The sequence below is a fragment of the Trachypithecus francoisi genome, unplaced genomic scaffold, assembly GCF_009764315.1.
Source record: "Trachypithecus francoisi isolate TF-2019V2 unplaced genomic scaffold, Tfra_2.0 Lachesis_group3, whole genome shotgun sequence".
Lineage (NCBI taxonomy): Eukaryota > Metazoa > Chordata > Mammalia > Primates > Cercopithecidae > Trachypithecus > Trachypithecus francoisi.
Window position 1 is genome coordinate 44,659,328 of NW_022681468.1, and position 129,703 is coordinate 44,789,030.

At 38.4% G+C, this 129,703-nt stretch overlaps 3 protein-coding genes and 1 pseudogene across 14 annotated transcripts; 1 reads left to right on the forward strand and 3 right to left on the reverse strand.

Moving 5' to 3' along the window:
• Window positions 1-30,622: 30,622 nt before the first annotated feature.
• Window positions 30,623-32,110, reverse strand: LOC117071018 (atherin-like). Its single transcript, XM_033190829.1, has 2 exons — window positions 31,809-32,110; window positions 30,623-31,063 (listed from the first exon to the last, which is right to left on the reverse strand). Exons 1-2 carry the CDS (start codon window positions 32,108-32,110, stop codon window positions 30,829-30,831), a joined length of 537 nt encoding a protein of 178 aa, XP_033046720.1. The 3' UTR covers window positions 30,623-30,828.
• On the forward strand, window positions 31,537-121,161 carry CUNH14orf39 (chromosome unknown C14orf39 homolog). 11 transcript variants are annotated; one of them, XM_033187833.1, is made up of 18 exons: window positions 61,197-61,451; window positions 62,305-62,361; window positions 62,454-62,510; window positions 63,554-63,680; window positions 69,965-70,054; window positions 73,643-73,830; window positions 73,923-73,965; window positions 75,753-75,873; window positions 76,818-76,909; window positions 78,324-78,451; window positions 79,312-79,388; window positions 84,053-84,138; window positions 84,234-84,292; window positions 91,163-91,224; window positions 93,102-93,277; window positions 95,082-95,226; window positions 114,765-114,822; window positions 120,074-121,161. In XM_033187833.1, the coding sequence occupies exons 2-18, from the start codon at window positions 62,313-62,315 to the stop codon at window positions 120,271-120,273; spliced, it is 1,758 nt and encodes a 585-aa protein (XP_033043724.1). In that variant the 5' UTR covers window positions 61,197-61,451; window positions 62,305-62,312; the 3' UTR covers window positions 120,274-121,161. The 11 variants fall into 11 exon arrangements, with proteins under 11 accessions (XP_033043731.1, XP_033043727.1, XP_033043730.1 ...); XM_033187830.1 differs by having other exon boundaries at window positions 91,160-91,224; window positions 120,074-121,157; XM_033187834.1 differs by having other exon boundaries at window positions 76,821-76,909; window positions 91,160-91,224; window positions 120,074-121,157.
• Window positions 34,258-37,939, reverse strand: SIX6 (SIX homeobox 6). The gene is made up of 2 exons (XM_033187842.1): window positions 37,123-37,939; window positions 34,258-36,016 (listed from the first exon to the last, which is right to left on the reverse strand). The coding sequence occupies exons 1-2, from the start codon at window positions 37,692-37,694 to the stop codon at window positions 35,848-35,850; spliced, it is 741 nt and encodes a 246-aa protein (XP_033043733.1). The 5' UTR covers window positions 37,695-37,939; the 3' UTR covers window positions 34,258-35,847.
• Window positions 66,251-67,024, reverse strand: LOC117069532 (annotated as a pseudogene). The gene has a single exon (XR_004431582.1). The product of XR_004431582.1 is annotated as a peptidyl-prolyl cis-trans isomerase A-like (transcript).
• Window positions 121,162-129,703: the final 8,542 nt, after the last annotated feature.

Sequence of the window (129,703 nt, forward strand, 5' to 3'; positions counted from 1 at the left end):
CTTATCAGCTTAAGGAGATTTTGGGCTGAGAAGATGGGGTTTTCTAAATATACAATCATGTCATCTGCAAACAGGGACAATTTGACTTCCTCTTTTTCTAACTGAATACCCTTTATTTCTTTTGCCTTCCTGATTGCCCTGGCCAGCACTTCCAACACTATGTTGAATAGGAGTGGTGAGAGAGGGCATCCCTGTCTTCTGCCAGTTTTCAAAGGGAATGCTTCCAGTTTTTGCCCATTCAGTATGATATTGGCTGTGGGTTTGTCATAAATAGCTCTTATTATTTTGAGATATGTTACATCAATACCTAGTTTACTGAGAGTTTTTAGCATGAAGGGCTGTTGAATTTTGTCAAAGGCCTTTTCTGCATCTATTGAGATAATCACGTGGTTTTTGTCTTTGGTTCTGCTTATCTGCTGGATTACATTTATTGATTTGTATATGTTGAACCAGCCTTGCATCCCAGGGATGAAGCCCACTTGATCATGGTGGATAAGCTTTTTGATGTGCTGCTGGATTTAGTTTGCCAGTAGTTTATTGACAATTTTTGCATTGATGTTCATCAGGGATATTGGTCTAAAATTCTCTTTTTTTGTCGTGTCTCTGCCAGGCTTTGGTATCAGGATGATGCTGGCCTCATAAAATGAGTTAGGGAGGATTCCTTCTTTTTCTACTGATTGGAATAGTTTCAGAAGGAATGGTACCAGCTCCTCCTTGTATCTCTGGTAGAATTCGGCTGTGAATCCATCTGGTCCTGGACTTTTTTTGGTTGGTAGGCTATTAATTATTGCCTCAGTTTCAGAGCCTGTTATTGGTCTATTCAGAGATTCAAATTCTTCCTGGTTTAGTCTTGGGAGAGTGTATATGTCCAGGAATTTATCGATTTCTTCTAGGTTTTCTAGTTTATTTGCCTAGAGGTGTTTGTAGTATTCTCTGATGGTAGTTTGTATTTCTGTGGGGTCGGTGGTGATATCCCCTTTATCATTTTTTATTGCGTCTATTTGATTCTTCTCTCTTTTCTTCTTTATTAGTCTTGCTAGCAGTCTATCAATTTTGTTGATCTTTTCAAAAAACCAGCTCCTGGATTCACTGATTTTTGAAGGGTTTTTGTGTCTCTATCTCCTTCACTTCTGCTCTGATCATAGTTATTTCTTGCCTTCTGCTGGCTTTTGAATGTGTTTGCTCTTGCTTCTCTAGTTCTTTTAATTGTGATGTTAGGGTGTCAATTTTAGATCTTTCCTGCTTTCTCTTGTGGGCATTTAGTGCTATAAATTTCCCTCTACACACTGCTTTAAATGTGTCCCAGAGATTTTGGTATGTTATGTCTTTGTTCTCTTTGGTTTCAAAGAATGTCTTTATTTCTGCCTTCATTTCCTTATTTACCCAATAGTCATTCAGGAGCAGGTTGTTCAGTTTCCATGTAATTGAGTGGTTTTGAGTGAGTTTCTTAGTCCTGAGTTCTAGTTTGATTGCACTGTGGTCTGAGAGACAGTTTGTTATAATTTCTGTTCTTTTACATTTGCTGAGGAGTGCTTTACTTCCAACTATGTGGTCAATTTTGGAATATGTGTGATGTGGTGCTGAGAAGAATGTATATTCTGTTGATTTGGGTTGGAGAATTCTGTGGATATCTATTAGGTCTGCATGGTGCAGAGTGGAGTTCAATTCCTGGATATCCTTGTTAATTTTCTGTCTTGTTGATCTGTCTAATGTTGACAGTGGGGTGTTAAAGTCTCCCATTATTATTGTGTGGGAGTCTAAGTCTCTTTGTAAGTCTCCAAGGACTTGTTTTATGATTCTGGGTGCTCCTGTATTGGGTGCATATACATTTAGGATAGTTAGCTCTTCTTGTTGAATTGATCCCTTTACCATTTCATAATGGCCTTCTTTGTCTCTTTTTATTTTTGTTGGTTTACAGTCTGTTTTATGAGAGACTAAGATTGCAACCCCTGTCATTTTTTGTTTTCCATTTGCTTGGTAGATCTTCCTCCATCCCTTTATTTTGAGCCTATGTGTGTCTCTGCATGTGAGATGGGTCTCCTGAATACAGCACACTGATGGGTCTTGAGTCTTTATCCAATTTGCCAGTCTGTGTCTTTTAATTGGAGCATTTAGCCCATTTACATTTAAGGTTAATATTGTTATGTGTGAATTTGATCCTGTCATTATGATGTTAGCTGATTATTTTGCTCTTTAGTTGATGCAGTTTCTTCCTAGCATTGATGGTCTTTACATTTTGGCATGTTATTTGCAGTGGTTGGTACTGTTTGTTCCTTTCCATGTTTAGTGCTTCCTTCAAGAGCTTTTGTAGGGCAGGCCTGGTGGTGACAAAAATCTCTCAGTATTTGCTTGTCTGTAAAGGATTTTATTTCTCCTTTACTTATGACATTTAGTTTGGCTGGATATGAAATTCTGGGTTGAAAATTATTTTCTTTAAGAATGTTGAATATTGGCCTCCACTCTCTTCTGGCTTGTAGAGTTTCTGCCGAGAGATCTGCTGTTAGTCTGATGGGCTTCCCTTTGTGGGTAATCTGACCTTTCTCTCTGGCTGCCCTTAACATTTTTGCTGAAATTCAACTTTGTTGAATCTGACAATTATGTGTCTTGGAGGTGCTCTTCTCAAGGAGTATCTTTGTGGCATTCTCTGTATTTCCTGAATTTGAATGTTGGCCTGCCTTGCTAGGTTAGGGACGTTCTCCTGGATAATATCCTGCAGAGTGTTTTCCAACTTGGTTCCATTCTCCCTGTCACTTTCAGATACATCAATGAGATGTAGATTTGGTCTTTTCACATATTCCCATATTTCTTGGAGGCTTTGTTCATTTCTTTTTGCTCTTTTTTCTCTAAACTTTTCTTCTCACTTCATTTCATTCATTTGATCTTCAATCACTGATATTCTTTCTTCCAGTTGACTGAGTCAGTTGCTGAAGCTTGTGCACATGTCACATAGTTCTTGTGCCATGGTTTTCAGCTCTATCAGGTCATTTAAGGACTTCTCTACATTGGTTATTCTAGTTAGCCATTCATCTAATCTTTTTTCAAGGTGTTTAGCTTCTTTGCGATGGGTTGAAACTTCCTCCTTTAGCTCAGAGAAGTTTGATCGTCTGAAGCTTGCTTCTCTCAACTCATCAAAGTCATTCTCCATCCAGCTTTGTTCCGTCGCTGGCAAGGAGCTGCGTTCCTTTGGAGGGGGAGAGGCCCTCTGATTTTTAGTATTTTCAGCTTTTATGCTCTGTTTTTTTCCCATGTTTGTGGTTTTATCTACCTTTGGTCTTTGATGATGGTGACGTACAGACGGGGTTTGGTGTGGATGTCCTTTCTGTTTGTTAGTTTCCTTCTAACAGTCAGGATCCTCAGCTGCAGGTCTGTTGGAGTTTGCTGGAGGTCCATACCCGACCCTGTTTGCCTGGGTATCAGCAGCAGAGGCTGCAGATGAGTGAATATTGCTGAACAGCAAATGTTGCTGCCTGATCGTTCCTCTGGAAGCTTCGTCTCCGAGGGGTACCCGGCTGGCCGTTTGAGGTGTTGGTCTGCTCCTACTGGGGGGTACCTCCCAGTTAGGCTACTTGGAGGTCAGGGACTCACTTGAGGAGGCAGTCTGTCCATTCTCAGATCTCAGACTCTGTGCTAGGAGAACCACCACTCTCTTCAAAGCTGTCAGACAGGGACATTTAAATCTGCAGAGGTTTCTGCTGCCTTTGGTTTGGCTATGCCCTGTCCCCAGAAGTGGAGTCTACAGAGGCAGGCAGGCCTCCTTGAGCTGTGGTGGGCTCCACCCAGTTCGAGCTTCCCAGCCGCTTTGTTTACCTACTCAAGCCTCAGCAATGGTGGGCGCCCCTCCCCCAGACTCGCTGCCACCTTGCAGTTAGATCTCAGACTGCTATGCTAGCAATGAGGGAGGCCCTGTGGGTGTGGGACCCTCCGAGCCAGGCACGGGATATAATCTCCTTGTGTGCTGTTTGCTAAGACCCTTGGAAAAGCGCAGTATTAGGGTGGGTGGGAGTTCCAGGTGCTGCATGTCATGGTTTCCCTTGACTAGGAAAGGGAATTCCCTTCTCCCTTGCACTTCTCGGGTGAGGTGCTGCCTCGCCCTGCTTTGGCTCTCGCTCAGTGGGCTGCACCCACAGTCCTTCACCCACTGTGTGATACGCCCCAGTGAGATGAACCCAGGACCTCAGTTGGAAATGCCGAAATCACCTGTCTTCTGTGTTGCTCATGCTGGGAGCTGTAGCCTGGAGCTTTTCCTATTCGGCTATATTGGAACTGCCTCAAGAAATACTTTAAAAATACATTTTGCTTTAGTAATTGATTTTATAAGCTTTCATATATTTATTATCTTTCATTCATCACTTAGATAACAATTAAGTTTTTTAATGCTTTATGTTTAATAACTGATCCCTCTCCAACTCTTGCAAAAAAAAACTTAACATGTGAATAAAAGGATATACATCCAACACATTAGAATGATTACCTATTGGAGAAGGAAATGGGGGATAAAAAGGTCTAGAGAATTAAAACCAGAAATGACCTTGCATAGACCAATTATTATGGTGTACCCTGATCAAAGGATGATTCCTTTAACTCTCTACAAATGTTTTTGAAAATTGTCAGCAGTTGTCATCTGGGGAGGAGACTGGCATATCAGAACCTCTCAGGTGTGCTAGGGCAGAAAAAGGCTTAAGAGGAATGAATTAGATGGTCTTTCCAACAATAGACGTGTTGAAGGTAGTTTGATGTAATGAAAAGAACACTGGATTGGGGGTCAGAAGTGAGTTCTGCTTAGGCTAGTGCAACAGCACAGGCAAGAGATGAAAGCCTGACTTAGGCAGGTGACAGTGGGCCTGGAAGCAGGGGTGGATGCAAGAGGCATGATGGAAGAATAATCATTCAAATAGGAGTATTGTTGGGTATGAGGGGAAAAGAAGAGGAAAGGGATCAAGGATGACTAAGTAATTTCTGTTTTGGATGACTAGGAAGGTAGGGAAAACAGGCAGAGAGGGAAGGTTGGGAGCAAGGAAAAATGAATTCACTTTGATTGTTTTGAGGTTGAGGTGTGTGGCGGTCAGGCAGATGCATCTCTCAAAATTCGCTGACTAGGGTAGCTTGATTGACTTAAAAACCCTAGGTGCTGCTGCTCTCTGACACCCAGTATGTCAATCAGGCCCATGCCACACCTTTCATGGGCTGCTCGGAGCCAATGACTGGGTGTGGTAGGTATACTGATCAAGCTGTACAGATACATTTCCAAATTTCTTCCTTTAATCAGCAGCATTGGCTTGAGGACTCTCCATTAACCTTGCTGAGCCTTCTTAGAACTGCATAGCAATCTAAGGCTCTTTCACCCAACCCTCTATCCTTCCTTCTTGGATGTGAATTTTTTTTTTTTTTTGAGACAGAGTCTCACTCTGTAGCCCAGGCTGGAGTGCAGTGGCATGATCTTGGCTCACTGCAGCCTCTGCCTTCTGGGTTCAAGCAATTCTCCCACATCAGCCTCCTGAGTATCTGGGACTATAGGCACATGCCACCAAGTTCAGCCAAGTTTTGTATTTTTAGTAGAGACGGGGTTTCACCATGTTGGCCAGGCTGGTCTCGAACTCCTGACTTCAAGTGATCCGCCTGCCTCAGCCTCCCAAAGTGCTGGGATTACAGGTATGAGCCACCCTGATGGGCCCTCTTATGTGAATTCTATCAAATTCACATATCCACCAGTTTGATGGCTTTCCCCGCCTCATGGGCTTCCACCTCATTTTCCCTCACCCAAGATACCTCTAATTCATCTGTTGTAAGTTTAATCCCGTCTACTTTTCAGACAACTCATACTAACACAAAATGTTATTGAGATATCCATTGGGAGATGCCTAGCTGACAGTTACAAATAGAGGCTGAGTGTTAGAGATGTTATATCAATTTGAGTGCAAGTAATAGAAAAATCAAGTCAAAGTGGTCTAAACGGTAAGGAACTCTCACTTAACAGGGAATATATAGATAAGGTGATTTCCAGGCATGGTGTGATCAGGGCTTTGGCTCCATTTCTCTGAGACTGTATGTTCTTCCCAACTCTGTGTGTGGACTTTGTCCTTAGGTAACTGTATCAATCAAAAGCCTGCTCACTCTCCAGGCTCAGCTCAACTGTTTCTTACATTTGAGGCTTATGCACTCAACTCGGTTAGAAGCCATGTCCCAAACTTAAATCGAATTGGTACTATTTTATTTCACTTGTTAAGGTTAATTGTTTACATGGCTGTCTCCTCTCTTGCCTGGAAGGGAAAGTAGAGACTACATTAATTTTTATCCCCATTTAATACCTTGCATTTATCAGTATGTAGTGAACATTTATCCAATTTAATTTCTTGTCATTTCTTTGGATAGAGAAGTGGAAACAATCTGTGCTAGAATTTAGCACTTCGAAATTATGCAGTAAAGGAAGTACATAGAAAAAACGTACCATTCATACATGGCATCTAGGCTCACTGGATAGTGCAACACCACACTGATGCTGATAAGCTGCAGGAAGATATAATGAGGCTGTGGGCAGATGGATCAAGTATAAGACTTGCAATTTGGGAATCATACATATGGCTAATGAGTTCTAAGCTATGATTTCCATCACAGGGATAGTATTTAGGAGCCCATCTAGATTATTTCCAGAAGATTTTGACCTAATATGTTACCTCAGCCAAAAAGCAAGATAAAAGCAAAAAGAGATAAAACCATAAATACAGAAGTGAAAAATAGTAATATCCTCATACTAAAAACTGGAAGCAAAATAGAGAATGTTATCCTACCTTTGTTCAAATTCCTATCTGTTAGAATCTTGACTTCTTAATCTCAGTAAAGATCTAGAAAAGGCTGTAAAGCTGTAAGATGATTAAGAGAATAAAAGAATTGCTGAGTGAGGATAGACTGACACCACAGATCATGGATATAGAAGTGCAAAATCTGAAAAAGAAATCAAATTTTAAAAGGACCATTAGTTGAAAAAAAAAGGCCATTTATATCTAATTCCAAAATACAAAAATTTGGGGGCACACTTCAGTATTTGACAAATCAATTTTAAAATAAATAAGAAGAAACAACTTACCTTAATAGGCAGCTATTAAACTCAATACTCCAAGAGGTGATATAGACTAAGAATTGTAATTAATTCAAGGCTATTACAAAAAGAATAACATATCTAGGAATACAGCTCATCAGGGAGGTGAATAATCTTTACAATGAGAATTATAAAATACTACTCAAAGAAATCAGAGATGACACAAACAAATGAAAAAGTATTCCATGCTCATGGACAGAAAGAATCAATATCATTAAAATGGCTATATTGCCCAAAGCAATTTACAGATTCAATGCTATTCCTATCATTGTCCTACCAATGACATTCTTCACAGAACTAGAAAAAACTCCTTTAAAATTCATATAGAACCACAAAAGAGCCTGAATAGTCAAGGCAATCCTAAGCAAAAAGAACAAAGCTGTAGGCATCATATTACCTGACTTCCAACTATATTTACAGGGCTATAGTAACCAAAACAGCATGGCACTGGTACAAAAACAGACTCATAGGCCAATGGAACAGAATAGAGAGCCCAGAAATAAGACTTCATACCTATAATCATCTGATCTTCAACAAAGCTGACAAAAACAAGCAGTGGAGAAAGGACTGTCTATTCAATAAATGGTGCTGGGATAACTGGCTAGCCACATGTTGAAGATTGAAACAGGGCTTCTGTCTTACACCATATACAAAAATCAAAGCTGGATTAAAGACCTAAATATAAAACCCAAAGGAAGACAACCTAGGCAATACCATTCTGGACATAAGAATGGGCAAAGATTTCATGACAAAGCTGCCAAAAGCAAATTGCAACAAAAGCAAAAATTGACAAATGGGACCTAATTAAACTTAAGAGCTTTTGCTCAGCCGAAGACACCATTAATAGAGTAAACAGACAACCTACAGAATGGGATAAAATATTTGTAAACTGTGCATCTGACAAAAGTTTAACATCCAGCATCTATAAGGAAGTTAAACACATTTACAAGAAAAAAACCAACCCCATTAAAAAGTGGGCAAAGGACATGAACACTTTTCCAAAGAAGACATACATGCAGTCAACAAGCATATGAAAGAAGCTCAACACCACTAATCATTAGAGAAATGCAAATCAAAACCACAATGAGATACCATCTCACACCAATCAGAATGGCTGTTATTACAAAGTAAAAAAATAACAAATGCTGGAGAGGTTGCAGAGAAAAGTGAACGCTTATACACTGTTGGTGAAAGTGTAAATTAGTTCAACCACTGTGGAAAGCAGTGTGGTGATTCCTTAAAGAGCTAAAAATAGAACTACCATTCAACCCAGCAATCCCATTACTGGGTGCATACCCAAAGGGATATAAAGCATTCTACCACAAAGATACATGCATGTGAATTTTCACCGCAGCACTATTCACAATAACAAAGACATGGAATCAACCTAAATGCCCATCAATAACAAATTGGATAATGAAAATGTGGTACATATACACCATGGAATACTATCAGCCATGGAAAAGATGAAAATCGTGTCTTTTGAGGGAACATGGATGGAGCTGGAGGCCATTATCCATAACAAACTAATGCAGGAACAGAAAACCCAGTACCACATGTTCTAACTTATAAGTGGGAGCTAAATGATGAGAACTCGTATATACAAAGGGGAACAACAGACACTTGGGCCTACTTGAGGGTAAAGGGCAGGAGGAGGGAGAGGGTCAGAAAAAATAACTATTGGGTACTAGACTTAGTACCTGGGTGATGAAATAATCTGTACCACAAACCCTTGTGACAAGTTTACCTACATAACAAACCTGCACATGTACCCCTGAACCTAAAATAAAAGTTAAAAAAAAAAAAAGAAAGAAAAATTTTTAAAAATCAAGGCTACTCAATTTATACTAAGTTATTAAACTTGGACTGGTTTGGAAATACTCAGAAAGGGTTTGAGGTTGATATCATGGGGAACTATCCTGCCTATTTGTCAAATACCTTTTATGCCAAAGACAGACTGTTGATTAAGATGAATATTTCTCAGTCATCTATAGCCACCTGGTCCTCTTGGTGGGTTGTGAATGGATCCAAAATTTTGAGTCCATTGGCTTTCAGATTTATATATGTCTAAGAGACTATATGGGCTGAATTGTGTCACCCCCTGACTCCAAGTTCATATGTTGAAGCCCTAACCCCTAGTGTGACTTTATTTGGAGATAAGGCCTTTAAGAAGGTAATTAAGATTAAATGAGGTCATAAAGTCAGGGCCCTGATTCAATAGGCTGATGTTCTCATGTGTTAGTTTGCTTGAGCTGCTATAACAAGGTACTACAGACTGGGTGGCTGGAATAACAGACATTTCTTTCTGGAGGCTGGGAGTCTGAGATCAAAGTGCCAGCAGATTCAGTTCCTGGTGAGGGTCTTCTTCCTGGCTGGCTGCCTTCTCACTGTGTCCTCACATGGCAGAAAGAGAGAGAGAGAGACAGTGAGTGAGCTTTGGTCTCTCTTCCTCTTCCTATAAGGACATTAATCCCATGATGGGGGCCCCACCATCATGACCTTATCTGTATCTAATTACTCCCGAAGGCCCCACCTCCAAATATCATTACACTGGGGTTAAGGCTTCAACATATGAATTTTGGAAGAACACAGACATTCAGTCCATAACACCTTAAAAGAAGAAGAGGAAGAAACACCAGGGCTCTTCCTCTCTGTGCTCTGCAAAAGAAAATGCCATGTGAGGACACAGCAGGAAGTTTCCATCTGCCAGCCAAGGAGAGGTGCCTAACCAGAAACCAACTCTGTTGGCCCCAAATCTTGCATTTTCAGCCTCCAGACCAGTGAGGAAACCAGTTTTTGTTGTTTAAGCCAACCAGTCTATGTTATTTTGTTATGGCAACCAGAGCTGACTAATACACTTACTAAATGTATCACTAAAATTTAGTGAAATACTAAAATTTGGAGTCCATAAATGAAAATTAGTATATTACCAGGAAGATATATATAGTGAACATACACTGACTGCTCAGTATGTGTTAGGCACTGTTCTATGTACTTTATATATAAATACCCCTGTAATCTTCACAATTATATATAATTATGCTATTATTAACTCCATTTTACATATGATGAAACTGGGTTTCAAACTCAGGCAGCCTGACTCTAGACTATGCTCCTAACCATAATATAATAGTGAGCACAATATAATAGTGCATATAATGTAATAGTGCTGTTTCATAGAAATATAACACAAACCTCATATGTAATTTTAAATTTTCTATCAGCCACATTAAAAATGTTGTGGGAAACAGGTAAAAATTAATTTTAAAAATATATTTCACTTAACTCAATATTTTCAAAATATTATCATTTCAAAGTATGTTCAATATAAATATTATTATTATTTGAGATGGAGTCTTACTCTGTCACCTAGACTGGAATGCAGTGGCACGATCTTGGCTCACTGTGACCTCTGCCTCCCAGGTTCAAGTAATTTTCCTGCCTCAGCCTCTCTAGTAGCTGGGATTACAGGTGCCCGCCACCACGCCTGACTAATTTTTGTATTTTTAGTAGAGACGGGGCTTCACCATGTTGGCCAGGCTGGTCTTGAATTTCTGACTTCAGGTGATCTACCCACCTCAGCCTCCCAAAGTGCTGGGATTACAGGCATGAGCCACCGTGCCCAGCTTAATTCTTTTTTTAATACTAAGTCTACAAAAGCTAGTGTGCACTTTAAACTTACTGCACATCTCAAGCAAAATTTATATTGCATTTCAAGTGCTCAATAGCCACATGTGGCTACTGGCTGCTATACTGGACCGCACATATATATACCAGAATATAGCTTGCTAACAAGCCTGGACAAGATGCTACAAAGCTCCTATGTTACATATGTACATATAGTTGGAATTCCTCCAAATTTTTCAGTAGGATATTTTATTATCATAGTATATCACTAGTGCTATCTTCCGTTGGTTGCGGTTTTAAATTGTTCCTACTGGTGTATTAATGAAAATACTAGAATTGCTGTTATTTTTCTTGTGATTTTATGTGTGGTTGCCATTTTATTATCAAGTCATTTTTTCCCTAGAAAGTAGAAACATGTAGGGGAGGAAGATTGCCTGGCCTTTTCTCCAATTAAGTAAGTTATAGTTAGGAAAAAAAAGAAAAGAAAAAGAGCTACTGAAGTAGATGGGTCATTGATCTGACCTACACTAGCATTGTTTGTTTGTTTTATAACAGTAAGACACAATCATGAAACATAAATAATGGAGTTTCGTGACTGTGAAATACAGTGATGCTCACTGGTTTACATAAATCCATTATGTTGAACATAGTTGAATGGTCTGCCCTCTCCTGACCTTACTATATGGGTATGGCTTGGAAACGTTTCTGAAGGGGTTTTTCTCTAACATCAGTCTAACTCCAGTGTTATAGAGAAGTGGTTATTTTTAAACAAAGTAAAAAAGAGCTTTGGCATGTTATAATGGCCATGTCCCTTCAAGATAAAAAAAAGATTTTAGGTTACTCCTGTCTGTATCACTATATACACATTTGTTGTCCCTAGATTCCAAGGATAAGTGGATAAATGCGATGGTTTGCATTTGCCCCATAGTTAGTTAGAATTGGCTCTCTAAAGCAAATGTTTTTACTCCTTTGCTTTAGCTTTACCAAATAATCTGAACTGAAGCAATCTTTTAAAATGGCCACGATGCACTCAATGTTTTCAAAAGCAAAGCATTGTAACCATTTAGATCCTTCATCATTATTAGTGTACAGGGGCTCTTCTTGTAGGATTAATGCATGGAGCCTCCATTAAGTGTTCTCAGAATCTACTTATAAATAGGCCAATCTATTGTCCTCTCAACAGAGTGAGTGTTCATATATAAGACTTGAAAAATATTCAGAAACATCACCAATCAGAGAGGTAAAAAACCCCGCATACATCAGCTTTGATAACAAGATGCTCTGAAGAGGATTCCTAGGAGCTTCGTGGGGGGAGTGTGGCTCCAAGGGGTGGTGGAATAAATAGACTATTGGGAAAAATAGGTAGGGGTTTGGAGATCTCATAGTAGTACTTCATATCCCCCAAATGGTTATCAGTTTAGAAAATCTATGGGAAAGGGGATTTTAAAAAATAAGCTGATTATTAAAAAGAAAACCTGGAAGTATAGCCATCTTCAAATGTGTAAACTGTGTATTAGTCAAGAAGCCTACCTGCAAGGATAGAAATCCAATTCAAACAAGTTGAAGTGAAAAAGAGAGACTCTTATTTGTTCACCTAACTGGCAAATCTGTGGAACTTATGGCCTTGGGCATGCCTGGATCCAGGGTCTCAAACAATGCTTTTATGGTTCTCTTTCCTTATCTGGCTCTCATCTCTGCTTCTTTCAGCTTAGTTTCATTCTTTTGTACTACATGAGGCGTTTCTTCCCATGGCAGAAATGTGGCCTCTGGAAACACAGGCATCATTAGCCTAAAACTTCAGCTCCAAAAGGAGAGAGAAAGCTATCTCTTAGCGTCCAATTTGGAAAATGTCATAAATTATTAATTGTTCTGGGTTGGATTATTTGCCATACTTGCCCCTCAAACCAGACACTGTTTCCAGGGGGCTCTGTATTAGTCTATTCTCATGCTGCTAATGAAGACATACCCTAGACTGGGTAATTTATAAAGGAAAGATGTTTAATTGAGTCACAGTTCAGCATGGCTGGGGAGGCCTCAGGAAACTTACAATCATGGCGGAAGGGGAAGCAAACACATCCTTCTTAACATGGCTGCAGCAAGGAGAAGTGCAGAGTAAAGTGGAAGAAAAGCCCCTTATAAAACCATCAGATCTTGTGAGAACTCACTATCACGAGAACAGCATGGAGGTAACTGCCCGCATTATTCAATTACCTTCTACCAGGTTCCTCCCATGACACACAGGGATTGTGGGAACTACAATTCAAGATGAAATTTGAGTGGAGACACAGCCAAACCATATCAGGCTCAGTGTAGCTCACAGGCTCATCCCTTATGGGAGTTGGGAGGAGAGAGAGGACACTCAGCAGTTCAATCAGATCCACATAGAATGGTAGAGAGGTGCCACCTCAAATTGAAATATTAATAGTATAAAGATGAAAATAGTTACATGTTTTCCAAAGTTATTGGAGAAAACCTAAGTAGTTAAGGGATCAATGAGTTCTAGAAAAGTGCTTTTCAAATTTCTATACCAAAAATTTATAGAGCAAGGAAATTCTCTAATAACATATAGGAAAGCATGAGGACTTTAAACACCAAAGGGATATCTATCTCTTTAATTCCACCTTCAAAATATCTGCCATTATTTTCACTCTGCACCTTAATCATGTCTTCTCTTCAGTCAGTACTGAGCATAGAGGTAAGTTCCTTTTGGAAGACTTTTGAACTTGCTCTGAGATGGGGAGGATCCCTGGGGCCTCCCTCAAATTCTGACTCTACAGAGCAAATGAAGAAAAAGAATCAGGAATAGTCTGAATTGCCATATTTTACTTGAGATATAAAATAGTCATGGGTCTTTGATTTCCTTGGGATAACTGCTAAATCCCTGTTGTGGAAGGAAGAGAGCAAAAGAATCTACGCAGAAGGCAATAGTGGTCATAGAAGTTGAGAAGTAATTCAGAGCCAACAACATGTTATATTTTGTAGCTGGGATTCAAGATTAAGTAACAGTACATTTAAAAGGATTCTAAAAAACACTGATCAAGAACACCACATTAAGAAGTAGATACAAATTAAAAAACAATATGGCCAGTGATTCATGGTGACTCAGCTAAGTTTCTTTGTTGTCCTCCTCAGTCTTTTCTGAGGGAAGGGTGGAGGAGAGAGAGGGGAAATAAATTTAATGTTTTCCATTTAGATAAATTAAAATTATGCAAAATTACCTTTCTTGGTTTTTGCAGTTTAACAAATGAATAACCACATGTTTATTTGATGGAAGCTCTATCACTCCCACCTGGAAGCAGAAATATTATGGTGCCTTCCTATCAAGAATGTGTTATTTGATTTCAGAATAGGTGATAATGTGTTTTACTTTGTATTTTATCATGATTTAAATTTGTAAATTTGCAAAAATCATACAAAGATACATATATACATGTTTTGCCCAGCTTCCCCTAATGTTAACTATTTATACAACCATTGTACGTTATGAAAACCAGGAAATTAACATTGATACATTATTGGTATCTAAATTATAAACTTCACTGAAATGTTACTAGTTTATCCCAATGTCTTTTTTCTTTTTCAAGACCCCACATTGTATTTAGTTGTGTTTCTTTAGTATCCTCCAAAGATGTTTTTTGGTCTTTCCTTGTCTTTCATAACCTTGACATTTCTGAAGAATACTAATCAGTTTGCAGAATATTCCTCAATTTGGGTTTGTCTAGCATTTCCTCATGATGGGTTATGCATTTTTGTCAAGAATACCATGGAAGTCATCTCATATCTTAAGAACATCGTAAGGGAGATATATGATGTCAACATGTCTTATTACTCATGATGTTAACTTGATCACTTGGTTAAGTTGGTTGTGCTGGGTTTCTACACTGTAAAGCTACTCTTTTCCCCTTTGTAACTGATAACTATTTTGGGGTACTTGGAGAGTATGCTAATATCCTGATTTTCCTCAGACTTTGCCTATTATCTGTTGCATCCATAGGATCTTTTCTGCAACAATTACTATTGCAGTATTTGCCTAATGATGACTATATTCTTATTTCCTCTGTATTCTCTTTACATTTTATATTACTAATTAGAATTTTTCTATAAGGAAACACTGCCCTTTCTTTACCATTTATTTATTCCATTATTTATTTATGTTAATATGGACCCATGAATATTTCTTTTATGAGTTATAATCCAGTATTAGCATCATGTAATTTATGCTAATTTGTCCCAATAAAGGAGCCATTGTGGGATTCCTTTGGGTTGGCTCCTGTATCCTTTTGATTTGTTTCCATCCTTTTCTTGAGAATGTCCTTGTTTTCTGGTACCACAGTTTATTCAGGTCATCTTATCTCAGCCTTGGCTTTGTCTTGAAGTCCTGCACTGACCTCTGCCTGGCGGGCAGCCTTTTCAGTGTGATGTCCTCCTCCACTACTGTTTCTTTCTCTGACTTTGGCTTTGGAAGGTCAATCCCTACTCACTTTCCTGAGCAATAGCTGATAATCCTCTCCTTGTACCTTCATTGTGAAGTTCCCCCTGAACAATGGATTTTTCCCCTTTGGCTCTTGGTGTCTACTACTGCTTTTTTGCTACTATCTTATCTAGCCTGGGACACTTGGATTCCAATATTGGAGCCTACTCTTTTACTGTACTTACTGACCCTGACAACTACAAGCTCAGTCTCTTCCCAGCCCAGATCTTACTAGGTGGCATAACTGAGTACTATGGAGGAATACTTTCCTGTTAACTTTAACAGTGCTGATTAGATCCAGATAGGGTGGGGTAAACTTGTTTCTGTCTCTGAGCCTTTGGGAGAATTTGGCTTGAACTCTTGTGGGTAGAGATGTCAGAGTATCTGACAGACCAGTGATTGATCCCAGGAGGTAGATCCAGGCTAAGGATCCTCCAAAGCAAGGGTCTTGTTTGTGAACTCTGAAAATAGTCACTTCTACTAGCAACTGCATTACTTGTTTTATACTTCTTGTCTGTTATCCTTTAACCTTGAGCAAAATTTTATTCATAAGTTTTGACTTCCGATTAGCTGTGCTTCAGGGATTTTAGTGGAGGGTCTGTCTCACATAGATGGAAATGCAAAGGGAAGAGCAGTGGTTCCATTTTTGAGGCTACAGAGGAGTTGCAGTGGGAGAATTATAAGTGGGGACAGCTGTACTTGGCAATGTGGCAGGCTCATGCCACAGCAGGAATGTGGTACCATAACAAGGTTCTCATACCAGAAAAACATAAGCATACCTGAAACACAATCTGGGGAAGGAACTGTCAGCTAGTTCCTTCCATCAGTCTAACAAGATTCACTGTAATTTTCATAGGCAGGAGAAGTGTGACCTGTGACCTTAGTTTGTAGTTACAGGTTGTTAAAGCCTGGAAATTTGGGATAGGCCTATTAAAAATTATCTTGCTTGTTTTGGTCTAACATTCCAGTCTAGTAAGATCATGTTGAATTTTGTTCTGATCATCTATCATATTAATTTTTCTTTTCAGTTATAGTTTGGCTCATTTAAAAACATGATTTAAAAAAACCTTTAAGTCAAGAATAAAAATGTTAATTTAGGATGGTGACTTGTGGCACTGCACTGTCGTCTTCCCTGCAGTTAGAGAATTATGGCTAAATCTATGGTTTCTAAAATCTACTCTTTTTCTTCTTTTTGAGCAAAGGAGATTGTCTTCTGATTCCAGAATTCTGGCACCCCTCCCATTGTCTATAGATTCTCTGACATTTCTGGTAGTGACTCAGAAACAATCTCGGAAAGTTCCTTCCGTGTCTCAGAATGTAATTCATCAGGGTTTGCATATCTGGATTTGTTTAATGTGGCTAATTGTTCCTTTCTAATCTTTACCTGTTGGACGCTCATTTACTGAAAAGTAAACTGTTAAAAGATTAAGATACTTTTAGTGTGGATAGAAGGCTGAAAACACCTTGCACAAAATAGGTGCCCAATAGATGGTGAATGAATGGTTGGATGATTATAGGATAATTGAATGAGTCAATGAGTTTCTGACCAGTGTGAGTGTCTATCTACTGTTGGCGACACAACTAGGGTATTGTTGGTGAAAGTATTTCTCTACTAGAGGAATGAGATTTCTGATTTAGGCAAGTTATTATAAGTTTACAACTTAAAATTGTGCTTCCAAGATGGCTGAATAGGAACAGCTCCGGTCTACAGCTCCCAGGGAGATTGATGCAGAAGATGGGTGATTCCTGCATTTCCAACTGAGGTACCTGGTTCATCTCATTGGGACTGGTTGGACAGTGGGTGCAGCCCACAGAGGGTGAGCTGAAGCAGGGTGGGGCGTCGCCTCACCTGGGAAGTGCAAGGGGTCAGGGGATTTCCCTTTCCTAGCCAAGGGAAGCTGTGACAGACTGTACCTGGAGAAACGGTACACTCCTGACCAAATATGGTGCTTTTCCCGCAGTCCTAGCAACCAGCAGACCAGGAGATACCCTCCTGTGCCTGGCTCAGCAGATCCCATGCCCACAGAGCCATGCTCACTGCTAGCATGGCAGTCTGAGATCAATCTGTGATGCTGCAAATTAGTGGGGGAGAGGGGTCCGCCATTGCTGAGGCTTGAGTAGCTCACAGTGTAAACAAAGAGGCTGGGAAACATGAACTGGGTGGAGCCCACTGCAACTCAGCAAGGCCTACTGCCTCTATAGGTTCTACCTCTGGGGACAGGGCATAGTAGAACAAAAGGCAGCAGACAGCTTCTGCATACTTAAACATCCCTGTTTGACAGTGCTAAAGAGAGCAGTGGTTCTCTCAGCACAGCGTTCAAGCTCCAAGAATGGACAGACTGCCTCCTTCAGTGGGTTCCTGGCCCCTGTGTAGCCTGACTGGGAAACACCTCACAGTAGGGGCTGACAGACACCTCAAACAGCCGGGTGCCCCTCTGGGACAAAGATTCCACAGGAAGGATCAGGCAGCAATATTTGCTGTTCTGCAGCCTCTGCTGGTGATACCCAGGCAAACAGGGTCTGGTATGGACCTCCAGCAAACTCCAACAGACCTGCAGCTGAGGGATCTGATTGTTAGAAGGAAAACTAACAAACAGAAAGGAATAGCATCAATATCAACAAAAAGGACATCCACACCAAAACCCCATCTGTAGGTCACCAACATCAATGACCAAAGGTAGATAAAACGACAAAGATGGGGAGAAACGAGAGCAGAAAAGCTGAAAATTCCAAAAAACAGAGCACTTCTTCTTCTTCAAAGGATTGCAGCTCCTCTCCAGCAAGGAAACAAAACTGGATGGAGAATGAGTTTGATGAGCTGACAGAAGTAGGCTTCAGAAGGTTGTTAATAACAAACTTCTCTGAGCTAAAGAAGCATGTTCTAACCCATCACAACGAAGCTAAAAACCTTGAAAAAAGGTTAGATGAATGGCTAACTGGAATAAACAGTGTGGCGAAGACCTAAAATGGCCTGATGGAGCTGAAAACCACAGCACAAGAACTTCGTGATGCATGCACAAGCTTCAATAGCCAATTCAATCAAGTGGAAGAAAGGATATCAGCGATTGAAGATCAAATTAATGAAATAAAGTGAGGAGACAAAGTTAGAGAAAAAAGAGTAAAAAGAAATGAATAAAGCATACAGGAAATATGGGACTACGTGAAAAGACCAAATCTGTGTTTGATTGGTGTACCTGAAAGTGATGGGGAGAATGGAACCAAGTTGGAAAACACTCTTCAGGATATTATCCAGGAGAACTTCCCTAACCTGGCAAGGCAGGCCAACATTCAAATGCAGGAAATACAGAGAACACCACAAAGATACTCCTTGAGAAGAGCAACCCCAAGGCACATAATTGTCAGATTCACCAAGGTTGAAATGAAGGAAAAAATATTAAGGAAAGCCAGAGAGAAAGGTCGGGTTACCCACAAAGGGAAGCCCATCAGACTAACAGCAGATCTCTCGGCAGAAACCCTACAAGCCAGAAGAGAGTGGGGGCCAATATTCAACATTCTTGAAGAAAATAATTTTCAGTCAAGAATCTCATATCCAGCCAAACTTCATAAGTGAAGGAGAAATAAAATCCTTTACAGACAACCAAATGCTGAGAGATTTTGTCACCACCAGGCCTGCCTCACAAGAGCTCCTGAAGGAAGCACTAAACATGTAAAGGAACAATCGGTACCAGCCACCACAAAAACATGCTGAATTGTAAAGGCCATCAACGCTATGAAGAAACTGCACGCATTAACGGGCAAAATAACCAGTTAACATCAAAATGACATAATTCAACATAACAATTCAAACATAACAATATTAACCTTAAATATAAATGGGCTAAATGCCCCAATTAAAAGACACAGACTGGCAAATTGGATAAAGAGTCAAGACCTATAGGAGATCCACCTCATGTGCAAAGATGCACATAGGCTCAAAATAAAGGGATGGAGGAAGATCTACCAAGCAAATGGAAAGAAAAAAAAAAGCAAGAGTTGCAATCCTAGTCTCTGATAAAACAGACTTTAAACCAACAAAGATCAAAAGAAACAAAGAAGGCCATTACATAATGGTAAAGGGATCAATTCAACAAGAAGAGCTAACTATCCTGAATACACATGCACACAATACAGGAGCACCCAGATTCATAAAGCAGGTCCTAACAGACCTGCAAAGAGACTTAGACGCCCACACAATAATAATGGGAGACTTTAACACCACCATCAATATTAGACAGATAAATGAGACAAGGTTAACAAGGATATCCAGGAATTGAACTCAGCTCTGGACCAAGCAGACCTAATAGACATCTACAGAACTTTACACCCCAAATTAACAGAATATACATTCTTCTCAGCACCACATCACACTTATTCTAAAATTGACCACACAATTGTTAGTAAAACACTCCTCAGCAAATGTAAAGGAACAGAAATCACAACAAACTGTCTCTCAGACCATAGTGCAATCAATCAAATCAGAACTCAGGATTAAGAAACTCACTCAAACCCCCACAGCTACATGGAAACTGAACAACCTGATCCTGAATGACTACTGGGTAAATAAGGAAACGAAGGCAGAAATAAAGATGCTCTTTGAAACCAATTGGAGAACAAAGACACAATATACCAGAATCTCTGGGACACATTTAAAGCAGTGTGTAGAGGGAAATTTATGGCACTAAATGCTCACAAGAGAAAGCAGGAAAGATATAAAATTGACACCCTAATATCAAAATTAAAAGAACTAGAGAAGCAAGAGCAAACAAATTTAAAATCTAGCAAAAGGCAAGAAATAACTAACATCAGAGCAGAACTGAAGAGATAGAGACACAAAAAACCCTTCAAAAAATCAGTGAATTCAGGAGTTGGTTTTCTGAAAAGGTCAACAAAATAGATAGACCACTAGCAAGACTAATAAAGAAGAAAAGAGAGAAGAATCAAATAGATGCAACAAAAAATGATAAAGGGGATATCACCACCAATCCCACAGAAATATAAACTACCATCAGAGAAGACTATAAACACCTCTATGCAAATAAACTAGAAAATCTAGAGGAAATGGATAAATTCCTGGACACATACACCCTCCCAAGACTAAACCAGGAAGAAGTTGAATCTCTGAATAGACCAATAACAGGCTCTGAAATTGAGGCAATAATTAATAGCTTACCAACCAAAAAAAGTCCGGGACCAGACAGATTCACAGCCAAATTCTACCAGAGGTACAAAGAGGAGCTGATACCATTCCTTCTGAAACTATTTCAATCCAAAGAAAAAGAGGGAATCCTCCCTAACTCATTTCATGAGGCTAGCCTCATCCTGATACCAAAGCATGGCAGAGACACAACAAAAAAAGGAGAATTTTAGGCCAATATCCCTGATGAACATCGATGCAAAAATCCTCAGTAAAATACCGGCAAACCAAAGGTCAGCTTCATCCCTGGGATGCAAGGCTGGTTCAACATATACAAATCAATAAACGTAATCCATCACATAAACAGAACCAATGACAAAAACCACATGATTATATTGATAGATGCAGAAAAAGCCTTCGACAAAATTCAACAGCCTTTCATGCTAAAAACTCTCAATAAACTAGGTATTGATGGAACGGATCTCAAAATAGTAAGAGCTATTTATGACAAACCTACAGCCAATGTCATACTGAATGGGCAAGAACTGGAAGCATTCCCTTTGAAAACTGGCACAAGACAAGGATGCTGTCTCTCACCACTCCTATTCAACATAGTGTTGGAAGTTCTGCCTAGAGCAATCAGGCAAGAGAAAGAAATAAAGTGTATTCAGTTAGGAAAAGAGGAAGTCAAACTGTCTCTGTTTGCAGATGACATGATTGTATATTCAGAAAACCCCATTGTTTCAGCCCAAAATCTCCTTAAGTTGATAAGTAACTTCAGCAAAGTCTCAGGATACAAAATCAATGGCAAAAACCACAAGCATATACACCAATAACAGATAAACAGAGAGCCAAATCATGAGTGAACTCCCGTTCACAATAACTACAAAGAAAATAAAATACCCAGGAATCCAACTTACAAGGGATGTGAAGGACCTCTTCAAGGAGAACTACAAACCACTTGTCAATGAAATAAAAGAGGACACAAACAAATGGAAGAACATTCCATGCTCATGGATAGGAAGAATCAATATCGTGAAAATGGCCAGACTGCCCAAAGTAATTCATAAAGTCAATGCTATCCCCATCAAGCTACCAATGACTTTCTTCACAGAATTGGAAAAAACTACTTTGAACTTCATATGGAACCAAAAAAGAGCCCACATTGCCAAGACAATCCTAAGCAAAAAGAACAAAGCTGAAGGCATCACACTACCTGACTTCAAACTATACTACAAGGCTACAGTAATCAAAACAGCATGGTACCGGTACCAAAACAGAGATATAGACCAATGGAACAGAAGAGAGGCCTCAGAAATAACACCACACATCTACAATCATCTGATCTTTGAAAAATCTGACAAACACAAGCAATGGGGAAAGGATTCCCTGTTTAATAAATGGTGCTGGGAAAACTGGCTAGCCATATGTAGAAAGCTGAAACTGGATCCCTTCCTTACACCTTATACAAAAATTAACTCAAGATGGATTAAAGACTTAAATGTAAGACCTAACTCCATAAAAAGCATAAAAGAAAACCTAGGTAATACCATTTAGGACATAGGAATGGGCAAAGACTTCATGACTAAAACACCAAAAGCGATGGCAACAAAAGCCAAAATAGACAAATGGGATCTAATTAAGAAAGGGCTTCTGCACAGCAAAAGAAATTATCATCAGAGTGAACAGGCAATGTACAGAATGGAAAAAAATCTTTGCAATCTACCCATCTGACAAAGGGCTAATATCCAGAATCCACAAAGAACTTAAACAAATTTACAAGAAAAAAACAACCCCATCAAAAAGTGGGCAAAGGATATGAACAGACACTTCTCAAAAGAAGATATTATGCAGCCAACAGACCAATGAAAAAATGTTCATCATCACTGGTCATCAGAGAAATGTAAATCAAAACCACGATGAGATACCATCTCACACCAGTTAGAATGGCGATCATTAAAAAGTCAGGAAACAATAGATGCTAGAGAGGATGTGGAGAAATAGGAACGCTTTTACACTGTTGGTGGGATTGTAAATTAGTTCAACCATTGTGGAAGACAGTGTGGTGATTCCTCAAGGATCTAGAACTAGAAATACCATTTGACTCAGCAATCCCATTACTGGATATATACCCAAAGGATTATAAATCATGCTGCTATAAAGACACATGCACACGTATGTTTATTGCGGCAGTATTCACAACAGCAAAGACTTGGGACCAACCCAAATGTCCATCAATAATAGACTGGATTAAGGAAATGTGGCACATATACACCATGGAATACTATGCAGCCATAAAATGGATGAGTTCATGGCCTTTGCAGGGACCTGGATGAAACTGGAAACCATAATTCTAAGCAAACTATCACAAGGACAGAAAACCAAACACCGCATGTTCTCACTCATAGGTGGGAGTTGAACAATGAGAACACATGGACACAGGGCAGGGAACATCACACACCAGAGCCTGCTGGGGGTTGGGGGACTCAGGGAGGGATAGCATTACGAAAAATACCTAATGTAAATGACGAGTTGATGGGTGCAGCAAACCAACATGGCACATGAATACCTATGTAACAAAACTGCATGTTGTGCACATGTACCCTAGAACTTAAAGTACAATAAAAAAAAGAAAAAAATAAGTTTACTACTTAGGATGTTATAAATCAAATGCCAAGCTGCTTCCTTTAGCTAACAGAAATGCTATTTTAGCTAATTATAAATTAGAATCTAAGTAGATTATGTGAAAAGACCTGACTCTCAACTTTTTTTTTTTTTTTTTTTTTTTTTTGAGACGGAGTCTCGCTCTGTCACCCAAGCTGGAGTGCACTGGCCAGATCTCAGCTCACTGCAAGCTCCGCCTCCTGGGTTCACGCCATTCTCCTGCCTCAGCCTCCCGAGTAGCTGGGACTACAGGCGCCCGCCACCTCGCCCGGCTAGTTTTTTGTATTTTTTAGTAGAGACGGGGTTTCACCGTGTTAGCCAGGATGGTCTCGATCTCCTGACCTTGTGATCCGCCCGCCTCGGCCTCCCAAAGTGCTGGGATTACAGGCTTGAGCCACCGCGCCCGGCCGACTCTCAACTTTTAAACTAGCAAAATGAGGTTAAGATTTTCTTGTTTGTAAACCTAATTAATTTTATTGCTTATAAGTATTATCCATCACAGCCATTTTTATGATTTCATTTAGGTGACAAGATATTTAAAGATATGTGGTGTATAATTGGAAACAAAATAAAAGGAATACTTGGATGAAAATATTGGGGATGACTAAACAAAGTATCTAAGGTCCCCTTCAATCTAATAGTTGATATGTTTTAAAAATCAGCTTTATTTTGGTATAATTTATATACAATAAAACTCACCCATCTGAAAGTGTGTATTTCAAAAAGTTCTGACAAAGGACATATCTTCCCCTTCATTTGAAAGAGAAACACTAGTTAATAGATGAAGATTATGAAAAATTTTGGATTATGTATTATACTGTTTTTGATAGGAAGCAACTTTATTTGAACCCTTCATGTTTAGCTTCAATATTAGTGTCCTTATCATCATTATTATCATCACTGTTTGTACCATTTGTTGAGACCTCTAACAGAATTTTTCAGGGCACATCATCTTTATCTCTAAGTTACTTGAACCACAGCACTTTTAAAACCTGACCATGGTGCTATCACTGCCTGCATATTACATTAGGCATCTAGATTTTTCCTTTCATTTTGTAGGCAAATAATCTCTACCACAAAACCTACTTTATTTATTATTTTATAATGTGTATTAGCTAAAATAGCATTCCCATTAGCTAAAGGAAGCAGCTTGGTATTTGATTTATAACATCTTAAGTAGTAAATGTAATATAGGCATCAATTCACATGATTTTAAAACTTTAAACTATACAAAGGTATACAGTGAAAAGTCTCCCTCCCACCCATATCTCCCATCTGCTCAGTTGGTCCCCCAAACTTGAAACCACTGTTTATAGCTTCATGTGTATCTTTCCAGAGTTTATTTATTCAGATATGAATAAATATAAATGTAAGGTCTTAATTCCCCACTTAAAAAAAAAGACTCTGGCATCCTTTTATATTTACTATCTTTGTCTAGCAATCAGTTGGCCATACCTTCTTTTACTTTTCTTTGGAAAAGGAAATCCTTTTTTTATGAATAACTTCAGCTCATTCAGACTAAACTTTCCTGAAATAAAACATAAGGATTCTGGCTATTCTTTAGTTATGTTCATTCATTCATTTAATTCAATTATTCAGCAAAGACCTACTGATTTTCTGTGGTGGCAAAAATCCTGTACTCAGTTCTTGGAAGATTACAAAGATGATAGACTTTATTCTTGAAGAAAACATAGTATAGTGGAAGACAGAAGCTATGAATCTAACTACTATGAAAGATGCCTAAAATATCACAGCAGTTCAGAGAAGGGAGAGATTAGTTAAATGACATGGATCAAAAATGGTTCTGGGATGAAAATGACCTTAGAGCTGAGCCCTGATAGTTGGATTTATGTACCTGTGTAGATGGGGTAAGGGAAAAGAAAGAATATTCTATTTTATGACTTAGTACTCTTGTTTGCAAGTAATAGAAACTCAAAGTAGTTTTTAAAAAATAATGCAAAGGAAGGAGGATATATGTTAGCTCCTGCATCCAAAACACAAGACAAAACTGAACCCAACTTTGGTGTCAATAGCATACAAATATTTTACCAGTCGTAGCCTTTTCTATCTCTCATTCCTCTATTCTTTTTCTTTTTCCTTGAGCCTCCTTCCTGTAATAGGTGATACGGCTGTAGCATCATATTCTTACTGCTCTCAATCCAAGAGTACAGAGAAAACTGCTCCTCTACTTTTAATTCATAAATTTCTGGAAAGGACTGGCCCAACTTTGTGGTTATACCTCACTGTGGGTTGAGGGAGTGGGAGGTACTGTTTGGCGGCCTCAACCAAAACACACTGAGTTGGGAAAGAACAGTTCCCCAAGTGTGCTGCTACAGAAAAGGACAGGAAGGGATGCATGCAGGCATCAAGTGTGAAGGTCTATTTACACCTGCATAATGAGCAAAGTCATGAAGGTAGCAAAATGTATTCCATGCTCTGAATATGGTAAGAAGTTCAGTTATGTTTCAGAAGAAAGCAGGGACAAGGGTGAGGCAAGCGAGGCATGGCATGTATGGTGCAAAATTTAAGGGAGTACTAATTCTTAGATGCCAACCCTGAACTTACAGGACCTTGAGAGTGAGTGCCTCCTTAAATTTTGTACCTTAGTCACCTTGCTTGCCTCAATTTAATCCTGGCCCTGTTTAGAAGGACAGGATGCTTCACAGAGTTGAAGATCAACAGGTTGAGTAGTTTGAGGACCATGTAAAGTGACCTTTGAGGCAACTGTCTTAATGTAATGATGTGAGTAAAAGACAGGTTGCACAAGGTTAAGGAGTAAATACCTAGAGAAGAAACTGAGGCAAAGAATGTAGGCTACTCTCTCATGAAGTTGGGTGGTGAAGAGAAGAAATTGCTTCTTGAGGGGAAAACTTGATGAGCCTGAAAAGGTTTTTGCTTTATTTTACTTTTAATATTGGTGATATCTGACTCCCAAAGCAGTCATCTACTTCAATGGAATGATTTGAAGGGCAACTGGCTCTTTTCCAACCAAAAATAATTTTCTACTAGCCTGCTAGTGGTGTTTGAATTGCTACCATTAGTGATTTGGGGTTATTGAATTAAAGGATTATTTCCTAACAGATAGTAAGTACTCTCCCAGGCCCCCATCTGTAGGTAATTCATCAAGCTTTTAGCAGCTCTACTTGCATGTTGATGTGAATTGGTTTATCTGATTTTTGTGACAACTGAGAATAGATTTTGATAAATGGAGGGTGAAGAACATTGAAGGACTTTGGACAGTTTAGGATGGGGCACCTGTAAGCAGACAAGGTGAAAGACTTCCAAAAGGAAACGGAAAGGTAAACAGGTTCAAAGGGGTAACCTGTGTACCTCACAATTCTACTCAGGGCCAGCTCTCCAGTTGCAATCTTAAACTCTCTCTCCCTCCATCTATAAGCCATTTTTTAAAACAGGATTTCAGTAGAAACTTATCAAAATTTTCTGAAAAAATACATTATGTCTCAGGTAATAGAAAAGTGTAATGGACTTGGAGTCAGAAAACCTGTTCTCATCACTCACTCACTGGGCCTGTGCACAGGCAGAATTACCTTGGAGCAAATGACACTTAGGCTTCAAGATTCCTTACTTGCGGCCTGGCCCGGTGGCTCACGCCTGTAATCCCAGCACTTTGGGAGGCCCAGGCGGGCGGATCATGAGGTCAGGAGATCAAGACCATCCTAGCTAATACGATGAAACCTCGTCTCTACTAAAAACGCAAAAAAGTTAGCCGGGTGTGGTGGTGGGCGCCTGTAGTCCCAGCTTCTTGGGAGGCTGAGGCAGGAGAATGGCATGAACCCAGGAGGCAGCGGAGCTTGCAGTGAGTGGAGATTGCACCACTGCACTCCAGCCTGGGCGACAGAGAGAGAGTCCGTTTCAAAAAAAAAAAAAAAAAAAAGATTCCTTACTTGCACAGGTCTCTTCCAAGACCCTGGAAGTGGTTCTAGCAATATGTTCACATAATCATGCAGTTTTTGAAAATTTATAAAATAAGGCAATTTAACAACAATAGATCATTGTCTCTTTCCACTCCTATTTTCCCTCTGTCCATTTCCCTTCATGTTGGGTTTCAGTGGAGTAACCATAGTCATTTTTGGGAGCTGGTAGTTAAAGGGAACTTGAGTTCGATATATAGTTAGTTTGAGTTTAGTGTTATATTTTTATGATTTGCTGTTACTTCTTTGTAAGTGTAATACCTTGATCACAAACTAGTTAATGAATGTTGTCAGTGCAAAGATTATTTAATGGGTTGTTGCTCAAGGAAACTTGCAGTGTCCTGAAATTTTACTGCCTATATATGGAAGAAATTTCATTGAGGCTTTCCCATATTTAATGCAAATCCTAAAAATAATATAGGGCATTACCAATAATGAACTATGAAACTGCGAGAAACTTTTCCAAGTTATCAATAATAAAAATATTTAAACCAACCCATAGTAAAGACTGAATTATCTATTTGAGGTTGTATAATAAAATTGTCATACAAAGGAGCAATCAAAGAACACATAGAAAAACAGTAGGGAAAAAACAATTCTAGAGGTATGTAAGACAGTTAATGAAATGATTTTATTACTTGCCTGGATTTTGTGGTTTGTTGTATTTGCCAGGTTAAAAAAATTGTAATTGTTGTTATTTATTTTTTGTGCCCAATTTTGTACTCATAATTTTGTATCTTTAATCTTAAAGAGTTCCCCTGCCCTCCAAATAGTGTAAGCTTCAAACCCTACAAAATCTGGATTCTTTCCTGGTTTTGTGACTTTGAGCAAGTAATGAGCCCCAGTTTCCTCATCTGGAAGATGGGAACCCCCCTATCTGCTGATTTACCTCACAGGGTTCTTGTGAGGAAGTGAAATAGTGCAAGTGAAATGTTTTATTACCAGCTATAAAAACAGTCATGTGAGTATAATTGAATTGAGATCACTACTTTCTTCTCAATGAAATGAACCTTGCATTTTCCCCCAAATGTTATGTTACCTTTTCAGTGATCGTACTTTATACTTGGGGTTATCCTGACTTTCATGATGGGCCAGGATCCCTTTGGAGAGCTTCACAGAGATGACAAGCAGCCATAGGCAGAGTAAAGAAGCAAGGAAAGGATGATGGTTTGTGAGCACAAGCTCCTCCAATGCTATTGCTGGAAAACCAACATATTGGGTCCTACCTACTGGGGGTGGTGAGTGGAAGCTGCTTCTAGTACTAAGGAAAGGATTTAGCATTTAAATTTAATATTACAATATGTACATCTATTAAAAACAATTTTTTTTTTTTTTTTTTTGAGGCGGAGTCTCGCTCTGTCTACCGGACTGGAGTGCAGTGGCCGGATCTCAGCTCACTGCAAGCTCCGCCTCCCGGGTTTACGCCATTCTCCTGCCTCAGCCTCCCGAGTAACTGGGACTACAGGCGCCCGCCACCTCGCCCGGCTAGTTTTTGTATTTTTAGTAGAGACGGGGTTTCACCGTGTTAGCCAGGATGGTCTCGATCTCCTGACCTCGTGATCCGCCCGTCTCGGCCTCCCAAAGTGCTGGGATTACAGGCTTGAGCCACCGCGCCCGGCCAAAAACAATTTTTAAGGGGAGTTGTACAGCTTATTTCTTTGCCTTAGCATTTAACAGGAAAAATGGGGAAAAGGAAGTTCCATTCACTGAACCCCTATTATATGTGAGGGTCTGTACTAGGTGCTTTACATGCATGAACCCAATAGCACTCACAATATTCCTGGATATTATCGACCCATTTTGCAGAAGTAAAAACTAAGGCTCAGAGAGTTAAGTGACTTCTCAAATTCACAGCGATTAGGTATTTCAAGCCAGGTTTGTCTGATCCCACCTTCTCAGGTGCCAGCCCATTGTCCACAGACTGTGTCCAGTATAGTTTTCTTTTTCCTACTTGCTTTCTATTTTAAATGGAAAAATCCATTTCATACAATCACAAGTATCTGCAAAAATAATTTATTTAGATAAGATATACATGCATAGGTCTTCAGTTCAAATACATAATTTAGCAGGAATTTATAGAAAGTCAGGAGTTTACCCAATGCCATGGAAAATGCTTTAAATGGTGATTAATTTAAATGGGCAAATCTTTTATAGGAATCTTAAATATCTGAAAATGTTTGAAATGCATAATCATTTTTTGTCCACCAGACTCTTCATGTGCCAAATTAATGTGCCCTCTCAACTTAAGAGTTTGATTTCGTGCTAGAAAATTCAAGACTAATCTCTTCAGTAAGAAAAACAAACAGTAACTTAGTATTCTCAGGTTGCAGATTGGCTGTGCCAGTCTAGAATGAGTTTCCAAGAGGCAGTCTTATATATATTTTATCAGAATTCAAAATTATACACAGTTCACTTGCTTCTGCCCATTAAATTTTAAAATAGAGATGAGTTTGTTATCCAGTATTTTCACAGAGCCCTTGTGATTTAAGATTTTAATGGCCGGGTGCGGGTGACTCACGCCTGTAAACCCAGCACTTTGGGAGGCCGATGTGGGCGAATCATGAGGTCAGGAGATTGAGACTATCCTGGCTAACACGGTGAAACCCCATCTCTACTAAAAATATACAAAATTAGCCTGGCGTGGGGGCGGGCGCCTGTAGTCCCAGCTAGAGATAGCTGGAGATAGCGCCACTGCACTCAAGCCTGGGCGACAGAGCGAGACTCCATCTCAAAAAAAAAAAAAGAAAAAGATACTGTTTATCCCCACTAGGTGAGCCTAAGCATAGTGGTGGGACACCAGTCTATCATCTTAGAATTGGACACCTTGTCTGGGTTTGTGATATTTTGTTTTTGTGGTTTACTTTATCATTTGTAAGTCAGCACAGGAGCGAGGTGGGGAAGCCGGAGGACAGAAAAGGTGGGAGGGAGGAGAAAGGAAAGGGTTATTGTCTTAGTTCATTCCTGCTGCTATAACGGAAATACTTTGGACTGGGTAATTTATAAATTTCTCCCAGTTCTGGAGGCCGGGAAGTGCAAGATCAAAGCCCAGTTAGGTTCTGTGTCTGGTAAGGGCTGGTTCTGCTTCTAAGATGGTGCCTTTTTCCTGCATTTTCACGTGGCAGAGGGACAGAAAGGCAAAAAGGGAGTAGCAGACTCCCTCAAGCCTTTTATGAAAGCACTCATTCCATTCATAGGGCAGTGAATCACCTCCTAAAGGTCCCACTTCTTAATACTATTGCATTGGGGATTAAGTTTCAACATGAATTTTGGAGGGATATCAACATTAAACCATAGCAGTGATCTTGGAAGCAGAATAGAAATTCTATGTTGTAGGGTTCAGAGTGTAATACCTAGAATTTTCAGAATCCAAGGGGATTACTCTTACCTTTTTGGGAAAATGTGTGAGAAGACAATTTTTATGGTATGAACCCAAAGTCACAGGATTCTAAAAAAACCACATGAATAGAGGGAGACAGCACTCTATGGAATCATCCCAGAGAACCCAACAAGTAGGTAATAGCCAGTAACTTACTGAGCTGGGAGGATTGCAGTGAACTCCGGGTCCAGACAATATAATTCGTCTTTTCTGTTCAAATGTTTCCCGAGCTAGCAGAGGTCCCCCACTAATGGAAGAGCAGGCAGATTTCAAGGAAGATACATGAATTCATTCAGCTTTAAAATATTTATTGAGCACCTTCTACTTAGGTTAGGTGCGGGGAATACAAAGATGGGTAAGAGTCGGTTCTTGTCCTTAAAGAGCTTACATTCTAACAAGGGCTGAAGGGGGAAGTCAGACAGACAAATAAATGAGCAAAAGTGTTACAAGTGCTAAAACAGACGTTTAGATAAGGTGCGGTGGGAACATTAAAAAAGGTAGTGGCACATTATCTGTGTGAAGCTCACTGGCTCACGGAAAACCTAGTGGAGGTGGGGTAGGCTTTGTGGATTGACAGGGTAGCAGTCGAGGTAGGGGGCGGCGTTCCAGGCAGAGCAAACCACAGGGCAAGTGGAAACAGCATGAGCGAGCAGGGAGGCGTGAAACTGCTTGTTCATCTCTGGGATCGCCTTCACACCCCTTTGTCTCCAGACAAGGAGGTGAAAACGGGAAGAAAACCAGTTCCGTCCCTCGCCGTATGGCACGTCTGGAGAAGTATGGTAATATAAATCCTAGCAAAGATAGCTGCAAGGAAGGATCTAGCCGGGGGAGATTTGTAAGAGCTTACAATGGGAAATAAGGTTTCCCATTGTAAACCTAAGACGGGGGCCCAGGTGGCCTGCCAGGGCTCCAGTGTGCTGTCGAGAACATGCGGTCCTCGAAGTGCCCTGCTCCCTCTCCTCGCCTCGACGGCTGACCCAGGCGGACCTGTGGGCGCGGAAAGCCCCCTTTAGGTCCTGCTCCCTGGTCTCGGACCTCTCCCCTCTTCCCGCCCCTCTTGGCGACTCGCTTGGCGCGGCCTAGGGCCGGTGGCGACAACTGCCCTTGCACCGGCTGGCCCAGGCCCGACACGCGCGGCAGCCTCTCGCGCAGGCCCAGACCGCGGCGCGCGCCGCATCCCCAGGCTCGAGGCTGGGCAACCGCTGCGACTTCAGGCGCCCGAGAGTGGGCGGGCGCGCGCCTCCGCAGCTGTTGGGGCGCGCGCTTGTGGGCTCATTCTCCCACCTAGGTTTAAATTGAACCCCTCTTGGTCCCCCGGTTTTGAGAGGTTTCTCTCCTCGAGCCGCTGAGTCAGGAAGCCCAACAGTAGGAGTGGCTCGAGGCCTACACGTCCGCGAGTTCGCGGGGCGCTGGATGGAAAAGGTGGGTGCGCGAAGAGGCGGGCCTCTCCTTCCTCGGGGGCCCAGATCGTGACTCCGTGGGGAGATCTGGGCCCCCGAGGAAGGACTCACCTTCCCGGGTACTGTGGGCCGAGTCTGGGCTTCTCTTTGGGAGCGGACCGTGGCTTGGAGAGCCTCCCCGAGGGGACCCACGCGCCCGCCGCTCCAGCCGCCATTTCCCAGCAGGCCTCCAGGGGGCCTCCCCGCCGCTGCCTTCCAGTCGGCGGCGCCGGGCCCGGGGGTGGCCGCGCGGCGCAGGCAGGGACACGCCTCGGCGCCCGGGCCAGCGCGCGGACAATGACCCCTTCTCTCCTCGCCGCCGCCTCCTCCCCGACACCGCCCCCTCGCAGCTCACAGGCAAACCTATTAGCCATTCAGGCCGACAAAACCCCGCGGCCCCGCGCATTGTCCCGCCGAGCGCCCGGCCGCCGTCATTAGCCCTGATTACGCAGAGCCGCCTGACAGCCCCGCAGGCCGCTCCACAGACCCCCCATTCACTGCAGCCCCCGGGCCCCGCCTCACAAAAGGAGCGGAAATCGTCCGCGCTCTCGCGTACCCACTGAATAGAGCGAAAAGCTGCTCCTCCTTTCCTCCCGCCCCATTCACATTCTCTTTGGATACAATATTTTTTTCCTTTTTGTTAAAATTAGGGAGAGGGAACGAGGTCAAGGAAGACTTTGCTTGAGCTCTTTGCCTGTCATTTGTTTAATGTAAACAAAGAGCAAGCCCTCCCCACCCCCATCCTCTTCTCCCCTCCCTCCCAGATTTTTTATAAACAAACTGGGGAAGTGAAAGGAGGGAGTGACGGGTGGAAGCGGAGTGGGTCATTAACGTGGAGGCGAGAGGAACTGCGGCATTTGGGGAGCAGCAGGGACCGTGGCTTCCTTTGGTGAAACTGGAGTGTGGTTGAAATGTTTATTAGCCGGGAAAGAGCCTGACCTGGGGCTTGGGGTAAAATCTTAACATTGGTCAAGTTCGTTGAAATATTTAATATAAAAATGCTCTTTCCAATCTGCTGGAGTAACTGCTTTTTGGGAAATTATGACAGAAGAATTGCAGGAAAAGAAAGGAAGGAAACCCATTATATAAAGATTTTGCCAAATTCAGAAACCTTCAGCCTTGCAACTACCTGGATTTTTTTTCCCCCCAAAACCCTAAAGACTAGAATGAAGCTGATACGGAAAAAGTCTTAAAAAGAAACCATTTATATGTCCTTGGGAAGATTGGAAAGATTAAAATAAAATAAATCTCTGTGAAGATCTGGACTAATTTCCAACATGTGGTCACAAAAGAATTGGTTATTCAGAGAAGCGATTAGGTGCCATCACATTTCAGATAAACATTTTTAAAAATCTTACATGTGTCACCACCTTCAGATTCTAAAGTGAAATTAGATAAATAAATCTCCAGATTGTTGAAACAGAATAGCTACTTAAAAATGTAGGCAGCTTGTTAATTTAAGTAAATGGTAGATGTAGTTTAAAGGCTTTTGTCAAAGCAGGAATTAAAAATCCTCCATCACTGTTTGGTCTTCTCTTTTTGTTCAAGCAATAAACTGTCACTTAAAAAATTATTTTGTAAAGAGAAAGCTTAGTTCTTTAGTTACCCCATTTTCTTGACACTGCAGAATGGACATTTTCTTCTGCTTTTAGGTATCATTTGAACTGGTGGGTGGAGTGGGATTTTTAGAATCTCAAATTCTTTTACATTGTTCCACTAATTAGTTCTTTCCCGTCCCTCTCAGACCTAGAAGCATAAACTTAAGAGAAAATTTGCCAACAAACTCCAAACGCTAGTTCTGGACAGCCCCATAGTTACGGTGGGTTGGGGCTGGGGAACAAGAGTGGATATCTGTGGCTACTCCTTGGCAGATTAAGGACTAGGATGAGGCAAGGGAGGTACTTAGAGTGCAAAATTTAAGGAGACACTGAATCTCAGATGCCTTGCACTTGCTGCACTTGCATAACCTTGACAGTGAGTCCCCTCCTGCCCTCACTCTAGTCCTGGCTGGCCCCTTATTGGCATTCTAGGAACTACCTGGGCCTCTAGGAAACAAAATTAAGTGTTGACCAAGCTCTACCATGGGAGCCTTTGAGGAACCACAGGAGGGCTTTTGCTTGCTTTTGGAAAGAACACCAGTTTTATCACGAAGACTTACCCACTCCTTCCATCTAAAGCTCTTGTGCAAGAGAGTTTTGATTTTCAAGAATTCTCTGGATAAGGGCCACCATACACAATGACAACATTTATAAAGTCCAAATGAGCCAAATCTATTTAAGCGATTTAGAAACCAAAAGTCAACCCTTACTCGGTCCTGGGCTTCCATTGTCTATCTTGCCGTTTGGCTGCTTTTTGTCTTCCATGACTTCACTTATTTTTGTTTGGTTTGCACTTTGGCACTTCTGCCTAAAGAAGTTAGCAGGCTTCTGATCCAAAGAACATCTTCTAAGGACAGAAAGGCAAATGGAAAAGGCTGTAATTGGGGGATGGGGACAGTAAAGAGGGAAGTCAGCTCAAGTGATTTAAAGATCAATGTCAAATTTTATAATATGCAATCTGTTTCACTAGGAACAAAATTAGAGACTCTGGCTAGCATTTATTTTCTTAGTGCAAATATGGTAGATGTTTTTGTGTTGTATAGGCATGCATTTGTTCATGTGTAGGTGCACACATGCATGTGCACAAGGAAAAATTAAATGCTAAAAATATTTTATATTTTAATTGAGGCCATTACCCGGACAATGGGGCCCTTGATGACTTGTTCTATGCTTACTTCAGAGATTAGGTTATAAAATGCCAGTTATTTCTACAGCCTTGTTTTACCCTCAATATGTGACATGATTACATCCTTTCCCCCATCTCAGTATCCTTCTTGTTAAAAACCATTCATTTCATTAAAACTCAATTCTGCAGCAAGAAGTTAGTCTAATTATTTACAACCTCTCCTATCATCTTTTGTCTTGTTTTAGTAATAGGTCAATCCTAAATGCAGTATATGCTCACTGTAGCATGATCATGGGTGCCTGCTGCTATTGTATGGAAGGGGGCCTCGAAGGAGGTAGAAAGCCTTTCTTGTTGCAGAGTCTGAGTCAGGATAGTTTTGCATTCTTAGAAAATAGGACTCACTTATTGAGTCCCAGAGTTTGGCTTCCTAAATTGCTCCTGAAAGCTGTTGACACTTCATATAAACGAGTGTCAAGTGGACATGCCATAATTACCTGTGCTGGGGATGCGGGGACTTGCCTTAGAGAGGACGCTCACATGTTGCCAATTTTTAGCCTTAAGTATATCATGTGTATGCATACATACATATGTGTTTGTATAGGTGCATACATATATACACATACATGTAATTTGACGTGCAAGGTGGTTATGGACCTACCATAGGTTGTTTGAAACATACACCAGGAAGCACCAAAGAAGGCAAAAGATATATAGATAAGACCTTCCAGAGACCATTTGCTCAAGGGTCCCTGCATGCCTGGTGAAGGGAATGATCTTTATAATAATAATAATAATAATAATAATAATAAAAGGAATCTGAGAGCAGCTCCCTTAATTAAGAAGGTTGCCCACTAGGTTGTTTTATTGTTTGGCTTCTCCACACAGAACCCATCAGCACCAGCCTGCATGTTTAGAAACAGCAAGTTCCCCAAGCTACAGAGAAACCTACCATGGCGGTCTCTTAAATAAGTAAATAAACAGCATATATATGTTTTGTTAAAAAAAAAAACTTTAAAGCAAAAGTTATACATATATAACAGCGTCCTTTCGACGTGAAATACCCATGGGAGAATCTGGGCAGGCGCTCAGCTTGCAGTTCGGTTCCGAAGGCGACTTTGCAGCAAAATCCTTAGGAAAAAGCAAAGCGAGAAGAACGTGGTGCTGGGTCAGGCCTCACCGCGGGTTCCTGTGGTCGCGGCCAAAGGGCGCCAGTGGAGCCAGGCCGGCCGCGGTGTGGGGCGGGAAACGGCAACCCGAGCGCGCGGGTCTCTGGTCACCTGGCTTCTCTGGCGCTGGATTTGCAGGTCTCTCATCTTCTTTCCCTCTTTCATTTTGTTTTTCTCGTTTTTACACTGGAATCTGCTTCTTAGCATCCTGGATGGGCAACTCAGATGTCGCACTCGCTGTCGCTGGACGTGATGGAGATGGCTGAAGTGGCCGCCTTGCTGGATAGACTGGCGGCCGGGCTGGCGGCGACGCCAAGCACCTCTGGCGTGCCGTCGCCCTCCGCCCGTAGTGCCCGCCCGGAACCCTGTGACAGGACCTGCTGCTGGAGTCTACGGGGAAGAAAGGGAACACGGGTCACAGCTCGTAACACAGCCGCCCGTCGCCCGCCCCCACCACCTCCTTCGTCCCTCCAGCCCGGCGGCCAGAGGCTCTTCCGTAGACCCGAGCAGTGAAGGCGAGGATTTCCCGTCAAGGCGACAGAGGTCGGGCAGGAGTCCGCGGCCGCCCCTCCGCGGGCCCCTACTGTTGTGCCCCACCATCATTCGCGCCCTTTCTCAGCGCCCCAGCTCCCAGGTCTTTGGTATACTGGGCTTGCAGGGTCCTCCCCGTTTGTTGTCCACCTTTGGGAGATAAACAGGACTGTCAGGAAATAAACGAAGCGTGGGTGACAAGGACAAATCGGTCCCGGGGACATGGGATTCCATTTCTAGTGGTGCGTCTGCCTGGGGCGTACGCCTGAGTCAGTGCTCCCGCGATCGCGTTGGATCGGGTCGGCCCGACCTAAAGGCAAAAAGGATTGTAAGAAGCATTTGGGCCTGGGGGATGAGGCTGGGCTCTTCCGCAAAATGTTTGGCTCATCGAGATCCACACTCCGGGAAATGAAAAGCCTCGGCCCACCGACTAGTTTGCTGTTTTGAGACAAGGGTGGCAGGCAGCGCATGGGAAGAGGAAAACTCGACTTCCCATTTCTCAAAAGTCCGTTGAAAACTGTTTTCAAAGCATTACGGAGGGATACACCTGGGCTTTGAAAATGATAATTAACATGAAACCGACACACTGCTAATAAGCCAGGCTTCCATTAATAGTAGGAGCCTGTGGCCAGGCTGACAAGAATTAGCTTTGGGTCTTGGGGTCTCTACTTGGAGGATTTTAATTTTTATTTCTCTTCCCCTCTCTGTCCCAGTGAAGCCTTGGTTTGGTGACCGGGACGAGCTGCTGCAGCTGCCCGGAGGCGTGGAGAACCAGTGGGTGGGGAAGCAGACCTGGGAAGGGAACTCCAGGAACCCAGAACGCAAGTAGTCTCTTAACCCGAGACCGACCGCGCTCCCAACTCCTGCTGAATTGGAGTCGCCAGGGACTGGGTAAGGGCGCCAGAGGTGCCTCCACCCGCCTCCTCCCTGGTGCGCGCAAATCGCGGAGGCCTCTAGGTACTGACCTGTTCTTGGCTGCAGCCGCTCGGTCCCTTTGTCGGCGGTTTTTGAACCAGTTGCCCACCTGCGTGGGAGTCAGTCCGGTTGCCTGGGCGAGCTCACGCTTTTTGCTGGGGTTAGGGTATGGATCCTGCAGGTACCACTCGCGTAGCAGGTGCCGCGTGCGCTCCTTGAAGCAGTGTGTCTTCTGTTCGCCGTCCCAAATGGTGCGCGGCAGCGGGAACTTCTTCCTTACTCGGTACTTGTCCACCGGCCCCAGGGGCCTTCCACGCAGCTTCTCAGCCTCCTGGTAGTGTGCTTCAAGCCACAGCGCCTGCAGCTTGGCGTGCGACTCCTTGGTGAACTTGTGGTTTTCCAGGATATGGTAGAGCTCTCGGTAGTTGCCACCGTGAAAGGCCACGATGGCTCGTGCGCGCAGCACCGACTCATTCTTGTTGAGGGCCTCGCAGGCCGCAGGGGCCACGGGCAGCGACCAGAGGAAGCGACCCAGGCGCTCCACATCGCCGCTCTCTTCCAGGGTCTCGCATACCCCGGCCACTTGCTGGGGGCTGAAATTCAAGATGGGCAGCTGGAACATCGAGGCAGCGCCGGCAGCGGCCAGGGCACTGAGCCCGGAGCGGGACACGCAGCAGATGCCCGCGGGCCTAGCTGAGTGCGCCAGGCTCTTGTCGATGAGGCGGATTGGGGCAGCGGGGACACACGACTGGTGGCGGCGGTGGCGCAACGGCCGGAAGCGGGCGGACCAGACTGGAGGAGGTGCTGGCTCCGCGGCTTGGGGTTCGGGCTTGGCTCGGCCCAAGCACGCGGGCAGGAGAGCTGGCTCAGCTACTGGGGTGGGCGGATTGGCGGCGCGGGCGCCATGGAGACCCCTTGTCAGTCACCGGCTGGCTCTGCCAATCAAAGCTTGGACCAGCAAGCCAGGACTGTTTCAGCACCTCCCCGTGCTCGACAGCGCCCGCCGTTAGTCCCCGGACTTTTCCTCAGTATTTTGCAGAACCTGGAGGTTGAAAAGACATGCGAGTGTCTGGGAGAAAAAGAGAGGCGAGTGCGGCAGCGTTCACTCTTCTTCCCTCCCCCACCCCACTCTACCCCTCCCTCCCCTTTCCCACCAAAGAAGCAGTGATGCTACAGGAATTCACTTTGGGGCGATGCGTTGTCTCGGTCGAGAGGTCTCCAGAGGACAAAGAGGACTGAGCCAAACTGAAATGCTCCGAGAATTCGCAAGTTTAGTTGTAACGAAACAGCAAACCTTGCGGTGGGAGCAGGAAGCGGGTGGGGGGAAGCGATCTTCTCATTTTTTCCCAAGTACCCATCTCTGCATGCCTCCCTCTTCCCCTTTCCAGTTGCCAAAGCAGCTGAGTGGGAAGCAAATCTGGAGCAGCAGGAACAGGACCAGGGATCTGTAGAAGAGGTCAGTTTGAACTCTAGCATTATTCCCTTCAAAGCCCACTAAAATTTTAAATGTGAACAAGGACATGTTCACGTCTGATAACGCAGATGCAGACCACGAAGTCGGACACTTTAAGAAAAGAAGGGTGGGCTCTAGGTACCTCCAAATAAAGAGGAGAAATAAACTTTCTCCCCCTCCCCCAGTTTAATGGGCTTGAATGTGCAGTATAGCCACATCTAGAGCCAAGAAGTCATTGGTAGGTCAGGACAGCAACTTAAAAGCTTATTTCCGATATCTTTTAAAAAATATCGACTTAACTCCTTTCCTTGCAGGCTTATTTTGCCCCTACCTTGTGTTAGAACATATACCTCTTGAGCTGGGGATAACAACTCTAACCTTGGCATTTTAGCCCAAAAGCAATTCAGTAAAAATACAATACAGAAAGGCATCCACGACAATGCGGGGGCCTAGAAAGCGCTTCTTAAGCCGCTGAGCACTGACCCCTCCTGTAGTGAGGAAGGAGCGACTTGGTGTCTCTGACTTTGGGCCAGTAGAGTGAATTGGCAACTTTTATTGATTCCCAATTGGCAGTCCACATCGTACCATTTTCTGAGGCCTGGGTCAAAGGAACCATGATCTCATCCGGGCCTGTGGTAGGGGTTTGTTTAGTCTGAAGAAAATAACTGGTAGGGGGCTGTATAACAAAAACGCCAGGAAAACCGTTTTGGGGAGGTCCATCCCTAGACAGAAATGAGATGAGAATGTTCACTGCCGAACTGGACTGGGCCCGACTGTCTTTTCTTTAGTATCAAGCACAATTTGTATGCGGCTTGTACAGATCTGGTAAATCAGAAGGCAGATAGATAGCACAGATGGTTGGAGGTGTCGGGTCAGATCACGCCACGCCTGAGTGCAGGGCAAAGCTCGTTCTGACGGAAAACCCTGATATTATTTTCACAGATCTTCACAGTTCACTCTTAAAAAATAGCAGAGGGGAAGAAAAAAGCCCTGAAACCATTTACATCATTTCTGTGAGATTGCCAACCGCCTCAACGGAGAGGCTTTCTTTTATAAGAGTTCATTTTCTTGAAATACGACAGGGCAGGGGCAAAATAAAGAGGGCGATGAAGATAATGACAAAGCATAAACCTTCTTTCCCTCGGAGCGACTTCCGAATCAGCCGGAAGGACAACTTTTAGAAAGAAACATCGCATACAAGGGCCCCGAACATGCAGGCGGAGGAGAATCCCCGGTGCAGAAAATGAGGGCCTGGGAGGGGGCCGGGCAGGGATGAAGCCGGACCCGGCAGGGCTGCGATCCCGGAGCTTCTGACCAGGGAAGGAAAGCACCCCCTTGCTCCAGTTTGCAGAGGTTTATTTTCCCTCTCGGGATGGTTCGTCTGCCGGCTATTGCTCGCGAAATTGTTTGGCGCGCACCCTTAGCATGCAGAAGAGGCGGTGGGGTCCTCGGAGACCTTACAGCCTGCGAGCCGAGCCGAGAGCCGACCTGGATCCCAGCGCCTAGCTGCTGAGGTGGGAGAGATTGTCCATGCCCCAGGAGACCACACGTCCCCCTAGCCCTTTTGCTGGACAGTTTGGAAGCGGCACATTCGGGGAGAGCTGGTTTCTTACCCTTAATCTTTGTGAGCAAGTCGACAGTCTAGGGGCCCCATCCAGGAAATGGGAATATTTATCCTATGGCCCATTTCTTGGATAATAGTTCTGCAGATAATTAGATGAGGGCGCTTTGGCTTCTGAGGCTCGCGGGCAACTGGAACTGAGAGTCTGAGTTGGCCGTACGGGAGCCGCCAGAAAGGTGCGGGCTGCGTGTGGCAGAGCCCGAGCACTGTCTGGTTGCTCGGCAGGAAGGGACTGAGAAGCGCCTGGAGGTCGGGGTCTACTATCAGGAGATCCATCTTCGCCATCGCAAGGGACTTGATTTAATTTTATTAACCCAAAGGAAATAGACTGCGCCAGGGCACCTTGGAATCACTTACTTGTTCCCCGGCTTCACAAGGCGAAGGGACGAACAGGAAGAAGTATGTGAGCCGAGCCCCCTGGGGAAGAGGGAAGCTTCACGGGATTCCTTAGAAATAACGCTGTTTTGGGGAAGGCGGTGACCTTCACCCCACCCTTAAGGTGTACTTCTCCTAGGTTTGCCAGACGAAAGCTGTATCTTCGGGCTGGCTTTTCTTAATTTTACGGAAGGGTGTAATTTTTTTTTTCTTTTACCAGTTTTGAGGTTTTGTGCCAACCCTCCAGGCAACCCCTCACTTCTTATCCCACATTTCATTTTTCGTTTGCATTTGACCAGGGAATCAAGAAAGTACAGTGGCAGCACTTGGCCTTGGGCCTGTCTGGGTGGTTTTGCAACTTTCTACCGCTGGTTTGCAGCTAGTAGATTGAGACATGAGGTCTTGGACAAACTCTCGAGTCTTGCCGGGAATCCATAGATGTCTACTCAGCTTTCTCTAGAGTTCTATTTTGTGGGGGCAAATATGGAGAAAAAAGCATGTAGAAGATGATGTCCAAGGGCAGGTTCTGTAGCTAACTGTTTCGTGCTGGATTTAGGCAATGTGCCCTAGGGAATTCTGAGGCTCATGCCAGAAATATCCGGAGTTCAGTGTGGGACTTCTGCACATATGGGCATCTCACTCCTCGCTCTGCCCCTACTGATTTTCCTCTCTAGAGTAGAGGACAGGTGGAATTCTGGTTTCACCCTGCCGACCAGTAGCTCACATTTGCCAGAGGAGAGCAGTGCTTAGAAGTCAACACTTTCTTACCTCTGGGTTCCAATCTTATCTTTTCTTTGACTTTTCCTAAGCCAAATGTTTTTTTTTTTTTAAATGATGTGGTTTTTTTTTTTTTCTCACGCAGTTTCACATAATGAGATATTTTAAGAATGCAGTAATTGAGTCCTTCTGAATTCCTTGATAAAGACATTTGTGCTGCATCTGAGAGTCACAGACTGGAAGACAATGAAGTCCCCAGTCTTTTGTGTGATTTGGACTTTGGAAGAGATCTTGGTTTCCTTTCCTGTGTCTCAAAGCCGAGTGTTGGTAGTGACAACTGGCTTTTAATTTTTATAACTCTACTTTTAAAAAAGTATAAAAATAATCTAGAAAGTTTTAAAAGGCATTTTTCAGACTTTGAAATTACAGTATTAAAATTTACACTTTCAAACACTTATTTATTTGGCATTCTGATTTTCAGGTATATCGTATGCATAAATATAGATGTGTGTTTGTTCATGTATTTGATAGTACAGACCTTCAGATTTTGGAATGAATTCAATATTCTATTTTTAAAGTACTACTAACTATCCTAATAAACTGCCAAGGTAGATTGCTGTATTTCACGCATTCCTCCCCTGCCATTGTGCACCTTGTAACAAAGAACAGAGAAGGTGCTTTAATTGTATATTTCTGAGAACAAACACCATTTGAGCAATGTTTGTAGGTTTCCTAGTGTTGTTAAATTAACTGGCAAAAAAGTATTACAATTAAAATATTGACCTCATTTTAAGAGATTAGTATATTTTGTTATTATTCTTCATCAGCTATTTTTAAATGACATTTTCAAGTGGTACAAAATTGTTTATATTGTTAATTGGAGGAAATTTGTATAAGTTTAAATGTGGGACAATGCGCTACTTCACAGTGATGATTAATTAGTGGTAATGTTTTCTTAAAAAATGTTAGGCTGCCGGTTCAACTGTGTTTTGACTTCTAGCTTGTGGTTGATTCTAGGCACTTGGATAAAAATTTGTATCTAAGTCAAAGAGCATATTACAAATTATACTTCTTGTAATATAAACTGTGGTCTTAAATTCATTTTTCTGTAGTCTACTTCTTTAGGACAAGCCTAAATGTTTACAGGGTTAACCACATTACTGCATTACTTGCTTAGAGCTACATATCAGTGGGTTCTTGCCTGAAGGATTAGTGCTAAAAAATGTAGCCAGCTTGTCATTTAAAAACACTTTTTATTGTTAGTAATGAAACATTTGTTGAATAAGTGAAAGAATGATTAGTTCATGGTTCTCTATTGGGACATTACTTTTTCCCAGCAGCAGGTTATTTTTGACAATTTTCGAATCTAAGATCGAAATATCCTTCTAAAATACACATGGAAACCTTAAAATTCAATGATGTGAAAGAATGTAAGTTTGTTTAATGTCCTCTGGGATGCACCAAATATTATTCACATTAAACTGTATGTGTCATACATTGTGTCAACCGTTTGTATTATATGCATAGTAAATCATAATTTCCTTCTAAGTACTCTAAAGTACTCAGCCTTCAACAAATACCTTAAATTCTCTGAGTTGATCCAGCTAGTTCACAAAAAGTGCTTATTAAATATTGCATTATAAAAAAATACACGCACATGACATCTTACCCTTCAAAGCAGCAATTCTCAACTGAGGGAAATTTTGTTTCCCCCTGCTTCCCCACTTCCAGGGGACATTTGTCAATATCTGGAGACAGTTTTGGTAGTCTCAATTGGCATCTAGTGGGTGCAGGCCGGAGATGCTGCTAAACATCTTACGATGAACAGAACAGTGGCCCCCCAGACCCCACAATAACAAAGTCAATAACACTGCTGTTAAGAAACCTTGACCCCAAGGATCTTGCCCCAAATAATCAACAAGGCACAGACATACAAAACCTGCTAAAGTTTGGTTTATTGTGGAGTTGAAGCATTTGCAAAGGACTCAGGGCACTTTCAATTTCATCTTGGGTCTAGGCCATACTAATAAAATCTGTTCCTAAGAGCTTACTGTAATTTTGTTTTTTCTTAAAATTTATTTTAAATGATACTTAGGATAACCAAATACTTATAAAGCTTGTAAATATCTGTGGGAACGGTGAAGTTGTTTCTATCTTGTTAGGATCTATGTTCTTTGAATAATTAGTGGGACAGAGAACAGTGGTTGAAAGTTTTTGTTAGTGTATCTCTATTTTATAAATGAATAAACTATGAGGACTACAGAGGTTAAATGATTACCTGTATTGCACAGCTAGTTAATGGCAGAGACAGGTTTAAAACATAGGCTCAAACTTCTATCCATTATATACCTTACTTTTCTTACCCAAGGAAAATAATTTAATTCCAATTGAGTTTGAGGGCAGTTCTGTATCACACACAAATAGTTATTAATGCCTGCTGTGTGTAAGGTCCAGTACCATTTCATGCTGTTATGACTTTCAGAGTTTGGTGCACCATAGTTCAAGGACCTCAGAGAGACTTCAACTTCTGGGTCTTGTCAGGTGCTATAATCCTTGCAAGCCCTAAAAACCCTTGAATCAAAAATGTGTCTCTGGGATTTTTGTTGTTTTTTGAGCAGGGGTAGAAACTGGTAGAGTGTGGTGGTACTGAAGACCCTTCCCTGAGTCAGCACACTGTGTACTGGCAGGAAAAATGGAACTGATTGCAGCCTGTAAGGAAAAGAGATTGGACTTGAGGTGTTGTAAAGCTTGGTTTAAGTAAAAAAAGTCTGAACTCTTTTGTCAAGTCTTCCAAAAGAATAACAGTGATGCTCACAAGCATTTCTGTAATTAACAAGCTGTCAACATTTCTATTACAACTACAGAAGTCTATTACAGACCACAGAATTGTGATAAATGTTTCTTTAGGTCTGAAATGTTAGCCTTCATCTTCTTTTCAGCCTAAGGGCAATTTTTGAAACCAATTTTGTTTCAATCATTTTGGATCAGTTGTGTGGTAATTTTGGAAGTGCAGATGCTCTAGGCCCACCTATTGAAATAAAGATTTTTAAATGGAAACACAGAGAGGAGGCTGCTTAAGCAGTGGGGACCAGCTGCAAAGCTCTGGCAGGGAATTATATGGGCAGACAGTGGGAGTAGATTTAGAAAAAATTAAGGGACAGAGAAATGAATGCATGTTTCCTGTAACAGCAGATTTTTGTTCTCAGATCTTTCAAACTATGAAATTTTAATCTTTTTTCTGTTTTAGTGTTTTATCTGTTATTATTTTCTCTGTTATGCCTTGGTTTTGGTAAGATTATATATCTTTACAGTAATTAAAATTGGGGGCTGAACTGATTTTTTTGAATTTTAGTATTTAGTTTTTATCTTTCATTTAGTTGTTTTCTTTCTATCCCTTTCATCTCCTTTCTGTTTTTTTACCTTTTTATCCTTTTTGTTGTCTCTGAAAGATTTATTATTTCCCAATGATTGTATTTCTGCGTGTTGTAATAATTCATATTTATGTTCCCTTTTCTCTTTTGTGTTTCTTCTGACTCCATGACTCCTTCCTATTTCCCATTGCTTAGGACTTCCTCACTAGACTGAGCCTTGTTAAAACTGTGAGATAGACAAAGATGAAATACTCAATTCCTGAGGGTAGATGGGAAGACGGAGAGTGGTTTTCATAGAAGAGGGAAATAGTGTCACTATAATGGTATTTTAGGGCAGTGATGCTTCTCAAACTAAACTTTATAGAAGCAGATAAAGCAGTAGAGCAAGGACTTCCAATATTTTAGGTTTAAATCATTGCAATAACCACATGATTTTGGGCCCCCATTTCCTTATCTGATAGCATAATTCTTGTCCTATGGGATAGTTGTAGGGATTAAATGAGATTATGAATGACTGTTCCTTGCACAGTGCTTGACATATAGTAAATTCTTAACAAGTGTTAGTTCCCCTCTTGTGGGCAACTACTCACTTAATATATCAATTAGGCCATATTGTCTTAGTGATATCTCACTTTCCATCTTGTCCTGGGTCTCATAATCTTTTGATGCCCACCTTAGGTTTCTCGAAACTTTCCAAGCAGTAGGTTATTTTGAAGTAGGCCTTCCTATTCTGTGGACCACTGCTGTTGCAATAAATTAGTCTAAAGAAGTCAATAGATAGCTCACATGAAATTCCCCAAATGCCCGCTGTATTTGTTTCCTGTGGCTGCCATAAAAAATTGCCACAAACTGAGTGGCTTAAAACAGAAATTTCTTCTCTCACAGTTCTGGAGACAACAAGTTTGAATTGAGGTGTTGACAGGGCGATATCCTCTCCAGAGGCTCTGGAGGAGCCTCTTCATGCCCCTTCCAGCGTCTGGTGGCCGCTGGCATTTCTTGTTTTGTGGCTGCATCTCTCCAATCTCTGCCTCCTTCCTTGCATTACTTTTTCTCCTGTGTGTGGTTGTATAGATGTGAAAACTCTTTCTGCCCACATTTTATAAGGATTCATGTGATTGCTGTTTTTTTTTTTTTTTTTTTTTGGAGACAGGGTCTCGCTCTGTTGCCCAGGATGGAGTGCAGTGGTGTAATCATAGCTCACTGCAACCTCAAACTCCTGGCTCAAGCCATTCTCACACCTCAGCCTTCTTAGTAGCTAAGATTACAGATGCATGGCATCACATCTCGCTAATTAATACTTTTTGTGTGTGTGTAGAGACAGGGTCTCTCTATGTTGCCTAGGCTAGTCTCGGACTCCTGGCCTCAAGTGATCCTCCTTCACCTGGCCCTAGACAGTCTATTCTTATTACACACACTCACACTTACACATACACATGCACCCATACATGCACACACGCATTCCTCTCCATTCTTCCCTCTGCTGTAGTTCATTTGTTGCTATTTGTGCTCTTTTCTCATGTATTGTCCTCATCTGGAGTGCTAGGTTTTTTTCCTACTGGAAATACCTTTTTTTTGTTTGTTTTCCTTCTTATAAAAGCAATACATGGTCATTTAAATAAAAATCCAAGCACTATGGTTATATAGAGTAAAAAATGAGTTTCTTGTAGTGCTATTGTTAGAGATAACTACTATTAGTGCTAGGTGCATATCCTTATGGACATTTATCTCTATGCACAGAAACACACATTTTTTCCCCTTTGATAGAAGTACTTCATATTATCCATACTGTTTTATAGCTTTTTCCTGATAACATTTTCTGAACATTTTTCTTGACCATAAATATGTTATCATTTTGAAGGTTGCATTGTGTTCTACAGCATAAATACCACAACTTATTTAACCAGTCCCTATTGATGTTTAAGTTCCATTTTTTCACCATTGTAACAATGAAGCAATGAACATGTTTATGTATTGTCCAGTTTTTTCCTTCACATTACTGGATGTGAAATGGATGAGTCAAAAGGTATGCACATGAAAAAATTGATATATACTTCCAAATTGCCATCCAAAAAGACTTTTTACCAATTTTTACTTCTACCCACTCTGTATAAGAGTGTCATTCCCAGCCAGGCGTGATGGCTGACACCTGTAATCCCAGCACTTTGGGAGGCTGAGGTGAGTGGATCACCTGAGGTCAGGAGTTCGAGACCAGCCTGACTGACATGGTAAAACCCCATCTCTACTAAAAATACAAAATTATCCAGGTGTCGTGGCACATGCCTGTAACCCAGCTACTTGGGTGGCTGAGGCAGGAGAATCACTTGAACCCAAAAGGCAGAGTTGTAGTGAGCCGAGATCATGCCATTGCACTCCAGCCTGGGCAACAAGACCGAAACTCCGTCTCAAAAAAAAAAAAAAAAAAAAAAAAGAGTGCTATTCCCTCCGGTCATTAATCTTCTTATAAATCTCTGCCAACTTGATAGATGAAAAATGGTTTCTCATTTTTAAAATGGGCATTTCTTTGATTATTAATGAGATTATACATGTTCATATATTTATGGGTCATTTATATTTATTCTTTGGAGAATTTTCCAATTATATCCCTTGTTTGGGATGTTTGTTCTTTCAAAATCATATGTAAGATCACTTCAAATATTAAGGATATATATTTTTTCTTGTCGTGTATTGCAAATATTTTTTCACAGTTTTTCACTTGCCTTTTAACTTTATGGTATTGATTGCCCTACAGGCAATCACCTATAGTTTTTACATAGTCGAATCTATCAAATCCAGTTCTGCCTTGGGGGCCATACTTAATATTGCCAACCTTGCCAGTTATAAAAATAATCTGTATTTCCTTCTCCTACTATTCTTAGATTAAAAACATTTTAAAACTGCTTAATACTTCTGGATTTATTTTGTGGTCTCATGTAAATTTGAAATTGAACAGTGTTTTTTTCTTCTTCAAATCATTTTCTGATTCTACCACCATTATTTATTGATTGATCTATTCTTTTTCCACAGATTTGAAATGCCACCTGTATCGCATACTAAATTTATATACATAGAAATTCTTCTGGATCTTCTATTCTGTTTCATTGATATGTGTATTTATTCCTATTGTTTCACGACTGCAGTTGAAGTACATTTTAATATCTGGTAAGGCAAGTGATTCTTCAGTAATTTTTTTTTTTTTTTTTGAGATGGAGTTTTGCTCTTGTCGGGCAGGCTGGAGTACAATGGTATGATCTCAGCTCACTGCAACCTCTGCCTCTTGGGTTCAAGTGATTCTCCTGCCTCAGCTTCCCGAGTAGCTGGGATTACAGGTGCCCACCACCATGCTCAGCTATTTTTTGTATTTTTAGTAGAGATGGGGTTTCGCCATGTTGACCAGGCTGGTCTCGAACTCCTGACCTCAGGTGATCTGCCTGCCTCGGCCTCCCAAAGTGCTAGGATTACAGATGTGAGCTACTGTGCCTGGACCTTCAGTAATATTTTTAAGAAGATTCTTTGGCTGTTCTGTGAATATTTTCTTCCAGATGAACCTTAAGATCAATTTGTCAATGTTTTCTCCACTACCTCAAAGTCCAGTGGGGGTTTTCATGGAATTGTATTACATCAACAGACTAATTTGTGATAAATTACATCTTTGCAATGTTGAATGTTCCAGTTCAAATACATGAAATGACTGTCATTTATTCTAATGTTTTTTAAAATGTCCTTCAGTAAAAGTTTATAGTTTCTTCATGTAGGAAAAGCAGACATGAGATTTGAAAATGCACCATGGATTGAGGTTATTATTGTAAAGGCCTTAAGTCCTATAGCAGTCCATAGATTACAAAGACGTCATTGTATTACAGAGTAGTACAATAATTAACGTTTAGTATTGTTTAAAATAAATGAAAAAGCTTTTCCATTGAATTCCTTGAGTTGTAAATATAGATAATTGGAGGGGAAGGGGAGCAGAAAATGAGGTTAGAGTTTGAAAAATTATCTGGAGCAGGGCTGTGATAACTGGCCTTTCCTATATCTCCCTAATCCTATGAATGCACCCAGGCTGAAGCCTGAGAAATAGTCTTTAATGAAATTGAGTGATTAGCCTGGAAAGGTATAGACCTCTCAATGAGAAATGTTTGTGCTTAATTAGAGTTTGGAAATTATGTTAGCTCATTCAACAATTAGTAAGGAGCCAAAGAGTTTTATTGATATAGTAAAGAATATGTAGGATTATTTTGTGTATAGAAATATAGAAGTGCAATTAGAAACTCCAGGGAAAACAAAATCTGTATAAGAAATTATAAATGAAATATGAAAAATACTAAAACATGCTTCATTATAATAAATTCATGGAAACTAAACAAAAAATTTAATTGACTTTGATACTTAGAAATGTGGTACAAGTAAGTTTTCAAGTGGCATGTACAGTGACACAAAATTTCATTATCTCTACTTCTCTGCATTTATCAGGACACTATAGGTGTGGGCGATAGAAACCCAACTTAGACTACCGTAAGTCCAAAAGGAATTTTTTATTTTTTCTTTCTTTCTTTTTCTTTTTTTTTTTTTTTGAGATGGAGTTTCACTTTTGTTGCCCAGGCTGGAGTGCAGTGGTGTGAACTTGACACTGCAACACAACCTCTGCCTCTTAGGTTCAAGCGATTCTCCTGCCTCAGCCTCCTAAGTAGCTGGGATTACAGGAGCCCACCACCGTGCCCGGCTAATTTTTAAAAAAATATTTTTAGGCCGGGCGCGGTGGCTCAAGCCTGTAATCCCAGCACTTTGGAGGCCGAGACGGGCGGATCACGAGGTCAGGAGATCGAGACCATCCTGGCTAACACGGTGAAACCCCGTCTCTACTAAAAAATACAAAAAACTAGCCGGGCGAGGTGGCGGCCGCCTGTAGTCCCAGCTACTCGGGAGGCTGAGGCAGGAGAATGGCGTAAACCCGGGAGGTGGAGCTTGCAGTGAGCTGAGATCCGGCCACTGCACTCCAGCGTGGGCGACAGAGCGAGACTCCGTCTCAAAAATATATATATATATATATTTTTAGTAGAGATGGGGTTTCGCCGTGTTGGCTAGGCTGGTTTCGACCTCCTACCTCCAGTGATTGGCCTGCCTCGGCCTCCCAAAGTACTAGGATTACAGGTGTGAGCCACTTGTCCTGCCCAAAGAGAATTTTTTGACTTGCCGAACTGAAAGTCTAGAGGTAGCAGATTTTTCCTCATCTGTGACTGTTTTCCTTATAAGGACAGTTCTTAGACTTTATTCTCTCAGAAGTGCTTATGAATTGAATTGGGATAATAGCCATTATGACAAACTGTTGCTATAGCCTATTTGTTTTGAGTGCCAAGGTGTGTGTGTGTGTGTGTGTGTGTGTGTGTGTGTGTATGGGGAACTGGGTCTGTACTCATGGAGACTACAGTATAGTGGATGAGATAGGTATTTATACAATAATTACACAAATAATAGAGAATTAAAACTGTGCTAATTGCTATGAAGGACAAGTGCATGAACTATGAGAGTTTATAACACACATTGCTGAGACGGTTTAAAGTTGAAGAATGAGTAACAGGTTATTAAATAAAGAAGGATAGAACATTTCAGGCTGAGGAGCCAACAAGTACAATATCCCCGTGATGGAAAGAGCATGTTAAGAACTGAAAGAAGTTCATAAAGATGGATTGCAGAGGAAAGTAGAGTTAGTATAATATGAAGATGGAAAGATAGGTAGGGACAGTACCATAAAGGTCCCTGTAGGCCATGATAAGAATTTTGTCCTTGACTAGGACATGTGCTTTCCAGCTTAAGGGGGCTAACTTTCCCAACTCCAGTAACTTGAGCTGGAGGCCAAATAACTCCAGCTCCCCCCAGCACCCAGTGCTCTCATCATGTTGTTGAACAAGCAGGTGAAACCACAGCACATCACCTTGGAGAAGGACCAAGGTGAGCAGTCATTGCAGAGCTGACTCGGAGTTTGCAGATACAACCTGATCGCGCCAGTGGCAGGGGAGCCAGGTGCTCCAATGACCCACCTCAGAAATGGTGATAAATCAAATGAGAATGAAGCAGCGGTAAAGCAGCTTCACTGGGAAGAGACTAACAACTGAGAGATGCTGTGCAAAGTTCTTTAGTCTCTCAGTTCTTGGAACATAAGAAAAATTGTACAAAAAAACCACCTGTCTTCATCATGTATGACAGCGAGAGGCCAGTGCCTTGAGAAGACTTCTTTGGAGCTGTACTGAGCCACCAGCCACCCAGTCCAACCAGTAAGAATGGGCATAGGGAGAATGGTGGCAGCTAAGGGGACATAAAGGAGAAGCTGGGTGCAGAGTCTGTTATGTACTTAGAGACAGACACTGCCCTGCCACCCGCACCCCAGAACATAAGCTATTTACCCAAAGGGAAAGTGGCCAACACAAATGTGACTCTTCAGGCACTATGGGGCAACAAGGTATGATGAATCAGCTTCTGTGCCTGGCACCAACAGTATCCAGTGGGTCCTTGAGCAGATCCTGTTTCTGCAGCAGTTGCAGCAGATCCAGCTTATCCAGCAGATCTGAATTCAGGTGAACATGTGAGTCTCCTGCACTCACATGGGGGTAGGGGTGTGATACTCTATAGACCTTGGGCAGCCACATGTTCCAGCAGGTTTCTGCAGCTGTGGCTTTGCTCAGCCAGAACACTGGAAGCCAAGGTCTGTCTTCCAGTGGATGTCTTGAAACAAGCCAAGCTACCTCATGCCAACATCCCTTTCACAACTAGCTCTTTGTCCCCAGGACTGATACCCTTCATCATGAAGTGGGACACATGTGCTCCCGAATGTCATGTCTTGCCTCCTGAATACTTTGCTACCTCACACCCTGGGCTCTGTGCTCTTCCAGAGTTCTTTCTATATTCTACACTGTAGTGCTAGACCTACCCAAGAAAGGGAAAAGGAAGCCATGGAACACCTCAAGGTGGATGTCAAAGCCAAGGACAAAACCATTGTCTACAAGCACAAGGTTAATTATCATAGCAAGTTTTAAGGGACTGATAGCTCCTTATAGATACAACTCTGCTCCCACGCTGGAGAGAGAGCTTTCATGTTCTCTGTCTGTGGTCATGGCTTCACCACCAAGGATAACCCAACATGTGCTTTCATAGATATTTCCAGGTAAAGGCAAACCTTCAGCTGTTTCAAGTTCCAGGACAAAATGGGAGCAGGCAATGGCATTCCCACGCACTCTCTGTACCTGTCCCCATAGATGAATTGAGTCTCTCTTTAGGTAGCAAACTTGTTTTTGTAGCAGGGATGCCCTCCATAGGTGTACCCCAAAATCTCCCTTCGGGTACTGAGCTCAAGGACCTCATCAGTGACCTGTTTGCTTGATGACCTGCCACTCAGATCTTCTTCAGAATGTAAGGGTGGGCTCACGCAACCTGGGGTGGGACCAAACTATAATTCCCCAAGGATTGGTGGCCTCCAAGGGAGTGAAACCCATGAGCCAGGGTGAGAGACCCAGAAATTGCAGCAACTGATGGAGAACATTGACAAATCCACCACCAACCCCAATGAATGTCTCATTTACCACTGAATCTTAAGCTGCTATAAATCCCTCAAAATGCATTACCATGCCCACACTTGGGAGAGACTGTTCCAATGTAAGATCTATGGCCAAGCTTTTTCTACCAAAGGCAACTTGAAGATACATCTTGGGGTTCACCAGTCCAACACATCTATAAAGTTGTGCCTCATCAGTCAAAAGAAGTTTACCAGTGCGGTCATGTTGTATCAACATATTAACATGCTGGAGAATCTTGGTGATTTTACTGGTCTTGAGCCAATGATGGCCAGTGAGAATGGCAATGTAAGTGCCATCTGTTATGATGATGTTGTAGAAAGCTGATGTAGACAAAGTCAACTGCCAAGATGCTCCCAGTAGCTCCTTGAAGGTCCTTGCACCTCCCCCTAGAATCCACTTGGCATCACTTACTCTAACTACATGATGGCTTCCCTAGATGTGGGTTCTGCCTATTTTAGCCTGCAGTGGTAGAGCAGCTGAAAAAATGGTCCAATGGAGAGCCAAAGTCCAGATGCCATGGAAACCATGGCCTTCCAGGCACTCTACCCAGCCAATAGCCAAGTAGAAACTATCACATCAGAGTCTCCCAATGCCAGGGCAAAGCTGAGAGCTCTGACAATAGCTGCACTGAGATGGAAGGTCGGAGCAGTCTCCCATTAATATTTATACAAGCACATCCAACCTATGTCAGGGTTGAAGTTTCTAATATATTTATCAGACCCTTGGCCATGTTCTTGGGCTGACACCTTTTTAGCAGCTCAATCATGCAGATAGGCCAGGCAACACAGCTGCACGTGATGTGGGAAGAATGTCTTGTCTGCTAGTGCCTTCAGATTAATGAGCTCACACTGGAGAGAGACCTTTTGTGTGCGACATATATAGACAAACTTTCACCACCAAAGGCAACTTGAAGGTCCACTATATGATGCACAAGGTAAATAATAACTAGACATGCCATGGAAAGAAGCTGGCTATCAAGAACACCATGGATGCTGTTTTTTTCACCGTGGATGTTAGATATGAATGGAAAGAGTCTCAGAAATGTTTCCCAAGGAAATTCTGGCCTGTTTGATGAATGTGGACCCTGTCGTGTGGAACTAGTACATCAGCATGCTCAATGGTGGCCTTGCCATGAAGAACAATGAGATCTCTGTGGTCTACAGCGCCAGTGTTGACACCCTTCCAGCGTCCCTCTTTTCATTGTGAATGATGTACTATCTCTAAGATGGATCGCTCCCAATCAGGTATCAGTGCTAATGTGGAAAAAGCAGGAGCTACTAACAGTGTTCCTAAACACCAGTTTCCCTCAATTCTTGGAAGAAAACAAGACTGTGGTCAACTAAACAAAATGGGAACCTGCATAGAAGGAGGAATGCAGCTGGTGAAATCTCTAGAATCTGTGCTTTCTTTCTTTTTTTTCATTTTCTTAAGAAACATCTCCATTTCCTGTTTTCCTTTTTCTTACTGATATGCAAATGGTGTTTCCAGTTGTGTCTGCAACCTCAGGCAGTCCTATAATCACAATTGTTGCTATGCTGCTTTGCAAAAAATAAAAACAAAAAATGAAAAATAAAAAACATTTATAACAACACAAATACAGACTAGAATTTTTTTAAAAATTTTGGAAGAAGTGGGCCTTGAAAGTAGCTTTGTCACTTGTGACAAAGTACACATAGAAACTTCGCACCCCTAGAGTGACTGTTTCCAAAGTCTGTCACCTATTTTAAGGTAGAACAGTTGGAGCTTATTGAACCAAGTGGAAAACATAACTGCTTAGCCTAACTGGGGGAAGGGGTACTGTATACTTACAAGGTAACTGTATTTGGGTAAGTGGACAAGATCTGTCATATATTTAGGGACCTGTTTTATATGCCATCTAACCATGTACCTATCTTTTGTTTTGTTTGTTTTGTTTTGAGTGTACCTTAAAAAAACTCCAAAATACTAAGGTTGTAGAATTACAAAGTTTCTTCAACCCTAGAACCTTAAGTAGGATACCCTCATATGGGCTTACTTTAGTCCTTAGGGAGTCAATGTGTGTGTTGCTGCTTATTTAAGTACGGTTCATTCGAAGCCCCAAGTGTGCCAATGCCCTTCCCACACTTCCCAGATGTCTTCATCTTCCTGAAGGCTAGAAGAGGTGGGCACCTGAGTGGGGAATATTAGGTGACGTAATTCAATTTGCCAATGCCTACTCTATTGAAAATCTGGATTTTTATTCTAGACTTGAAACTCATGGAAAGGCATGTTTTCTATCACAGGTTCACGTACTAATTAAAAAAAAATTCGTTAGTGAGACTGATGCCATGTAATTATGAAGATTTTTTTTCCTAAGTATTTCATGGAGACTGCAAAGTTAGAACAGGCAAGTCCTGGCTGTGAAAGCTTTAATTTATCTACTTCATTTATTTTTTTTTTTTATTTTTGTGATAGGGTCTTACTCTGTCACCCAGGCTGGAGTGCAGTGGTGCAATCTTGGTTCACTGCAACTTCCGCCTCCCAGGTTCAAGCCATCCTCCTGCCTCAGCCTCTTGAGTAGCTGGGACTATAGGCACATACCACCACACCCAGCTAATTTATTATTATTATTATTTTTTGTTAGAGACAAGTTTTCGCCATGTTGCCCAGGCTGGTCTTAAACTCAAGCGATCTGCTTGTGTTGGCCTCCCAAAGTGTGGGGATTACAGGCATGAGACACTGCACTGGGTCCATAATTCATTTTTTAAAATTATTTTTGTAGCCATAGTCTCTATTTTCTTACTTTATGACTGCTGAAGGATTCCCAATCCCTAAGGATTGATGTATTGGTGGGAACAGCTGGATATTCAAGATATTTTTATTTCTTCTCTAAAAATTCACTTTTGTACATGTGTTAATATTGAGCAAATGATGAAACAATGCTCTAATGGTTAACAAGGAAGGAGAGAAAAAGACCATAACTTTAGGGTGGAGAAGTCTTTTCTCTTCCTGTGGAAGGTCTTTATTGACGGCCAGAATGTTACTCCAAGTTTTGTCTCTTAGTTATTGCACCTGACTTAGGATCAAAAAAAAAAAAAAAATCTAAGTTTTGCCAAGTTGTGCATTTCCTTCTGGAATTTTAAGAGAACACAATAATAGTACCCGTTTACATTGTGAAGTGGGTATTGTTGCAGAAAACACCCAAGTGTCTTTCTCACTGTTGAGCTAGTAGTGCCTATGAATACATGATATGTAGAGAAATACCTGTAGTTTCAACACAGGTACCTGCTGATGCTGTCTGTTGAAAAATAAATTTTGAATTTTTCCAATAAAAAAATATTTTGTCCTTATTCTTAGAATAATAGGAAGTCATTGATATGCTTTAACATAGGGGTGTGTGTGTGTGTGTGTGAGAGAGAGAGAGAGAGAGAGAGAGAAAGAGAGAGAGAATATTTACATTTAAGAATTGTTCTGTCACAGGATGGACAGAGAATGGGCAAGAGGGCTAGAGTGGATATGTGGCAAAACCAGTTTGGAAGCTAGTACAATAATCCAGGTGAGAGAATGGACTTAGATGGTGGCAGTTGAAATAGAGAAAAATGGATGGAAGATATTTAAGAGGAAATATCTTTATCTTTGGAAGATATTTAAGAGGAAAAATTGGTAGGATTTATGATGGATTTGATATGGGGGATGATAGGAGAGGAAGGTTGTCAAGGTGTAGGTTTCTGGTACGCACAAATAGATTCTGGTCTCATTAATGAAAAGGATGAAGGAGGTCAGCATTAGTGGGGGAAATACATGAGCTGTGTTTGAGCTTGTGCTATGGTTTGAATGTTTGTGTCCCTCCACAATTCATGTTGAAACTTAATCCCTAATGCAATAGTATTAAGAGGCGTGATGAGGGCTTAGTATTAATGCCTATAAAAGGGCTTGAGGGAATGACTTTGTCCTCTTCACCATGTTGGGACATAGCATTTGTCCTCTCTGGAGGACAGCAACAAGACACCATTTTGGAAGCAAAGAGTGTACCCTTACCAGACACTGAATCTGCCAGTGCCTCAGTGTTGGACTTACTGACCTCAAAAACTGTGAGCAATAAATTTCTATTATTTATGAATTACCTAATTAGTGGTGATTTGTTATAGTGCAGGATGGACTAAGATAGCTTATCATGTTGGCAATTAGATACGTGGGTCTGGAACTCAGAGGATAGGTGTCATGAACAGTTGCTATTCCTTTTGACTGCCCAGCATTTATATCCAGTTCTTATGTCTGGACAATATTTTACTCTAACAGTCTGGGAGGAAGAAGTGATTTGTGTGTCATAGGCTTCTTTAATGAAATATATCTACCCAAGATTTTGAATTGGAATGAGTTACACCAACAAGTGTGCCCTAGAAAGAATCCTATCTGTTAACAGGTGACAGTTAAAGTAAGATAGTGTTTGTAGGGCAGTTGTGGTAGTGCTCATGATAGTGGTGTGAGCTGCAGCCCTCAGTGCTTGGTTGTAGTGATGGTGTCTTGACTACCAAATCTGTGGTAAGAGTTTGGTTATTGCTTCATGCTATATAGCATATGAGTCTGGTTCTCTAGCTGTTCTGGGGAGTATTGTGTTACACAGCATCATTTTTAAAATTTTTTACTTTATTATTATTTTTTAGAGGCAGAATCTTATTCTGCTGCCTAAGCTGGAGTGCAGTGGTGTGATCATAGCTCATCACAGCCTTGAATTCCTGGGCTCAAGTGATCTTCCCGCCCCAGCCTCCCAAGTAGCTAGAACTTGGTGTGCACTTATTTATTTATTTATTTATTTATAGAGATGGTGTTTCTCTGTGTTTCCCAGGCTGGTCTTGAACTCCTGGGCTCAAGCAGTCCTTGTGCCGTGACCTCCCAAAGTCCCGGGATTACAGGCATTAGCCACCATGCCTGATCGCAGTATTCTTCACACAAATTTTACCTTTGCTTAAATCAGCCAGAATTAATTTCTGTTGTTTGTAATTACTGGTTTGGATTGACACTAGAGGCCTGGGCTAGAGATACACATTGTAAGTCACCTGTATAGTGGTTGCATTAGAAACCATGCACATGGACCACAGATGAAAAAAGGCCTAGGACTGAGCCTGAGATTTACAACATTTAATGGCTGAGTGGAAGGAGAGGAGGCTGAAAGAGAAGATAGAGAAAATTATGAGAGATGGGAGAAAAATAATGCAGCTACTGCGGTGTTTTAAGAAGGAAAAGTGATAAATACCATTGAACGCTGCAGAGGTCAGGTCAGGTAAGGACTGAAACATGTTCATTGGATTTAGTGTCATGAGGTCATTGTCATCGTAGAACAAATTTTATGGCATAATGGCATTGGAAGGCAGATTGGAATAAGAAAAGAGTTAGGAGGGAAACTGCACGCTTAGACAACTGTTTAGAAAGCAGGTTGGCTGTGAGAGAAATATGAATTGATTCATAAAACCTTTAATGTTAGGGAAGATTCTCTCTCATTTTTCTGGTATAGAGTTGGCCATGTTTAAAGCTGATGACAGGGATCCAATTAAATGGGAGAGATTGAATACACATGAGAGAAAAGGCATAATTGATATTTTAACACTTCTGAGGAGGCAAGAGGAGATGGTACTCAAGTACAGGTGGAGGAATTGGCTTTAGATAAGAGGAGAGATAGCTCCCCTATTGTAACAACAGAAGGAGGATAGAATAATGAAGATTTAAGTAGGATCATATGTTTGATAGCTAGAATTTGAAGAAGTTTCATTCTGATGTCTTCTATATTTTCTATATACTATGTGCTGGGCATTATATTAGGGGCTTTATAGAAATTATTTTATTTAATTTTCATAGCTATCCTATGATGTTGGAGTTATTACAGTTTCCACTTTATATGTGAGGAAACGAAAGCTTGGGTTAGAAACTTGCCCAGAGTTTTGACTTAACAAATGACAGATCCAGAAGTTAAATCTGTATCTGCCTGACTGCAAAGATTGTTTATAGAGTTGACTGGATGCATACAAAGAATATATCAAAGAAAAAATCAGCAAGACTTTGTGAATGACTATTTATGGGAGATGACTTTGGATTTAGATCAGGTTAAATCAAAATTGATGGAAAGCGTATAAAGATAAATATTTGGATAACTCCCTGATAATAGGATAGGACTGGAAGTATAAGCACAGGTGTGATAATTGAAGCTATTATGGATGCATGACCCCCCAAAAAGAGAAGGGTAGAGTTAAGGAAAAAAATCTTGGTAAGAGTCCATAGTGATGGTGAGGGGAAAGAAGTAGAAGATGAAATCTGAGGGGCAGATAGGAGAGGTGGGAGAACTAGAAGAGAGTAGTGTCTTGGAAGTCAGGACTGCAGAGAGTTTTAATGGAACCAAATATAGAAGAGAGTTAGAAAAAAAGGAAGAGAGGAGGATAAGACTAAGAAAAGACCATAAGATTTGGAATTAAAATGTTGTCTTGATTACCTGAGAAAGTAGTTAAATGTGATGGAGATAGTAGTTGAAAAGGTCAATTAGGAAATGAGTGGAGAGGAATTGTAGGTAGGAGACACATGCTTCCTATTAGACAAATTAAGCAGTAGAAGGAAGAAAAGGAATACAGTGCAATTAGAATGAGCAGTGGGTTTAAGTAATGGATTTCTTCAGATTCTTGATTATGGATCAAGAGGCAAAGGTGTCAATAGTAGATAAGGAAAATTTTATCTTATGGGAGTACTTTCCCAGAAAATGATTTGTTAAGATAAATGTTTATCTGAGTCAAAGTTCTATAATTTTTCAAATGGAGCACTATAATTCATTGGAGTGAGAGGGAATAGGGAGAGGGAGAGGGGGAAATAAAATTTATTTAAAACTCTCCAGTAGATGGAGCATCTTCATTGCTTTTCCAGAAGAAAATTTTGGAATGGAATAGGACAGATGGCAGTGGTGTTGGTAGAACTTAGGTATACTTTTATGAGGGTAATTAGGATATGTATAGATGTGAATTTAAATGCAAATAAATTGATTTTCAGATCTCAGTAAGGTGGTATTTCTAGATTTCTACAAATTTTCATAAGAAAATCTAGTGTTAAATTGAAGTGGACTAACTTTTTACCTACTAAATTTTCTTGACAGTCATAGCAGTGTAGTGCCAGCAAAACAAAATAGCTTTGCACTTTGTATTTGCTTTCTTATGTTTTCCTAAAAAGTAGTAGTTAATAAATATAAACAAATGTAATAAGAGTAAATTTGGGTTAATATCTAAATAAGGAACTCAACTAAGCAAGAAAACAAACAATCTGATTAAAAATGGGCAAAGGACCTGAATAGACATTGCTCAAAAGATGTGCAAATGGCCAACAGATGTATAAAGAAATGCTCAACATCAATAATCACAGGGAAATGCAAATCAAAATCACAATAGGATACCTCACACCTGTTAGAATGACTATGATAAAAAAGGCAACAAGTGTTGACAAGGATATGGAAAAAAGGAAAAGTTGTACACTCTTGGCAGGAATGCAAACTGGTACCGCCATTATGGAAACAGTGTAGAGGCTTCTCAAAATTTTAAAATAGAACTACCATAAGATCCAGCAATCCCACTTTTGAATATATATCCAAAGCATATAAAATCACTTTGTGGAACAGATGTCTGTGCTCTCATGTTCACTGCAACATTATTCACAATAGCCAAGATGTGTACTCAACCTATCCATTCACTTGTCAATGAATGGATAACACACACACACACACACACACACACACACGCGGAATTTTATTCAGCTTTAACAGAGAAGGAAATCCTGTCATTTGTGACCACGTGGGTGGTGGTTGAACCTGTGGGACATTATGCTAAGTGAAGTAAGTCAGGCACGGAAAGACAAATACTGTATGACTTCACTTGTATGTGGAATCTGAAAAAGCTGAGCCCGTGGAAGCAGAGAGTAGAATAGTGGTTGCCAGTGGCTGGGGGAGGGAGGAGGTGGGAATGAGGAAATATAGTGGTCAAAAGGTACAAAGTTTCAGTTATGCAGACTGAATAAGTTCTGGAGATCTAATGTACAGCATGGTGACTAGTTAATAATACTGTATTGTGTTCTTGAAATTTGCTAAGAGAATAATCTTAAAGATTCTCACCACACACACCCAAAAATGATTATATGAGGTGATGGATGTGTTATACAAATTAACTTGATCATGGTAATCATTTCACAATGTATGCATACGTCCAAATATCATGTACTTGGTAAATACAATTTTTATTTGTCAATATGCCTCAGTAAACCTGGAAAAACGAAGTAAAAAGATTTTTCACACACAAAAGAATAAATTTGCTAAATTCTTACATTATCAAAACGTATGTTAGTTTTGGTGTGTATTAATACCAACTAGTGAGCAATATGACGGCACACTATAATAAAACTGGTTATGCATATCTGATCTGAGGCAATTAAGCAAGAAAAACTTCTGAAACCTTCTTTTTCACTTAAATATTCTGTGAAACAGCTTAGGTTTTGGTGACTGGAGACAATTATTGAGATCATTTAGGGTTAAAAACATTTCTACCAGAAATATACAATGGATTGAGGCACTTTGGAGGACTGAACTGCTTAAATGACTTTGTTTACACTCTTTATTTCACGTTGGATAGGCAGACAAAACCTAAGAGCATAAATTACCTAAAGACAGCATTTTGGACAGAAAATGTGCTTTATTTGAAACTGAGCAAATAAGTCAGTCTCAAAACGTCCATTCAACTAATATGTATTTGAATTGTGCCTGCTTAAGATGTTTTGAAAAATGCTGAATTCAGAATTGAATTTTAATTACTGAATCGAGTATTTTTTACTGTCTTGTTAAAGTTAATATCAATTTTATTTCTGTACTCCAAAATATTTTTAAAAATTTGTTACAAGAGGAATAAATAGGCTTTAAAAAACACTTGTCTTCAAGAAAACAGGAGAGTCCCTGACAGGTCCCTACTTCTTTGAGGGTCCCCTGACTTCAGCACCCACTTCTGGGGTTTTACGGGCCTTCCTCCGCGCTTCCACCTGCGAAGAAGGAGCGGTTGCAGCCACGCAGGTCTCGTCCCAAGCGCGATCTCGGGGCTCTTCAGCGCGATCTGCGGATCCCGCGGCGTGCTCCGCGGGGTCTCTTAGGGCTGGCACCAGGGGCGTGGGGGCGGGGCTGAGCGAGGCCAGGCCGAGACTCTGGCTGTTTGGAGTCAGGATCAGCTGTGGCGTCCCCGGGCCCCGGGATCCTGAGTGGAGTTTGGGACTTCAGGGAGGGAGGGTGTGGGCGTTCGGGTCCAGAGGGGCTGTTTAGGTGCGTGGGGAAGGGAGCTGTGGGTGTCGGTTTTTCCCTGGGCCGGCGACTCTTGAGGGGGAGCATGTGAGTGGGTGGGAGGGGGCTGGCTGGCCCTGCCCCTCAGAACCACCAGAGTCGCCTTATCTCGCGGGTTGGTGCGGCCCGAGGCTGTGGGCGCGGCCGGGGATGGGTAGGGGGATGCGGTGTTGCGGCCTCGGGCGAGGGGAAGCCAGGACGGGAGGCTGTGAGGGTGGGAGTCGGCCGGCGAGCTCCCACCGCGAAGCGCGCGGGCTGTGGCTTCTGGACTCTGAGGGGAACGGTAGACACGAACCCCGCCTCAGGCGTATGCTGTAATGCGAATTGGCAGTCCTATTAAAAAGTCCGCTTTTTTGATTCTCCTTGGTAAATGCGAAATCGCACTGTTTCTCTAGGTTTACCCGGCTATTGGGGAAGGGCTTTCGTTAGAATTTTGCTGCACGTGGTTGTACACTCGCCACCAAGGGACACATTCAGAACGTTTATTTTAAAGGGCATATCCTGTGGAGAAATCTGGGTGTCCGTGAATCCTGGAAGATCCGGACGCTTGTTGCAGTCCCACGCATAAGCGGTTATGCGGGTGCCTCCCACCCCATCCCCAAAGCTTCAAGTCGTGCGCCGACTCAACAACGATTTCTGAAGCGCTCGTTGGGCTTGGCCCAGGAAGGGACTGGGAAAGTCGCCATGGGCTCAGGGGGCCTCTCTCCTTCCAGTTCTGGCTCCGCCCACATGTTCCTGTGAAGAATGCTATATTGAAAAGGTCGTTACCAAATATATCCTGTTTTGCATATGACTTAAAATCTTTCCTTATAATTTTTTTTTTCATTTAACATAGTATCCAAGATGAATGACAGCCTGTTTGTCAGTTTGGACAGACTTTTGCTAGAATTTGGTAGGTATAAAGTGAAAAAATAGGTAGCTTTTTGTATGAGCCTTTGGCATTTTAACAATGAATTGAAGTCACAAGAGAGTTGTTTATTTTAGTCTTCCAGTATGAGCAAGACATAAGTACTAAAGAAGAGATGATTCAAAGAATTAATAGTAAGTAGCTTTGCATGATCAAGATATTTTAGTCTTTTAATTCCTTGTGGCACATAATATACAATTGCCCTGTTTAGGGCAACTTATTGTTGGCGTTATAACTTTTGTGTCAGTTCTCTCTAGCGACAAATAAACTGTTTACCCTAGACAAAATAGATGTGACTTAACTATAGTTGTTTGATAATAAACTTTCTATATTCAGCATTTAATTATTTTATGAAGAATTTTGTCTTAAGCAGAAATGACCCCTCCTTAGGTGCAGTTGAAAAGATGTTATTTTTCTCTAATAACAAGTTATTTCAAATAGTTGAGTGAAATTTTTTTATCTTTATAGAAACCACCAGAAATCAGGGATCAAAATTGATAGATGCCACATTTTCAGGAATAATAATTCTGAAAAATAATGTTATCAGAGAAATAGCAAGGCAAGTCACACAAATACTGTATAGTATTTTAAGATCCGACAAAACAACCATAAAAAACAGAGTTCTAAATTTCTTAATTGTTCTGAAAAGGTCGAGTTTAGTTATCTTTTCTGCAATCAAAAAAATACAGCATATTAAGAATTTATTTTAATCTTTTCAAGAAATTATGTCCATTTTATCTTATTTAGTCACTAGTAACAAAGATAAGTGAGTTTAATAATTAATTGACATAGAGTTGATGAATAGAAATTTCACATTTTTCAGAAACAGAAGGCTTGTGTTAGTGTCATTAATGAGTAAATGTTTGCACGAATTCATAGCATCTTAAGATACGATTGACCTTAGATATCACTGAATCTAGCCCTTTTATGTTAAAGATGAGGTACAAGGGACATTTATTTCTCAATCCCAGCTGAAATCCTTCTTAGCTTCTGGCTGTAGGATCAGGCCTGGCCCTGGTTCTCTCCTTAGTATACGGTTCCACCCATCTCAAGCCTCATTTCCTCTCCATTCTCTGGCTCTCTTCCTTTTAGGTAAGCTGCCATACCCATTTTTTCCCCCTATTTGTTTATTTTGAATTTATGATTTCTGCGTTAAGAAAATATTTCCTCTTTCTAGAATGCTGTGAAGATATTAAGGAAAACAAAGTAACTATTTGTAGGATACATGAAACTATAAATACAACAGATGAGGAAATTGATCATTACTGTAAACATAGTGAGAAGATTAAAGACAACTGTAGAAAGTGAGTATTTGAAAGAATCAATTTTCATTACATTCTTTTATTCAGGGTTTTTGAGCTTATAGTTGAAGATACTTGCTTCAAAGTAGTATTCTATATTAGCTAATGAATCAAGTCTTTTTTTTTCATTTTTCATTTTTTATTTCCATAGGTTTTTGGGGAACAGATGGCATTTTGTTACATGAGTAAGTTCTTTAGTAGTGATTTGTGAGATTTTGGTGCACCCATCACCTGAACCCAATTTGTAGTCTTTTATCCCTCACCCTCTTCCCACCCTTTCCTGATAAGTCCCCAAAGTCCATCGTGTTGACTAATGAATCAAGTCTTAATGTGCCTTGTTATGCCACTATGTAAAGGGATTATAGGAGGATCAAAAGAGAAATAGAACTAAACAACTATAAGATCTCACTAATTCAGATCCAGTTAATCTAACTATAAACTTTTGAATAAGCTCAGTATATAAAATTCCTATTAGATAAATTTGAAACGATTTCCAATTTTGAATTTTCAAGATCTTATTTTTGTGTGAGGGGATACAGCGTAAAGTTTTTCAAAATAAACATATTTAATATGTTAAGAATTCTTTCAACATGACTCCAGATTCTGGATTCTACTAGTTAACTCTAGTAGAAGACAAACATTTTGAAACAAAGGCATAAAAAGAACAAAGACTTATTACAAATATAAATTTTCTGTACTTTTATATGGACATTGTAATAAGTATTGTACTTTAGGATCATATTTGTTTTGAAATATTTTGTTTTTCAAAATTTTAATAAGCCTTTTTGGTTTTTCCCCCATTACTTTTTTCCCACTGGTTTTAAGAAATTATAAAGGTAATATATACCTAATACAAAGATTCAAGCAATATATATATATATATGGTGTGAATAGTTTTTCCCTGTTTGCAGTTCCCATCCCCTACTCTGTCATCCCCTGCGTAGGTAATCACTCACATTCTTTTAGACCTTGAATAGTTAACATCATTATTACACACACCACACACACACGCACACACACACACACACACCCCTGTCTATATAGCTATCTTTCCTTTTTACAAAAATGGAATCACTTCATTCTGCAACTTGCTTTTTAACATTTAACAATATATAATGCAATTTGTACTATGCATGTAATTGTATGTATATTTCATTCTTTTTAACAGCTCCATGGTATTTATGGTATTGATGTAGCCTGTTATGTAGCCATTCCCCTATTAATGGAAATTTAGGTTATTTCCAGTCATGTACAGATATACTTCTACATATAGAGATCTGATGCTATGGAATGGGCTCCTAGAAGTGAAATTGCTAAAGAGTATGCACTTTTAAACATTGGGTGAATAATACCAAACTGCTCTCCAAAAAGTTTATACCAATTTACACTCCCACCAGCAATGTATGAGAACAAAATTTTATGCAGTGACACATTGATTGACTTATTATAAAGATTGTTACTTTTATAAATAGAAAATGAATTATTAAAAAACAATGTAGGAGAGTTCCTATTTCCTCATACTCTTCCCAACATTGGAATTGTGTTTAAATATTTTGGTAATCTGATCAGCCAAAACTTACATGTTGTTGACCATTTTCTTTTATTTTTATTTGGGTTTTATTGTAGTAGATTTTACCAGTGGTTTTCCTCAATTGGCTGCATTGGGTTGTGGAAAAGTACTAATAGTTTCCCCTTATAATCTACCGTGTACTAAATATGTCGTACTTTGTAAAAGCTTAATTTCTGCTGGGTCTGAGGAGAGTCGGTAGGATCTGTTGATTTTAATATGTCTAAATTCATGAATACCTCTAGTGCATGATTTCAGCATACTGGTTATGAGATTTAAATGTGAAATATGAATCTATGAAAGTACTAGAAAAATATAAGTGCTATATAATCTTTGAGAGAGGAAGGTCTTTCTAAATATGTCACCAAAACCAGAAACCACATAGGAAATGATGGATAAATATGACTGCACACAAATTAAAGAGAAAAATAGCCTATAATGATGTGAAAGACAAAAGGATAAGCTAGGAAAGGTGTCAAATAAGAATTGTTTAAAAACATAAAATACTTGTAGAAATAATAAAAAAAGCAAAAGTACTATTAGAAAAATGAGCAAAGAAGGTAAATGGGTAAATACCAAAATGAAAAAAATACACAAGTCTAACACATGTGCAGAAATGCTCAATCTTACTAATAGAAATAATTAAAGCAATAATTAAATGCTATTGTTTTTGCTTCTGAGTTTTGCTGAGATTAAAAAAAAAAAAAAAACACCTAACACTGGCAATAAATAAGAATATCAACTCTCATACACCGTAGGAGTGTACAGTAGTATAAATCTTTTAGATGACATGCCGGTATATATTTTTAAAAGCTTTAAAAATAAGCATGATTTTTAAAAAAATAGAGATGGAGTTTCAGTATGTTGCCCAGGCTGGTCTCGAACTCCTGGACTCGAGTGATCCTCCCACTTCGGCCCCTGAAAGTGCTGGGATTATACATGTCAGCCACCGCGTCTGGCCCAAGCATAATTTTTGATTAAGTGATTCAATTTCTGAGAATTTTTCTTTTTTTTTTTTTGTTATTTAATTTTTATTTCATAATCATAAACTTAACTCTGCAATCCAGCTAGGCATGGGAGAGAACAAGGAAAACATGGAACCCAAGGGAACTGCAGCGAGAGCACAAAGATTCTAGGATACTGTGAGCAAATGGGGTGGAGGGGTGCTCTCCTGAGCTACAGAAGGAATGGTCTGGTGGTTAAGATAAAACACAAGTCAAACTTATTCGAGTTGTCCACAGTCAGCAATGGTGATCTTCTTGCTGGTCTTGCCATTCCTGGACCCAAAGCGCTCCATGGCCTCCACAATATTCATGCCTTCTTTCACTTTGCCAAAGACCACATGCTTGCCATCCAACACTCAGTCTTGGCAGTGCAGATGAAAAACTGGGAACCATTTGTGTTGGGTCCAGCATTTGCCATGGACAAGATGCCAGGACCTGTATGCTTTAGGATGAAGTTCTCATCTTCAAATTTCTCCCCATAGATGGACTTGCCACCAGTGCCATTATGGCGTGTGAAGTCACCACCCTGACACATAAACCCTGGAATAATTCTGTGAAAGCAGGAACCCTTATAACCAAATCCTTTCTCTCCAGTGCTCAGAGCACGAAAATTTTCTGCTGTCTTTGGAACCTTGTCTGCAAACAGCTCGAAGGAGACGCGGCCCAAGGGCTCGCCGTCGACGGCAATGTCGAAGAACACGGTAGGGTTGACCATGGCTAGTAGTACAAGAATTTCCTCGGCGGCAGCGTCTGCAAAGCCTCTGAGAATTTTTCATAAGGAAATAGAGATCCTCTCAAAGATGTAATGTACAACCAAATGTTTATGTCAGTCTTTTTATCTATACACAGAACATTTTTAAAATTTATTTTTAATTGAAAATTATGTATGTTTAGGAGGTACAATGTGATATTTTCATCTGTGTATACATTGTTGAAAGAATCAAGCTAATTAAGATATTCATCACCTTACCAACTTATTTTTTTGTGATGAGAATGTTAAAAAGCTATTTTTCTAGCACTTTTGAAATAAATATTATTTAACTGTAGTCACTATACACTGCAGTAGATCACTAATTTCTTTTCCTCCACTCCAACTTAAACTTTGTGTTCTTTGATCAACATTTTCCCTTTCCCCATTTTTTCTTTACCTCAACCCCACCTCTGGTAACCACCTTTCTACTCTCTGTGTATATGAGATTGACGTTTTTAGATTCTACATATAAATGAGGTCATACAGTATTTGCCATTACCTGCCTGGCTTATTTCACTTAGCATAACATCCTTTAGTTCCATGTATGTTGTCTTGAATGACAGAATTTCCTACTTTTTTTCAGGCTGTATGGTATTTTATTGTGTATCTATGCCACACTTTAATTATCCACCATCTCTTGTGGAACACTTAGGTTGCTTCCATATCTTGATATTATGAATAATGCTAAAATGAACATGGGAGGGCAGATATCTCTTTGATGTACTGATTTCATTCCCTTTGGACAAATACTCAAAAGTGGGATGGCTGGATCATATGGTAATTCTACTTTTAGTTTTTTGAGGACCTGCCATACTATTTTCTGAAGTAGCTGTACTAATTTACACTTCCACCAACAGTGTCCAAGAGTTTCCTTTTCTCCACATCCTCCCCAAAACTTTTTGTTATTCACCTTTTTTATTTTTTGAGATGGAGTTTCACTCTTGTCACCCAGGCAGGAGTGCAATGGCACAATCTCGGCTCACTGCGACCTCCACCCTCCACCTTCCGGGTTCAAGCGATTCTCCTGTCTCAGCCTCCTGAGTAGCTGGGATTACAGGCATGCACGACCATGCCCAGCTAATTTTTGTATTTTTAGTAGAGACAGGGTTTCACTATGTTGGCCAGGCTGGTCTTGAACTCCTGACCTCAGGTCATCCGCCTGCCTCACCCTCCCAAAGTAATGGGATTACAGGTGTGGGCCACCACACCCAGCCTTATTCATCTTTTTGATAACAGCCATTCTAACAGGTGTGAGGTAATATCTTATTTTTGGTTTTAATTTGAATTCCCCGGATGATTAGAGGTATTGAACATCTTTTCATATGTCTGTTGGCCATTTGTATCTCTTCTTTGAGAAATGTCTATTCAGATCCTTTGCCCATTTAAAATATCAGGTTATTTATTTATTTTTTCTATTGAGTTGAGTTCTATTTCAGTCTTTTTGTAATGATAGGAAAATGTTAGGAGCAACTCTAATGTTCAGCATTAGGGAACTGGTTAAATGAGTTTTGGTGTATCCATATGAATGAACGCTAGGCAGCCAATAAAATTGTGATATAGGCGTATATTTGTTGACACGGGAAGATGTTAACAGTAAAGGAAGTCTTTTAAAAAGCAAGGTCTCCAACTTGCTTTTTAAAATTACAAATTGGTCAAAGCAGGTTAAATAACAATATTCATAATATTAAGCCAATTTAGTAATTGTGTATTTATATATAATTACAAAAAGTCTAGAAGGATGTACATCAAAAGGCCTATAGTGAATACCTTCTCAATGAACATGTAGTTTTATGGAATTTTAAAATAATTCCAATTTTTATTTTAGATTTGGGGGCATATGTGCAAGTTTATCAGATAGGTATATTGTGTGATGCTGAGGTTTGGGGTATGACTGATCCCATCACCCAGGTAGTGAGCGTAGTACTCAATAGTTTTTCACCTCTCCCCCCCATACTAGTTTCCAGTGTCTAGTGTTGCTATCTTTACGACCATGAGTATTTATGATATTTTAAAATATTGAGAATATATGTATGTATAATTTTTGACCTAATTTCATTTTGGAGAATATTTTCTAAGGAAATGATCAGAAATTCAGACAAATATTTAGGTACGAGTTCTGTTACTAAGTGATTAAAACAGGATAAGATCTCAATGATGTTAAAATGTATAATTATAGTAACATTTGGAAACAATTTATTAAAACAATAATAATAGTCATTATTCAATATTGAGAATATGATTAATAGTTATTGTCTTACATATACTTTTCTGTGATTCCAAATTGGGCATGTGTACTTTTTGAATCTGAAAAAAATGTTAGAAAAAAGGGAAATATTTGAAGAATACTTAGACTGGAAACCACCATGTTATATATTCATTTTAGATTTTTGTATTGGTAATATTCTTTCAAGTTACATAATAAAAATGTATAAGATGAATATTTGTTATATTTGTATTGTCTGATTTTGTAATTCGTTTGCTCTGGTTTGTCTTTTTTTGTAACTCAGGATGATGTGACACCTGTTTTCTAAGTGTTAAAGGAACAAAAAAACCTCTCTTTAGCCCTTATTCTAGTTCTTTGAATACTTACTCCAAAAGAATTTTTGGCCAAAATCTTAGAAATGTGATGAGAGAGAAAGGCTGATATTGGAGTGTTATAAAGTGTATAATAGAAATGCCATAGCAATACACAATCCAACCATGTCACATTTGCTCTTTCCCTAGTAATGGTTCAAAAACAAGTTTAATATAAAAATTCATGAATATTGATATTTGAGTATAATAGTCCACAAATGGAGGTAGTGGGAGTGATATGAGATGGAAATACTCTTCTTGATGTAAACTTGTTTTCTCCAGGAAGAGAAAGATTCATTTCTCTTCAAATGATTATGTTCATTTTTAAATTATCTCTGTCAATTTGTTTATCATTCTGTGTTGCTAATTACAAATATATTTTTTTCTATAGCTGGAAGCCAACATGTGATGTTTTTCGTAAACATGAAGATTATATGCAGGACCAATTTACTGTTTATCAAGAAACTACTGAAAAAGACAAGTATAATACATAGATTAAGTTTATCAATTCTATAAGTTTGTATTACTAGGACATGGTGTGTAAGAATGTCAATTGAAAAATGTAGACATTTTGTACTATGAAGGAGTTTTTGATTTTAAGTAAATGTAGTATTTTGGACTCCTTGGGTGCAGTGGAAGGTCTACCTACTTGTTGTAAATCTCTCTCTAACCCTAGATATATTTAGATATGGCCTTAGATATAAACTATTTCTCAGTAGCAATTATAATAGCAGAGTCCATCAATTAATGGTCTTTATAAGTGAACTGTTTAGGCAAACATCTGGGGGAATAGTTAACCGTAGAATTAGCTTATTACAAATTTGGGATATTGATTTTTGAAGGGTACTTTATGTCAAACTTGTATATCTTAGACTGCTGATTTAATGGAGTGGTTATATTCTAATAGAGAAACACCAATAATTGTATGAATTTACTTTATTATATGTATAATCACATTGTCTTGGGGATTAAATGTAATTAGTGAATGTAATGAAACAAGGCAAGAGACTTTGAACACATTATATAGCATTAAAATTTCACTTAATATAAAACATTGAAATGTTTTTATTTTTAATATAATTGGATGACAGTAGTATCTATTTTTATATTGTAACTAAAAACATATGTGCAAAATCTAGAATGCAATACTCTATATATTCAAAGACAAGTCTTAAGAAAAGGCAGGGACTAAAGTTATAGATATGGACTTCATTTTTAAATTATGGAAATACATGAGATTGCCCATGGAAATATATGGAGCAAAAAGAGGAGAAAGCTGGAGTACACCATCATCGAGAGGGTAGGCAGAGGGTGGGATCACTGAAGGAGACTTGTGTTGTCATTTATACATCCTGCTTCATTTAAAAAAGGATTTTAGATGATTTGACTGAATAATCATCTTGAAAGGATAGTGTTTAAAGAAACTAGATTAAAAATCAAGGCTACAGAGAAGTAAGGAAAATATAGGAAATTGAAGGCTTTGATGAAGTTAGAAATTCATACTATGTATCCCACACATTTGTTAGATACAGGCAGGAATTAAGCTTTCAAATTCCTAGTAGTCAAGGCATTGTGGAAATATAATCAGTTTGGGATTCATAATATTCATTTAAAAAAACAGGTCAATTGCTTAGGGTAAGTAGAGGCTTCTCCTGAGGCTTGAGAGAAATTTCTCCCCTGGGTCCTCTAAAGGGGAGATTGTGCAATGTGTTTCAGTGACTGCCCCCAGCCCCAAACACAGTATATATAACTGCTTCTTATAACATCTATCAATGTAAGTCATGACTATAAAACATTAATTCTTAAAAATGATTCTGTAAGAGGCTAAAGCAAACCAGTTAAAATATGTACTTCTCTCACAGTGTTTGTTATAGAGGACTTCTGTGAGCTAACTGAAGGTATTAAAGTGAAAACAGTTGTCTGTTTCTTTCTTAAACCAGCCACGTAGCTTAATTGAATTGATGATTTAATACCAGGCATTTATAAATGGAAAATAACTCATTTCTTGGTTTCGTGGATAATGGAGGAAGTAGAGGCACCAGTTGCTTGTTTCTCCTAATCTCCCAACCCTGTTCAAGTCGTTCATGAAAAATAATATTGCTGGCACAGATGAGATAATAATGGCTCTTCTTTAACTATGACTCCGGCTGTGCCGGAGTTTCTATATGGAGTATGTTAGAAGAGTGAGCATGAATATACAGTATGAATAGGGTGGATGTGGTATGTTCATCTCACCTGGAACTGGTGACCCAGGCTTAATTTTCTTATAGGTATTTCTTCCCTGTATCATTTTTCCCAAGCTATTAAATAGTAAGTGGGTCTTAATCAGCAAATATACATTTAGAGGAATAGGAGCTTGTTTGGGGCTCAACTGCTTTTTCTTGCTAAAGGGGACAGTTTAGTAATATTAAGAAATTAAAACTTTCTTAAGATTCAGACCTGCTCACCAGCACAGGGCTGTTATCCTTACTTTTCTTCTCATGTGTGCAGTTTTTGAAGACTTGTTCTTCCCTAATCTGCTAAGGTGAGATAATCAGAGTATCTTTTAAGAAACTCCCCCATAGAGTATACTTTGATCCAAGAAATGACAAAATCTTGAGGAATGTAAGAACCATATATTTTCAAAAATTTTTCTATGATTTTTTTTGAAACTATTTGATAAGAATTGGGCAAAAAGAAGATTTAAGAATATATTTTCTATAAAGAACTGGATTTAACATTTTCAGTGTTGCTGATTAGAGTTGGCAAACTTAGGTAAAGGACCAGATAGTAAGTATTAATATTTTAACCTTTGTGGGCAAACATCTGTCATGACTACTCAACTCTGCTATTATGGCACCAGAGAATTTCAGATAATATGTAAATAAATGAGCTATAATCTAATAAAACTTTATTTATGGACACTGAAGTTTAAATTTCATATAATTTTAATGTGTCATGGAATAAACTTTTGATTTTTTCCATCATTTAAACTTGTAGAAATCATTCATAGTTCATAGGCTGTACAAAAATAGGTGGCAGATTAGATTTGGCCCATAGGCCATCATAATTTTGATTCTTGTAGAATCGAGTACAGGTCAAATAAGAAAAAAAGGTTAATGTCCTTTTGCAAGAATTAACTGTCTCATTTAAGATTTGTGCCTAAGTAGATGAGCGACCACTACTACTGGAGCTGGACTGGAGGAGTTCTTCTAAACCGTGATAAAATTTTCTTCATAAAATAGTTATGGGGTACACATGATGGTGAGCCAGAGTTCTAACACATAGAACATGACTTCATGTGATAATTTTAGCTAATGAAAATTGAAGATTAAAAATATATGGTGGCCGGGCGCGGTGGCTCAAGCCTGTAATCCCAGCCCTTTGGGAGGCCGAGACGGGCGGATCACAAGGTCAGGAGATCGAGACCATCCTGGTTAACACGGTGAAACCCCGTCTCTACTAAAAATACAAAAAAACTAACCGGGCGAGGTGGCGGGCGCCTGTAGTCCCAGCTACTCGGGAGGCTGAGGCAGGAGAATGGCGTAAACCCGGGAGGCGGAGCTTGCAGTGAGCTGAGATCTGGCCACTGCACTCCAGTACGGGCGACAGAGCGAGACTCCGCCTCAAAAAAAAAAAAAAAATATATATATATGGTTATAGAAGTAGCTGAGCTGGGGAGAGTAGAGACTCAGAAGCCAGGGAGGATAGAGGTTCTACTAGGAGTAAGTGATCAAAGAACCAGGTTCTGCAGTGTTAATTAGGATCAGTACTAAAAAGAAATCATTCAGTTGGACAAATTTGATCATTGGTGACCTTGGGAAGAATAGCATCATTAAAATGGTGGGAGTAGGAGTTAAATTGAATAGAATTAGGAAGTGAATAACTCAGATAATGAAGAAAAAGAGTCAAGTTGAGAAGTGTGGTGAAGTTAAGGAAAGTCTGAAGGACAGACAATATTGAGGGAAGCAAGAATAAGAAGACATTTGATTTGCCTTTTATACTTAATTTAGTAGACTTTAACAGTCTATTTACAAAGCTTTTAGATCTATTGTTGTTACATAGACATAATTTCTTTTAATTTTAACAGAGAAATGTATCATGATTATATATGTCAATATAAAGAAGTTTTGAAGCAATACCAACTAAAATACTCAGAAACACCCTTTTCGTGTGACTATTATGAGAAGAAAAGAGAACATGAAGAAATTCAAAGCAGAGTATTGGCATGTACTGAACAATTAAAAATGAATGAAACAATTTTTATGAAATTTCGAGGTATTAATATTTTTTCATTTTGTTTTAATTATGGTATCTTTGTAACAAAAAGAAGATAATAAATCAGCTTATGCTATGACTTTGTTTTTCAGTGCCTGCTCCCTTTCCATCACTTATTAAATGGACATTAAACATGTATCCACAATAGTATTTGTACTTATAATTTTTATTAGATAAGCATTGTTTTGTATTTTGTTATTGTGTTTCCTTTGTGAAAATAACATGGATTTGTTTTGTGTTTAATTAAAAGATTTTAAAAGTCATTTTAAAGGTTATCTTGGATTCATTTTCATGTATATTCATGTGATCAGAAGCAAGCAACTTTGGTGAGAATAAAATGGCATATGTATTTGGGTTTAAGTGGCGTATCTTAGGAACCAAACCATGAAAATGTCATATTGGTCTGTCTTACCAAAGAAAATTCCAGTTAAATTGCTTGATTATTACTTGTTACAATGGAAGGTGCAAAGGAGGTGAGTTACATTTATTCATTCATCTATCATTGGAAACCTACCTTGTGCCAGGCAATACTGAAGATGATACAGAGCTCTCTTCCAAGAAGCTCAGAGTTTAGTAGGGAAGACAAACATGTAAACAAATAATTCTAATACAGTACCACTGTAATAGATGCCTAAGTAATTCTTAATTGGTCTAAGTCTCACCTGTTTGTCAGAGAGATCTTCCCTGATGATGAACTTGAAACTTTAATCCTCTTTTAACCTCTGCAATCCTTCATATGCTTTCCTATCAGATTATAACTCCACTATATGTACTAAGTCTTCTTTATCCCTGCATTCTACCTTCCTTTCTGTCTGCTTCATTCTAAACCATCCTTTTAACTCTTCTGCTGCTAGCGTTTTCCATGTTTTGGTTTTAGTCTCTGTCATTTTTTGCTGTTCATTTGCTGCCCATTTGTGCTTTAACTTTTCAGTGGGAAGGGGCAAAAGTTAGTAGACGCTGAAGGTGTAGCAAGGGTTTAGGGAGTTGGATGTGGAATGGGATGAGATACAAGGTTGCATGACAAACAGAAAGAGGTGAATGGAGGTAGGAAGATTTGAAGATTAGGATTTAATGATCTGTATCTAACATTTTAATGGAAACTTGATAACAATAGACTTATAAATCATGATTCACCTGAAATTTTATGTTCTATCTTATAAATCATACATATTTTAAGGCAGAATAGGAAAGCCCTGATTAATTTTCTCTGGAATTCTTGTTAACTGTCACTATTCTATCATTTTCAAATTCTCCTAAATGGATTGTAATTCAGGACATTGTATTAGCTAATAACCATGTGGAATGTCTACTAATAGCTGAGGATTTTTTACTTGAAATTGGGCACAAATCCAGTTCAAGTAGAAAGTCCAAATTGAAGATCTGCCTCTCTTTTGAGTTCTGTAGGGTACACTGATGAGCCTTACAGAGCAAGAAAAGGGAAATTTGGTCGATTTTGTTTTTGTCCAGCATACTGTTGTTGGCTTGAAATGGGTAGATTTTTAATATTGTCTTTGAACAAATAAATAATGGAAGCACATAAAAAGTTAAATTTGGGCCTGAATTATGTTTTATTAGTTATGGCAAGTGACACAATGAACTTTGATTTAAAAAGCAAAAAAAAAAAAAAAAAAAAAAAAAAAAAAAGACTTCCCTGTGAAAATACTTAATTCAAATAATCCTAACAAATATTTTGTATTAAATATTATTTTTAAGCTCAATATATAACATAAACAATAAATTATCTTTGTTAGTCTGCCAAATGTTTATGTTATTCTCTTTTCAGATACTGTTTTTAATATTGCTTACTGTTTATATGGAACGTACATATAAATGATGTCACATAATATTAATCATTTCTGGTATGGTACATATATTATAAATGTAAAATTTACTTACATGACATAGTTCCTTAACTTAAGAAGTGTTAATCTGAGATGTAAAACACAAGATATTCTTAAAAGTGCCAGCAGTTTTACCAAAAGTTCATCTGAATTGAAGAAAGAAGTAGATGAAATGGAAATAGAAATTAATTATTTAAACCAGGTATGTATTTTGTTATATATTTCTAATATGTGTATTAATGTATAAATATAATGGTATGTTAGTTGACAGTTTTAGAAGAGCTATTTTTAAGACAGCCTAATATGGAGAAAGGTTTAAGATAATTTATTTGTCTCAGATTACCTTTGGAGCCAAAAGGTATTTTAGGTACTGAATATATTAAACTTGAGTTTTGGGGAATAGTTTAGCTTTCTTTGAGGTCTGAGGAGAGAACATGAGGAAGGAATAAGATGCAACATAATAACAGGATTTTAAAGGCATTAAAAGATCTACGCTAGGGTTTTTTTAAAAGGCAGTAAATAAAGAATTTAAACTTGAAAAATACATGACTATAATCTTTAGCGAGCTAGGCTAGAACTAGTGTAGCCTTTTCCGTCTCAAAAAAAAAATTTTTTTTTTCTTGGATACATTTGGATGCCATCCACGAAATTGTGGCTTTTATTTACATAGGTATGATAACCCATCAAAGTCGCTTCCAAATTCTGAGAAAAATTTGAATACCTGATTTTCTAAATGTTTGAAAATTCTGTTAAATATTGTATTCTTATCATTCATTAACTATGAGGTACCAAATAACAGTAATATCATTTTAGTAAACAGAAGAAAGTAGATGCCATTTCCTTTAAAATATGTGGTAACTGTGTCCTAATGTAAGGAATCAATGTCTACTTTGCTTATGACTATCTGTTTTTAAAAAGATTGGAGTTCGTTAAAATCTACATTTGCCAATGGAATTGTAAGGAAAAGTTAAAGGGGTGTGATTTATTGTTAATTTTGTTTTTGTTTTAATAACTGTAAATAGACGATAGTAGATACTATCGAAAATATGAATCTTATGATTATATAGAAAAACATAAGATAAAGCATATCTTTTTTACTGCTTTGCAAATAATTATTTTGTTTTGCGTTCCCATTTGTCTTTTTAGCAGATATCTAGGCATTATGAAACTAAGGCTCTTTCAGAAACTCTGGAAGAAAAGAACAAAAATACAGAAAACAGAAAAGAACTGAAAGAAAGGTATAGGTAACCTTTAAAATTAGATTTTATGTGAACAGATATTTTGCATCTAAAAGTTTGATTCTATATTCCATCCCAAACCACTAATATTTACACAGTATCGGTAAATTTTGTTGTGCAGGCTATTTTCTATTAATTTCTTATGAAAAATATTATTAACTTAAATATTATGAACTAATACTAAAATCTGCTTGTTATTTAGTAAGGCTGAGGATGATGTGTAAAGAGAAATAGAGTAGCAGCAGCAAATCTGCTGTTCTAGAACCTGTCAGTTGTATAAGTCATCCACTGTTTTCCATGATGGGCCAGCAATAGGAGTAAAACAGAAACAATAGTGGGAATAGCAAGGTATTTACTTTTTTATCACCCTGTCCACCTTGACCAGTTCTTCCTTTGCTATAGAGTGAAGATGAGTCAAAGCATGTTGCTAAATGTGTGACATCATATTTCCTTGTCTTTTGTTTTAATGGTGATAAAATAGAGATCAGTGATAGAGGCAAAAAAAAAAAAAAAAAAAAAAAGATGGGATCTGCCTGTTATCATATGACAGAAAAATAGAAGTATTACTATTGCTGTTTCTGATCAACTTTTATTTTTCCCTCCTACTTAATCCTTTTTCATTCTTCTAAAACTCCCTTTCCTCAAGTTCCATGGCCCTTCATCTGATTTTTCAACACACTCTTCTGTCAGGTTAATTTCCCTGATCCTACTTTTTTGGATGTGTTATTTTCTTGATTCCTCCACTCCCATGTACCACATTCAATACAAGTATGTCTTTAATTTTATAATGAAGTTAATTGAAAAAATATGTAAATAGGCAGAATTTTACTTTATTGACCGCCTTTAAGAAAAATTCCATATATTGACAGAAACATATAAATATTTAGTCATTTTTAACTCAATATATATTCTGACAGTGTTTATTCTATTTCTTTGATTTAGGTAATATTTAGTGAAAACTATTCCTTCAGTAAAAAACTTAAAAGACCCATTTATGATTATAATACTGTTTTAACAATTTCTGTATTCATGTTGGTTGATTTATTTCTGAATATGTCTTTTTAAAGTTTGAAGTACCATGAAATCTGAAGCATGCTATTTGTAGTTACAAGTTTTGGCTTAAAATGTTTTTGACATGTGTAGAAAGTCTTTTTCAATGATTATATTTTAAAAACAAGAGTGGACTATATTGGGAAGAGCACTGAACTTAATTAGGGGAAGTGTGTTTTTGCTCTGACACCACTACTAAGTAATTCAGTCATTTTGGGCAAGTCGATTAAATTCTTTGGAACTCAGTTTTATTATCTGCAAAATGAGTGGTTTTTATTGCATAGTATCTAAATATGCCTCCTAGCTTTAAAATATGTTAATTTTAACTTATCTAATATTTAATGTAATTCACCTTTCTCTTTAGAATTTTTGAAAAAGATGAACATGTACTTGCATTTAATAAAACTCAAAGCAGTCAATTATTTCTTCCTTATGAATCTCAGAAATTAGTAAGACCAATAAAGATGCATTCTTCAGAACCAAGAGTTGCAGGTATAGTATCTGTTTGTTATTCAAAAACATCATTTTTTTTGCAAACACACAGAAGAAATAAAAGGAAGCAATTTCATTTATCATTTGGTGTAAGCAAAAACAATACTGGGGAACTATAAACTGAAGAAAGTGCTGCTTTGAATCTTTCTGAGAGCAAACAAAATATGTCTTCTATACCTAACTTTTTTCTCCTGAGAAAGAAATTATTCACACAATAATTTTCAAAAAAAGTGTCTGACCTGGTTGCACAGCTATTAGAGGAGGATGAAAAATTACGTATTTTTCATTTGAGGAGTTGATTATCAATATGTGTGACTTAGGCAGGTAAAAGACTTACGCTAATAGTATCTGTAACTTAGTCACTGAGATATTTGAGTCAAGTTTCATTCAGTGGCTCTGCAGATTAAATGAACTATTAGGTTGGTGCAAAAGTAATCACAGTTTTTGCCATTGCTTTTAATTAAAATTTAACGGCATTTGCCATTACCTAACAGTTTTGGCATTAAAAGTAATGGCAAAAACCATGATTACTTTTGCGTCAACCTAATACATTATATTAGACTAACTACATAGGCTGATTTCTTTGTCTCCTCAACCACTCTGTCTTCTTTGGTAACCCATTATAAAGGTACAGTTTTGTCAATTGGTCTTTTGTCATTTCATCTTCATAGTTATTGTAAAGCTATTATATAGTAAGGAATTAAGAGTATTAAAATAATTTCATAATTCCATATTTTAATTTAAACTCAATATTCATGTAGATTTGATTTTCTAAATTACAAGTTTAGGTTAAATGTTGGGGAAGATACTTGATTCTGTTTCCAGAATTGATTTTAAAGTAGTACTGTTTAATAATCTAGATATAAAAGAAGAAAGTTCTGTGAATCAGTCAAAGCTTGCCAATATTGACTTCAGACAAAAAGAAAATGATACACAGGTAGGTATCTCTTTTTTAGTAGTATAAATTAAATACCTGCTTGCATTAAATGTAATAATGAATATACTACCCTTAAGACACAGATGGGTGTGTGTGTGTGTGTTATAAACTTATTAAATCAGCCATTAGTGCAAACTCAAGGTCTAAAAATTTAAAGGTGTTTCAGTATGGCATTCTGATTGTATACTGTAACTTGTTCCCTTATTCCTAAAAATAATAGAAAAAGATATTTTAAAATACCAAGCCCTGTACATAGTAGACCCAACACTGAGAAATCCCTGAAGGAAAAATAGCAGGATTGGATTGAAGAGGGAAATTATTGCCCAGGACATGCATAGGATAATACTGTTCCACAAGATAAAGGTATATGGACGATGAGTAAGGTAATTGGTTGCGTTACCTCAGTCATAGTTAGTTTACTTAACCCCCTGTTCATCTTACATCCACTGTATCTTTGGCCAGGCATCAGCAGTGGAATGACTGTCTCCAGGTGGAAGCAGTGAATATGGAAGTTTGGATGAGAGAGATAGGCAGGTCCCCTGGGTGGTTCTTGATGCCCATGAAGAATAAGGAGCATACCACCCAGAGAGCTAACTGCTGCTGGCACACTTTTTTATCTTTCCCCATTCTTCCTGAAAATAGTCCAGAGGGAAAGCCTCAATGAAAAATATAATTGTTCTTACACTGGTAATGGTGACCAAAGTAATTAGTGAAACTCAAGTGTAAATATGTATAACTTAAAAAAATTTTTAAATCTGGTACTGAAATTCCAGATGATGTCAATATGGGATGAAGGTGGAAAAATACATGAGAAAAATAAGTTTACTAGGGTTCTATTTTTTATTTAAGGATAGAAGTAGGGAGAAGATATGAACACTGATGAACTCCATACATTGTTGGAAAAATGTAAATTTATGCATATATATTAAACATTTAAGGGTAACCACCAGAAGAGAAATGGAATGTGTTAGTTTTAAAAAAGTAGAATCAAATAGATAAAACAAAATTAGTCCAACAAAAGACAGTAATGGGGGTAAAAATAAAACAGCTAGAAAGCATTGTAAATAGAAAACGAATAAGGTGCCAGAAATAGTTCTGAACAAATTAGTAACCACAAAAATGTGACTGAGTTAAACCCCCATTAAAAGACAGAACTACTTCTATGGGATATATAAACAAAATACGGGTATATGCTATTAAAGCAGAAGAGCAGAAACAACTTGACATTGAGACTGAAAAAAAAGAAAATATATCAGGCAAATGCAAACAAAAACAAGGCAGATGTAACAATGTTGTATGAAATAGAGTTCAGGGTGAAAAGCATTAATGGGGTAAATATATTTCATATTTTTAAAAAGAACAATTTACCAAGAAATTATAAAAACCACAATGTGCTAAATTATTTCAAGTTTCAGAATATGTAAAGCCGAATTTGACAGACTTTCTTTTTTTTTTTTTTGAGACAGTCTCACTCTGTCGCCCAGGCTGGAGTGCAGTGGCCGGATCTCAGCTCACTGAAAGCTCCACCTCCCGGGTTTACGCTATTCTCCTGCCTCAGCCTCCCGAGTAGCTGGGACTACAGGCGCCTGCCACCTCGCCCGGCTAGTTTTTTGCATTTTTTAGTTGAGACGGGGTTTCACCGGGTTAGCCGGGATGGTCTCGATCTCCTGACCTCGTGATCCGCCCGTCTCGGCCTCCCAAAGTGCTGGGATTACAGGTTTGAGCCACCGCGCCTGGCAACAGACTTTCAAAGAAATGGTTAAATACACAGTTAAAACAAGAAGCTTAATATAGTCTCTCAAAAAAAAGTACTGATTGTGAGTTTAGGAGTTGAGTTTGGCTATATGTGAAACAATATAAAACCAAACCAGTGAAATAATAGCATCTTAAACAAGATAAACGTGAATTTTTCTCTTACTTGCCATAAAATTCTAAAGTAGGTGATTCAGATTCAGGACTGATAGCAACATCTCAACAATGTCGTTATTTCTCAAGCTTCATGTATGTTTTTTTTTTCCTGCAATTTTTCATGCTATGCTTTTACCTTTAGGTCACTTCATGGTCAGAAGGTAACTATGTAAATTTGCCATCATATCTGCCTTCCAGGCAGGAAAGAAAAAGCGGAGAAGGGTCAGCTGAGTCAGCCCCATTTTTAAGGATTTTTCCTAGAAGCTCCGTAAACAATTTATGATATCATTTCATTGGCCAGAACTTGGTCACTTGGGTACCTCTATCTGCAGAAGAGGTTGGGAAACAGGGTTTTTTGTTTGTTTCTTTGGTTTTTAAAGTAGAACGCAAGGAGAAATTAGATTTTGGATAAGACAGGCAAATGGCAGTTTCTGCCACAGAGGTATATCAAATGGGTGAAAAATAAATAAGAATTTAGGGAATCTGAATAGCAGAATTAGCAAACTTTGTGCTCAACATACACAGAATACAGTTAAGTTTTTATTTGCAATATTAACCAAAATTGACCCATTACTAGAATAAACAGTATATCTCAATGAATTTTAGAAAGTTGCTATTTTTACTTACTATAATTTAAAAAATACAAGTCAAACACAAAGATAGCCCTCCCCCAAAAACTAGCAAGATAAAGAGGGGGATCTGTATGGCCATATGTCAAAATGTCCGTTATTTTTCTTCTTTCCTTGAGGTATAATTCATATACCATGAAAGTTACCACTTGAAAGTGTAGATTTAGTGGTTTTTAGTATATCATAAGGTTGTGTAACCATTATCACTCTAATTCCAGAATATTTCCATCACACGAAACATTTGTAAATATTATCAAAACATAGTAATTATAACAGTGTGGTGAAGGAAAAAGACAAAGTGATCAACAGACTACATAAAAATAAAAACTTATATGTGACAAAAGACACTAACAAAGTTAAAAGAGAATAACAAAATGAGCAAAATATTGGTATCCACAATGTATACTATATAAAGAAGTACATAATAACTCTTACAAATTAATAAAGAGATAATAAAAATAGACAAAAAATAAGAAGGCAGTTTATAAAAAAGGAAAGCCAAAGGATCACTAAACATAACAAGATGCCAGACCCCAGAAGTACAGGGAAATGCAAATTAAACCATTGAAATCTCTGGCTTTACCTATCAGGTTAGCAGACTTAAAATATTTGCTTGGTAATATTTAGTGAGGTCAAGAATAGTGGAAGTGTAATTTGGTACAACCACTTTGGAGGGCTGATTCACAATATAAATTTATTACAAATAAAAATGTATATAGTTAGCAGTTCTACTACTTGACATCTACTCGAAACAAATATTTGAAATATTTATACAGGTATTTGTACCAGGAGACATATACAGACATGTATTCTCCTTGCAGGTGTGTCCAATCTTTTGACTTGCCTGGGCCACACTGGAAAAAGAGAATTGTATTGGGCCACACATAAAATACACTAACACTAACAATAGCTGATGAGCTAAAAAATAAATAAATAAAATAAAACCTTGAAAAAAATCTCATGTTTTAAGAAAGTTTACAAATTTGTATTGGGCTGCAGTCAGAGCCGTTTTGGAACTCATGCAGCCTGCAGGCCGTAGGTTGAACAAGCTTGGTTTAAAGCATACATCAAAACAGTAGCATCACTTGTTCTTTAAAGGAGGTTGACACTTTTTCTTACAGTTGAAGAGCACAGAAAGATGACAGAATTAAGATCAGTGTCTGTTATAGCAAAAATAAATGAGATAAACTTTTCTGTTAAAACTATATTTTCATTTTGAGTCAAATAACAAAAAGCAGGGACTCTTTAAAATGAGTGATTCAAGGAGAACAAAAGGCTTGAAACAAACATTAATAAAACAATGGTTTAGATATTAATATTAAACAATTTGTTTTTGAGACAAAGTCTTGCTGTGTCACTTCCAGGTTGGAGTGTAGTGGCATGATCATGGCTCACTGTAGCCTTGAAATCCTGGGCTCGATGGATCATCCCACCTCAATCCCACCCTTGCTCCCCCCACTGCCAGTAGCTAGGACATCAGGCTACCAAATTCAGCTAATTTTTAAATTTTTTGTAGAGATGGGGTCTCGCTATGTTGTACAGGCTGGTCTTGAACTCCTGGTGCTCAAGTGATCCTCTGGCCTCAGTCCCTGAAGGTATTGAGATTACAGGCATAAATCACCACTCCCAGCTAGATATTAATATTAAACAATTAAAGGTTAAAATGGAATAATAGCTCTTTTATATGTATATAAAAAGGAAAGTTTCAGCTTTTAATCTTTTACTCTACTGTTTTGTTTTCCTGTGTTAATTTGAGAGTTAATAGAGAATGGAGGGACACAGAAATCAGATAATCAATTGAGAAAATGGTAAGATTTAGTTGATGAGTCATGAATATGGGTGGTATAAATTTTAAAAGGCTTATCTTAAATACAGAAATACTACAAAGATCATTACTATACTTGTCAAAAACATTAAATTCTTAAACTTTTTTGTTTCTCAGCATTTGACTTAATGTTTTGTATGTAGTGGTTTCAGTTAATGTGTGTAGTTGTTGATGTTGATAGTGATGGTAATGATGGTAAGGATGAAATGCTAACGAAATGAGAGTTCTGAGTTGCTATGACAAGGAAAAAATTTTTTATTGCTTTATATAGCCAAGTCAGATGCTTAATTTCTTTCTTTCAGATATTTAATGACTCTGCTGTGGATAACCATTCAAAATGTTCACATATTACGGCTATCAAAAGTTCACAAAAGTTTATGCAAGTCAGGTAACTTTTAAAAATAAGAAAATGCTTTAACCTCTGAAATAATTTATGGATATCAACTCAGAAAAAATACAAAAATTGTATTTATTCTATTTTAGATTGTTAACTCCACAGAAAAAATCAAATTCCAATCAGTGGTTTGAAAAAGGAGATAAAGGTATTTGCCGTTTATATTTTTTTCTAAGAAGTGGGGGTAACAAATTATATCAGGCTTTTATATTAGTCAAATAAATTGTTGGCATTATTTGCATCTCTGGTTAACTGACCATGCATGCCAGGCTTTAAAATACATCTTCCCTAAATATAAAACAAATACATTTTATTGTAGAATATTATGAAAACAAGTGAAGGAGACATAAAATCCTTTACAGACAAGCAAATGCTTAGAGATTTTGTCACCACCAGGCCTGCCCTACAAGAGATCCTGAAGGAAGCACTAAACATGGAAAGGAACAACCGGTACTAGCCATTGCAAAAACATGCCAAAATGTAAAGACCATCAGTGCTAGGAAGAAACTGCATCAATTAATGTGCAAAATAACCAGCTAATATCATAATGACAGGATCAAGTTCACACATAACAATATTAACCTTAAATGTAAATGGACTAAATGGTCCAATTGAAAGACACAGACTGGCAAATTGGATAAAGACTCAAGACCCATCAATTTGCTGTATTCAGGAGACCCATCTCACATGCAGAGACACACATAGGCTCAAAATAAAGAGACGGAGGAAGATCTACCAAGCAAATGGAAAACAAAAAAGGCATGGGTTGTAATCCTAGTCTCTGATAAAACAGACTTTAAGCCAACAAACATCAAAAGAGACAAAGAAGACCATTACATAATGGTAAAGGGATCAATTCAACAAGAAGAGATAACTATCTAAAATATATATGCACCCAATACAGGAGCATCCAGATTCATAAAGCAAGTCCTTAGAGACTTAAAAGAGACTTAGACTCCCACACAATAATAATGGGAGACTTTAACACCCCACTGTCAACATTAGACAGATCAACAAGACAGAAAGTTAACAAGGATATCAAGGAATTGAACTCAACTCTGCACCAAGCGGACCTAATAGACATCTAGAGAACTCTCCACCCCAAATCAACAGAATATACATTCTTCTCAGCACCACATCGCACTTATTCCAAAATTGACCACATAGTTGGAAGTAAAGCACTCCTTAGCAAATGTCAAAGAACAGAAATTATAACAAACTGTCTCTCAGACCACAGTGCAATCAAACTAGAACTCAGGACTAAGAAACTCAATCAAAACCATTCAACTATATGGAAACTGAACAACCTGCTCCTGAATGACTACTGGGTACATAATGAAATGAAGGCAGAAATAAAGATGTTCTTTGAAACCAATGAGAACAAAGATACAACATACCAGAATCTCTGGGACACATTTAAAGCAGTGTGTAGAGGGAAATTTATAGCACTAAATGCCCACCAGAGAAAGCAGGAAAGATCTAAAATTGACACTCTAACATCGCAATTAAAAGAACTGGAGAAGCAAGAGCAAACACATTCAAAAGCTAGCAGAAGGCAAGAAATAACTAAGATCAGAGCAAAACTGAAGGAGATAGAGACACAAAAACCCTTCAAAAATCAATGAATCCAAGAGCTGGTTTTTTTAAAAGATCAACAAAATTGATAGACTGCTAGCAAGACTAATAAAGAAGAAAAGAGAGAAGAATCAAATAGACACAATAAAAAATAAGGGGGATATCACCACCGATGCCACAGAAATACAAACTACCATCAGAGAATACTATAAACCCTCTACACAAATAAACTAGAAAACCCAGAAGAAATGGATAAATTCCTGGACACATATACTCTCCCAAGACTAAACCAGGAAGAAATTGAATCCTTGAATAGACCAATAGCAGACTCTGAAATTGAGGCAATAATTAACAGCCTACCAGCCAGAAAAAGTCCACGACCAGATTCACAGCCGAATTCTACCAGAGGTACAAGGAGGAGCTGGTACCATTCCTTCTGAAACTATTCCAATCAATAGAAAAAGAGGGAATCCTCCCTCACTCATTTTATGAGGCCAACATCGTCCTGATACCAAAACCTGGCAGAGACACAACAAAAAAAGAGAATTTTAGACCAACATCCCTGATGAACATCGATGCAAAAATCATCAATAAAATACTGGCAAACCGAATCCAGCAGCACATCAAAAAGCTTATCCACCATGATCAAGTGGGCTTCATCCCTGGGATGCAAGGCTGGTTCAACATACGCAAATCAATAAATGTAATCCAGCATATAAACAGAACCAAAGACAAAAACCACATGATTATCTCAATAGATGCAGAAAAGGCCTTTGACAAAATTCAACACCCCTTCATGAAAAACTCTCAATAAACTAGGTATTGATGGAACATATCTCAAAATAATAAGAGCTATTTATGACAAACCCACAGCCAATATCATACTGAATGGGCAAAAACTGGAAGCATTCCCTTTGAAAACTGGCACAAGACAAGGATGCCCTCTCTCACCACTCCTATTCAACATAGTGTTGGAAGTTCTGGCCAGGGCAATCAGGCAAGAGAAAGAAATAAAGGGTATTCAATTAGGAAAAGAAGAAGTCAAATTGTCCCATTTGCAGATGACATGATTATATATTTAGAAAACGCCATCATCTCAGCCCAAAATCTCCTTAACAAGCAACTTCAGCAAAGTCTCAGGATACAAAATCAAAGTGCAAAAACCACAAGCATTCTTATACACCAATAACAGCCAAACAGAGAGTCAAATCATGAATGAACTCACATTCACAGTTGCTACAAAGAGAATAAAATACCTAGGAATTCAACTTACAAGGGATGTGAAGGACCTCTTCAAGGAGAACTACAAACCACTGCTCAGTGAAATAAAAGAAGACATAAACAAATGGAAGAACATACGATACTCATGGATAGGAAGAATCAATGTTGTGAAAATGGCCATACTGCCCAAGGTAATTTATGGCTTCAATGCCATCCCCATTAAGCTACCAATGACTTTCTTCACATAATTGGAAAAAACTGCTTTAAAGTTCATATGGAACCAAAAAAGAGCCTGCATTGCCAAGACAATCCTAAGCCAAAAGAACAAAGCTGGAGGCATCATGCTACCTGACTTCAAACTATACTACAAGGCAACAGTAACCAAAACAGCATGGTACTGGTACCAAAACAGAGGTATAGACCAGTGGAACAGAACAGGGCCCTCAGAAATAATACCCTACATCTACAGCCATCTGATATTTGACAAACCTGACAAAAACAAGAAAGGGAGAAACAATTCCCTATTTAATAAATGGTACTGGGAAAATTAGCTAGCCATAAGTAGAAAGCTGAAACTGGATCCTTTCCTTACTCCTTATACGAAGATTAATTCAAGATGGATTAGAGACTTAAATGTTAGACCTAAAACCATAAAAACTCTAGAGGAAAACCTAGGTAATACCATTCAGGACATAGGCATGGGCAAGGTCTTCATGTCTAAAACACCAAAAGTAATGGCAACAAAAGCCAAAATTGACAAATGGGATCTAATTAAACTAAAGAGCTTCTGCACAGCAAAAGAAACTACCATCAGAGTGAATGGGCAACCTACAGAATGGGAGAAAATTTTTGCAATCTACTCATCTGCAAATCTACTCATCTGACTCATCCAGAACCTACAAGGAACCCAAACAAATTTACAAGAAAAAAACAAACAACCCCATCAAAAAGTGGGCAAAGGATATGAAGAGACAGTTCTCAAAAGAAGACATTTATACAACCAACAGACACATGAAAAAATGCTCATCATCACTCACCATCAGAGAAATGCAAATCAAAACCACAATGAGATACCGTCTCACACCAGTTAGAATGGCAATCATTAAAAAGTCAGGAAACAACAGATCCTGGAGAGGATGTGGAGAAATAGGAACACTTTTACAGTGTTGGTGGGATTGTAAACTCGTTCAACCATTGTGGAAGACAGTGTGGCAATTCCTCAAGGATCTAGAACTAGAAATACCATTTGACCCAGCCATCCCATTACTGGGTATATACCCAAAGGATTATAAATCATGCTGCTATAAAGACACATGCACACGTATGTTTATTGCGGCACTATTCACAATAGCAAAGGCTTGGAATCAACCCAAATGTCCATCACTGACAGACTGGATAAAGAAAATGTGGTACATATACACCATGGAATACTATGCAGCCATAAAAAAGGATGAGTTTGTGTCCTTTGTTGGGACATGGATGAAGCTGGAAGCCATCATTCTCAGCAAACTATCGCAAGAACAGAAAACCAGACACCGCATGTTCTCACTCATAGGCGGGAATTGAACAATGAGATCACTTGGACACAGGAAGAGGAACATCACACACTGGGGCCTATTGTGGGGAGGGGGGAGGGGGGAGTGATAGCATTAGGAGATATACCTAATGTAAATGATGAGTTAATGGGTGCAGCACACCTACATGGCACATGTATACATATGTAACAAACCTGCACGTTGTGCACATGTACCCTAGAACTTAAAGTATATAAAAACAAAAGAATATTTGGAAAACAAAAAAGATATAAAGAAAACAAAAATATCATCACTCAGACATAACTGAACATCATAAATACTGTCGTATACCGTTTTTTCTATGCATTTTTATTCTTTTTTCCTCCAAGTTTGAATCATATTATATACATAATTTTTTATTCTTTTTTCCCACTTGATATACTATTTAGGTTATTTCTCTATGTCAGTAAATAGATTTTATTTGTAATGATTGTATAATGTTCCATTGTATGGATATGCCGTAATTTATTTAGTCATTCTTTCACGTGGAATATTTTGGGTTTTTTTTTTTTTTTCAGTTTTTTTGCTATTATAAATAATGCCTCCATATTCTTTTACATTAATCTTTTAAAACTTTGGACTATTTTCTTTGAATAAAGTTACTGAAGGATCACAGGATATATATATGAGTTTATCATCCCCACGTCATCTAGCTTTTCTAACTTTGACACACCCTTGAAAATATGAACTAATTCGCTGTATGTATATACACACACATGTGTATACATGTATGTATATGTATATTAACATAATGGTGAATGTATATATAACATATACCACACAGATGGATTTTTTTTTGTAAACTAGTAATGCATAACAATTGCTCTATTAAAGTATATAAAAGTCTATATCTCTTTTTGTCTCATAACTGACTTTTGTTTTGAAGTTTTAAAAATGCCTTATTCTGATAGCACGAAATGGATGTATATTTAGAATGTTCATTTAATATACTATGAGTCTTTTTGTCACACTCAGTATAGGATTCACCCAACACAGTATGCTTAATCCACAAAGATGCTCCTTCTGAGAGAAAAAAATTATATATTACCTGTGCAGGTGATCTGTTTCACCTGTTTATAATCTATATATGCCAAGCTGACAGAGTGTTTGACAAGGAGGAATAGCCAATCTCTAGGAATATGGGGAAATGCACATATCTCACATAGCCCTACCTGCTGTGGAGCATGTATAGTGAGGCTTCATACCCAAGAATGAATATAATTATTTTGAAATTAAAAAAATTTTTTCAATAATTTTCAAACCCAGCTTTTGAAGAAATTAATATGTGGTAAAAATAATACTTATGACTTAAATGTAAGAGACAAAAAGTGTAAAATTCTCAGAAGATCAAATAGAAGATCATCTTCATGACTTCAAGATAGGAAAGGATTTCTCAAGCATTAAAAAGTCCAATCATGAAAGAAAGATGGAGAAATTTGGCAATATTAAAATATAGAATTCCTGTTTATCAAAAGATACCATAAAAAGAGTACAAGAGCAAATAATATATTTGAAGTACATAAAACTTTCAAAAGAGTCGTTTCCAAAATTTGTAAAGCAGTTCTATAGATGAAGAAGAAAAAAGCAGACAACCCAATTAGAAATATGTGCAAGGTATGAAAGTATACACTTTAGAAAAGAGAACCTTTTGTGGCAGATAAACGTATGAAAATCAGGTAACTCAAAATAAAACTACAGTGAGGTATCATTACACATCCACCAGTTTAGCAAAATTCAAAAAGTCTAACAATACTAAGTAGGAGAATGTAGAACAATAGGAATTCTCATAAACTATTGGTGGGAACTCCATTAATAAATGACTACATATTGAGACCATACCTAAATTATAATTGGAGCTAATCATTTTGTCTGGTGATATTGAATGATTTCCTGGAGTAATTCAGAATGACAGATTACCACAAAAAATTGGTACAACTGTTCGGAAAAATTTGGCATCTAGTAAAATTAGAGATATACATACCCCATACCTCATAGTTCCAATCCTAGGTATATACTAGAGAAATAGAAGTACATACATGCAAGGATATATGTAAAAGAATGTTCATAATATCATTGATTGTACATGAAAGCAGAAACACTTCAAATATCCATTTGCAATAGAATGGATAGATATATTGTGTTTGTGCAATGGAATACTTTACATCAGTAAAAATAAGAGAACTGTGTCTTTGTGCAATAATATGGATGCATCTTACAAGCATATGCAAAACAAAAAACCAAAACATAAGAGCATACATATGTTATTATATAACATTTAAAACAGGAAAAATAGGCTATATTATTTAGATGATAAAACAAAGCAAACTAAGGAAATGATTGTCACAAAAGTCAGGATAGTGATTACCTCTGAGGAGCAAGACTTGGTGAATGTGAAACCTTTTAGAGTGCTCATGATGTTGGATTTCTTTACCTGGGTAAAGAAACATGGGTATTCTCTTTATAATTTTGTTTGTTAAACTGTTTATATTTTTTATTCTCTTATCTGTATGTATTATGTTGAACCATATGAACTTGCCATTTTTGCAGGTTAAAACAGCTAAATATTAGCTATTTCAAATGGCTCTAATGTTTTATTTTACCATATAATTACAAAAAGAGAAAAATAGTTTGTTCTTATATGACAGCAGATGCTGAGTATGGAGATAAAGGGACAGTAAGACAAGTAAGAGAATCAAAATGTACTTCACAAGTAAGTCAAATATTTTATTTCTAATTTCTAAGCAAAAATTCCAATTTAAAATATTATGACTAAATTTCAGATTTAGTACAATGATTTATGTGGTTTATGTGAGATGTTGTCAGCTTGGTGATCAGGTTTCTAGAGAGTTACAGATTCTGTTTTTCAGATTAAAAGATGAAGCCACAAACATTTTATATGAAAATATACAAAAATATATTATTCAGCCATGAAAAAGAGTGAAATTTAGTTATTTGCAGCAACATGGATGGAACTGGTGGTCATTATGTTAAGCAAAATAAAACAAGCACAGAAAGACAAATATCACATCTTCTCACTCATATGTGGGAGCTAAAAAAGCGAGTTTCAAGATGATACAGTATAGATTGGTGGTTACCAGAGTCCAGGAAGGGTAGTGGGGAAGGCGGAATGTAGAGAAGCTGATTAATGGATGCAACTATATAGTTTGATAAAAGAAATAAGGCCTTGTGTTAGATAGATCAGTATAGTGACTACAGCTTACAGCCATCTATTGTACCTGTCAAAATAGCTAGAAGAGAATAAGTCAAAGTTTCTAGCATGAAGAAAAGACAAATATTTAAGGTGATGGATATCCCAACTACACTGATTTGATATTTACAAATTACATGAATGTGTTAAATTATCACATGCATCCCAAAACTATGTAAACTATTATGCATCAATAAATTTTTTTTTTTTTTTTTTTGAGACGGAGTCTTGCTCTGTCGCCCAGGCTGGAGTGCAGTGGCCAGATCTCGGCTCACCGCAAGCTCCGCCTCCCAGGTTTACGCCATTCTCCTGCCTCAGCCTCCCGAGTAGCTGGGACTACAGGCGCCTGCCACCTCGCCCGGCTAGTTTTTTGTATTTTTTAGTAGAGACGGGGTTTCACCATGTTAGCCAGGATGGTCTCAATCTCCTGACCTCGTGATCCGCCCGTCTCGGCCTCCCAAAGTGCTGGGATTACAGGCTTGAGCCACCGCGCCCGGCCAAATTTTTTAAAAAATTAAAAAACATATACAAAAAGTTATCATTAGTAAGTGACAGTGTATCTTGACCACAACTAAATAATGATTGATGAAAGTAATTTTGTTTGGTAAGATTGAATGATTCACCACGGCAATTCAAGAGCAGTGGTTGCCATAAAAGTATCTTGAAAGCATTATTTAAATAGTGGAACACTTTCCTGATGATAGATGTAAACAATGTATATCAAGTTCAGTCTAACTATTAAAAGTTAAAATAAGAGAAACATCAAGTAGTATTTTGCTGTAAAGAAACACAAGCAATAAGCACATTTTTTGATGAAGGGACCCCGATTATTTCTGTAATGGGATTTGGCATAACAAGCATATTTGACAAATCATATCTCTATTCTACAAAATGACATAAAGGAAAATTAGTATTCAGATTCTCAATTATTGTAGAGAAAGCATAACAGATTTGTAAGGTCAAAAAAGTGTGAAAATGAAATTAATCAGCGAGAGCGAGATTGCTTAAAAGTACATCATTTTTCACTTTCAAGGAGATAGCATATGTAATTGTTCACCCAAAGAGCATATTGTGGAAATTTTAAAAGAAAAATCATTCCTAATCATTTTTTTCATCAATTCCAATATGTTCTGGCTGTCATTTACTTTTTCAGGTAGGAGTGGAAGATGGAACTGGAAAGAAAAGAAAAAATCGGATAAATATTTATTTTTCTATATTTTGGTATATGTTTTAGTATCACTTTCACCAGTTATTCTTATTTCACTTATTTTGTCTGTGAAATGTTAACATCATGGATTAATAAGGTATTTTCCTCATGCATTTTTATGTGTGTCATTTATGCCACAGCATTTGTTTTTTATGTTACTTTGAATTTGCAGGCTATATATACTGAACATTTTGGGAAGCCAATAGAAAATGATAGTGACGAAGAAGAGAGAGCTGAGAATTTTCCACGAACATCTGAAATTCCTATATTTTTAGGAACTCCTGAAGCTGTGAAAGCATCTGAGTCATTGGAGAAAATAAAATTCCCTAAAACCCCCCCATTCGAAATGTAGGATTTTAATTAATAACTACTGTTAAATTATCTGTGTGTTGAATTATATAAATAACTGTTAGGAATAGTAAGATGCCTAGTACCTGTAACTTTAACAAATTTTTATCATGTAGTATTTCAGACATACAAAGAAGACCCTCACCCTGTTTTAACAATTATTAATACCCTGCTGTTCCTGTTTCATAGACCCTCTTCCCCATTTTTCCTGCAACATTTAGCTGAAGATGGCATAAATCCCATGTACTTATAAAGCAATAGTGTGTAGATTTAAGATTTTTCCAAAGGATAAAGAAAATTTAAAATGTCAAGCTAAGCCTAGCATAGAGGCATGTGCCTGCAGTCCCAGCTATTTGGGACACTAAGGGAGGAGGATTCCTTGAGCCCAGGAATTTGAATCCAGCCTGAGCAACATAGTGAGACTCTATTTAAAAAAAAAAAAGTCAAGCTAAAAAGCTGTTGTCACATATGGTAGAATGTAGACTTATCATCAATTAATGTTCCGTCAGTCATTTCTTCATATGTTGTAGTGTCTGAAGCAAGACTTGCCGTTTCTATTAAGCAAGCTCTTTAGGCATAAATATCGCTCACATGATTATTAAATTTTGGAAACCACATATTTGTAGTTTGCCGCCAAGAAAATAGTGCTGTACTTAACCTTTCTGTTTAGTCCATCCTCCTCCTTAACACTGAACCCTGAGGTTTCTCTAAAACATATGTCAAGCAGATTTCACTTCATGAGGGTTGTTTTGCATCAGACCTGTGCTCTACTTCCGCATTTTAAATTGCTAATAAGAGTTACTGATTTGAATGTCATGATGTTAACTCAAGCACAGCGCATTCAAAATGGAACCTGTCATCAAACCTGAGAACTGTGAAAGAATGTGAGCTCATACGCTAAAACCTCTCTCCATGGATGAGAAAACTATGATCTGTAAAGTTAAGTGACTCATTCACGGTAATAGAGATAGTTATGACAGTATCATCAGATTTCTATTAAATTTAACAAACACTTAACAAAATGTGTTAAGGCACTGCTCTAGACATTTTATAAATACTGCTCATTTAATTTTCACACCAACCTTATTAGGTGTAGGTACATTATTATCCTTATTTTACAGAAGAGGAAACAGAATCACAGGTGATACAACTAATCAACATTAGAATAGAAATTTAAGCCCAGGCCGTTCTGGCTCTAGAATCCATGCTTTTAACCACTGGTATAAACTGTCTTGTCTAATTATTTTTCCCAAATCATATTATAATTTGACTTCCTTATACATCACTGTAATGGCTGGCTTCTCATCAACACTAAAATCTTGTCACTGGCATTCAAAATCTTGAAGACAGTACAGTGTCAAGGTTAAGAGCTTGGACTTTGAACTGGGATTGCTGCATTCACCTGCCACTTCTGGTACTTGTTATTCTTTTAAGCAAATCATTTAACCTTTCTATGCTTCAAAATTCCCTACTGTAAAATGGAAGTGATAGTAACAGTACCTATTTCATAGGGTTCTTGTGAAGAATAAGTAAGTTATGCCTATGGAAGAACCTAGAATAGAGCCTGACACTATATTCACAGTAGGTTTTCATAGTTATTATCCCCAAATTGATTGTTCTACTTTATTTAACATTAGTCTCCACCTCATACAATCCTTTCTCCATAGGATTGTCACTTCAATAACTACTTCCTATGTTTCCCTACTGTGCTAATTCTCACTTCTATGCTGTTGCTTGTGATGCTTACCAGTATTCAGTGTTTAATAATAGATTTTTAACGTTTTGATGATTTCTTATTTCTCAGTAACAGAAATAGAAATGCAGTACCTGAAGTTCAAACACAAAAGGAATCCCCTGGACTTTCTTTTCTTATGAGTTATACTTCTAGATCACCTGGATTGAATTTATTTGATTCTTCTGTATTTGATACAGAAATCTCATCAGATCAGGTAATATGAGAAGCCAAAAGTTTTATTTCTAAAAATTGTGCTCTGGAACTTTGAGTAATTTTAGTTCTTTAATACAAAACTGTCTTGGGGCAGATTATCAACAGAAGCATTTAAAAAAAGTTCTGAGTATTGATAGTATGACAAAGTTCTCTATTACCTTTTTGTTTTCAACTTCGAATGCCTCATATTGACATCTGTTCATTAAAAACTGATCTCAGGATAGGGATAATTTAAATTACAGCTAAAGGCAGTTTAAAAAATGAATTTGACTTGATAGTTAATGTGTCTCACTTTCAGACAAACTAGAATTCTCAACATAAAAATATTCCATATTATAAATTGGTCTTTTCAACTACATGTGTATACATAGCAGCATTATCACTGGTTAATTTTAAAAGACCTAATATTGGTTTCTACTGTTCAGTGATATGAATCATGATAAAGTGCTTATTTCTATATGTAGAAATTAAAGCTGAAAACTAAGACATGCTTTATTCAAAAAGTAGAAACAATACAGTGTAGTGGTTAAAACTAGACTTTGAAGCCAGACTACTGAGATATGTACCAGATGTGGGATTTTGGGTAGGTGGCTTGGTTTCCTTATCTGTAAAATGAAATAATAACTATTATCATAGGGTTTGTGAGTATTAGAGTTTATACACATAAAGCACTTAGAAAAGTACCAACCACTTAATAATCCTACATAAATATCAATGTGATATGAATAATATTGTTATTGCTCATTTAAGTTAATTACATTTAGCCAATTTTATGTGGATTAGAATATTTTATTTGCATATCTCTGACATTAAATTGTTGAAATTACAAATTTATTGATGGATGATATAGTAACATACATGTTATAGTATTTTACATCTTCAACTTTTGTCTCATTTTTTATTTAAATGCTTATTTTATTTTTATTTTTATTTTTTTTTATTTTTATTTTTTTTTGGTGGGCTGTCCTTCTTTCATGACTTTTTTTTTTTTTTTATTATACTTTAAGTTCTAGGGTACATGTGCATGACGTTTATATCATGTATAACTCCCCAATGCAATCCCTCCCTCCTCCCCCCTCCCCATGATAGGCCCCAGTGTGTGATGTTCCCCTTCCCGAGTCCAAGTGATCTCATTGTTCAGTTCCCACCTATGAGTGAGAACATGCGGTGTTTGGTTTCTCTTCTTGTGATAGTTTGCTAAGAATGATGGTTTCCAGCTGCATCCATGTCCCTACAAAGGACGCAAACTCATCCTTTTTGATGGCTGCATAGTATTCCATGGTGTATATGTGCCACATTTTCTTAATCCAGTCTGTCACAGATGGACATTTGGGTTGATTCCAAGTCTTTGCTATTGTGAATAGTGCCGCAATAAACAAACGTGTGCATGTGTCTTTGTAGTAGAGTAATTTATAATCCTTTGGGTATATACCCAGTAGTGGGATGGCTGGGTCATATGGTACATCTAGTTCTAGATCTTTGAGGAATCGCCATACTGTTTTCCATAATGGTTGAACTAGTTTACAATCCCACCAACAGTGTAAAAGTGTTCCTATTTCTCCACATCCTCTCCAACACCTGTTGTTTCCTGACTTCTTAATGATTGCCATTCTAACTGGTGTGAGATGGTATCTCATTGTGGTTTTGATTTGCATTTCTCTGATGGCCAGTGATGATGAGCATTTTTTCATGTGTCTGTTGGCTGTATGGATGTCTTCTTTTGAGAAATGTCTGTTCATATCCTTTCCCCACTTTTTGATGGGGTTGTTTGCTTTTTTCTTGTATATTTGTTTGAGTTCTTGGTAGATTCTGGATATTAGCCCTTTGTCAGATGAGTAGGTTGCAAAAATTTTTTCCCATTCTGTAGGTTGCCTGTTCACTCTGATGGTAGTTTCTTTGGCTGTGCAAAAGCTCTTTAGTTTAATTAGATCCCATGTGTCAATTTTTGCTTTTGCTGCCGTTGCTTTTGGTGTTTTAGACATGAAGTCCTTGCCCATGCCTATGTCCTGAATGGTACTACCTAGATTTTCTTCTAGGGTTTTTATGGTATTAGGTCTAACATTTAAGTCTCTAATCCATCTTGAATTAATTTTCGTATAAGGGGTAAGGAAAGGATCCAGTTTCAGCTTTCTACTTATGGCTAGCCAATTTTCCCAGCACCATTTATTAAATAGGGAATCCTTTCCCCATTTCTTGTTTCTCTCAGGTTTGTCAAAGATCAGATGGCTGTAGATGTGTGGTATTATTTCTGAGGACTCTGTTCTGTTCCACTGGTCTATATCTCTGTTGTGGTACCAGTACCATGCTGTTTTGGTTACTGTAGCCTTGTAGTATAGTTTGAAGTCAGGTAGCGTGACGCCTCCAGCTTTGTCCTTTTGACTTAGGATTGTCTTGGCAATGCGGGCTCTTTTTTGGTTCCATATGAACTTTAAAGCCGTTTTTTCCAATTCTGTGAAGAAAGTCATTGGTAGCTTGATGGGGATGGCATTGAATCTATAAATCACCTTGGGCAGTATGGCCATTTTCACGATATTGATTCTTCCTATCCATGAGCATGGTATGTTCTTCCATTTGTTTGTGTCCTCTTTGATTTCACTGAGCAGTGGTTTGTAGTTCTCCTTGAAGAGGTCCTTTACATCCCTTGTAAGCTGGATTCCTAGGTATTTTATTCTCTTTGAAGCAATTGTGAATGGAAGTTGATTCCTGATTTGGCTCTCTGCTTGTCTGTTACTGGTGTATAAGAATGCTTGTGATTTTTGCACATTATTTTGTATCCTGAGACTTTGCTGAAGTTGCTTATCAGCTTAAGCAGATTTTGGGCTGAGACAATGGGGTTTTCTAAATATACAATCATGTCATCTGCAAACAGGGACAATTTGACTTCTTCTTTTCCTAACTGGATACCCTTGATTTCTTTCTCTTGCCTGATTGCCCTAGCCAGAACTTCCAACACTATGTTGAATAGGAGTGGTGAGAGAGGGCATCCCTGTCTTGTGCCAGTTTTCAAAGGGAATTTTTCCAGTTTTTGCCCATTCAGTATGATATTAGCTGTGGGTTTGTCATAAATAGCTCTTATTATTTTGAGGTACGTTCCATCAATACCAAATTTATTGAGCGTTTTTAGCATAAAGGGCTGTTGAATTTTGTCAAAAGCCTTTTCTGCATCTATTGAGATAATCATGTGGTTCTTGTCTTTGGTTCTGTTTATATGCTGGATTACGTTTATTGATTTGCGAATGTTGAACCAGCCTTGCATCCCAGGGATGAAGCCCACTTGATCATGGTGGATAAGCTTTTTGATGTGCTGCTGAATCCGGTTTGCCAGTATTTTATTGAGGATTTTTGCATCGATGTTCATCAGGGATATTGGTCTGAAATTCTCTCTTTTTGTTGTGTCTCTGCCAGGCTTTGGTATCAGGATGATGTTGCCTCATAAAAAGAGTTAGGGAGGATTCCCTCTTTTTCTATTGATTGAAATAGTTTCAGAAGGAATGGTACCAGCTCCACCTTGTACCTCTGGTAGAATTCAGCTGTGAATCCATCTGGTCCTGGACTTTTTTTGGTGGGTAGGCTATTAATTGTTGCCTCAATTTCAGAGCCTGCTATTGGTCTATTCAGGGATTCAACTTCTTCCTGGTTTAGTCTTGGGAGAGTGTAAGTGTCCAGGAAATTATCCATTTCTTCTAGATTTTCTAGTTGATTTGCGTAGAGGTGTTTATAGTATTCTCTGATGGTAGTTTGTATTTCTGTGGGGTCGGTGGTGATATCCCCTTTATCATTTTTTATTGCGTCTATTTGATTCCTCTCTCTTTTCTTATTAGTCTAGCTAGCGGTCTGTCAATTTTGTTGATCTTTTCAAAAAACCAACTCCTGGATTCATTGATTTTTTGGAGGGTTTTTTGTGTCTCTATCTCCTTCAGTTCTGCTCTGATCTTAGTTATTTCTTGCCTTCTGCTAGCTTTTGAATGTGTTTGCTCTTGCCTCTCTAGTTCTTTTAATTGTGATGTTAGAGTGTCAATTTTAGATCTCTCCTGCTTTCTCTTGTGGGCATTTAGTGCTATAAATTTCCCTCTACACACTGCTTTAATGTGTCCCAGAGATTCTGGTATGTTGTATCTTTGTTCTCATTGGTTTCAAAGAACATCTTTATTTCTGCTTTCATTTCGTTATGTACCCAGTAGTCATTCAGGAGCAGGTTGTTCAGTTTCCATGTAGTTGAGCGTTTGGATTGAGTTTCTTAGTCCTGAGTTCTAGTTTGATTGCACTGTGGTCTGAGAGACAGTTTGTTATAATTTCTGTTCTTGTACATTTGCTGAGGAGTGCTTTACTTCCAATTATGTGGTCAATTTTGGAATAAGTGCGATGTGGTGCTGAGAAGAATGTATATTCTGTTGATTTGGGGTGGAGAGTTCTATAGATGTCTATTAGGTCCGCTTGGTGCAGAGATGAGTTCAATTCCTGGATATCCTTGTTAACTTTCTGTCTCGTTGATCTGTCTAATGTTGACAGTGGAGTGTTGAAGTCTCCCATTATTATTGTATGGGAGTCTAAGTCTCTTTGTAGGTCTCTAAGGACTTGCTTTATGAATCTGGGTGCTCCTGTATTGGGTGCATATATATTTAGGAGAGTTAGCTCTTCCTGTTGAATTGATCCCTTTACCATTATGTAATGGCCTTCTTTGTCTCTTTTGATCTTTGATGGTTTAAAGTCTGTTTTATCAGAGACTAGGATTGCAACCCCTGCTTTTTTTTGTTCTCCATTTGCTTGGTAGATCTTCCTCCATCCCTTTATTTTGAGCCTATGTATGTCTCTGCATGTGAGATGGGTCTCCTGAATACAGCAGACTGATGGGTCTTGACTCTTGATCCAGTTTGCCAGTCTGTGTCTTTTAATTGGAGCATTTAGTCCATTGACATTTAAGGTTAATATTGTTATGTGTGAACTTGATCCTGTCATTATGATATTAACTGGTTATTTTGCTCGTTAGTTGATGCAGTTTCTTCCTAGCCTCGATGGTCTTTACATTTTGGCATGTTTTTGCAATGGCTGGTACCGCTTGTTCCTTTCCATGTTTAGGGCTTCCTTCAGGGTCTCTTGTAAGGCAGGCCTGGTGGTGACAAAATCTCTAAGCATTTGCTTATCTGTAAAGGATTTTCTTTCTCCTTCACTGATGAAGCTTAGTTTGGCTGGATATGAAATTCTGGGTTGAAAATTCTTTTCTTTAAGAACGTTGAATATTGGCCCCCACTCTCTTCTGGCTTGTAGAGTTTCTGCCGAGAGGTCTGCTGTTATTCTGATGGGCTTCCCTTTGTGGTAACCCGACCTTTCTCTCTGGCTGCCCTTAAGATTTTCTCCTTCATTTCAACTTTGGTGAATCTGGCAATTATGTGTCTTGGAGTTGCTCTTCTGGAGGAGTATCTTTGTGGCGTTCTCTGTATTTCCTGAATTTGAATGTTGGCCTGCCCTACTAGGTTGGGGAAGTTCTCCTGGATGATATCCTGAAGAGTGTTTTCCAACTTGGTTCCATTTTCCCCCTCACTTTCAGGCACCCCAATCAGACGTAGATTTGGTCTTTTTACATAATCCCATACTTCTTGCAGGCTTTGTTCATTTCTTTTTCTTCTTTTTTCTTTTGGTTTCTCTTCTCGCTTCATTTCATTCATTTGATCCTCAATCGCTGATACTCTTTCTTCCAGTTGATCGAGTCGGTTACTGAAGCTTGTGCATTTGTCACGTATTTCTCGTGTCATGGTTTTCATCTCTGTCATTTCGTTTATGATCTTCTCTGCATTAATTAATCTAGCTGTCAATTCTTCCACTTTTTTTTCAAGATTTTTAGTTTCTTTGCGCTGGGTACGTAATTCCTCCTTTAGCTCTGAGAGGTTTGATGGAGTGAAGCCTTCTTCTCTCATCTCGTCAAAGTCATTCTCTGACCAGCTTTGATCCGTTGCTGGCGATGGGCTGCGCTCCTTTGCAGGGGGAGATGCGCTCTTATTTTTTGAATTTCCAGCTTTTCTGCCCTGCTTCTTCCCCATCTTTGTGGTTTTATCTGTCTCTGGACTTTGATGACGGTGACGTACGGATGGGGTTTTGGTATAGGTGTCCTTCCTGTTTGATAGTTTTCCGTCTGACAGTCAGAAGGACTGTCTGTTGGTCTGTTGGAGATTGCTTGAGGTCCACTCCAGACCCTGTTTGCCTGGGTATCAGCAGCAGAGGTTGCCGAAGATAGAATATTGCTGAACAGCGAGTGTACCTGTCTGATTCTTTCTTTGGAAGTTTCCTCTCAGGGGTGACGCCACCCTGTGAGGTGTGGGGTGTCAGACTGCCCCTAGAGGGGGATGTCTCCCAGCTAGGCTACTCAGGGGTCAGGGACCCACCTGAGCAGGCAGTCTGTCCGTTCTCGGATCTCAACCTCCGCGTTAGGAGATCCACGGCTCTCCCCAAAGCTGTCAGACAGAGTCGTTCGCGTCTGCACCGCCCCCGCTCTTTCCCCTAATGGGCTGCAGCTGTGCGCTGTCCGCAGAGGTAGAGTCTACAGAGACAGGCAGGCTTCCTTGAGCTGCTGTGAGCTCCACCCAGTTCGAGCTTCCCAGCGGCTTTGTTTACCTACTTAAGCCTCAGCAATGGCGGGCGCCCCTCCCCCAGCCTCGCTGCTGCCTTGCGGATAGATCGCGGCAGACGGCTGTGTTAGCAGTGAGGGAGGCTCCGTGGGCGTGGGACCCTCCCGGCCAGGTGTGGGATATATTCTCCTGGTGTGCCTGTTTCCTTAAAGCGCAGTATTGGGGTGGGAGTTACCCGATTTTCCAGGTGTTGTGTGTCTCAGTTCCCCTGGCTAGGAAAACGGATTTCCTTCCCCCTTGCGCTTCCAGGTGAGGCGATGCCTCGCCCTGCTTCAGCTCACGCTGGTCAGGCTGCAGCAGCTGACCAGCACCGATTGTCCGGCACTCCCTAGCGAGATGACCCCAGTACCTCAGTTGAAAATGCAGAAATCACCGGTCTTCTGTGTCACTCGCGCTGGGAGTTGGAGACTGGAGCTGCTCCTATTCGGCCATCTTGCTCCGCCCCCCTAAATGCTTATTTTAAAAACAAGTAATTCCTAGGAGTATGCTGGGCATGAAAATAGACTATAGTTACTTAATTCTCATTTACAATAATAACATGAATGCAAAATGTATGTATATAAATTTAACAGGAAACATGTATACTATGAATAAGGAAAACTACAAAACGACTGAAAAAAGTTAATGAATACGTAAACACATGCAGTACTCATATAGGAAGAAAATATTGTAAAGATAAATTTCTTCCCAATACAATTTATAAATATAGTCCAATTCAAATCTAATTATAATCCTGACAAGATTATATTTAATTTTTTGTTTTGTTTTTGTGGTGGTGGGATTGGGAAAGGAGATTGGCAAAATAATTAAAAACTCTCCTGGGGGAAAGTGGTCAAGAATAATCAAGAAAACATTGAAAATAAGATTGATGATAAATTAAAATGGAATTCTAAAAAATTCAACCCCAAAAGGCAGAAAAGAAACAATAAAAAACATATACACGGTTGTGCACATGTACCCTAGAACTTAAAGTATAATAAAAAAAAACACACAGTAAAAAAATCATAAAACAAATAAATTTTACACCAAAGAATGTGCTTTTTAATAATTACATTGTGTGAATGGGCTAAACACTCATTAAAAGACAAAGATTGTAAGAATGGGGGAAAAAAAAAAAGCAAGACCCAAATATAAGCTATCTATAGGAAACATACTTTAAATATAAAGGCAAAGACAGGTTGACAGTAAATGGATGGAAAATGATGTATCATGAAAATTAAGCATTAAAAGGTCACAGTGGCTATATTAATATAATTTCTGGTAGTCTTAAAGAATATTACTAGAAATGAGAGGAACATTTCATAAAGATAAAAAAGTCAGTTCATAAAGAAGATATAACAGTCACAAATGTGTAAAGCCTAATAACAGCTTCAAAACACATGAAACAAAAAGTGACAGAATTAAAGGGAAAAATATACAAAAATTCAAACATAGAGGTTTTTAATACTCCTCTTTTAGCAGCTGGTAGAATTAGACAACACAATCAGTAAAGATCTTTAATAAGATCTGAATAACATCATCAATCACCTTGATTGATCTAATTGACCTTTATAGTACATCACATCCAACAACGGCAGCATATATATTCTTTTCAGGTTCTGATGGTACCTTCAGCAAGATATACCATATTCTGGGCCATAAAATGAGTCTTAATGAATTTAAAAGGATTGAAATCAGAGTATGTTCTCTGACCACAGCGGAATTAAATTAGAACTCAATGTGATATCTAAGAAAATCCTAAATATGTAGGCCATAGATCAAAGAAGAAACCATGAGATAAATCAGAAAAAAATTTTATTTATTTATTTTTAGGTTTTATGGGTACATAGTAGATGTATATATTTATGGGGTTACGTAAGATATTTTGATACAGGCATGCAATGTGATATAATCATATCATAGAAAGTGAGGGTATCCATCCCCTCAAACATTTATTCTTTGTCCTACAAACAATCCAATTATACTCTTTTAGTTATTTTAAAATGTACAATTAGATTTGTTAACTATAGTCACCCTATTGTGCTATCAAATACTAGGTCCTATTCATTCTTGCTATGTTTTTTGTACCCATTAACCATTCCCACCTATCCCCAATCCACCACCCCCCAACCTTTCCCAGCCTCTGGTAGTCATCCTTCTACTCCCTATCTCCGTGAGTTCAATTGTTTTTATTTTTAGGTCCCACAAATAAGTGAGAATATGCGGTTTGTCTTTCTGTGCCTGGCTTATTTCATTTAACATAATGACCTCTAGTTCCATCCATGTTGTTGCAAATCACAGGATCTCATTCCTTTTTTCCTTTCTTCCTGTCTTCCTTTTAGTGAAGGTGATTTTCTCTGATGGTGTGATTTAATTTCTTCCTTTTTATTTTTGGTGTATCCATTGTCTGTTTTTTGACTGAGGTTACCATGAGGCTTGAAAGTCTATCTTTTTTTTTTTTGAGGCACATCTTACTGTCTCACCAGGCTGGAGTGCAGTTGGCACAATCTCGGCTCACTGCAACCTCCACCTCCCGAGTTCAAGTGATTCCCCTGCCTCATCCTCCCAAGTAGCTGTGACTACAGGTGCGTGCCACCACGCCTGGCAAATTTTTTTTTTTTTTGTACTTTAGTAGAGACGGGGTTTCACCATGTTGGCCAGGATGGTCTCCATCTCCTGACCTTGTAATCTGCCTGCCTTGGCCTCCCAAAGTGCTGGGATTACAGGAGTGAACCACTGCGCCCAGCCTGAAATTCTATCTTTTAACCCATTATTTTAAACTGATGACAATTTAACACAAATTACATAAACAAACATGCAAAAATAAAGCTAATAAAAACTCTACACTTTAACTTAATCCCCTGGCATTCTAACTTTTTGCTGTTTCTCTTTATGTCTTACTGTACTGTCTGTGTCGTGGAAAGTTGTTGTAGTTATTATTTTTGCTTGGTTCATCATTTAGTCTTTCTACTTAAAATAAGAGTAGTTTACACATCACAATTACAGTGTTATAATATTCTGTTTTTCTACGTGCTTACTATTGTCAGTAAGTTTTGTACCTTCAGTTGATTTCTTCTTGCTGACTAACATTGTTTTCTTTCAGATCAAAGAACTGCCTTTAGCATTTCTTATAGGACAGTTGTGTTGATGAAACCCCTCAGCTTTTGTTTGTTTGGGAAGGTCTTTATTTCTCTTCATGCTTGAAGGATATTTTTGCCAGATGTACTATTCTAGTGTAAGAGTTTTTTTCCTTCAGCACATTAAATACGTCATGCTACTCTCTCCTGGCCTGTACGGTTTCTACTGAAAAGTCTGCTGCCAGACATATTGGAGCTCCATTGTATGTTATTTATTTCTTTTCTCTTGCTGCTTTTAGGATCCTTTCTTTATCCTTGACCTTTGAGAATTTGAGCATTAGTTGCCTTGAACTGGTCTTCTTTGGGTTAAATCTGTTTGGTGTTCTATAACCGTCTTGTACTTGAATCTGGATATCTTTCTCTAGGTTTGGTAAGTTTTCTATTATTATCTCTTTGAATAAATTTTCTACTCCCGTCTCTTTCTCTATCGCCTCTTTAAGGCCAGTGACTCTTAGAGTTGCCCTTTTGAGGCTATTTTCTAGATCTTGCAGGTGTGCTTCATTCTTTTTTATACTATTTAAAATCTCCTCTGACTATGTATTTCCAAATAGCCTGTTTTCGAGTTCACTAATTCTTCTGCTTGATTAATTCTGCTATTAAGAGACTCTCATGAACTGTTCAGTATTCTGGTTGCATTTTTCAACTCTGGAATTTCTGCTTGATTCTTTTTAATTATTTAAATCTCTTTGTTAAATTTATCTGATAGAATTCTGAATATCTTCTCTTTATTATCTTGAATTTCTTTGAGTTTCCTCAAAACAGGTATTTTGAATTATCTGTCAGAAAGGTCACGTATCTCTGTTTGCCCAGGACTGGTCCCTGGTGATTTTTCTAGTTCATTTGGTGAGTTCATGTTTTCCTGGATAATCTTGATGCTTGTAGTTGTTGTCGGTGTCTAGGCACTGAAGAATTGGGTATTTACTGTAGTCTTTGCAGTCTGGGCTTGTATGTGCCTGTCTTTCTTGAGGAGGCTTTCCAAGTGTTCAAAAGGACTTGGGCTCCAAGTCCAATAACCCTGTGCTTTTTGCAGACTCAGAGAGTACAGCCTTGGTGGTCTTGGATAAGATCTGGAAGAATTCTCTGGATTACCAGGCAGAGACTTGTTATTTTCCCTTGCTTTCTCCCAAACAAATGGAGCCCCTCTCTCTGTGCTGAGCTGCCTGGAGTGGGGGGAGGTGTGACGCAAGCACACCTGTGGCCATCTCAACTAGGACTGCACTGGGCCATACCTGAAGCCAGCACAGCATTGGGTCTTGGCTAAGGTCTTCTGTAACTACTACCTGGCTAAAACCTATGTTCACTGAAGGCCCTAAAGCTCTGTGATCAGCAGGTGGTGAAGCCAGCCAGATTTGTGTCCATCCCTTCGGGTGGCTAGATCCTCTGGCCCTGGGCAGGTCCAGAGATGCTGTCTAGGAGTTTGGGATTAGAGTCAAAAACCTTAGTAATTTGCCCAATGTTCTATTCTACTGTGGCTAAGCTGACACTGAAACGACAATACAAAGTCCTTGCTGCTCTTCCCTCCCTTTCCACAGGCAGAGGAGCCTCTCCCTGTGGCCCCTACCACCATCAGCTCATGGTGGGTGTCTGCCAGGACACTGCTGATGTCCACTCGAAGCCCAAGGGCTCTTCAGTGAATGATGCCAGGCATGGGACTCATTCTTCAGGGCAGTGGGCTCCCCTCTGGCCCAGGGAAGGTCCAGAAATGCTGTCCAAGAGCCTAGGCCTGGACTCAGGGACCCCAAAATCATGCTTATTCTACTCCATTGTGGTTGAGCTGGTACCTAGTGTGCAAGATAAAATGCCCTTTACTTTTTCCTCTGCTTTTCTTAAACAGATGGGGTCTTTTACCATAGTCACCAGAGCTGAGAATGTGCTGGGTCAAAACTGAAAACAGCACCTCTCAGAGCCCAAGGCCCACAGCATACTACCTGGGTATCACTGCTGGTTATTCAGGGCCCAAGGGCTCTTTATTTAGGGGGTGATGAATTCTACCAGGACTGGGTCCTTCCTTTCAAGGCAGTGGGTTCCCTTTTAGGAAAGATTTTAAACTGCATTATGAAAATCCAGCCTATCAAAAATTATGGGATGTTGCCAGAGCCAGAGCAAAACAATAGCTTTAAATAATTTAATAATTATATAATTAATAAAAAAGAAGAAAGGCCTAAAATCAGTGACTTAAGATTTCATTTTGAGAATCTAGAAAAAGAAGAACTAAGCAAACCTGAAGTAAAATGAAGAAATAAAATAGTAAGAGAAATCAGTGAAATGGGGAAACAAACAATAGAGAAAATTCATAAAGTCAAAGTTGATTATTTGAAAATAATTGACAAAATTGACAAAATCCCTATATTAAGAGTGAAAGAGTGGATGTAATTATAAATCCTAAACATTATGAAACAGATTGGTGAGGAAAACTTACTTTCTAAATATTCAAACATCCTATAAAGCTAGAGTAATAAAAGGCATGATAATGGTTTCAAGGACTGATTGATCAAAGGTATGGGCTAGAAAGTCTTGAAACCAAAGATTTTATAATGTGATAATGATAGACTACAAATTAATAGGGGTAAAATAGGCACTCATCTTACACTGTACATCAATAGAAGTTACAGATGCATTAAATTATATGAGAAAACGTTAACCACAATATATTTCAGAGGAAATATAGGTGAATATACACCAAATCTTAGGAGGAAGGGTTCTCTAAGCATGAAAACGGTGGAAGAAGAAGCAAAAGAAAATAATTGGGTTTGATTACATACAAAATCTAAACTTCTTTTTTTTAATTATGCTTTAAGTTCTAGGGTACATGTGCACAAAGTGCAGATTTGTTACGTAGGTATACATGTGCCATGTTGGTTTGCTGCACCCATCAACTCATCATCTACATTGGGTATTTCTCCTAATGCTATCCCTCCCCCAGCCCCCCACTCCCTGACAGGCCCCCGTGTGTGATATTCCCCACCCTGTGTCCATGTGTTCTCATTGGTCAATTTCCACCTATGGGTGAGAACTTGTGGTGTTTGGTTTTCTGTCCTTGTGATGGTGTGCTGAGAATGATGGTTTCCAGCTGCATCCATGTCCTTGCAAAGAACATGAACTCATCCTTTTTATGGCTGCATAGTATTCCATGATGTATATGGGCCACATTTTCTTAATCCATTCTATCATTGATGTACATTTGGGTTGGTCCCAAGTCTTTGCTCTTGTGAATAGTGCTGCAATAAACATACATGTGCATGTGTCTTTATAGTAGCATGATTTATAATCCTTTGGGTATATACCCAGTAATGGGATTGCTGGGTCAAATGGTATTTCTAGTTCTAGATCCTTGAGGAATCACCACACTGCCTTCCATAATAGTTTAACTACACTCCCACCAACAGTGTAAAAGTGTCCCTATTTCTCCACATCTTCTCCAGCATCTGTTGTTTCCTGACTGTTTAATGATTGCCATTCTAACTGGCATGAGACAGTATCTCATTGTGGTTTTGATTTGTGTTTATCTAATTACCAGTGATGATGAGCATTTTTTTCATGTGTCTGTTAGCTGCATCAATGTCTTCTTTTGAGAAGTATCTGTTCATATCCTTTGCCCACTTTTTGATGTTTTTTTTTTCCTTATAAATTTGTTTAAGTTCTTTGTAGATTCTGGATATTAGTCCTTTGTCAGATGGGTAGATTGCAAAAATTTTCTCCCATTCTGTAGGTTGCCTGTTTACTCTGATGATAGTTTCCTTTGCTGTGTAGAAGTTCTTTAATTTAATTGATTCCATTTGTCTATTTTGGCTTTTGTTGCCATTGCTTTTGGTGTTTTAGTCATGAAGTCTTTGTCCATGCCTATGTCCTGAATGGCATTGCCTAGGCTTTCTTCTAGGGTTTTTATGTTTTAGGTCTAACATTTAAGCCTTTAATCCATCTTGAGTTCATTTTTGTATAAGGTGTAAGGAAGGGATCCAGTTTCAGATTTCTACATATGGCTAGCCAGTTTTCCCAGCATCATTTATTAAATAGGGAATCCTTTCCCCATTTCTTGTTTTTGTCAGGTTTGTCAAAGATCAGATGGTTGTAGATGTGTGTTATTTCTGAGACCTCTGTTCTGTTGCATTGGTCTATTTGTCTGTTTTGGTACCAGTACCATGCTGTTTTGGTTACTATATACTTGTAGTATAGTTTGAAGTCATGTAGTGTGATGCCTCCAGCTTTGGTCTTTTCGCTTAGGATTGTCTTGGCTAAGTGGGCTCTTTTTTGGTTCTGTATGAACTTCAAAGTATTTTTTTCCAATTCTGTGAAGAAGGTCATTGGTAGCTTGATGGGGATAACATTGAATCTATAAATTACCTTGGGCAGTATAGCCATTTTCACGATGTTGATTCTTCCTATCCATGAGCATGGAATGTTTTTCCATTTGTTTGTGTCCTCTTTTATTTCATTGAGCAGTGGTTTGTAGTTCTTCTTGAAGAGGTCTTTTATATCCTTTGTAAGTTGGATTCCTAGGTATTTTATTCTCTTTGTAGCAATTTTAAGTGGGAGTTCACTCATGATTTGGCTCTCTGTTTGTCTGTTATTGGTGTATAGGAATGCTTGTGATTTTTACACATTGATTTTGTATCCTGAGACTTTGCTGAAGTTGCTTATCAGCTTAAGGAGATTTTGGGCTGAGACGATGGGGTTTTCTAAATATACAATCATGTCATCTGCAAACAGGAACAATTTGACTTCTTCTTTTCCTAACTGAATACCCTTTATTTCTTTCTCTTGCCTGATTTCCCTAGCCAGAACTTCCAACACTATGTTGAATAGGAGTGGTGAGAGAGGGCATCCTTCTCTTGTGCTGGCTTTCAAAGGGAATGCTTCCAGTTTTTGCCCATTCAGTATGATATTGGCTGTGGGTTTGTCATAAATAGCTCTTATTATTTTGAGATACGTTCCATCAATACCCAGTTTATTGAGAGTTTTTCATGAAGGGGTGTTGAATTTTGTCAAAGGCCTTTTCTGCATCTATTGAGATAATCATGTGGTTTTTGTCATTGGTTCTGTTTATGTGATGGATCACGTGTATTGATTTGCATATGTTGAGCCAGCCTTGCATCCCAGGGATGAAGCCAACTTGATTGTGGTGGGTAAACTTTTTGATGTGCTGCTGGATTTGGTATTTTATTGAGGATTTTTGCATCGATGTTCATCAGGGATATTGGTCTAAAATTCTCTTTTTTTGTTGTGTCTCTGCCAGGCTTCGGTATCAAGATGATGCTGGCCTCATAAAATGAGTGAGGGAGGATTCCCTTTTATTCTATTGATTGGAATAGTTTCAGAAGGAATGGTATCAGCTCCTCTTTGTATCTCTGGTAGAATTCAGCTGTGAATCCGTCTGGTACTGGACTTTTTTTGTTTGGTAGGCTATTAATTATTGCCTCAATTTCAGAACATGTTCTTGGTCTATTCAGAGATTCAACTTCTTCCTGGTTTAGTCTTGGGAGGGTGTATGTGTCCAGGAATTTATCCATTTCTTCTAAATTTTCTAGTTTATTTGCATAGAGGTATTTATAGTATTCTGTGATGGTAGTTTGTATTTCTGTGGATCACTGGTAATATCCCCTTTATCATTTTTATTGTGTCAATTTGATTCTTATTTCTTTTGTTCTTTATTAGTCTTGCTAGTGGTCTATCAATCTTGTTGATCTTTTCAAAAAACCAGCTCCTGGATTCATTGATTTTTTGAAGGTTTTTTTTTTGTGTCTCTAGCTCTTCAGTTCTGCTCTGATCTTATTTATTGCCTTCTGCTAGCTTTTGAATTTGTTTGCTCTTGCTTCTCTAGTTCTTTTAATTGTGATGTTATGGTGTTGATTTTAGATCTTTCCTGCTTTCTCTTGTGAGCATTTAGTGCTATAAATTTCCCTCTACACACTGCTTTAAATGTGTCCCAGAGATTCTGGTACGTTGTGTCTTTGTTCTCATTGGTTTCAAAGAACATCTTTATTTCTGCCTTCATTTCGTTATGTACACAGTAGTCATTCAGGAGCAGGTTGTTCAGTTTCCACGTAGTTGTGGGGATCTGAGTGAGTTTCCTAATCCTGAGGTGTAATTTGATTGCACTGTGGTCTGAGAGACAGTTTGTTGTGATTTATGTTCTTTTACATTTGTTGAGGAGTGCTTTACTTCCAATTATGTGGTCGGTTTTAGAATAAGTGCAGTGTGGTGCACTTATATGTATATTCTGTTGATTTGGGGTGGAGAGTACTGTATAGATGCCTATTAGGCCCACTTGGTGCAGAACTGAGTTCAAGTCCTGGATATCCTTGTTAACCTTCTGTCTCGTTTATCTGTCTAATATTGACAGTGGGGTGTTAAAGTCTCCCATTATTATTATGTGGGAATCTAAGTCTCTTTGTATGTCTCTAAGGGCTTGCTTTATGAATCTGGGTGCTCCTTATTGGGTGCATATATATTTAGGATAGTTAGCTCTTCTTGTTGAATTTATCCCTTTACCATTTCGTAATGGCCTTCTTTGTCTCTTTTTATCTTTGTTGGTTTAAAGTCTGTTTTATCAGAGACTAGGATTGCAACTCCTGCTTTGTTTTGCTTTCCATTTGCTTGGTAGATCTTCCTCCATCCCTTTATTTTGAGCCTATTTGTGTCTCTGCATCTAAGATGGGTATCCTGAATACAGCACACTGATGGGTCTTGACTCTTTGTCCAATTTGCCAGTCTTTGTCTTTTAATTGGGGCATTTAGACTATTTGCATTTAAGGTTAATATTGTTATGTATGAATTTGATCCTGTCATGATGTTAGCTGGTTATTTTGCTCGTTAATTGATGCAGTTTCTTCATAGCATCGATGGTCTTTACAATTTGGCATGTTTTTGCAGTGGCTGGTACTGGTTGTTCCTTTCCATGTTTAGTGCTTCCTTCAGGAGCTCTTGTAAGGCAGGCCTGGTGGTGGTGACAAAAATCTCTCAGCATTTGCTTGTCTGTAAGGGATTTTATTTCTCCTTCACTTATGAAGCTTAGCTTGGCTGGATATGAGATTCTGGCTTGAAAATTCTTTTCTTTAAGAATGTTTAATATTGGCTGTCACTCTCTTGTGGCCTGTAGGGTTTCTGCCAAGAGATCCGCTGTTAGTCTGATGGGATTCCCTTTGTGGGTAACCTGACCTTTCTCTCTGGCTGCCCTTAACATTGTTTCCTTCATTTCAACCTTGGTGAATCTGACAATTATGTGCCTTGGGGTTGCTCTTCTCAAAGAGTATCTTTGTGGTGTTCTCTGTATTTCCTGCATTTGAATGTTGGCCTGCCTTGCTAGGTTAGGGAAGTTCTCCTGGATAATATCCTGAAGAGTGTTTTCTAACTTGGTTCCATCCTCCCCATCACTTTCAGGTACACCAATCAAATGTAGATTTGATCTTTTCACATATTCCCATATTTCTTGGAGGCTTTATTAGTTTCTTTTTACTCTTTTTTCTCTAATCTTGTCTTTTTGCTTCATTTCATTAATTTGATCTTCAATCAGTGATATCCTTTCTTCCACTTGATTGAATCCACTATTGAAGCTTTTGCATGTGTCCCAAAGTTCTCATGCTGTGGTTTTCAGCTCCATCAGGTCAAAGTCTTCTCTACACTGTTTATTCTGGTTAACCATTCGTCTAACCTTTTTTCAAGGTTTTTAGCTTCCTTGTGATAGGTTAGAACATACTCCTTTAGCTTGTAGAAGTTTGTCATTACTGAACTTCTGAAACCTACTTCTGTCAACTTGTCAAAGTAATTTTCTGTCCAGTTTTGTTCCGTTGCTGGCAAGGAGCTGCGATCCTTTGGAGGAGAAGAGGCACTCTGTTTTTTGAAATTTTCAGTTTTTCTGCTCTGGTTTCTCCCCATCTTTGTGGTTTTATCTATGTTTGGTCTTTGATGTTGTTGACCTACAGATAGGGTTTTGGTGTGGATATCCTTTTTGTTGATAGTGATGCTATTCCTTTCTGTTTGTTAGTTTTCCTTCTAACAGTGAGGCCCCTCAGCTACAGGTCTGGAGGTCCACTCCAGACCTTGTTTGCCTGGGTATCACCAGCGGAGGCTGCAGAACAGTGAATATTGCAGAACAGTAAATATTGCAGAGTAGCAAATATTGCTGCCTGATCCTTTCTCTGGAATCTTTGTCCCAGAGGGGCACCTACCTGTTTGATGTGTCTGTTGGCCTCTACTGGGAGGTGTCTCCCAGTCAGGCTACATGGGGGTCAGGGACCCACTTAAGGAGGCAGTCTGTCCATTCTCTGAACTCGAACGCCATGCTGGGAGAACCACTGCTCTCTTCAGAGCTGTCAGACAGGGATGTTTAGGTCTGTAGAAGTTTTCTGGTGCCTTTTGTTCAGCTGCGCCCTGCTCACAGAGGTTGAACATATAGAGGCAGTAGGCCTTGCTGAGCTGTGGTGGACTCTGCCAGTTTAAGCTTCCTGGGTGCTTTGTTTACCTACTCAAGCCTCAGCAATGGTGGATGCCCCTCCCACTGCCAGGCTGCAGCCTTGCAGGTCGATCTCAGACTGTTGTGCTAGCAGTGAGCATGGCTCCTTGGGCATGGCACCTGCCGAGCCAGGCACAGGAGGGAATCTCCTGGTCTGCTGGTTGCTAAGACCTTGGGCAAAGTGCAGTATTTTCCAGGCACAGTCTGTCACAGCCTCCCTTGGCTAGGAAAGGGAAATCCCTCAACCCCATGCCCTTCACAGGTGAGGGGATGCCCCACCCTGCTTTGGCTTTCCCACTGTGGGCTGCACCCACTGTCCAACCAGTCCCATTGAGATGAACCAGATACCTCAGTTGGAAATGCAGAAATCACCTGTCTTCTGCATCGATCTTGCTGGGAGCTGCAGACTGGAGCTGTTCCTATTTGGCCATCTTGGAAGCAACCTCCAAATCTAAACTTCTATATGTTAAAAAATTTTAAGGGCAAAATGACAAAGATGTAAAATGTTTGCAATAAGATTACAAAGAATTAATTAACATCTCTAGAATATAAAGTGCTTATATGTACCAATAAGTAAAAAATTACTTTCTCAATAGAAAAATGAGCAAAGTCCATTTGATAAATAGATAATTCACTGAAAAAGAAATTCAAGTGGCTTATAAAATCTATGAGAAAACAGATTTCCTTATTAACTGTCAAAGAAAAATAAATGTGCATAACAGTGTCTATTCAGGTGTGGCTTTTATATAAGAAACAAAGTTGGAACAACTTACATGTCCAGTATAAAAGGATGGTTGAAACTGTCTGGTTTGTCTATTTAGAGGAATATTATAGAGCCATGAAAAGAGTCAGATTTTAGAAGAATAATGACATGGACAAAAGCTCATGATGCAATGTGAAGAGGAAAAAAGTGCACAGAAAACAATGTTGTCATGATCTCATTTTTTAAAAAAGCCTGTTTTACTGAGAAAATAGACTTTTGGCAGCAAAACTTGATCTGAACTGATGTGAAGCTATCCACTTTCTGTTACTTTTCTAGGCAAAAAACAAAACAAAACCAAGAACCTGATTTGTTAAAAGCTTTCAGGATAAAGCAAAAGATCATATTAAATTCTAAAGTAGAAGCTATCTTTAGTACAGTGTATTTTGCCTGAATCAAATCAACAGACCTTATTTTAATATAAGTAAATGACAGGTTTTGAAGATAGATCTTTTTAAGTATAAGAGTGTGCTATATAAAGGTACCATATGTCCACTTCAATTCTGTATATTAGAAGAACTAGGCTTTAGATTCAAATATATATACTGTATATACTGATTTCACAAGTAATATGTAATGGAAATTATTTTCCAGTTTAATGAACATTATTCTGCAAGAAATCTAAATCCTCTGTCATCAGAGCAAGAGATTGGTAAGTTGTTTGAAGTTTGCTACATTTAAAAACATGTTAACTCGTTAGTACAGTATTTCGTTTCTCTAACTTATTTTCTTAGGTGCTCAATTTATTCTTTAGAAATTACTGTTACTTCTGCACTACTCACTGATATTATTTTCTTTCTTTTTTAAAGCAATTTGCTTTTCTCACTACTCTATTAAAACTTACTTTCTCCAAGGTTATTGACCTCCCAGTTATCAAACATTATGGGTATCTTGTATTTATTAAGACTCTTTGCAACATTTGATATAGTTGATTATTTCCATCTTTTTTCTGTAATTTTTGGATTTCCTTTTCTCTCTTTGATACTTTTTATTGGATATTCTTTCTTCATTTTTCCTTTGCTTGATTCATTCAACATATGAATATAAATGTGTGTGTATTATATTTTATATCAGGTACGCTTTTGGGCTCTGGTGACAGAACAGTGGACAAGGATGAAAAATTCTCATATGGTTTATGTTCTAGTGTGAGAAACTGAAAATAGACAAATAAATCAATGTATAATTTATCAGATAGTACACTAAAAAACAATTGTTATGGACTTGAATAGTCAGACTCACATATTATGATTTTTAATCTAATATTACCTTTATGTTATAGAACGATACAAGATAAGAGATAATGGTAGGTACAGCATCCTTGTTTCATTGAGAGGATCACTAACTACCCAAGTAATACATCTTCTTTTGCCACTGCCACCCAAGGAACATGTCAGGCTGTTATGGACAAAAGGCATGTTGCATGTAGGTCACCTTGACACACGAGAGATGTAACTTCAATTTCACAACAGTCTTTTATCCTTTTCTAGTCATGAGGCCCAAGGCCTGTATGCTAACTCATAGCTCCTCTAATTCAGGTGCAGTCTCACACAGCATACTAGATAGATAAAACATTCTATGTTTACCTTAATTCTGTGAAAATAGTGCTGTGGGAAGTCAGGCTTCAAGTTCATTTTTCCAGGTGGGCCCGAATCTGCCCAGGCTTGATGTTAATTCTTTACTTATTATTGGTGATAAACACTATGCAGCAAAGTAATGTAGAGTAAGGGAAATAGGGAATACTTGGATTGGGAAGGTGATTGCTGTATTGCAAGGGAATCAGGAAAGGCATCACTAAAAGTCAACATTGAGCAGAAGGAGGTGCAGATACAAGCTACTGGGAAAAGTGTTCCAAGCAAAGGCCAAAAGGTCTTGAAATGGGAACATACCCAGTATGTTCACTGAAAATTAGTTAAATTGGTATGCTTTGTGGAATAAGGAAGGAGAGACTGGTGGGAGATTAAATCCAAGAGGTGGATGGAGAGCAAATCATGTGGGACCTGTAGATCATTAAGGACTTTGGGGTTTTTTTTCTGAGTGAGATGGAAAGCCTCTGGAAGGTTTTAAGTAAAGGACTGAAGTGATCTGACAGGTTTTAAAAGAGTTATTCTGGCTATGTGGAGAACAGACTATGGAAACAAGGGCAAAAGCAGGGAAAGGTCAGGAAGCTATAAAACGATACAAAGTGAGAATTGATGAGTAGTAGTAGAAGTGGTGAGAAGATGGCAGATTTTGGTTACAAAGTGTTCTGAAGATAGAGCTGGAAGAATTTGCTTATGGACTGGATATAAGGATTGAGAGAGAGAAAAAAGGATTGTGCCATGGTTTTGACATGAATAACTTGGAATGGAGTTGCCATTTATAGAAATATGGAAGGCTGTAAGAGTAATTTGAGATTGAGAAGCCAGGGGTTTCATTTAGGAATTGTTTTAATTGAAAAGCCTATTTATTAGATATCTAAGTGAAAGTAAAGTAGGAAATTGTACATATGAATTTGGAATTCAGTGAGATGGAGACACAGATTTTGGAATTTTTATAAATGATATTTAATGCTATGAGATCAGAATGAATCTACCAATTGTATTTATTAAATGTCTACCATCTAAAAATTTAAATCTATTTACATCCTCTTTTCTGAGAGAGTTTCACTCTTGTTGCCCAGGCTGGAGTGCAATGGCACGATCTCGGCACAGCAACCTCCGCCTCCTGGGTTCAAGCGATTCTCCTGCCTCAGCCTCCCGAGTAGCTGGGATGACAGGCGCCCACCACCATGTCCAGCTAATTTTTTTGTATTTTTGGTGGAGACGGGGTTTCACTATGTTGGCCAGGCTGGTCTCAAATTCCTGACCTCAGGCGATCCACCCACCTCCACCTCCCAAAGTGCTGGGATCACAGGCGTGAGCCACCGCGCGCAGCCCACATCCTCTTTTTGACACTCTCATTCATTTGACACTCATTCACTTCAGTGTTTTCAAATATACTACATACAGATAATGACCAAATTTATATCTTGCTGCACTGACTTCTAAACTCTAGGACCTTATTTCTGATTATACAGTTTAAATCTCTTCAGACATCTTTTGACATTAAAAACTCAGTGTAGCTGAAATCAAACTTGTTCTCCTTCTGATGTCCCTGATGGTATCTCCATTATTCTGGCTTTTAATGTTTGGAGCATAGTAACAATTTTAACTTCTCTCTGTGACTGTGACTACATTCAACTATTCATCAAGTTTTGTCAGTTCTCTCTCAAATATTTATTTTTATTTTCTATTTTCATGGAAACCATTATATTTCAGAGTCTTACTATTCACTTGGACTGTTACAATAACATCCTAATTGGTGTTTTCCATTTTTCAGCTTACCTATAGATCACAGCTTAATTAACCTTCAGTGCCCATAATGTGGCCATATCATCACTGCCCTAATCAGATACCTTCAAGTAACTCCCCCATTGACTATCAAATTATGCTTCTACTTTTCTAATTTAGCTCCAACTACCTGTTTTGTTTTCTGTTGGTATATAGTTGTACATATTTATGGGGTCCATGTGATATTTTGATACCTACATACAATGTGTAATGATCAAATCAGGGTAATTGGAATATCCATCACCTCAGACATTTATCATTTCTTTGTGTGGGGAACATTCCAAATCTTCTCTTCTAGCTATGTCAAAATATACTATAAATTCTTGTAAACCATACTACTACTCTAGAACTTATTCTTAAATTCCATACTAGAACTTATTCCTTTCATCTAACTGTATTTTTATACTCATTAACCAATCTCTATTCATCTCCCAACATACCTTTTAAACCTTTTATCTTATAAGAGTAACCTGTGCTTTGACCAGACTCTGGAACTCAGTGTGTCTCAAGTATGCCCACCTTTCTTACCTGCAGTCCTCAGCTTCTATCTCTATCTTTCAAGATAGAATTCTTTTCCATAATGCCTTTTATTTATCCCCTCAACCTTCTTTTTCTTTTTTTTTTTTCTTTTTTTTTTTTTTTTGAGACAGAGTCTCGCTCTGTCGCCCAGGCTGGAGTGCAGTGGCCGGATCTCAGCTCACTGCAAGCTCCGCCTCCCGGGTTTATGCCATTCTCCTGCCTCAGCCTCCCGAGTAGCTGGGACTACAGGCGCCCGCCGCTTCGCCCGGCTATTTTGTATTTTTTAGTAGAGACGGGGTTTCACCATGTTAGCCAGGATGGTCTTGATCTCCTGACCTCGTGATCCGCCCGTCTCGGCCTCCTCAAAAAGACTTCTCCCTCTCCTTTCTGAATATCTCTTCTTTTTTATACATTTCAGCATTCTACCATCATTATTTATACAAAGTCTTCTCTAGATCACAGGTTTTTTGAGGGCAGGGATTTTTAATTGTACCTTTGAATTCCCCACAGCACCTATAATGATGCCTTGCACAGTAATGTGTTCTTTTATTTACAGTGATCATATGAGTTTTATGAAGAGTTCATATGAACTTCTTGTGAAATTAAAAACAAAATCAAATTCATTTATTCAAAGGGAAATTCAAGATTTTAGTTCTTTTTGGATCTGTGTTTCCATTATACTTATTTTTCTTTAAGTCGTATGGATGTGTACTGAGAAATACACATAGTCAAAAAATAAAGTGAGAAAGGGAGAGGGGAAGAACACAAGTATCTAATAGTCAGTCTGTCCATCTATCCATCTGTCTGTCCATCCATCCATCTATCCACCCATCTTACTGCTGATTGGCTTGGTTCTATTTAGGGTGAAATAACTGAGATGTTTAAAAATAAAAATAAAGTTAGTAAATATATGAAAGTTAAAAAATATATGAAACATTCAAAGTGATGCAAAGTAAATTATTTTGCTTAATATGCTATTTGATTAATTCTATATAAAAATAGATATTTTAAAAGACTTGTTTCAAGTACATATTTGATTACTATAGATTCAAAACTATTTAATGATAATTTTACATTGGAATTAGGATGTTGAAAATATATTTGTATATTTATAATTTTATTAATAAGTAATATAATAAATTAAAAACAATATTTTTCCTTAATGGCAATTCTGGGCTTCATCAACCAGAGCTACATTTAAAGCTTATTTTAAAAATTCCTTTTAGAACTCTTTTTAATGTTCTGTCAGTTTCCTTGAACAATGCTATGAACAATATATTGTAGTGACTCAATAAATAATAGTTGAATAAGTTTAACTTATACAGTATCTCTCAGATTCAGCATTTTTTCCTCAATTACCATCACTATGATTGTAGGTAAGGTTAGCCTTTCATTACGTCTTTACTGGACAATGGACTTTTATTTTATTTTGGTTAGTCCCACTTCTAGACTCTCTTGTTCCAGCCTTTGTACCTATTCTCTCCTGAATAATACTTACACAGCAGTTCAAATCATGTCATATCTCTGCTTGAAAATCTTCAATGAATTCTTGTTATCTACTAAATAAAGTCCAGATTCCATAGTGGGACATTCAGCAATCTTTCCAAGCTCATCCTCATTAATTTCTCCTTAACACATCTTTATTATTTCTCACTGCCCCTGCTAAGCTGAATAGATTTCTGTTACTCTAATGCATCCTTTTCATGTCTGTTTCTGTGCCTCTGCATCATTCTCTTCATTTGAGGCGTTTTATTCCACTTTTTACTTTTTATACTAGTTCTTTATATACTAGAGTTCAAATTACTTGAAAATAGGGTTTAAGTTTGAGTCTGTTTTAATCTTCATAGTACCAAGGACAATGCCTTGCACTTAAGAGGAATACAGTTAAATACCTGCTAAATAGAAGAATGATTGAATGTTACCATATTTATTGTATGCAGTATGCTATTATTCAGTAGGTTATAAAAAATTTATATAAGATGAAGAGCATGATATTGTAATGTTTATCTTCCTTAGGAAACTTATTTGAGAAGCCAGAAGGAGAAGATGGCTTTACATTTTCTTTTCCATCAGACACTTCAACTCATACATTTGGAGCTGGAAAAGATGATTTTAGTTTTCCATTTTCATTTGGACAGGGTCAAAATTCAATACCTTCTTCTTTAAAAGGTTTTTCATCTTCCTCACAAAATACAACACAGTTTACTTTTTTTTGAGCTAGTCATTAATTCCTTGAATTATTTTACTGTTCTGTATTCATGAGGGCATAAATTTACATTATTGCTTAAAACATGAAGACTGCTTTCTTTTGTTGATTAAAGCAGTAATGTTTACATTGTTTGATTATATTTATTGAAATATTGAAATACTGAATATTTTGGGTTTTGTGTGTGTTATTAACTAATCATTATTTATTTTGGTTTGGATTTTGTGAGCCGTGTTCAGATAGAACTTTTATTAATCTCAATAGAATTTGAGGCTTTTTTCATTACTCTTTATTTAAATATTAAGCCTGCTTCTCCTTGGAACCTAAGGTTTTTTTTCTGGTAGTATTGTTGGTACTTTGATAAGAACAAGAACTGCAGTAGTAACTCCAGAGTTAGTGCTAAAGTGTACTTTAGCTACTAAAAATTTCTTTTAAAATTATTGGGATTCACTTTTGCTCCACTATGTAGTATACAGAGTGGTACCATAATAATAATTTCAAATAATTTATGTTAATAACAAAATCCATGTTATTTTCTTCTAATATAACACATGGTACAATTCTAATTTTATGAGTCATGTTAATGCCTTTAATGGATAAAAATTAAATGTGAAGGGCAAGAGTAATTTCTGAAAATTGGATTGTTGTATCAGTGGTGATCCTGTTAATTTTTTTTTGCTTAAATATTTTTTGAAGAACATTTAAAATTTTGTCTCCTTCAATAAAAAACAATTTCATCTTTATGTTTTGTGTTCAGTATTTTTCAATTAGTTATATAGCTTACATAAAGATATTTAATATTTGATGAACTTCTGTAAACATTTTGCTCAATATCATTGTATTTTGTGCTTTGTAAATTAGCTATGTTGAGTTACCAAGTAATAAAGAGTTTGACTCCTTATTTTGATGTGACTGTTGATGAGTTTTTAAACCTAACCCCTTCTTTTCTTTTTCTGCCCCACATCTGGTCAAGTTGATCAGAAAGCCTGGTTGCTCCTTCCTTTGGTGCCATTAGGAAGTTCAAACCACATATGGGAGCCCCCACCCAATCCCACCCCCAACTACCATAAAAACCAAAAGCCAATCTTCTTTCCCTACTTCTCGAGCTATTTTTCAGTTCAGCTTAGGAGGCCTGCCCAGCTCTCCCTAGAAGGCCTTAATATATGACGAGAAAAATCTTTTAATACCCTATTGGGATGTGTGGCATCATCAGTTTCAATATGCAGATCAAATTTTGGGTAAGGGTCTATACTGCTTCTTCAGGGTATCTACAAATTATCACAGTTGTATTACATTAAGCTGTCTCAAAGACTTAAAAAGAATCTCCATCTAACTAATGATAGACTTTAAGAAAATTTTAGACTCTGTTAAAAAAGAACCATCAAACTTTCAACAACTGCTTAAAAGATGAAAATTTCAGTTAAAAAGCTGGATTTTCTTTGTTTTTTAAAGAGGTATTTATCTTATTGACTCTATGATTGAATTAATTGGTAGTTTTGATACAATAAAGACTGGCTATATATGAGACAGGAGAAAAAGTTATAATTTGTTTGTTTATTGAGAAATTCAAAACTAGTTTTAGCCTTGAATGATTCAGTGATTCCATGATTTATTTTTACTTTAAATAGAGTAATGTCTAGCACACCAGTATGGTTAGATTTATCATGTATCAATAAGTGATATGAAATAAGTATTTTAAAAGTATCTACAGTGCACATGGCATTTTGACAGCATATAAAAGACTAGAACACATATGTGGTCTTATACTCAAGGAACTTATAACTTGGTTGAGTAGACAAAACTTGGGAATAACAAAAGCACATTATAATAACTATATTATAACTATAATATAACTATGTTATTATAACAATAATATAATAACTATATTATTATAATGTGACTTTTGTTATAGAAGAGACCAAGTGCTTTAAGAATGAGGGGGAAAAGGTCATCGTGGACTGGAAAACCTGGGAAGGATTCACCAAAGAGGTAGAATTGAATTAGGACTTTATAGGTATGTAGATTGTAAAATTTTCAAGTGTAAGAGTGATGCTTTTTTAGCCTTTCATGTTTTAATTACCTAAGTAGTTGCTAGTCTTTAGTAGGATTGCATTAAACAATTATTGAGTTGATAGAATTTAACTGAATTGGTAAAGAGACAGAGCTTTCTAGATAAGGGGACTAATATGATCAAAAGAAAAATGCAATCACATATTTACTATTGATATGTGTAGAGGAAATTAAAGAATAGACCTAACTGGAATGAAGAATAATATCAGGAAATTGAGTTTAATAGATATGTGTTGCAGGAAGTCAGGGACCCCGAATGGAGGGACCGGCTGAAGCCATGGCAGAAGAACATAAATTGTGGAGATTTCATGGACATGTATTAGTTCCCCAAATTAATACTTTTATAATTTCTTACACCATCTTTACTGCAATCTTTGAACATAAATTGTGATGATTTCATAGACATTTATCACTTCCCCAGTCAATATTCTTGTGATTTCCTATGCCTGTCTTTACTTTAATCTCTTAATCCTGTCATCTTATTAAGCTGAGGATGTGTGTCACCTCAGGACCCTGTGATAATTGCGTTAACTGCACAAATTGTTCATAAAGCATGTGTGTTTGAAAATATGAAATCTGGGCACCTTAAGAACAGGATAACAGCGATTTTCAGGGAACAAGGGAGATAACCTTAAAGTCTGGCTGCCTGTGGGCTGAGCAGGACAGAGCCATATTTCTCCTATTACCAAAAACGGGTAAGAGAAATATCACTTAATTATTTCCCCAGTAAGGAATGTTAATAATTAACAGCCCTGGGAAAAGAATGCATTCCCGGGGGGGCCTCTAAAATGGTCACCCTAGGAATACCTGCCTTATGCAGTTGCAGATAAGGGATGAAACACACCCTGGCCTCCTGCAGCACCCCCAGGCTTGCTAGGATTAGGAAATTCCAGCCTGGCGAATTCTAGTCAGACTGGTTCTCTGCTCTTGAACCCTGTTAAAATGTTTATCAATGACAATACAAGCACAGTGGGAGAGGGAACCTCATCAGTAATGCTAATTTTGCCTTCGCCTTGTGACCTTGCCCTGCCCATTTGCCTTGTGATATTTTGTTACCTTGTGAAGCATGTGATCTCTGTGACCCACACCCTATTCATATACTCCCTCCCCTTTGAAAATGACTAATAAAAACTTGCTGGTTTTGCAGCTTGGGGGGCATCACAGAACCTGCTGACATGTGATGTGTCCCCTAGACACCCAGCCTTAAAATTTCTCTCTTTTGTACTCTTTCCCTTTGTTTCTCAGACCAGCTGACAGTCATGGAAAATAGAAAAGAACCTGCGTGAAATATTGGGGTTCCCCGATAGATATGGTAGGATTGATTTATAAAGGATCTTGAAATGTTTTCACTTGGTTTCTGAGGCCAGTACAGAACTTATATTTTAATGTCAGAGTTTCAAGAGAAAAGAAATGATGAGGAAAATTAAACTGACAATACAGACACAGTTAGGATAAATTAGAGTTGGATAAACAAATTAAGAGTCAATTGCAGTGGTCCAAGTGTATAGTGATATGTTCCAGGTGATAACAACTGATTGTCTTGTGGTTTCACACTGCTAACATCTCAAATTGGAAAAATATATCTTGTTTAAAAGAAATACATTTGATTGAACACCATCTGAGTATAAGGTAAAAGGAGAAAGGAACCAGAGTTGTTTGTGTTTGAATATCATAGCTCATCCAACTAGTGGAGGCATATGCAGTGTTTCAAATACAAATCACAAAAATAACTTTGTGTAATCAAATAGCCTTATAAAGATAACTTTTAAAAGAGAATTATTCCCCTAGAGATAAATCAAATCTTCTATCACCTTTAAAATAGGAATTTGTTCCCACTTCTATTCAATGAGATTTCAGAAATAAGGGGTCTAGCCCCAGAGATCTCTGTTAAATTTGGAAGAAAAATAGACACTGCATATCTAATTTTGTTTAGGTCCAAAAAATCTATTTTAATATTGTTAAATGAATTTTTTCTCTATGATCAGAAAAGATATTCTAAGAATATAAGAGTAATACTCCAAAATCAGTTAAGAATCTTGATTTATTGTCACAAGAGGTGTATGTATAAGCAGACAGTGGTTCCTGGCGTAACTGCTTCTCAGTGGACAGACCTAGGATCTGTCAGTAGACACAGCTAGGAAATATATGTATGTATACTATATCTATATACATGTTTGTCGGTGTATCTAACTACTGAAAACAAAACACGAGTTTAGACTGATAACTCCAGCAACAAGAGGTTCATCTAGTATTCCCCTTTTGTTTATTTGTAACTGCTTTCTCTGACAATGAGAAACCTGGCTGTCATTAACTACAATTTATTTGCTTTCTTTTTTCAGTCCTAGTATACATATAAAGTTCTTTCTAAATTGGTAACCCAGATGCTGTGATAAACAAATTTATCAACTAGGATATGTTAGTGTTCTGTGACTGCTATAGCAAATTGCCATAGCCTTTTTTGGGTTGAAACAATAGGAATTCATTCTTTCATAGTTCCAGAGGCGGGACATCCAAAATTGGTGTTACGGTCAAAAATCAAGGTGTCAGCAGGATCATACTTTCAACGCTCTAGGGAAGGATCCATTCCTTTCTTCTTTAAGCTTTTGGTGCCTGCTAGCATTTCTTGGCTTATAGCTACATCACTCCAATTTTCAAAGCTAGTCAGAATTCGACAGAAAAATAGAACCAATAGCATCTATCTATCTATCTATCTATCTATCTATCTGTCTATCTATCTCTATCTATCTATCTATCTATCTATCTATCTATCTATCTATCTAATCTATCCATCCATTCATCTAGATTTATTTTAAGGAATTGGTTGATAAGATTGTAGAGGTGGCAAGTCTGAAATCTGTAGGACAAGCTGGGAGGCTAGAAATTCAGGTAAGAGTTGATGTTTCAGTTGAGTTCAATATCAACAGAGCAGACTAGGGAGGCTGGGAACTCAGGCAGGGTTTCTGTGTTGCAGTCTCAAGGTCAAATTCACTCTTTAGGAAACTTCAGTCTTTGCTCCTAAGTCCTTCAACTAATTGAATGCAGCCTACCCACATTATGGAGAGTTCTGCTTTACCCAAAGTCTACTGACTTAATCATATCTAAAAATACTTTTGCATCAACGTCTAGAATGGTGTTTCACCAAACAACTGGGTACCATAGCCTATCCAAATTGACATAAAATTAACCACCATAGCCAGCATCTTCAAATTTCTCTTTGACCTGCCTTCACATGGCCTTCCCTCAGTGTATGAAATCTCTCCCACTGCCTCCCTTTCATACGTGTAAATGTGATCGCATTTAGGGCCTATCTGGATGGATAGTTCAGATAATCTCCCCATTTCAAGATCTTTGACTTAACCACATCCATGAAGCCCCATTTTTTCCCATATAGGTAACAATCACAGATTCCAGGGATTAGGTCATGGAAATCTTTTGGGGGGCCATTTTCAGGCTATTACATAAGGTATAGTGTTTGTGTGTATTCTTTACCCAGTTATAGCAATATTTTCCAAAGTTACTTAAGTTAGCTCCTATCTTCTATACCCCCTTACATTTGATTGTATCATTTATTTATAACACAGATTCATTTGTGGCCATCCACATTCCATCTTGGGTTTATCTGAATTACTTCTTGGTTTAAAAAAATTGTATACAGTAAAATTCCTTCTGTAAACCAAAAATAAAATTCTAAGCTTCCCACCCATCTGAATGGATCCTTCCTATCATCAAGGACATTCCAAAATTAACCTGAAAAACTAATTTACTCCATGATGGGGAGGGAGAGCCAGACAAGACTCATTATACTCTCCTCCCTTTTGGAATTACTGAGAGAACAGGCTCTTAAAGTCTGATAAGAAACATTTACAATCTATTCTCTCTGAAGCCTGCTACCTGGAGGCTTTATCTTCACAATAAAACTTTTGTCTCCACAACCCTTATATAACCAAACATCCTACTGATAATAACTCTTTCATCCAATTGCCAATCAGAATATCTTTGAATCTGCCTACGACCTGGAAGCAACCCCAGCCTCTGCTTCCAGTTGTCTCGCCTTTCTGGACCAAAGCAATGTACATCTTACATGTATTGATTGATGCCTTATGTCTTCCTAGAATGTTTAAACCAAGTTGTGGCCTGACCACCTTGGGCACATGTTGTAAGGATCTCTTGAGGGCTGTGTTACGGGCCATTGATCACTCATAATTTGCTCAGAATAAATCTGTTCAAATATTTTACAGTTTGATTCTTTTTGTCGATACTTTGTGATGTGCAGGTCTATGGTTTTGACAAATAGAGTCATGTATCTACCATCATAGCACCATACAGAACAGTTCCATCATAGCCCAAATTCCCTAGCATTGACTTTTGTAGTCAATCCCTTCCCCTACTTCCAAAGCCTGGAAACCAAAGATTTGTTTTCTATTCCTGTAGCTTTGTCTTTTCCAGAATGTTATATAAGTATGCAATTTGTTTATTTTAAATGCCAATTATTCCTAAGCAGTATATAGAAATACAGTTGATTTTTATATACCAACTGTGATCATGCTGAACTCAGGAGGTCTAGCTTTTTTTGTACAATCTTTGGGATTTTCTATGTAAGCAATCATTTGGCTTACAAATAGAGATAGTTTCATTCCTTCATTTTCAATATGCCTTCATGACTATATTCAAAATACACTACAAGGCTATAGTAATAAAAACAACATGGTATTTGTATAAAACCAAACACATAGACCAACAAAACAGAATAAAGAACCCAGAAATAAATCCACATATTTACACCCAACTGATTTGTGACAAAGGTGTCAAGAACATACACTGGGGAAAGGACACCCTCTTCAATAAATGATGCTGGGAAAAGTGGATATCTGAATGCAAAAGAATGAAATTGAGCCCCTACTTGCCACCATTTGCAAAAATCAACTCAAGATGGATTAAAGACTTAATGTAATACCTAAAACTGTAAAACTACAAGAAAACAGGGGAAACACTTGAGAAAGTTGGTCTAGACAAAGATTTTGTAGCTATAACCTCAAAAGCACAGGCAACCAACCTGAAAATAGACAAATGAGACGATATTAAGCTGAAAAGCATCTGCATGGTAAAGGAAACAATAAACAGAGTGAAGAGGCAACCTGTTGAATGAGAGAAAATATTTGCAACCTATTCATCTGACAAGGGACTAATATCCAGTATATACAAGGAACTCAACAGGAAAAAAACTCCCATTAAAAATTGAGCTAAGGACACACACAAATAGACATTTCTCTGAAGAAGGCATACAAAGGGCCAACAGATATATGAAAAAAAATGTTCAACATAACATCATCAGAGAAATGCAAATCAAAACCACAATGACATATCATCTTACTCCAGTTAGAATGGCTATTATAAAAAGACAGAAAATTACAGTGAGGTTGTGGAGAAAAGTTAACTCTTATACACTGTTGGTGGGAATGTAAATTAGTACAGTAATTCCAGAAAACAGTATGGAAGTTCCTCGAAAAACTGAAAATAGAGCTGCCGTATGATCCAGCAATCCCACTATTGGGTATTTATCCAAAGGAAAAGAAATTTGTATATCCACCTGCACTAGAATGTTTATCACAGCACTATTTACAATGGCAAATATATGGAATCAAGCTAACTGTCCATAAGTGGATAAATAAAATGTGGTATATAGACATAATGGAATACTAATTGGCTATAAAAAAGAATGAAATCCTGTCATTTGCAGTAACATCGATGGAACTAGGAGGTTATTATGCTAAATGAAATAAGCCAGGCCTGGAAAGACAGATACTGCATGTTCTCACTCATATAGGAGAAAAATTGATCTCATGGAGATGGAGAATAGAATGGTAGATATCAGAGGCTGGGAAGAGTGTGTAGGTAGGAGGCAGGCATAAAGGGAGGTTAGGAGTCAGCGATAAAGGGAGGTTAATTTAGTGGATACAAAGATATAGTTAGATAGAAGAAATAAGCCCCAATTATCAATAGCAGAACAGAGTGACTATAGTTAGCAACAATGTATTATATATTTCAAAGAAGCTAGAAGAGAGGACCTGAAATGTGTTCCTAACACAAAAAAATGATAAATACTCAAGACGATACCATAAATACATGGACTTGATCATCACACATTGTATGCATGTAATAAGATATCACATGTAGCCCATAAATATGTATAAATATTATATGTCAATAAAAGTATTTTTAAAAGTTTGACTAGATATAAATTTTTCAGCCAGTTTTAATTGATTTTAATTGACAAATAAAAGTTATATATATTTATGGTGTTCAACATGATATTTGAAATATGTATATATTGTGGAACCACTAAAACAAGCTGTTTAGCACATGCATTATTTCACACACTTATCTTTTTTGTGGCTAGAACGCTTAAAATCTACTCTTTGCAGTTTTCAAATATAAAATACATTGTTATTAACTATAGTCATCAAGTTATACACTAGATCTCTTGAACTTATTTCTCCTGTCTAACTAAAATTTTGTATTCTTTTACCAATAGCCACCCCTCCAATCTACTGTCTGCTTCTATGAGTTAAACTTTTTCAGATTCCATGCATAAAGTGAGATCGTGCAGTATTTGTCTTTCTGTGCCCAAATTATTTCACTCAACAGAATATCCTCCAGGTTCATTCATGTTGTTGCAAATGACAGAATTCTCTTCTAAGGCTGAATAACATTTATTGTATGTATAAATATAAATATATAATATATATATCACATATTCTCTATTCATCTCTTAATGGACAGTTAGGTTGATTCCATATCTTGGCTTTTGTGAATAATGCTGCAATGAACATGGAAGTGGCCATATCTCTTCTACATACTCATTTCTTGTATTTTGGATGTATACCCAGTAGTGTGATTGCTGGGTCATATGGTAGTTCTATTTTTAATTTTCTGAGGAATCTTCATACTGTTTTTCATAATGGCTGTACTAATTAACATGCCCACCTATAGTTCTCTTTTCTCACCCAAAACACTTATCTTTCATCTTTTTTGATAATAGCCATTCTATTAGGTATGAACTGATCTCTCGTTTTGTTTTTAATTTGCATTTTCCTGATGAATAGGGATGTTGAGCATTTTTTCATATACTTGTTGGTTATTTGTATATCTTCCTTTGAGAAACATCTATTCAAGTCCCTTTGTTCATATTTTTTTAAGTCAAATAGGTATACACATTTTTAACAGTTGTTTTTGAAAAGAGGATGTATAAGGGAGTCGAGGTAGAGGATATATTCAGGGGCTGGCTAACATTCCTGTACTTCTCAGTTGCTCTCCAGATCCTAATATTTCCCTGCCATTTCACACCAAACACATGTTGCTGCCACTGCCAG

Bases quoted from the DNA above. Each gene is read 5' to 3' on its own strand.
- LOC117071018 (XM_033190829.1), bottom strand. From the start codon at position 32,110: ATGGCTAATAGGTTTGCCTGTGAGCTGCGAGGGGGCGGTGTCGGGGAG. The intron at 31,064-31,808 runs GTGAGTCCTTCC...ATACTTCTCCAG, and splicing joins GGCCCACAGTACCCGGGAAG to ACGTGCCATACGGCGAGGGA.
- SIX6 (XM_033187842.1), bottom strand. From the start codon at position 37,694: ATGTTCCAGCTGCCCATCTTGAATTTCAGCCCCCAGCAAGTGGCCGGG. The intron at 36,017-37,122 runs GTCAGTACCTAG...TCTTCCCCGTAG, and splicing joins GCGGCTGCAGCCAAGAACAG to ACTCCAGCAGCAGGTCCTGT.
- CUNH14orf39 (XM_033187830.1), top strand. From the start codon at position 62,313: ATGAATGACAGCCTGTTTGTCAGTTTGGACAGACTTTTGCTAGAATTT. The intron at 84,139-84,233 runs GTAACTTTTAAA...ATTCTATTTTAG, and splicing joins CAAAAGTTTATGCAAGTCAG to ATTGTTAACTCCACAGAAAA. The intron at 93,278-95,081 runs GTAGGATTTTAA...CTTATTTCTCAG, and splicing joins AAAACCCCCCCATTCGAAAT to TAACAGAAATAGAAATGCAG.